The sequence below is a fragment of the Ranitomeya imitator genome, chromosome 5 (genome assembly GCF_032444005.1).
Source record: "Ranitomeya imitator isolate aRanImi1 chromosome 5, aRanImi1.pri, whole genome shotgun sequence".
Lineage (NCBI taxonomy): Eukaryota > Metazoa > Chordata > Amphibia > Anura > Dendrobatidae > Ranitomeya > Ranitomeya imitator.
Window position 1 is genome coordinate 80,894,845 of NC_091286.1, and position 121,896 is coordinate 81,016,740.

The window sequence follows — 121,896 nt, forward strand, 5'->3', positions numbered from 1 at the left end:
CCCTTCCGAGCCCTGCTGTGCGCCCAAACAGTGGTTTACCCCCACATATGGGGTATCTGCGTACTCAGGACAAACTGGATAACAACATTTGTGGTCCAATTTTTCCTATTACCATTGGCAAAATAGGAAATTCCAGGCTAAAAATCATTTTTGAGAAAAGAAAAATTATTTTTTATTTTCATGGCTCTGCATTATAAACTTCTGTGAAGCACCTGGGGGTTTAAAGTGCTCAGTATGCATCTAGATAAGTTCCTTGGGGGGTCTAGTTTCCAAAATGGGGTCACTTGTGGGGGAGCTCCAATGCATAGGCACACAGGGGCTCTCCAAACGCGACATGGTGTCCGCTAACAATTGGAGCTAATTTTCCATTCAAAAAGTCAAAAGGCGCGCCTTCCCTTCCGAGCCCTGCCGTGTGCCCAAACAGTGGTTTACCCCCACATGTGAGGTATCGGTGTACTCAGGAGAAATTGCTCAACAAATTTTAGGATCCATTTTATCCTGTTGTCCATGTGAAAATGAAAAAATTGAGGCTAAAAGAATTTTTTTGTGAAAAAAAAGGACTTTTTCATTTTTACGGATCAATTTGTGAAGCACCTAGTGGTTTAAAGGGCTCACTATGCATCTAGATAAGTTCCTTGGGGCGTCTAGTTTTCAAAATGGGGTCACTTGTGGGGGAGCTCCAATTTTTAGGCACACGGGGGCTCTCCAAACGTGACATGGTGTCCGCTAAAGAGTGCAGCCAATTTTTCATTCAAAAAGTCAAATGGCGCTCCTTCCCTTGCAAGCCCTGCCGTGCGCCCAAACAGTGGTTTACCCCCACATATGAGGTATCAGCATACTCAGGGCAAATTGGACAACAACTTTCGTTGTTCAGTTTCTCCTTTTACCATTGGGAAAATAAAAAAATTGTTGCTGAAAAATCATTTTTGTGACTAAAAAGTGAAACGTTCATTTTTTCCTTCCATGTTGCTTCTGCTGCTGTGAAGCACCTGAAGGGTTAATAAACTTCTTGAATGTGGTTTTGTGCACCTTGAGGGGTGCAGTTTTTAGAATGGTGTCACTTTTGGGTATTTTCAGCCATATAGACCCCTCAAACTGACTTCAAATGTGAGGTGGTCCCTAAAAAAAATGGTTTTGTAAATTTCGTTGTAAAAATGTTGGTCAAATTTTAACCCTTATAACTTCTTAGCCAAAAAAATTTTGTTTCCAAAATTGTGCTGATGTAAAGTAGACGTGTGGGAAATGTTATTTAATAACTATTTTGTGTCACATAACTCTCTGGTTTAACAGAATAAAAATTCAAAATGTGAAAATTGCGAAATTTTCAAAATTTTCGCCAAATTTCCGTTTTTATCACAAATAAACACAGAATTTATTGACCTAAATTTACCACTAACATGAAGCCCAATATGTCACAAAAAAAACAATCTCAGAACCGCTAGGATCCACTGAAGCGTTCCTGAGTTATTACCTCATAAAGGGACACTGGTCAGAATTGCAAAAAACGGCAAGGTCTTTAAGGTCAAAATAGTCTGGGTCATGAAGGGGTTAAAGTGTGGGTTGATGGTCATTGTGGCCTGGCTGGATATTTCATATATACTAAATAGAAGGGGGTGGTTGGAGACCCAAGATATTTGAAATGCAAGGTGCTTGCCCCTAAATTAGCCCACAGTCCAATCACAGAGCAGCAATTTTAATAATATAATCTTTAAATTATCTTAATTCTTTATATTATTACCTTTATACCTGAGCTCAGGACAAGCCGTATAAAAGATGGGTTACACAATGAACAGGAGTTCACATGTTTGCATATCCAATTGGAAGATTGTTTCAAGTAGGGTACCACAAGGATCTATCCTGGTCCCAGCATTGTTCAACATTTTTATGAATGATCTAGATACGGGAACTGAAGGTAAACAAATCAAATCTGCAGATGATGCAAACCTAGGAGGGATAGCTAACACTAGAGATGACATAGAAAGGATTCAGAAGGATCTAGACAAGCTCAAACAATGGGCAGCGACTAATAGAATGGTATTTAACAGGGAGAAATGCAAGATTCTACAGCTGAGCAAGAAAAATGAAACTTACATCTTCAGAATGGGCGGAATAGAACTAAGCAACAGCATGTGTAAAAAAGACTTGAGTATACTATTAGGTCATAGACTGCATACGAGTCAACAGTGTGATGCAGCTGCAAAAAAGGCAAATGCAGTTATAGGACGTATTAAGAGAAGCATTGAGTCTAGATCATGTGAAGTATTTATCCACCTGTACTCCTCCTTGGTTAGGCCTCATCTGGAATACTTGGAATACTGTGTCCAATTCTGGGCGCCACATTTAAAAAAAAGACATTGAAAAACTGGAGCAAGTTTAGAGAAGAGCTACCAGGATGGTGAGCAGACTGCAAAGCATGTTCTACGAGGAATGGTTAAAGGATCTGGGAATGTTTAGCCTGCAAAAAAGAAGGCTAAGAGGAGACCAAATAGCTGTCTACAAATATCTGAAAGGATGTTACATTGTAGAGGGATCATCCTTATTTTCATTTGCACATGGAAAGATGAGAAGCAATGGAATTAAACTTAAAGGGAGAAGATACAGATTAAATATTGGAAAACACTTTTTGAGAGTGAGGGTGATCAATGAGTGGAACAGGCTGCTACAAGAGGTGGCGAGTTCTCCTTCAATGGAAGTCTTCAAACATAGGCTGGACAGACATCTGCCTCAGATAGTTTAGTAAATCCTACATTGAGCAGGGGACTGGACATGATGACCTTGAAGGTCCCTTCCAATTCTAACTTTCTATTAATCTATGTGGGAGTCGGCCTGAGCTGAATGTGATCTATAATTCATTTCTCCTTCCCTCAAGGAAACAGAAAATTAATTTAGACAGAAACTCTTAGGTATTTCTGTTCTTTTTTATTCTATAACTGATTTGCATATTTGTATGTTGCTTTGCTTTTATCCCTTTTTATAAGCGATATATGTTTTATATTAAAGCTTAAATCTTTAATAAGTTCGGTCCTTGTATGCTCTAAAGAATCCATAGCCTTTCAGGAGTGTGTGACCTTTTTGATTGTCAGACCCAAGCATATTTTGGGCCCTCATGAACCCGTGTGTTTGTAGCTTCTTTCACACTTCCGTCTTCCAAATCTGCACAGGATCCATCAAAACGTTGAAATGACGGATCCTGTGCAGATTGTGGAAAACGTGTGCACTGGGCCCGTCTTTCTGACGGACCTGTTGAGGCTATGTGCACCTGTTGTGTAACGCATACACAACACAAACCAGGTTAAAAAAATTGAAAATTGCAGTATTCTCACCTTCCGGCAGCTAGCGTTCCTAGTAATGCATTGCGAAATCTCGCGGGAATGCCGCTAGGTGAGAATATTGCGATTTTTTTTCTCTATTATTTTTAACATTATATCTTGTTACTATTGATGCTGCATAGGCAGCATCAATAGTAAAAAGAGAAAGAGAGCGAGCGAGAGAAAATTTCCCTGACGGCAAATTCTTCCACGCATGCTCAGTTTGAAAAGACGGCACCCGTCGCTGGATTCCTGCTTTTCACAGGCAGCGACGCATCCTGTGCCCATAGGCTTCCATTGTAGCCAGTGACAGGCAGTGCAGGATGCGTCGCTGAGCGATTTTCCAACGTGCAGAAAAAACGTTCCTCTGAACGTTTTCTCTGTCCGACGGACGTTTTTTTTAACGCAGGATCCAGTGCACGACGGATTACACGGATGGCCATCCGTCACAATACGTCACTAATACAAGTCTATGAGAAAATGCAGGATCCTGCATTCTCAAAAATCGACGGATTGTGACAGGAGCTGAAAGACGGAAATGTGAAAGTGGTGGTGCCAGCATGTTGTATAGCTGGGGTATATGGACTGTGTAAAGGTGTGATTTATACTCACTTTACAGCTTATTATAGAGATTGAGTGCAAGATTAAGTGAGGATAAATTAAGGCTGGGTTCCCATTGCGTTATGGGAACGCGCTTAACGGACAGCGTTGCACAGCGAAATTAACGCCGTGCAACGCGTCCGTTAGCGCGCCCATTCACGGCAATGGGAACGCGCAGCACTAGCGCGTGCCATGTTCAGCACGCGCTAGCGACGCGCCGGTGTTTCCTGGCGCCGCGGACGCTGCTTGCAGCGTCCGAGGCGCGCCCACGGTCCGTTCCCCGCTCTCGCAGATTGGGGATCTGAGAGAGCGGGGACGTTACCACGACCCCGGGACGCGGCCACAGTAAAAACATTGCGTTAGCGCAACCCGCTAGCGCTAGCGCTAAACGGGTTGCACTAACGCAATGTGACCCTAGCCTTACCCTTGCAGGAGCACATCACATCACGTGCTGAGAAGTGTGTACATGACACAGTCCGTTAAAGAGCATTTAAAATAAAGGTTCAATTACCTCTGGTCCCTTTAAAAAAAAAAAAAAGGCAGCTACAGATTAAAGAGCTGTAATTACTAAGGCTGCTGTCACACTATCAGTATTTGGTCAGTATTTTACCTCAGTATTTGTAAGCCAAAATCAGGAGTGGGTGATAAATACTGAAGTGGTGCGTATGTTTCTATTATACTTTTCCTCTAATTGTTCCACTCCTGGTTTTGGCTTACAAATACTGATGTAAAATATTGACCAAATACTGCTAGTGTGACGGCAGCCTAAACCAGTATTCCAATTCGGATGTGAATACCCTCAAATTAAAGCTGCACTTACTTTAAGCTCATTTTGATTATATAATTGCATCTTGAATATGTTTCGGAAAACAGGTAAAATGTCAAAACTTGTACCACTGTCCAAATATTTCTTGATTCATACTGTATATATATATATATATATATATATATACTGTATCTATCCATCTATCTATATACATATATTGAAGTAAAAAATAAAAAATACTCCTTTAGCCTTTATTTAGCAGTATCGTTACAGCAAACTTTCTCAAGCCATCATATGGTGTTGCAAGTGCGTTTAAATAGGACAGGTGTGGCAACAATTGCATAAGTGATATTTAGTGCAAAGGTTAAAAAAAAATCAGTGTTTTCGTTGCATAATACAGGTAAGAAATAAATACAATGTTGCATGATGATATAATACCATTAAAAAATATGAAAAAGCTGCAAAACTTCTAAAGATAATGTGTATGAAGTACATAAAGCTACTAAAGTGAATAATCAGTATTCCCAAGTGCATGAATACATTAAAATCGAGAACTCACCTCACATGAATATAAGACCTCTCTGATGTGGTGTACATGCAGTCACCAATACCAAATATTTAATCTAAAACAGTCAGATGGATTCGTCATCCACACGAAACAGAGAAGAGGACAGCATTACAAGAAGAGGAGGCACCGGACCAGCATCACTCATCGGACGGGACCGCCCTGTAGGTATTGGTATTACAAAATGTCTTTTTCTTTTTTTTCCAGACTGGATTGGGGCATAGATACAGCATATTAGAATGCTGTATATCAGGGCTGAAAAGTACTGGCCTTACCTCATACGAGACAAACCTGGAGAAAGGTCCCTTTAAAGGGTTTTTCCAGGACTATATTGTTTACTGTAGGCCTAAAAACTAACAGGAAGGCAGTTGCTAACTACCTGCCTGTTGTGCCCGGTGCCGATCCCTGCCTGCACAAAGCGGTCACAGACCGTGATTCAACGGCTTCCAGTGATGTCACATGAACAGCCCATGGCTTCTTTCTGCTATACTCTTTTGACGGAGCGTCACTGCCGAGCTCATGCTGATTGACAGTTGGCCCAGAAGAGGAAGAGCTGCTCTGTTGACGTTGAGCAGCTGAATCGCTGGCAGGAGCCGTCGGTGGCCGCTCGGTGCTCGAGCCATGTAAAACAGGCAGGTAGTTAACAACTATGTGTGTTAGTTTTTAGGCCCATAGTAAAAAAAAAAGGTCCGGGATAATCTTAGTGCTGCCATTTCTACCTAGAGTACAGACCAAAAGTTTGGACACACCTTCTCATTTACAGATTTTTCTTTATTTTCATAACTATGAAAATTGTAAATTCACACTGAATGCATCAAAACTATGAATTAACACATGTGGAATTATATACTTAACAAAAAGTGTGAAACAACTGAAATTATGTCTTATATTCTAGGTTCTTCAAAGTAGCCACCTTTTGCTTTGATGACTACTTTGCACACTCTTGGCATTCTCTTGATGAGCTTCAAGAGGTAGTCACCGGAAATGGTCTTCCAATAATCTTGAAGGAGTTCCCAGAGATGCTTAGCACTTGTTGGCCCTTTTGCCTTCACTCTGCGGTCCAGCTCACCCCAAACCATCTCGATTGGGTTCAGGTTTCCTTCTAGGTCAAATAGCCCTTACACAGCCTGGAGGTGTGTTTGGGGTCATTGTCCTGTTGAAAAATAAATGATGGTCCAACTAAACCGGATGGAATAACATGCCGCTGTAAGATGCTGTGGTAGCCATGCTGCTTCAGTACGCCTTCAATTTTGAATAAATCCCCAACAGTGTCACCAGCAAAGCACCCCCACACCATCACACCTCCTCCTCTGTTGTGAATTCTGTTGTCAAGCTGCCTCCTGTGGTCATGAATGGTACTTCGGCTGGTTCTGTCCATGGGCTTCCTCTGGTGGTTGTGAGTGGAGCTGCGGCTTCTGAGTTTCCTTCCACAGGTGTCGAGGTTAATTCGTTAGCTGGCTGCTCTATTTAACTCCACTTAGATCATTGCTCCATGCCACCTGTCAATGTTCCAGTGTTGGTCTGGTTCTCTCCTGGATCGTTCTTGTGACCTGTCTAACCATCAGAAGCTAAGTTCCTGCTTGTTTTTCTCTGGTTTGCTATTTTGATTTTTGTCTTGCTTGCTGGAAGCTCTGGGACGCAGAGGGAGCGCCTCCGCACCGTGAGTCGGTGCGGAGGGTCTTTTTGCGCCCTCTGCGTGGTCTTTTTGTAGTTTTTGTGCTGACTGCAAAGTTACCTTTCCTATTCTCTGTCTGTTCAGTAAGTTGGGCCTCACTTTGCTAAATCTATTTCATCTCTGTGTTTGTAATTTTCATCTTTACTCACAGTCATTATATGTGGGGGGCTGCCTTTTCCTTTGGGGAATTTCTCTGAGGCAAGGTAGGCTTTATTTTTCTATCTCTAGGGCTAGCTAGTTTCTTAGGCTGTGTCGAGTTGCATAGGGAGCGTTAGGAGCAATCCACGGCTATTTCTAGTGTGTGTGATAGGATTAGGGATTGCGGTCAGCAGAGTTCCCACGTCTCAGAGCTCGTCCTATATTATTAGTAACTATCAGGTCATTCCGTGTGCTCTTAACCACCAGGTCCATTATTGTCCTTACCACCAGGTCATAACACTCCTCCATGCTTCACGGTGGGAACCAGGCATGTAGAGTCCATCCGTTCACCTTTTCTGTGTCGCACAAAGACACGATGGTTGGAACCAAAGATCTCATATTTGGACTCATCAGACCAAAGCACAGATTTCCACTGGTCTAATGTCCATTCCTTGTGTTCTTTAGCCCAAACAAGTCTCTTCTGCTTGTTGCCTGTCCTTAGCAGTGGTTTCCTAGCAGCTATTTTACCGTGAAGGCCTGCTACACAAAGTCTCCTCTTAACAGTTGTAGAGATGTGTCTGCTGCTAGAACTCTGTGTGGCATTGACCTGGTCTCTAATCTGAGCTGCTGTTAACCTGCGATTTCTGAGGCTAGTGACTCGGATAAACTTATGCTCAGAAGAAGAGGTGACTCTTTCCTGGGGCGGTCCTCATGACAGACAGTTTCTTTGTAGCGCTTGATGGTTTTTGCAACTGCACTTGGGGACACTTTCAATGTTTTCCCAATTTTTCGGACTGACTGACCTTCATTTCTTAAAGTAATGATGGCAACTTGTTTTTCTTTACTTAGCTGCTTTTTTCTTGCCATAATACAAATTCTAACAGTCTATTCAGTTGGACTATCAGCTGTGTATCCAACAGACTTCTGCACAACACAACAGATGGTCCCAACGCCATTTATAAGGCAAGAAATCCCACCTATTAAACCTCACAGGACACACCTGTGAAGTGAAAACCATTTCCGGACACTACCTTTTGAAGCTCATCAAGAGAATGCCAAGAGTGTGCAAAGCAGTCATCAAAGCAAAAGGTGGCTACTTTGAAGACCCTAGAATAGAAGACATATTTTCAGTTGTTTTACACTTTTTTGTTAAGTATGTAATTCCACATGTGTTAATTCATAGTTTTGATGGCTTCAGTGTGAATTTACAATTTTCATAGTCATGAAAATACAGAAAAATCTTTAAATGAGAAGGTGTGTCCAAACTTTTGGTCTGTACTGTACATGTGGATTTGATTGAAGTCCCTGGATTAGCACCCTTTCTTCTACGGTACTGCTTCATCTTTTATTTATCTATATATATCCTGACAGCCATATACAATGATTTATAAACTAACTCCTTAGCTATGTATCTATGACAAGAGGAAGCCATCAATAGGAGGCCTCGGGAAGGTAGCCTCGGAGATGAAACATTTGGCCTGGTCATCAGGGCATTGTCTCTATGGCGTTGAACAAAACAGCTCAAGGTTTCTACCACAGCTGAAAAGCAGCCTAGATTGCAAATAGCAGTCTGTGGCCAAACTATGACTTCATTGGAGTGACCCGAGCTGTGACTGCAGCGGCTTCCTGCTTCTCTGCAGAAGGTTTAACAGCTCTGATTCAGTTGGACAGAAGACATTAAAGAAGCACAGAATTAGTTAGCCGGAAACACTGCCAGAAAAAGGAAGCGGAGACAGCAGTGCAATGTAGGCTGCAACCCGTGTCTGCTGAGACTGAGCTTATGGAATGACTTACAGAGCAAATTATGGTAAATAGGGCAATGGTAAAAGGAGCACTCCTCCTCCTCCTCCTTAATATATTGAAGTCATCATATTATCTGTCACTCTGTGCTTAAAATTGCTCATTTTGCCTTTCTACCCAGCTAATTAATCTATTTTCCAGTAACATACTGTACATAGTAACATAGTTATTAAGGTTGAAGGAAGACTTTAAGTCCATCTAGTTCAACCCATAGCCTAACCTAACATGCTCTAACATGTTGATCCAGAGGAAGGCAAAAAAAACCATGTGTCAACAGTAAGCTCCACATTGGGCAAAAAAATTCCTTCCCGACTCCACATACTGCAATCAGACTTGTTCCCTGGATCAACGCCCTATCAAGGAATCTAGTGTATATAACCTGTAACATTATACTTTTCAAGAAATGTATCCAGTCCCCTCTTAAATTTAAGTAATGAATCACTCATTACAACATCATACGGCAGAGAGTTCCATAGTCTCACTGCTCTTACAGTAAAGAATCCGCGTCAGTGATTATGATTAAACCTTCTTTCCTCCAGACGTAGAGGATGCCCCCTTGTCCCTGGTCTATGATTAAAAAGATAATCAGAAAGGTCTTTGTACTGTTCCTACATATATTAATACATTAAAATAAGATCACCCCTTAGTCTTCGTTTCTCCAAACTAAATAGCCCCCAGTGTAATAACCTATCTTGGTACTGCAGACCCCCCAGTCCTCTAATAACCTTGGTCGCTCTTCTCTGCACCCGCTCTAGTTCAGCTATGTCTTTCTTATACACCGGAGACCAGAACTGTGCACAGTATTCTAAGTGTGGTCGAACTAGTGACTTGTATAGACGTAAAATTATGTTCTCCTCATGAGCATCAATGCCTCTTTTAATGCACAAGGTCAAAAGCCAGTTGACATGATGTCAGCGCTCCCAGGGTCGCCATTCCACCTGTCATACACACAGAGAAGAGGTAACGACAAGCGTAAGGAGATGACCAAGAACTGTCCATACAAGGTCCAAAGCCAGTTGACACGAGAGTCACCACTTGGCTTATCTGGCCATCTCCATGGAACCAGGCGACCAGGAGATCCCAAACCTGGCTTTCTCCAAACATATCCATGGTTCAGAGATGGTCACTGGATCAGATCTGTGTCCTTCCAACCGGAGCTGAAAACCCCTAAGTTGTTTCCTATAGAATCATAGATCAGTGTCCCTCGTGATGGTGCCATGATGAATTGGATGCAGCCCTTTCTCTTGTTTGTTGGATGGTTTGCAGAATGTCCGGCTGGTAGCTCTGTGTTACTTCAGCTCTCATTATGTGATCTCTGAGTCTTTTTATACCCAAAGCATGTAAGCAATTTTTAGAATTACCCAGGGTCCTTCAGTCCAACATCAAGATAAGGTAAACAATGGTGATGGGATCAAGGTAGCACTATTCGCATATCAGCACACATTAATAAACAAAACTTAACACACCCTCTGTACAGTCACTATTACAGACTAAGGGTACCGTCACACTATACGATTTACCTACGATCACGACCAGCGATATGACCTGGCCGTGATCGTAGGTAAATCGTAGTGTGGTCGCTGGGGAGCTGTCACACAGACAGCTCTCCAGCGACCAACGATGCCGAGGTCCCTGGGTAACCAGGGTAAACATCGGGTAACTAAGCGCAGGGCCGCGCTTAGTAACCCGATGTTTACCCTGGTTACATGCGTAAAACTAAAAAAAAACAAACAGCACATACTTACATTCTGGTGTCCGTCAGGTCCCTTGCCGTCTGCTTCCCGCACTCACTGACTGCCGGCCGTAAAGTGAAAGTGAAAGCACAGCCGCTGTGCTCTGCTTTCACTTTACGGCCGGCAGTCACAGTGCGGGAAGCAGACGGCAAGGGACCTGACGGACACCAGAATGTAAGTATGTGCTGTTTGTTTTTTTTTAGTTTTACGCTTGTAACCAGGGTAAACATCGTGTTACTAAGCGCGGTCCTGCGCTTAGTTACCCGATGTTTACCCTGGTTACAAGCGAACGCATCGCTGGATCGCATCGCTAGATCGGTGTCACACACACCGATCTAGCGATGACAGCGGGAGATCCAGCGATGAAAGAAAGTTCTAAATGATCTGCTACGACGTACGATTCTCAGCAGGATCCCTGATCGCTGCTGCGTGTCAGACACAGCGATATCGTAACGATATCGCTGGAACGTCACGAATCGTACCGTCGTAGCGATCAAAATGGTATAGTGTGACGGTACCCTTACACAGTATGTTAGATAGTATATCAGTTGGCAAGTCTTTCTTGACCCACCAGACAAACACTTAAATTCACAAGCCAATATACAGATAAAAAAACCCAGTTCTTTTGGTTTGCAAAAACATGGTTGTCTGGGAAATTAAGATACAATCTGTTTTTTTTTTCACAAAGGGTAACAGGAGGAATTGGTCCCCAAAATTTATTGTGCAATTTATCCTGAGTACGCTGATACCTCATATGTGGGGGGGACCACTGTTTGGGGGCATGGCAGAGCTCGGAAGGGAATTTGCGCCGTTTTGGAATGCAGACTTTGATGCAATTGTCTGCGGGTGTCACATTGCGTTTGCGGAGCTCCTGATGTACCTAAACAGTAGAAAGCCCCCACAAGTGACCCCTTTTTGGAAACTAGACCCCCCAAGTAACTTATCTAGATGTGTGGTGAGCACTTTGAACACCCAAGTGCTTCACAGAACTTTTTTAATACAGAGTAGTGAAAATATTTATATATTTTTTTCCACAAAAATGATTTTTTTATCCCCCAATTTTTTATTTTCCCAAGGGTAACAGGAGAAATTGGACCCCAAAATTTGTTGTTCAATTTGTTCTGAGTACACTGATACCTCATATGTGGGGAGGACCACTGTTTGGGCATCAGGGCTCGGAAGGGAAGTAGTGACGTTTTAAAATGGAGACTTTGATGGAATGGTCTGCGGGTGTCATGTTGCATTTTCAGAGCCCCTGATGTACCTAAAACAGTAGAAACCCCCCACACGTGACCCTATTTTGGAAACAAGACCCCCCAAGGAACTTATCTAGATATATGGTGAGCATTTTGAACGCCCAAGTGCTTCACAGAAGTTTGACGCAGAGCTATGAAAATAAAAAAAATCATTTTTTTCCCCATAAAAATGATTTTTTAGCCCCCAATTTTTTTTTTTCGCAAGGGTAACAGGAGAAACTGGACCCCAAAGTTGTTGTACAATCAGCCCTGAGTATGCTGATACCCCATATGTGGAGGTAAACCACTGTTTGGGCACACGGCAGAGCTCAGGAGGGAGGGAGCTCCCTCCTGACTTTTTGAACGCAAAATTGGCTGTCGCGTTTGGAGACCCCCTGATGTTCCTAAACAGTGGAAACCCCCCAATTTTAACTCCAACCATAACCCCAACACACCCCTAACGCTAATTCCCACCCAATCCATAACCCTAATCAAAACCCTAACCCCAAAACACCCCTAACCCTATGGCATAACCCTAATCACAACCCTAACGCCAAAACACCCCAAACCCTAATCCCAACCCTAACTCTAATCAAATCCCTAAACCCAACACACCCCTAATCATAATCTCAACCCTAACCTCAAACCTAACCCTAACCTTAACCCTAATCCCAAACCTAACCCTAATGCCAAACATAACCCTAATGCCAACCTTAACCCTAATACCAACCCTAACCCTAATCCAAACCCTAATCCCAACTCTAACCCTAACTTTAGCCCCAACCCTAAATCTAGCCCCAACCCTAACTTTAGCACCAACCCTAACCCTAACTTTAGCCCTAACTCTAACTTTATCCCCAACCCTAACCCTAACTTTAGCCCCAACCCTAATTGGAAAATAGAAATACACACTTTTTTAATTTTATCATTTTTTCATAACTTTTGTTATTTTGATCACTGTTTTAGGATCTCACAGTGACCAAAATAAAACAAAGAGAAAGAATCTTTCTTTGCCGGCCGGCACATCACGGCTGGCGCACTGCGCATGTGCCCGCCATTTTCTTCCCGGAGGAAGAAGCCGGCGGACAGGAGGAGACGGAGGAGGACCGAGGGACACCGGTAAGTATGATAGGGTCCCCGAATCCCCCTATTTCTCTGATGTGTGATCACATCAGAGGACAGAGAATGACACGCATCTTTTTTTTTTGCGTTCGCTGGTAAACGGTTAATTACCGGCGATCGCAAAACAGGGGTCGGTAAAAACCGACCCCAATCATGTTCTTTGGGGTCTCGGCTACCTCAGACAGCCGAGACCCCAAAGATCCGGCGGGTGGCGGCCGGCAGGCACACTTCGCATGCGCCCGCCATTTTTTCCCAGGGAAAAGATGGCAGCGCCCATTGGGAGCCACGAGGAGCATCGGGGGAGACTGGTGAGTATCGGGGGGCTATCGGGGACCCCATTTCTCTGTCCTCTGATGTGCGATCACATCGGAGGACAGAGAAATTAAATGAGAAATCACGTTTTTTTGGCGGCCGCCGGTAAAAGGTAAACGGTTAATTAACGGCGGTCGCAACTCGGGGTCGGTAAACCCCCCGAATCATGTTCTCTGGGGTCTCGGCTACCCTCGGCAACCGAGACCCCAGAGAAAATCCGACTCTGGGGGGCGCTATTCACTTTTTCCACAGCGCCGTTAATTAACGGCGCTGTGGTTTAAGTACCCTTAACTGCCGCCTTTAAAAGGCGTATCGGCGTCCGTTTAGGGGTTAAAGATTAAAAATAATGGTCTATCAATGACTGTTCTTAATTCCTGTGATACACGGGGGTGTATCCCATCCGGGCCCGGAGATTTGTCATTTTAGTGATTTTTAGACTCCGCCGTACTTCTTGCTGGGTTAAGCAGGTGACACTTAATGGGGAATTTTTGTTATCACAAATCATATTGTCTGCCATGGAATTTTCTTGTGTAAATACTGATGAAAAAAAGTCATTTAGCATATTGGCTTTTTCCTCATCCACCATTTCACCCAGACTATTTTTAAGGGGGCCAACACTATCATCTTTTAGTTTCTTACTATTTACGTAGTTAAAGAATATTTTGGGATTATTTTAACTCTCTCTGGCAATGAGTCTCTCTGTCTCAATCTTTGCTGCCTTGATTTGCTTTTTACAGGATTTAATTTTCTATATTTATTTAATGCGTCATCACTACCTACTTCCTTTGATTCTCTAAATGCTTTCTTTTTGTCACTTATTGCGCCCCTTACAGCTCTATTTAGCCATATTGGTTTCCTCCTATTTCTAGTATGTTTATTCCCATACGGTATATACTGTGCACAGGTCCTATCCAGGATGCTAATAAACGTCTCCCATTTTCTTTGTGTATTTTTATGTCTCAGGATATCGTCCCAGTTAATTGCACCAAGATCCTCTCTCATCCGTTGGAAATTTGCCCTCCTGAAGTTTAGTGTCTTTGTAACCCCTCTATTACACATCTTTTTAAAGGATACATGAAAACTTATTATTTTGTGATCACTATTCCCCAAGTGACCCCCAACCCTTATATTTGCTATGCGAGCTGGCCTGTTGGTTAATATTTGGTCTAGCAGTGCCCCCCTTCTTGTTGGGTCCTGAACCAGTTGTGAAAGGTAATTGTCTCTCATAGTTGGCAAAAACCGATTACCTTTGCTGTAACTGCAGGTTTCTGGTCCCCAATATATTTCAGGGTAGTTGAAGTCCCACATAATAATGACTTCTCCTTGAGTCGCAGCTTCATCTATTTGCCTTACAAGGATATTCTCTGTTGCTTCCATTACTTTTGGAGACTTATAACAAACCCCTATCAGTAATTTATTATCTTTTCCACCTCCTCTTATCTCCACCCACAGGGACTCTACATTTTCATTAGATTCACCTATATTATCACGCATGATGGGTTTTAAGGATGATTTTACATATAGACACACACCTCCCCCTTGCTTATCTGTTCGGTCATTTCTGAACAGACTATAAAGGTACCGTCACACATAACGATATCGTTAACGATATCGTTGCTTTTTGTGACGTAGCAACGATATCGTTAAGGAAATCGTTATGTGTGACAGCGACCAACGATCAGGCCCCTGCTGGGAGATCGTTGGTCGCTGCAGAAAGTCAAGAACTTTATTTCGTCGCTGGACTCCCTGCAGACATCGCTGAATCGGCGTGTGTGACGCCGATCCAGCGATGTCTTCACTGGTAACCAGGGTAAACATCGGGTTACTAAGCGCAGGGCCGCGCTTAGTAACCCGATGTTTAACCTGGTTACCAGCGTAAACGTAAAAAAAACACCAAACACTACATACTTACCTTCCGTGTCTGTCCCCAGCGCTCTGCTTCCCTGCACTGGCTGTGAGCGCCGGCCAGCCGGAAAGCACAGCGGTGACGTCACCACTCTGCTTTCCGGCTGACCGGTGCTGACAGTGCAGAGGAAAGCAGAGCGCCGGAGGACAGACACGGAAGGTAAGTATGTAGTGTTTTTTTTTTTTTACGTTTACGCTGGTAACCAGGGTAAACATCGGGTTACAGCTCTCCAGCGACCAAAAAGCGACGCTTCAGCGATCGGCATCGTTGTCGGTATCGCTGCAGCGTCGCTTAGTGTGACGGTACCCTAAGCCTGCAAGTTAACAGCCCGGTCATGGCTCTCATCCAGCAAAAACTTCGCCTGATGAAGAGACCTGTGTAGTCTGGAAAGCTTGCAATTTGTTAACATCTTTTCAGTTAGCCATTAAAAGGTAGCAACCACTGAGGACTCTCAATTCTAAATATTTTTCTATCTACTGGATAACACGGTACCAAGATATATATCTTTCTTGTATCATAGTCTTTAAAACATACCTAGTACAAATATATTCATTTAATATAAGACAGTGAATAATCACTGGAGGAAATGTGCCTACTGTTCTCGTTCTTCCAGCCCAGCACACCCATTTAAGTACAACTTTGAACACCGCACCTGGTTTTCCGTATAATTTGCTGCCTATGTATATATATGAACTCAGGCATCTACACACAAATGTATCTGTACTGACCTGACTGATAAAACGTTCTATATATAAATTCAATCACTGTATAAACATGATACTGACAATCCCAGGCCATAAAACTGGGAAAGGAGGTCTAAAATAGTCATGGATTTGCTTTGCCTGTATTATGAAGACTGTCTTGTGTGAATGCAGCCATAGGAGGAGGATTGGGATTTATCTTAAGGAGAACCTGTCATCTGATTCATGCTGCCCAAACCACTGATTGCAGCCAGGTATTTTTATCTCTGAACCACCCCTGGCCGGCTCTTCCCAGCACTGCTAGCGCTCACTGACAGGTCTCTCGCTATGGGATAGACCTGTGAATGACATCTAGTAGTGCTGGATCTTTAAAGTATATTTGATCTGAAACTCTCTTGAGCTTTTAAGAGAAAAATATACCAGATTACAATGGTGCAGCCACAGCCAGGATCTAATTCTCACTGCCAGTGGTTTGAGCAGCATAAACCAGAAACCAAGATCCCGGCACCCCACCAATCAGCGGTAATTTGCTTTAATGGCTGCTGGATATAAACACTCTGTACAGAGCTGCTACACATCGGATGAAGTTCTGCTTCACAGCTCCATTCAAAGTTTCTACATCCGGCAGGTGCAATGTAATAGCGAATTGGTGGGTGCGCCGGACCCCCACAGATCTGATATTGATGAGCTATCCCAAGGATTATCAATGTGTTGTGCCCATATAACCCCTTAACTCTGTTACATCACAGGACAAGCTCTGCTGCACTGGTTCCTCATTGTTGAGTCTTCTCTGCTCCCTTGTGGATGACAACTCTGTTTTGCCTGCTAATAGAGTATCATTGGATCCCAGGTTTCCAGTTTTTTCCTCCAGCTCAAAAATTTGCGTGAAATCTGCCACTCATTGATATAACATTATGGAACATATTGATGGGGCATATTATGTCTCACCATGTAACTAGTAAAGGATATCTGCAGGTAAATAGTGTTAAAACCCTATGTAGGCAGATAAGTGGAAGTGCAAGGAGTGATTAACGTCACCGCTCAGTGTATTGTGACTTTGAGTGACAGTTCGCTCTGCACATATACACATACTGCAGGCTGCCTGTCACTCCAAGTGCCTGGGCGTGAAGACAGCCGCACTCTCAGTATCCTGAGCGGTAATCACTCCCCTGCACCGCCTCGGTGACTCGGGGAGAGCTGTAACACAGAGATTACACATGATTAAACCTGGTTACATGGGGTTTTAACCCTATATCTGTAGGTAAATAGCATTTCTGGTGATGGCAGATTCCCTTTAAGGGGATTTCATACTTTTATGTAAAGCCTATGCATTGTATAATGACAAGTTATACAACCAATACCGATTGTTTAATCTGTCAGCAGTGAATGGAAATATATTTGAATATTAAGGGTAAGTTGATAAAATGATTGTTTGCAGCATTTTTTCAGTATGAAAAAAGCAGAGTATTGGCAGGAAAAATGCTGAGTACATCACGCATGTTTTTCATGCACTTTAGATGTGTTTATATCTACTATATATTTGTCTAAGGGTCACTTCCGTCTTTCTGTCCTTCTGTCCGTCTGTCTGTCACGGATATTCATTGGTCGCGGCCTCTGTTTGTCATGGAATCCAAGTCGCTGATTGGTCGCGGCAAAACAGCCACGACCAATCAGCGACGGGCACAGTCCGGAAGAAAATTCCCGCTCCTTCCTCCACGCAGTCACTGCCCGGCGCCCGCATACTCTCCTCCAGTCACCGCTCACACAGGGTTAATGCCAGCAGGAAACGGACCACGTTATGCCGCGGGTAACTCACTCCGTTACCACCGCTACTAACCCTGTGTGACCAAGTTTTTACTATTGATGCTGCCTATGCAGCGTCAATAGTAAAACCATCTAATGTTAAAAGTAATAAAAAAAATAAAAAATCATTATATACTCACCTTCTGCCGCCTTTCCCGCTCCTCGCGACGCTCCGGTGACTGCTCCATGCAACAGGCAGGTTACGGTGGCAATGATGGTATGCGACAATTGGCAAAGAGTTTTCTTTTACATTAAGATTTGAGAGACCTCAGTTGGTTTTGAATGGCTAATTGAAAAGATGATAACAAAAAGCATCTTTCGAGACTACTCAGATCTCTTCATCAGGCATAGTGTAAGACAAAATCTGAAGAATCACATATTTATACACAACAGGACATAGGAATAAAGCAGTAGATAAGACAAGCGATATGAAGCAGAACTATCATTATGGGAGAGGGAGAAACAGTTGTGGCCTTAAATATTGGAGCAACTCGAAGATAAGGAGGGTGAAAGTTTTATTGTCCTCTGATTGAGGACTGGTCCAGGGTTTTGATGCCCCAAAATGGTCTAAGGAGCAAATTCCTTAATTGATGTAGAAAGACATAAATCCGTGTGACACATTCATTCATCCTCCAAGTGTCATGCTGCCATGAGTTTATACTACCAGACTCTTCTGCCTCTCTGAGATTTTATTTACCTTTCAATACCAGCAATTTCATGTCCGTGATGCTGTGGTCAGAGCTACAGAAATGTTTGGCCACAGGGAATTATTTTTTTTAATTGTGTGCAAATGAGAATTCATCCTTGTTCTAAGTCTTTGTCCCGTCTCCCCGACATACAAACCCCTGGTTTGATATTTTGTACATATACCGTAATTAAGTACACTATATTAGACGTGATGCAGCTGAAAGTGTTTTACATTAACCCATTACTTGCCAAATTAAAATTTTTACAAGTACGGATTTTTCAGAAAAGGGCGTCCCAATATTCAATTAAAAATGACAATGACATGATTTCCTATTTTGAAAACATTAATTTTACAAACACAACACAAAAAAAATTGGACCTAATTAATAAAATTTATAAAATCTTAGTTGCTAGAAGCTAAAGATTAGGCGTCCCAAAAAAAGGACATTGGTAGATAATGGGTTAAATGCAAAGAGGCGATACGTGAAAATGGTGACTAAGGTGTTTATTTGGATAGCATGGAATCCTCTTACTAAAAACTAAAGAAACTCAAGTAAATATCAAACTTCAGCTCTGATGTCTATGAAAATCTTCCTCTGTGTGCTGGTGCATGTCCCCTCACCAGACCCCCAGCGAGCACATCTGGATCCCCACAGGAGGGTGCAGATCCGTCTGTGTCCTCGGATCCCTGCAGCGCCTGTTGCTAAGCAAAGGCTCGGACATAACCAGGTCTGAACAACTGGATGAATAATCACAATGGGAACTCAGGGTTTTGGAGGAGCTTCTTTCATTTCCAGGGTGTAGTGTAACGGTAGAAACTGGTTGTGTCGGTATTACACTTTCTGATGTTGTTGTAGGCTTCCTACACTCAGAGAATGAACATATGTAGGAGAACAGGTCGTCCATAATCCGCACTTATAATTATATTTAATTCATATTGCTTATGCCGGGATATAATGTTGGGTGTGGAATCATTTCCTGTTTACACTTTATTCAAGGTCTGATCCGTCCGTCATCAAAGAGGAACGATAATGATGAGCGGGACGGATTCCAAGGGTGTGAGGAGGTGGCAGGAGCAGCTCCCCATCCATACCCTGCACATGATCACCGATAATGCATCACTCGGACCGTGCAAGGAACGATATATATGGGCGGGAATGTGCCGGATTATGGAAGGCGGATTATGTTATGTAATGCAATCACAAGACAAAGGTCCAAACATCATTTGCACTTTTTTTTTTTATAAATGAACCTGACAGCTGATACATGATGCCATCCACGGGTAGCATGTATCAGACACTGGCTTTGTGATCCCAGCCAGGTATGTTGGAAATGTTGTGGCGTTTCATAAAAAAAAAAAAAAAAAACATACTATAAAAGATGCCGGAACCAAACCGCACGAGAAACTAGTTGGACACATGGGTCCCTGGCGAATTCTCTGTGCCTGGTGCACTGGAGTGACAGGTCTGTCTGTGTGTGAGTATAGGTAGGGACCTGTCACTCCAGGGCAGAAGCTGCCAAGGTCCCATCTGTCCGGCTAGTCTCCCATGCGGCTCAGTCTGTATTTCTGTAAAATGCCGCAGCGTTTCAGAGTGATACATACCCAGCTGGGTTTATACAGCCATTGCCTGATACATGCTGCCTCTGGATCGAGTAGTATGCATCTGCTGTCAGATTCCCTTTCAGTGATTTTGATGTCTTGTCTTTCTGTTTTCACTGGACTTGCACCAAGTTCATTAAAATGGTGCACCATTAATTAGGCACATATTGAAAGATGCTTATTTTGCTTTGTTTTAATTTTTTTAGAGTAAAATCCTGCATGATTCTTGCAATAAACATTGAAATCCTGCATGTTAGTCTCTGAGGCTGCCGTCACACTAGCAGTATTTGGTCAGTATTTTACATCAGTATTTGTAAGCCAAAACCAGGAGTGGAACAATTAGGCCGGCGTCACACTTGCGAGTTTTACGGACGTAAGAGCGCAGAAACTACGTCCGTAAAACTCGCAAAAAATACGGCACAATTATTCTCTATGCCCCTGCTCCTATCTGCCGTACTTTACTGATCAGTATTATACGGCTTTCTATGGCCGTAGAAAATCGCAGCATGCTGTGTTTGTCACCGTATTGCGCAAAAAAAATCGCCAATGAAAGTCTATGGAAGCCCCAAAAATAAGGATCACACACGGACCAGCAGTGTGACTTGCGAGAAATACGCAGCGGTGTTAGCGAGAAAAGCCGGTAATTCATTGCGGTGTACAGTAAAATCACACTGACAGCTTACAGTAGAATAGGTATAGTAATAGAATTATTCTTACCGTTAATTCGGTTTCTAGGAACCTTCCACGACGGCATATGGAGGTTGTCTCTTTGCCCTAATGGGGAACAGGAAACACAGAGAGGTTTAAAAGGACCTCCCACCTGCCAGTGACTTACAACTGAAACCATAGCACCGGTTTACCTTCTGAATCCCAGAACTAGTCCAGGAATATGTATCGTGTGGGAAATTAGTGCCGTCGTGGAAGGTTCCTAGAAACCGAATTAACGGTAGGAATAATTCTATTTTCTCTAGTCACCTTCCACAACGGCATATGGAGGAATACCAACTAATTTGGCACTAGGGAGGGACAACGGCCTGCAGAACTTTACGGCAGAAGACTAAGTCCTTATTGGACAATACATCTAATCTGTAATGTTTAGAGAAAGTATGAAGTGAAGACCACGTTGCTGCCCTGCAGATCTGCTCTGGGGATGCACCTGCTCTTTCTGCCCAGGAGACTGACGTAGATCTTGTTGAATGGGCCTTGATCCCTACTGGAGGTATTTTGTTTTGAGCAAGGTAGGCTTCCGTTATAGCCTTTTTGATCCATGTAGCAATGGTACTTTTAGCTACTTTTTTACCCTTATTTTGCCCAGAGGGATGGACAAAGAGGTTATGATCGATTCTGAAAGCACGGGTCTGATCTAAGTATTGCAGCACAATACGTCGGACGTCCAGAGTGTTGAATCTTCTTTCTTCCGAATTTGCAGGATTATGGCAAAAGGTTGGTAGAACAATCTCTTGGGAACGATGAAAATCAGAGACTACCTTCGGAAGAAAAGAAGGATCTAGACGAAGTACTATTGAGTCATCTCTCACTAGAAGATACGGCTCTCTTGGGCCAAAAAGGAGCTATCAAGATAGTCGGAGTCCCTTCTGATCGTATCTTCCTTAGAACCTTTGCCAGGATTGGGATTGGCGGAAATGCGTAGGCAAGCTGGAAGTGCCAATCTTGGACTAGGGCATCCAGACCTCTGGGATTGCCTCTTGGGTTCAAGGAAAAGAAGGTTTTGACTTTTGCGTCCTGGTAAGAGGCAAAGAGGTCGACCTCTGGAAGACCCCACTTTTGAACTAGCATATTGAACGTCTGAAGATCCAGGCTCCATTCGCCAGGATGAATGTCCTGGCGACTCAGGTAATCTGCTTGTATATTTGCAGTCCCTTTTAGGTGAATTGCCGTCAGGGACAGCAAGTGTTTTTCGGCCCAATAAAAAATTCGAGCGGAGATCTTTTTCAGACTGAGGATTTTTGTACTGCCCTGGTGCTTGATATGAGCCACCGTGGTCATATTGTCTGAATAGATCTGGACATGTTGACCAGAAATCTGACGGCTTGCTGCCAACAGGGCCTCTTCCACAGCTTTGAGTTCTCTGAAATTTGACGATTTGTTGCTGATTGACTGGTTCCAAAGACCTTGGTAAGGAACATGATTTATTATGGCTCCCCAGCCCCTCCTGCTGGCATCTGTCTTGATTGTGACTAGCGGAAGCTGAATCCAACTTACACCTTTCAGGAGGTTTGTGGAATTCATCCACCATGTTAAGGATGCTTTCACTCGACCGGGTGTGTGAATCCTTTTTATTAGAGTGCCAGGACGACCATCCCATCTGTCTAGAATGTGGGTTTGAAGAATTCTCGAGTGAGCTTGAGCCCAAGCCACTGATTGTATGCAGGCTATCATGGAGCCTAAGAGAGACATTCCCTCCCGAAGAGTAGGAAATCTCGTCTCCTTGAATCTTCTGACTTTTGCTACTAATGGTAGCCTGTGATCGTCTGGGAGAAAGGACATCTGTTTTGCTGAGTCCAGAACCACACCCAAGAACTTTCTGGTTTTTGAGGGTTGAAGCTGTGATTTCTTCATATTTGGAATCCAACCCAGAGACTTCAATATCTCCAAAGTGGTTGACACATGGGACATCAGGGTCATCTCGGTGGGGGCTACTATCAGGAGATCGTCCAGGTAGGGCACTATGCAGACACCTTGACTCCGGATAAATGACACTGCTTCTGCCATGATTTTGGAGAATACTCTTGGTGCTGAGGAAATGCCGAAGGGAAGGACTCCAAACTGATAGTGCTCCACACGATGACTCCCCTGTATCGCAAACCTGAGGTATTTTCTGTGTCTCGGGTGGATAGGGATGTGAAAATATGCATCCTTTAGGTCGATGGTTGCCATAAAGGAGTGATGTCCTATCAGAGGAATTGCAGATCTTACAGACTCCATCTTGAACTTGCGATATTTCACATGTTGGTTTAGACCCTTTAGGTTTATAATAATTCTTACATCCCCTGAGGGTTTGGGTACTAAGAACAGCCGGGAATAATGTCCTTTTCCCTGTTCCAAAAGTGGAACTGGGGAGATCACATTTGATTTCATAAGATCCCTGAGACCTAGAGTCAATAAACTGTGATCTCTTGAAGTCGGCAGGGTAGTAATTTTTAGACCCTGAGGGGGGGAAGAAATTAACTCTATTAATAGGCCCTCCTTGATGACATTGAGGACCCAGTGGGAACTGGTGATATTTTCCCACTGACCCACATATTTCGAGAGTCTCCCCCCTACCGGGTCGGAGTCATTGCTTGTCCTGTTGGGACTGTTGCTGCTGCTGCTGCTGGGGGACAAAAATATTTTTCCCTCTACCTTTTGCGTAACTCCACCTGCCGGTTTTGCCTTTCCCTCTTTGAGGGGGCTGAGACTGTGGGGCACGAAAAAACAGTTTTCTCGGTTGTTTTTGCTCCGGGAGTGCCTTTTTCTTGTCAGTAGCCTTGTCAAGAATATCGTCTAAGGCCGGACCAAAAACATAATCTCCCTTAAAGGGTATAGCACACAACTTGGCCTTTGAGGTGATATCACCGCTCCATATTTTAAGCCAGAGGGCTCTTCTAGCAGAGTTGGAGAGTACGAGAGATCTGGCAGCCACTCTAACAGATTCTAGAGAAGCGTCAGCCAGAAACCCAGAGGCTCTATGCAGGATGGGAAGTGAATCTAATAACTCACCTCTCGGGGTACCCTGAGATATATGAGACTCTAATTTCTCCAACCAGCAGGAGAGGGCCCTGGCAACACAAGTGGAAGCGACATTGGCCTTAAGGATAGACGTAGAAGTTTCCCAAGATTTCTTTAGGAGACTTTCAATCTTTCTGTCCATAGGATCCTTTAATTGTGAAGAATCCTCAAAAGGGAGTGCTGTTCTTTTGGCGACTCTAGCCACCTGCACATCAACCTTTGGAATGTCCAATTTGATTACTTCACCCTCTAGAGGAAATCTATGCTTCATTTCTGCAGGGGTAGTGAGGCGTTTCTCAGGCTGTTCCCATTCCTGATTAATCATACTAACGATGTTAGCGTGCACCGGGAACCCCACTCTCTTCTCCGATCTGAGTCCACCAAACATCTGATCCTGTACGGACTGTGGTTCATATTCCTCTTCTAGGCCCATAGTATTACGGACAGCAGATACTAAATCCTCAATATAATCTGAGGAAAAGAGGTATTTCCTGACCTCAGCTTTAGGTGATACAGGATCTTCCCAGCCCACAGATGAAGTATGGGAGAGGTCTGAATCAGAGTCCGATTCGACCACCTGAATTTTTCTCTTTTTAGCTGGGGAATGTGGTGGCGGAGGTGGAGGAGTAGTAAAAGCTGCTAACGAAGATTGCACCTCCTGTTTTACTAAGGAGCGAATTTCATCCAGCAGAGATGGTTGCTCAGCTTTTACAATCTTGTCAGTACATGGCTGGCAGAGTCTTTTGTCCCAGTTAAAAGGGAATTTAGTAGAACAGACTGGGCACTTCTTTTTAATAGCGGCTTTAGGGGCAGACTTCTCTCCCTGAAATGACAAGGGAGAGGGGAGTGAGGACATTAAACCCCCTATAGGTACTACCTCCCGGATCCTATCCCTGCAAAACACTTACTGTAGCAGGGGTAGCGCTGGGCTCCGCAGATGCAGGGCACAAGGAACCATCCATACTGGGAAAAATAGTCTTACCTCTGCTGGCTGTCCTCATATGAACTCGAGCAAGGGAGCTTTCTAGGAAAGTTCCCACGATCTAGGAACAGCCAGCAGAGGGCGCCTCACCGCAAATGAAGCTAAATATAGATCATTGACCTATATTTAGCTTCATTCGCCGGGGTTTTGCAGAAATGAGCATCCTGCATTAGCGGAGCTCGTGTCTGCAAAATATTTTAACCCCTTCAGATGGATCTACATCGTTGGACCTTACAGATCCTCGGAAGGTAAGTATATTGTTCGTTTATTTTTTTTTTTTTATTTACAGATCGAGGGTCTTCAGTGAGTGGATTGAGAGTAGAATAAATTAATACAACAGCCTTTATTGAGAGTAGAATAAATTAATACAACAGCCTTTGTGATTTTTTCAATAAATTAATTTTTAGTAATGTGTGTGTGGTTTTTTTTAACCCTTTACTAGTATTGGATTAATAATGGATAGGTGTCATAATTGACGCCTCTCCAGTATTAATTTGGCTTAATGTCACCTTACAATAGCAAGGTGGCATTAACCCTTCATTACCCCAAATCCCACCGCTACACGGGAATGGGAAGAGAGTGGCCAAGTGCCAGAATAGGCGCATCTTCCAGATGTGCCTTTTCTGGGGTGGCTGGGGGCAGGTGTTTTTAGCCGGGGGGGGGGGGGTGGCCAATAACCATGGACCCTCTCCAGGCTATTAATATCTGCCCTCAGTCACTGGCTTTACTACTCTGGCGGAGAAAATTGTGCGGGAGCCCACGCCAATTTTTTCCGCCATTTAACCCTTTAATTTAGTAGATAGAACGGCCAAATTTTGCAGATACACTACTGACATTAGTAGTGTGGAATATGCAAAAAAAATGGAGAGAAGACATGGTTTACTGTATGTAAACCATGTCTCAAATCATGTCGGGTTTAGGAAGGAGAAAGAAAAAGCCGGCAATTGAATTACCGGCTTTCAAGCTGTATAGCGCTGGAAAAAATATTAATATATATACATATATGTGTCTACTGACATATATATATATATATATATATATAGTATATATATATATATTTTTTTATTTTTGGGACACATGGATCACTTCTATAGCGGTATGTTGGTTTTGCAAGCCTGCGAGAAAACAACGCAGTACGGATGACATACGGAGGATGCCATGCGCAAAAAACGCTGACACACCCTGCCTACGGAGGAGCTACGGACCACTATTTTGGGGACTTTTCAGCGTATTACGGCCGTAATATACGGACCGTATTGTTTTACGCTGTGTGTGACGCCGGCCTTAGAGGAAAAGTGTAATAGAAACATATGCACCACTTCTGCATTTATCACCCACTCCTGGTTTTGGCTTACAAATACTGAGGTAAAATACTGACCAAATACTGATAGTGTGACGGCAGCCTAACTGTGAAAAAGAAAAAGTTTGCGTACGCCACTAAAGGTACAGATGTCACCTTTTTTTGTGCAGTGGTACACTTCAATGAATTAAACAAAACCATCTGAATAGTAAAAACCATGCCCACATTGTCGAGCACACCTGAAAAATGCCAAAAGCTGAAAAAAAACTGCATAAAAATGGTGAAAAGGCTATATTTGTTGTGAAGATAAAAATGTCCAAAATCTAAACTTTCACTTTAACCCCTTAGTGACCGGGCCACATTTTTCAAATCGGATCGGTGTCGCATAATGTGGTAATAACTCTAGAACGCTTCAACAGATCTAATTGATTTTGACTGTTTTTTCATGACACATTGTACTTTATGATAACAGTAAATTTAAGTCGATATTTTCTGCGTTTAGTTATTAAAAAAAATCAGAAATTCGTCAAAAAATTTAAAAAATTAGCAATTTTCTAATTTTGAACGATTTTCCCTTTAATCCAACCAGTCATACCACATAAAATTGTCATTAAATAACATTTCCCACGTGTCTGCTTTACATCAGCACCATTTTTTAAATATCCTTTTATTTTGTTAGGATGTAAGAAGATTTAAAACTGTAGCAGCAATTTTTCATTTTTTCAAGCAAATTTACAAAAGTTACGTTTTTAGGGACCTGTTCAGTTTTGGAATGACTTTGGTGGACCTAAATGTCATAAACCCCCAAAAGTGACACCATTTTAAAAACTGCACCCCTCAACGTATTCAAAACTGCTGTCGGATAATTTATTAACCATTCGGGTGCTTTTCAGAAATTAATAGAAAGTGGCATGACATGAAGACAAATGTTATTTTTACCACCTAACTATCGCTAGCTTCTGGACAGATTACTATAGTCCGGAGACTCTAAAGGTACCTTCACACATAACGATATCGTTAAAGATATCGTTGCTTTTTGTGACGTAGCAACGATATCGTTAAGGAAATCGTTATGTGTGACAGCGACCAACGATCAGGCCCCTGCTGGGAGATCGTTGGTCGCTGAGGAAAGTCCAGAACTTTATTTCGTCGCTGGACTCCCTGCTGACATCGCTGGATCGGCGTGTGTGACGCCGATTCAGCGATGTCTTCACTGGTAACCAGGGTAAACATCGGGTTACTAAGTGCAGGGCCGCGCTTAGTAACCCGATGTTTAACCTGGTTACCAGCGTAAACGTTTAAAAAACAAACACTACATACTTACCTTCAGCTGTCTGTCCCCGGCGCTGTGCTTCTCTGCACTCCTCCTGCATCCTGTGTCAGCGCCGGCCAGCCGGAAAGCACAGCGGTGACGTCACCGCTCTGCTTTCCGGCTGACAGTGCAGAGGAAAGCACAGCGCCGGAGGACAGACAGCGGAAGGTAAGTATGTAGTGTTTGTTTTTTTAACGTTTACGCTGGTAACCATGGTAAACATCAGGTTACTAAGCGCAGCCCTGTGTGACAGCTCTCCAACGACCAAACAGCGACGCTGCAGCGATCGACATCGTTGTCGGTATCGCTGCAGCGTCGCTGAGTGTGAAGGTACCTTAAGGCCACTATTTGCTCATGAACTGCCATGACAAACATCAGGACAACACAACCATGATCTCGGGGTGCTGATGGGGTAAAAGTGGGAGAAGCCACACTCTGTTTGATGTCATAGTCACTATTGAAAGCAGCATCTAAGGGGTTAAAAAAGCCATGGTTGGTGCCGTCACCAATCAATGCAGATAATGCAAGGTGTCAGCTATAGTGTACAGTCCACAGCTGCGGAATTGTCACCAGTGGGGAGATGATATTGTCTGATATGTGTGATCAGTAAAAAGACGTATTGGTGGTCACTACTCTACATTCTCACAGTAGTATTTTGGTCAGTATTTCACATCAGTTATTGGTAAAAAATCAGGAGAGGAACAATCAAAGAAAAAGTATAAAAGAAACATGTCACCACTTCTGTATTTTTCACCGACTTCTGGCTTTACACATACTGATCTAAAATACTGCTGTGTGAATTTGGCCTAAAATGCCTTATACCCACATGTCAGATTTGCCATGCATTTAGCTGCAGATTTGAAGTTCACATCACACCTGACTGGGGACTTGCAACTTCTTTTAAATGCAATAGAAAATCTTCACATTGCTGCAGAAAAAAAAATCCCTGCATAAATAAGTTGACTGCTACTCATTTGCATTAATGGCAAACAAAAGGCCACAGATTGGTCCAGTACATGACAACGGGGCTAATCCTTTTGTGGATCCATGATGGCTCAAATTGCACATCCGCATAAGAATCACAAGTGTGTAGGATCTTAAAATAATAGCTTCTCCTCCTGATCAGAGATGAGCGAACCCGAATTTAAGTTCCAGGTTCATACCAGACATTTAGTGTCTGGTGCTAAACTACGAACACGGACTTCTCCCAGAAGTCCGTTTAAGGGTAAGTTCACACAAAGAATATTTTCAACATTTTTTTTCTGCAGCAAAACCTTATCCCTTGGAAAGAAGCTGCAGAAAAAATATATACACTGCTCAATAAAATAAAGGGAACACTAAAATCCCACATCCTAGATATCACTGAATTAAATATTCCAGTTGCAAATCTTTATTCATTACATAGTGGAATGTGTTGAGAAGAATAAAACATAAAAATTATCAATGTAAATCAAAATTAATATCCCATGGAGGTCTGAATTTGGAATGATACGCAAAATCAAAGTGGGAAATCAAATTACAGGCTGATCCAACTTCAGTGGAAATACCTCAAGACATGGAAATGATGCTCAGTAGTGTGTGTGGCCACCAAGTGCCTTGCATGACCTCCCTACAACTCCTGGGAATGCTCCTGATGAGGCGGCGGATGATCTTGAGGGATCTCCTTCCAAACCTGGACTAAAGCATCCACCAACTCCTGGACAGTTTGTGGTGCAACGTGACGTTGGTGGATGGTGTGAGACATGATGTCCCAGATGTGTTCAATCGGATTCGGGTCCGGGGAACAGGCGGGCCAGTCCATAGCTTCAATGCCTTCATCTTACAGGAACTGCTGACACACTCCAGCCACATGAGGTCTGGCATTGTCCTGCATTAGGAGGAACCCAGGGCCAACGGCACCAGCATATGGTCTCACAAGGGGTCTGAGGATCTCATCTCGGTACCTAATGGCAGTCAGGCGAGCACATGGAGGACTGTGCGGCCCTCCAAAGAAATGCCACCCCACACCATTACTGAACCACTGCCAAACCAGTCAAGCTGAAGGATGTTGCAGGCAGCAGATCACTCTCCACGGCGTCTCCAGACTCTGTCATGTCTGTCACATGTGCTCAGTGTGAACCTGCTTTCATCTGTGAAGAGCACAGGGCGCCAGTGGCGAATTTGCCAATCCTGTTCTATGGCAAATGCCAAGCATCCTGCACGGTGTTGGGCTGTGAGTACAACCCCCATCTGTGGACGTCAGGGGCGCGCAGACCATCCTCATGGAGTCGGTCTCTAACCGTTTGTGCAGACACATGCACATTTGTGGCCTGCTAGAGGTCATTTTGCAGGGCTCTGGCAGTGCTCCTCCTGTTCCTCCTTGCACAAAGGCTGAAGTAGGGGTCCTGCTGCTGGGTTGCTGCCCTCCTACGGCCCTCTCCACATCTCCTGGTGTATTGGCATGTCTCCTGGTAGCGCCTCCAGCCTCTGGACACTACGCTGACAGACACAGCTCGCATTGATGTGCCATCCTGGATGAGCTGCACTATCTGAGCCACTTGTGTGGGTTGTAGAGTCCGTCTCATGCTACCACAAGTGTGAAAGCACAACCAATATTCAAAAGTGAGCAAAACATCCCCAGAAAGCATTGGTACTGAGCAGGGGTGGATTTAGGGTAGCCAGGGCCCCGGGCTGTTCAGTCACTGTGGGCCCGCCGGTCATGTGACGGGGTCATGTGATGGGATCATCATAAACCTGAACCAGATTATTCCAGAAAAATAGTTGCTGTGTGAAACTATAACATGTCAAACATCCATTGATCTAGTCAATTTACCCTTCAGTTCAGTATATAGTATACAGTGTATAGTGTCAGTGTATAGGTAACACTGACTCACCAGTGACATCTCTAGGTGAAGTCCTTCATCTTTCATCCAGCACAGACCGCCATCACTTCATCCAGCCAGGACTCGTATCTGCAGGAAATAACACAGTCATCTCAAGCTCCGCTTGTAGAACACATTACTTAATTTTTCCCAACTTCTACATTACATGACATGAAGAAAAAGAGGCAACATAGTGTCACTCTACACAGTAACAGGACCGCCCCCCCCCCATTTAAAACAGTGTCCTCAAAAAACAAAATAAATACATCACTGCAGTAATAATATCCCTTAATTAGCCCCTATGGTATTAATAATATCCCCCATCCTGGCCCCATGTATCTCATTCCTGGTTCCAGCCATATGTTCTCCCATCCTGCCCTCATGAGTATCCATCCTGCCCCATCAGTCTCCATCGTATCCATCCTGCCCCATGATCCTGCACGATCTGTCTCCAATCCTGCCCCATGTTTTTCATTCTGCCCCGTGTCTACATTCTGCCCATGTCTCCAGTCCTGCCCCCAGTGTGTCCAGCATCTCTGCCCCCAGTGTCCAGCATCTCTGCCCCCAATGTGTCCAGCATCTCTGCCCCCAATGTGTCCAGCATCCTGCCCTCAGTGTGTCCAGCATTTTGCCCCCAAAATGTCCAGCATGTTGCCCCGAGTGTCTCCAGCATATTGCCCCAGTGTCTCCAGCTTATTGCCCCCAGTGTGTCCAGCATTCTGCCCCAGCGTGTCCAGCATATTGCCCCCAGTGTGTCCAGCAATCTGCCCCAGTGTCTCCAGCATTGACCCAGTGTGTCCAGCAATCTGCCCCAGTGTGTCCAGCAATCTGCCCCAGTGTCTCCAATATTGCCTCAGTGTGTCCAGCAACCTGCCCCAGTGTGTCTAGCAATCTGCCCCAGTGTGTCCAGCAATCTGCCCCACTGTCTCCAGCATTGCCCCCAGTGTGTCCATCAATCTGCCCCAGTGTCTCCAGCATTGCCCCCAGTGTGTCCAGCAATCTGCCCCAGTGTGTCCAGCATATTGCCCCGGGCCCACCGGATTGCCGCTTGCAAACCCCCCCCCCCAAAAAAAAACGAGTTCTCCTCACCTGACCGGCGAGTGCGCTGCGCCTGCGGCCGACTTCAGCTGCCAGCCTCCAATTGGCTGGTGGCTGTTGTTAACTATTAACTACACGTCAATAGGTGAAACTGCCGCGGCGCCGGTAGGGGCCCGGTGAGTAGATGAGGCAGTAATGCCCTGATGGCGGCGGGCAATCTGAGCGGTAACCCAGGGCCCCCCCACATCACTGGGCCCTGGGCTACCGCCCAGATTGACCCTGATACGCCCCTGGTACTGAGATGTGGTCTGTGGTCCCCACCTGCAGAACAACTTCTTTATTGAGTGTGTCTTGATAATTGCCAATAATTTCCATCTGTTGTCTATTCCATTTGCACAACAGCATGTGAAATTGATTGTCAAACAGTGTTGGTTCCTAAGTGGACAGTTTGATTTCACAGAAGTTTGATTTACTTGGAGTTATATTCTGTTATTTAAGTGTTCCCTTTATTTTTTTGAGCAATGTACATAATATACTAGGTATATGCAAGCTCACAACCCTGTATTTTTGGAGGATTTTTAGTCCTTTTTTGTGGCTTTGCTATTTAGTTTAGGACTTTTATCTTGGGTTGTGAGCTTGCATATCTTGGCCAAAATATTCTATCAGTGATTAACTGTCAGCTGGGTGGTCCTATCAGTGACTGGCTGTCAGCTGGGTGGTCCTATCAGTGACTGACAGCTGGGCATTCCTATCAGTGACTGTCAGCTGGGTGGTCCTATCAGTGATTGAATGTCAGCTGGGCGGTTCTATCAGTGATTGACTGACAGCTTAGTATATATGCTCATACAGGAAAGCCAATCACTGACTGAGGTAGGTCACTGATTTACTATGGAAAAAGAAGAGATTTTTTTTATCAGTAAATTACATGTTATACGATAATGTCTACCAAACAGCTGTATATATGTATATCTATATATATAATTGTCTAAGGGGTACTTCTGTATGTTTGTCTGTAACGTCCGTCTGTCTGTTGCGGAAATCCCGGGTCGCTGATTGGTCGCGGCCGTCCACGACCAATCAGCGATATTTGGGTGGGATTTAAACACCGCTTCACTTTTTACTATTGATGCTGCCTATGCAGCATCAATAGTAAAAACATATAATGTTAAAAATAATAAAAAGACCCAACAACATTATATTCTCAACTTCCGGCGTCCGCGGAAGCCTTTCCCGCTCCTCGCGACGCTCCGGTCCCAAGAATGCATTGTGGCAATAACTCGAGATCACATAGCAGTCTCGCGAGACCGCTACATGATCACGGGTTATTGCCGCAAGGCATTACTGGGAACGGAGCATCGCGAGGAGCATCGCTAAAGGCCTGGGCTCGATCTGGGGGCCACCGGAAGGTGAGTATATAACTATTTTTTATTTTAATTGCTTTTTTTAACAGGGATATGGTGCCCACACTGCTATATACTGCGTGGGCTGTGTTATATACTACGTGCTCTGTGTTATATACTACATGCTCTGTGTTATATACTGCGTGGGCTGTGTTATATACTACGTGCTCTGTGTTATATACTACATGCTCTGTGTTATATACTGCGTGGGCTGTGTTATATACTGCATGGGCTGTGTTATATACTATGTCGCTGTGCTATATACTACGTGGGCTGTGCTATATACTGCGTGGCTGTGCAATATACTACGTGGGCTGCTTTATATACTGCGTGGGCTGTGTTATACACTGCGTGGGCTGTTATATACTGTGTGGGCTGTGTTATATACTACGTCGCTGTGCTATATACTACGTGGGCTGTTATATACTACGTGGGCTGTGTTATATACTGCATGGGCTGTGTTATATACTGCGTGGGCTGTGTTATATACTGCGTGGGCTGTGTTATATACTACGTCGCTGTGCTATATACTACATAGGCTGTGCTATATACTACGTCACTGTGCTATATACTACGTGGCTGTGCTATATACTACGGCTGGCCACGAACAATCAGCAACAGACGCAGTCCGGCCGCGAATTGGCCTGGGATTTGAACCTTGCTTCACTTTTTACTATTGATGCTGCCTATGCAGCATCAATAGTAAAAACATATAATGTTAGAAATAATAATAAAAAAAAAACAAAACATTATATTCTCACCTTCCGGCGTCTGCGCCAGCCTTTCCCGCTCCTCGCGATGCTCCGGTTCCAAGATTGCATTGCGGCAATGACTCGAGATCACGTTGCGGTCTCACGAGACCGCTACATGATCACGGGTTATTGCCGCAAGGCATTACTGGGAATGCGAGGAGCATCGCTAAAGGCCTGGGCTCGATCCGGGGGCCGCCAGAAGGTGAGTATATAACTATTTTTTATTTTAATTGTTTTTTTTTTTTTTAACAGGGATATGGTGCCCACACTGCTATATACTACGTGGGCTGTTATATACTATGTGGGCTGTGTTATATACTACGTGGGCTGTTATATACTACATGGGCTGTGTTATATACTGTGTGGGCTGTGTTATATACTATGTCGCTGTGCAATATACTACGTGGGCTGTGTTATATAGTGTGTGGGCTGTTATATACTGCGTGGGCTGTTATATACTACGTGGGGTGTGTTAGTATATAACACAGCCCACGCAGTATATAACACAGCCCACGCACTATATAACACAGCCCACGTAGTATATTGCACAGCGACATAGTATATAACACAGCCCACGCAGTATATAACACAACCCACGCAGTATATAACACAGCCCTTGCAGTATATAACAGCCCACATAGTATATATGTGGGCTGTTATATACTGCATGGGTTGTGTTATATACTATGTGGGCTGTGTTATATACTACGTCGCTGTGCTATATACTACGTAGGCTGTGCTATATACTACGTCACTGTGCTATATACTGCGGCCGGCCACGAACAATCAGCGACAGACGCAGTCCGGCCACAAATTGGAGCGGGATTTGAACCACGCTTTGCTGACTGGTCGCGCCCGGCCGGACGAATCTGTGCATTCATTGCATTATTCTTAAGTCTTCATAAATAAACTACATACATATTCTAGAATACCCGATGCGTTAGAATCGGGCCACCATCTAGTATGTGTATATATAGTTATCTCTGGCATGTGCCGTGTGAGGAGGGAGCCTACCTTCTGAGCCCCCCTCTTCCAGATTATGGTCCTTTTTATTTAGTTATTTTCATGGTCTTTTCCAAGGTGGCATGGCTTATTGGTAATTATACAGAACAGACTAAAGACACGCCCCCAGAGAATCCTATGAGCCATGCCCCCTTAGCAAAGAGAAGAATAATTAGCACTAACTAAAAAGGTGCAAATCTCTGGAGCTGTATGATGGATTCCCCCCCCCCAAAAAAAAAACAAAAATGGATTACTTATGGAAGCAGCGGGAATAAACTAAAAGCACAAGCTGAACACTTGATCTGGTGACAGGTCCTCATTATCAGTGTCTTTGAGGGTAAAAGTCAACAGCTATTTCAGATGCAGAATCATGTGATTGCTGGAGAAACTACCACAAAACAGCAGATGCTAACGGCCGCTGTGGCTTTGGGCTGTGTCAACGATTCTCCGTTTGGCCATATACTTTCAGCTGACGATATTGATGTGCGAGGTTTCTGTGAGTCAACCCAGTGCAGCCACGAGCACATGCAGATAGACGGGATCTGGGCCCCCAGGGGACAAAGGTTCCCTGGCCCCTAAATACACCTCTGCCAGCCACGGTTGTGGGCACAGTGTGGCATTTATCTGGGTATGGGTAGGATGCCAGTGACTACAATGCTGCAGTTCTGCGGACACCGTGGCCACGTTCAGTAATGTCTACACTTCTGAATATGACAGCGAGAGCGGATTGTCATCCTGCTGAATCATGCGACCCTCCAGAACAAGCGCTGACCTCATTCCTTAAATACTGGAAGTGACGACCTGCTACTAAAATGAATCTGCCTCAAATACATCCTCTTTGTGTTTCTGCAGTAGGAAACCTTTGGGACTTCTTTGAACAGATGCAATGTCTTTTTTGGTTATAAAGCTGATTTGCACAGCTCGGTCCTACCCTGCATGACATAATGGCCTCATTCACAATAAGCACGAAAGGCAGAACGCTTTCCGACAATGATTGCTATTGTAGGTTGCATGCTGACTTAATATGCCGGAGAATAGTGGTAGAATGGGAGCTATTTTAATTTAACCCCTTATCTGCTGACTGGCAGGTTGAAGCTCACTCTGGGCCCCTATGTTACACCACAATCATAATGCCCATCCCCCGCAACATCAGTATAAATGCGGTGAAACAGGCCATAGCCATAGATATCTCATGGCCAAACACTATCTCTTCCCACATCCCCATACACAATCTTTGCAAATGCCTACATGCTTGATCCCTCCTTCATCAGAAATCTGCCACCGGGAGAGACCCCAACACACATTACAATGCTGACTGTTCAAACTAAGTCCCTCCGCTTCATGGGGGGGCAATCATTTATATACACCATCCCACTTGCTTGTTTTCCCTGTATCTTCACCCTTCTCTTCTTTGATTGACAGCTCAGTCTTCATAGGACCAGGGAAGGGTGGAGAGAGAAACAATCAGGTGGGAAGGTGTATATAAATGTTTGACCCCCCATGATCCTCCATACACCTATACTTGGTAAGAACAGTCATTCTGTGCTGACAGACCCTTTAAACGTGCAGCATTTTATCTGGGAGTGCAGTTGCAGGGACAAGACAAGGTTATATCCTCCTTGTGTAGGAAGATGGACCTGAATAGTGGTCTCTCTTGCGTGTCTGGCCGGAACTGTCGGGGCTATCACCATTGTTCCCGGGGGAAACACTTTCTGACCGGAGCAGACCTTTACACCTGACTGCTGGGTGTGATATAAGAGGGACTGCACTCGTGGAAACAGGGCTTTTGGCGGGTACCCAGTGTGCGCTACAGGAGAAGGTTGACTCCCTCTCCACTGACCAACGCCAATTGACAGGCCCGTTGTCCAGTGTTCCATCCCCCGATCACACAGACTGTGCATTCCCCAAGACTAACTCCCCGTTGTCCTCCGACCTTAGTAGAACTGATCGGTTGGTACATCTGACATCTTCGGACTCCCTCGGTGACGCTGATCCGGCGTTGCACGCGGTTCGCATCAGTGAGACTGCGGCCTCCTGTCCGGGACTTTGTGCTTGCTCAGCCATGCAGCAGACCTTATCCCGTTCAGCACCCCGTTCTAGGATCACAAGACCATGTGAAAGAAGACAGGATACTTTGTCGCCGTACAGAGACAGTGCTACACTTTCCTCCAGAAGCGGCTCTATGGTGCCATTGTGGGATTTTTCAGCCACCATCGTCCAGGAATTAGAGACTGATAAGTTAACCCATTATTTCACCCGTTGTGGTTGCTTTATTGTCATATGCACTTTGTGGGCTTGTATGTTTACACCCCCTTACTCCCTGCATGGAGTATTCACTGTTGAGATAACGATATATATAAAACTCTTGCTCTGCCTCCTGTGCGTCCCTGCATCCCGCGTACTTGCTAGTACCTTACACTTGCACATTTGCTTCCAGTCATCGGGGCAGTGCTAGGGCTCACTCCGCAGTGAGTGCACTGTAATCACCCCCACCGACGTGACCGACACACCGTACTGCACACACACACAGCTGATAGGATATCAGTGAAGGAGCATTGGGTGTGATTACAGTGCACTGACTGTGTAGTGAGCCCCAGCACTGCCCCGATGACTGGAAGCAAACATGTGCAAGTGTAAGGTACTAGCAAGTGCACAGGATGCAACGATGCACAGGAGGCAGAGCAAGAGTTAACGGGTTTTATATATATTGTTATCTTAACAGTAAATACTCCATGCAGGGTTTTTAAATGCTGCACGTTTAAAGGGTCTCTGTCAGCACAGGATGACTGTTCAGCCCAAGTACAGGTGCTTGGTGCACTATGGCGGGGCCAAACATTTAAGTGCATCTTCCCACCTGATTGTTTTCCATCTATCACTGCCTTTCTCTGGCCTATCTATCAAGCCTGAACTATCAATCAAAGAAGAAAGGGGTGGAGATAGAGGAAAAACAAGCAGGGGTAAAGGTCTAGGTAAATCTTTGGCCACGTCAAGGTGCACCAAGCGACTGTACTTGGTTTGAACGTCATTCTGTGCTGACAAAATCTGTTTAATCTGGAATCGAAGGCTTCATGGCTTGAGAAAGGCGCATAGGTTTAAAGGAAACTCGTCACCAGAAAAAAACGCTATTAACCTGCAGATATGGGGTTAATCTGCAAGCAGTATTATTAACCCGCCCGGTGACCGCACTTAGCCGAACGCTGTGACAAGTTCGGCGAAATGTCGCACATATATCAGTGACAAAGGCCACAGCTTTATTCACTATCCCAAGTCTGGCATGCCGGCATTTTTGCTATACGAAGTAGGGTACTTCAAAATGTTTTTGCTTTTTTTGCAAAATTCTGTGTGTCATGTAGAGAAGTTAATAACCTAAAGAATATAGTCCGTTAAAAAAAATAATAAAACATGCAAGATGTCCACTGATTTTTATGCACATCGGTGGGCCTCCAGAAAATCAATCTCAATAGCTAACGGAGGGTATTGGTGGATGAAAACCATCCCATTGTATCCTCTAACACAGCGCATAGCCTGAGTCTGTCTAATAGAAAAGCTCATCCCGCTTATTTATAACCTGCGCGGTGCACACACAGTATACAGCCAGCATACATGTCGGCTCATTCCATTGGTATGATAGCACTGGCATTCTTTCCATAGCGGCCGGCTGATATCAGAGCTCGGAGTCATCACCTGCTCCACAACTGACTCTTACTAACTCTATTCTCCTACAAAGAATGAGTGACTGTCCGTGTGTCAATCACTCGTGACGGTGATCCACGTGGAAGAGAACAAAGGGTTTACAACGTGAAGGAAATGTCTGTTTATAAGGAGTCATTGTAGCCTGAGGACAGCATTTCAAGGCCCAGAGGCTCTGATATACCCTCCGGCCGTATCCTGGGATCAGTAAGGCCCCGGACCCTATAATCATGTAATGCGCTCTCGTTACAAGCTTTATACTCCGGATTTAATGACCTCCCATCAGTCACTAATCTCATGTTCGCTTCTGCTTTCTACATCACGGGACAAGATGACATTTTTTTTTTTTTTTTAAGAAAACCACATGGATAAGAAAGTCCTAAAAACGGTCAATGGTGATATGCATTGTATTCATCAATCAGCAATATGTCTAAGCCTCTGACCCACAGCAGACACTTCTTCATTCTGCCTTTCCTTAAGCATTAAGAGATGAATATATTTCCAGGCAAACAATGCGTTTGCATACAGCGTCACATGCTATAATTGCATATCACTGGTAAAGTCTGTATTCCCCGAGAAGACAACCCGTCAGGGGGTATGGTTATCCTACAGGGGTCCACCCCTCTACGAGTGCATCCCATTGTAAACTGCACCGGTATTTTTTAGACGTTCATTTATGTAAATGTTCTACATGAACTTTTATCATAAAATCAGCTACATGTTGGGGTGCCAGGGTCAGGTTAATCGCTGGAAAGAAACTGCGGAGGAACCTTGTAAGACCACCATGAGCACATTCATTGTGGTAGCAGACAACCCATTTAAGATTGGGTCATAGGGGTGCCATTCTCAAAGGTGTTCTCTGGCCATAGGCTACAACTCTGTAGCAAGCATGTTACATGTAAAGAATCAGATTAAATTTCATCAAAGCACTATTAACGCGTGTCGCCAGAATAAATGCATGTAAGGACCATTTGGGGCCAACTGCAAATGCATATACCAAACCAGAAAAACAAAATAGCAGTCAAAGTCCCATAAAAATGTACAAACTATATATAAATATTAATGTAAAAACTTGCCCACCCCGACGCGCGTTTCGGAGCAACCTGCTCCTTCCTCAGGGGGCATGAGAAGGAAGTGTATTTGGCATGTATTTATACACCGCCAACCGGAAATGTCCTGCCAACTTACATGCCGCATCACCCACCTCCCCCGTCTGTTGGCGCTGGAATCACGTGGGGCTCGACGTGAACAGGCGCCAGACGTCAGAAGGAAGAAAGCCGACGCAGAGCAAAGAGGCAGGAGGCACCTGCGCACTGCAAGCAGCTCATTGCAGCCATTTTAAATAAGAGCATCAGAATCAAAACATGTGAACAATGCAATTAACAACATACGGAACATAATATATATATGTACGGAACATTGTATACTACACATGGCACATTAACAGATGGAACAAAAAGGTAAATGGAACCGCCAATTAGGATAGTAAAATGTGGTTAAGAGACAGCGTTCTCTGTAGTGCCAAATATGCCTGCAAGAAGAATTAATATAAACAAAGGGAATTATACAAAGAATTTATATATGAAAAAAGGGGTAAAGTAAATACAACATACAAACGCCCCACATATTAAAGTCGGTATAAATATACATATAGATCATAATGATCAAAAAATATATATGGACAATATCTATCCATATATTTACAGTATATACAGTGGGGCAAAAAAGTATTTAGTCAGTCAGCAATAGTGCAAGTTCCACCACTTAAAAAGATGAGAGGCGTCTGTAATTTACATCATAGGTAGACCTCAACTATGGGAGACAAACTGAGAAAAAAAAATCCAGAAAATCACATTGTCTGTTTTTTTAACATTTTATTTGCATATTATGGTGGAAAATTAGTATTTGGTCAGAAACAAACAATCAAGATTTCTGGCTCTCACAGACCTGTAACTTCTTCTTTTAGAGTCTCCTCTTTCCTCCACTCATTACCTGTAGTAATGGCACCTGTTTAAACTTGTTATCAGTATAAAAAGACACCTGTGCACACCCTCAAACAGTCTGACTCCAAACTCCACTATGGTGAAGACCAAAGAGCTGTCAAAGGACACCAGAAACAAAATTGTAGCCCTGCACCAGGCTGGGAAGACTGAATCTGCAATAGCCAACCAGCTTGGAGTGAAGAAATCATCAGTGGGAGCAATAATTAGAAAATGGAGGACATACAAGACCACTGATAATCTCCCTTGATCTGGGGCTCCACGCAAAATCCCACCACGTGTGGTCAGAATGATCACAAGAATGGTGAGCAAAAATCCCAGAACCACGCGGGGGGACCTAGTGAATGAACTGCAGAGAGCTGGGACCAATGTAACAAGGCCTACCATAAGTAACACACTACGCCACCATGGACTCAGATCCTGCAGTGCCAGACGTGTCCCACTGCTTAAGCCAGTACATGTCCGGGCCCGTCTGAAGTTTGCTAGAGAGCATTTGGATGATCCAGAGGAGTTTTGGGAGAATGTCCTATGGTCTGATGAAACCAAACTGGAACTGTTTGGTAGAAACACAACTTGTCGTGTTTGGAGGAAAAAGAATACTGAGTTGCATCCATCAAACACCATACCTACTGTAAAGCATGGTGGTGGAAACATCATGCTTTGGGGCTGCTTCTCTGCAAAGGGGCCAGGACAACTGATCCGGGTACATGAAAGAATGAATGGGGCCATGTATCGTGAGATTTTGAGTGCAAATCTCCTTCCATCAGCAAGGGCATTGAAGATGAAACGTGGCTGGGTCTTTCAACATGACAATGATCCAAAGCACACCGCCAGGGCAACGAAGGAGTGGCTTCGTAAGAAGCATTTCAAGGTCTCCAGATCTTAACCCTATAGAAAACCTTTGGAGGGAGTTGAAAGTCTGTGTTGCCAAGCGAAAAGCCAAAAACATCACTGCTCTAGAGGAGATCTGCATGGAGGAATGGGCCAACATACCAACAACAGTGTGTGGCAACCTTGTGAAGACTTACAGAAAACGTTTGACCTCTGTCATTGCCAACAAAGGATATATTACAAAGTATTGAGATGAAATTTTGTTTCTGACCAAATACTTATTTTCCACCATAATATGCAAATAAAATGTTAAAAAAACAGACAATGTGATTTTCTGGTTTTTTTTTCTCAGTTTTTCTCCCATAGTTGAGGTCTACCTATGATGTAAATTACAGACGCCTCTCATCTTTTTAAGTGGTGGAACTTGCACTATTGCTGACTGACTAAATACTTTTTTGCCCCACTGTATATTGAGAGAGATATATTCAAAATACAGCCTTGACAGAATGTTAACCCCTTCAAGACCCAGCCTATTTTGACCTTAAAGACCTTGCCGTTTTTTGCAATTCTGACCAGTGTCCCTTTATGAGGTAATAACTCAGGAACGCTTCAACGGATCCTAGCGGTTCTGAGATTGTTTTTTCGTGACATATTGGGCTTCATGTTAGTGGTAAATTTAGGTCAATAAATTCTGCATTTATTTGTGATAAACACGGAAATTTGGCGAAAATTTTGAAAATTTCGCAATTTTCACATTTTGAATTTTTATTCTGTTAAACCAGAGAGATATGTGACACAAAATAGTTAATAAATAACATTTCCCACATGTTTACTTTACATCAGCACAATTTTGGAAACAAAATTTTTTTTTGTTAGGAAGTTATAAGGGTTAAAATTTGACCAGCGATTTGTCATTTTTACAACGAAATTTACAAAACCATTTTTTTTAGGGACCACCTCACATTTGAAGTCAGTTTGAGGGGTCTATATGGCTGAAAATACCCAAAAGTGACACCATTCTAAAAACTGCACCCCTCAAGGTACTCAAAACCACATTCAAGAAGTTTATTAACCCTTCAGGTGCTTCACAGCAGCAGAAGCAACATGGAAGGAAAAAATGAACATTTAACTTTTTAGTCACAAAAATTATCTTTTAGCAACAATTTTTTTATTTTCCCAATGGTAAAAGGAGAAACTGAACCACGAAAGTTGTTGTCCAATTTGTCCTGAGTACGCTGATACCTCATATGTGGGGGTAAACCACTGTTTGGGCGCACGGCAGGGCTTGGAAGGGAAGGAGCGCCATTTGACTTTTTGAATCAAAAATTGGCTCCACTCTTTAGCGGACACCATGTCACGTTTGGAGAGCCCCCGTGTGCCTAAAAATTGGAGCTCCCCCACAAGTGACCCCATTTTGGAAACTAGACGCCCCAAGGAACTTATCTAGATGCCTAGTGAGCACTTTAAACCCTCAGGTGCTTCACAAATTGATCTGTAAAAATGAAAAAGTACTTTTTTTTCACAAAAAAATTCTTTTCGCCTCAATTTTTTCATTTTCACATGGGCAGTAGGATAAAATGGATCATAAAATTTGTTGGGAAATTTCTCCCGAGTACGCCGATACCTCATATGTGGGGGTAAACCACTGTTTGGGCACACGGCAGGGCTCGGAAGGGAAGGCGCGCCATTTGACTTTTTGAATGGAAAATTAGCTCCAATTGTTAGCGGACACCATGTCGCGTTTGGAGAGCCCCCTGTGTGCCTAAACATTGGAGCTCCCCCACAAGTGACCCCATTTTGGAAACTAGACCCCCCAAGGAACTTATCTAGATGCATATTGAGCACTTTAAACCCCTAGGTGCTTCACAGAAGTTTATAACGCAGAGCCATGAAAATAAAAAATAATTTTTCTTTCCTCAAAAATGATTTTTTAGCCTGGAATTTCCTATTTTGCCAAGGATAATGGGAGAAATTGGACCCCAAATATTGTTGTCCAGTTTGTCCTGAGTACGCTGATACCCCATATGTGGGGGTAAACCACTGTTTGGGCGCACGGCAGGGCTCGGAAGGGATGGCACGCCATTTGGCTTTTTAAATGGAAAATTAGCTCCAATCATTAGCGGACACCATGTCACGTTTGGAGAGCCCCTGTGTGCTTAAACATTGGAGATCCCCCAGAAATGACACCATTTTGGAAACTAGACCCCCAAAGGAACTAATCTAGATGTGTGGTGAGGACTTTGAACCCCCAAGTGCTTCACAGAAGTTTATAACGCAGAGCCATGAAAATAAAAAAAAAAATTATTTTCTCAAAAATGATCTTTTAGCCTGCAATTTTTTATTTTCCCAAGGGTAACAGGAGAAATTTGACCCCAAAAGTTGTTGTCCAGTTTCTCCTGAGTACGCTGATACCCCATATGTGGGGGTAAACTACTGTTTGGGCACATGCCGGGGCTTGGAATTGAAGTAGTGACGTTTTGAAATGCAGACTTTGATGGAATGCTCTGCGGGCGTCACGTTGCGTTTGCAGAGCCCCTGATGTGCCTAAACAGTAGAAACCCCCCACAAGTGACCCCATTTTGGAAACTAGACCCTGAAAGGAACTTATCTAGATGTGTGGTGAGCACTTTGAACCCCCAAATGCTTCATAGAAGTTTATAATGCAGAGCCGTGAAAATAATAAATACGTTTTCTTTCCTCAAAAATAATTATTTAGCCCAGAATTTTTTATTTTCCCAAGGGTTACAGGAGAAATTGGACCCCAAAAGTTGTTGTCCAGTTTCTCCTGAGTACGCTGATACCCCATATGTGGGGGTAAACCACTGTTTGGGCACACGTCGGGGCTCAGAAGGGAAGTAGTGACTTTTGAAATGCAGACTTTGATGGAATGGTCTGCGGGTGTCACGTTGCGTTTGCAGAGCCCCTGGTGTGCCTAAACAGTAGAGACCCCCCACAAGTGACCCCATTTTAGAAACTAGACCCCCCAAGGAACTTATCTAGATATGTGGTGAGCACTTTGAACCCCCAAGTGCTTCACAGACGTTTACAACGCAGAGCCGTGAAAATAAAAAATCATTTTTCTTTCCTCAAAAATTATGTTTTAGCAAGCATTTTTTTAGATTCACAAGGGTAACAGGAGAAATTGGACCCCAGTAATTGTTGCGCAGTTTGTCCTGAGTATGCTGGTACCCCATATGTGGGGGTAAACCACTGTTTGGGCACACGTCAGGGCTCGGAAGTGAGGGAGCACCATTTGACTTTTTGAATACGAGATTGGCTGGAATCAATGGTGGCGCCATGTTGCGTTTGGAGACCCCTGATGTGCCTAAACAGTGGTAACCCCTCAATTCTAACTCCAACACTAACCCCAACACACCCCTAACCCTAATCCCAACTGTAGCCATAATCCTAATCACAACCCTAACCCCAACACACCCCTAACCACAACACTAACCCCAACACACCCCTAACCCTAACCACAACCCTAATTCCAACCCTAACCCTAAGGCTATGTGCCCACGTTGCGGATTCGTGTGAGATATTTCCGCACCATTTTTGAAAAATCTGCGGGTAAAAGGCACTGTGTTTTACCTGCGGATTTTCCGCGGATTTCCAGTGTTTTTTGTGCGGATTTCACCTGCAGATTCCTATTGAGGAACAGGTGTAAAACGCTGCGGAATCCGCACAAAGAATTGACATGCTGCGGAAAATACAACGCAGCGTTCCCGCGCGGTATTTTCCGCACCATGGGCACAGCGGATTTGGTTTTTCGTATGTTTACATGGTACTGTAAACCTGATGGAACACTGCTGCGAATCCGCAGCCAAATCCGCACCGTGTGCACATAGCCTAATTCTAAAGGTATGTGCACACGCTGCGGATCCGCAGCAGTTTCCCATGAGTGTACAGTTCAATGTAAACCTATGGGAAACAAAAATCGCTGTACACATGCTGCGGAAAAACTGCACGGAAACGCAGCGGTTTACATTCCGCAGCATGTCACTTCTTTGTGCGGATTCCGCAGCGGTTTTACAACTGCTCCAATAGAAAATCGCAATTGTAAAACCGCAGTGAAATGCGCAGAAAAAAACGCGGTAAATCCGCCATAAATCCGCAGCGGTTTAGCACTGCGGATTTATCAAATCCGCAGCGGAAAAATCCGCAGAGGACCAGAATACGTGTGCACATTCCTAACCCTAACCCTAGCCCTAACCCTAGCCCTAACCCTACCCCTACCCCTAACCCTACCCCTACCCCTAGCCCTACCCCTAACCTTAACCCTAACCCTACCCCTAACCCTATTCTAACATTAGTGGAAAAAAAAAAATTTCTTTATTTTTTTATTGTCCCTACCTATGGGGGTGACAAAGGGGGGGGGGGTCATTTATTATTTTTTTTATTTTGATCACTGAGATAGATTATATCTCAGTGATCAAAATGCACTTTGGAACGAATCTGCCGGCCGATTCGGCGGGCGCACTGCGCATGCGCCCGCCATTTTGGAAGATGACGGCGCCCGGGAGAAGACGGACGGGACCACGGCTGGATCGGTAAGTATGATAGGGTGGGGGGGGGACCACGGTGGGGGGGGGACCACGGGGGGGGTGAATCGGAGCACGGGGGGGGGGGGAATCGGAGCGCGGGAGGGGTGGAACGGAGCGCGGGGGGCGTGGAACGGAGCACGGGGGGGCTGGAATGGAGCACGGGGGGGGTGGAACGGAGCACGGGGGGGGGGTGGATCGGAGTGCAGGGGGGGTGATTGGAGCACGGGGGGGTGATTGGAGCACGGGGGGAGCGGACACGAGCACGGGGGGGGAGCGGAGCACTGGACGGAGGGGAGCCGGAGCAGTGTACCGGCCAGATCGGGGGGGTGGGGGGGCGATCGGAGGGGTGGGGTGGGGGCACACTAGTATTTCCAGCCATGGCCGATGATATTTCAGCATCGGCCATGGCTGGATTGTAATATTTCACCCGTTATAATGGGTGAAATATTACAAATCGCTCTGATTGGCAGTTTCACTTTCAACAGCCAATCAGAGCGATCGTAGCCACGAGGGGGTGAAGCCACCCCCCCTGGGCTAAACTACCACTCCCCCTGTCCCTGCAGATCGGGTGAAATGGGAGTTAACCCTTTCACCCGATCTGCAGGGACGCGATCTTTCCATGACGCCGCATAGGCGTCATGGGTCGGAATGGCACCGACTTTCATGACGCCTACGTGGCGTCAAAGGTCGGGAAGGGGTTAAAGGCGAGTACCCATATCACCACAATCAAATATCATATATAACAAATTACACAAAACAATGAGAATGTGTATATATAACGTCATTGTAAATTTGTTTACTGGAAACGTTATCTATAAGGGTATGTTCACACGTTCAGGATTTCCATCCTTTTTTTTTCCTGACTGTTTTTTAAAAAACTGCAGCTCTTGGCAGAAAACGCAGGTCCTTTTTTTGGTCCTTTTTTGGTCCGTTTTTGATGCGTTTTTTGATGCGTTTTTTTGATGCAGTTTTCTAGCCAGAGTCTGTGTGTTTTCTAGGAATTTTTTTAGGGTTAAAATGGCTGAAAATACCCTAACCCTACCCCTAACCCTAACCCTACCCCTAACCCTACCCCTAACCCTACCCCTAACCCTACCCCTAACCCTACCCCTAACCCTACCCCTATTCTAACCTTAGTGAAAAAAAAAAAAATTCTTTATTTTTTTTATTGTCCCTACCTATGGGGGTGACAAAGGGGGGGGGGTGTCATTTACTATTTTTTTATTTTGATCACTGAGATAGGTTATATCTCAGTGATCAAAATGCACTTTGGAACGAATCTGCCGGCCGGCAGATTCGGCGGGCGCACTGCGCATGCGCCCGCCATTTTGCAAGATGGCGGCGCCCAGGGAGAAGACGGCCGGACGGACACCGGGACGCCGGGTGAGTATAAGGGGGGGAGATTAGGGCACGGGGGGGGGGCATCGGAGCACTGGGGGGGGGCATCGGAGCACTGGGGGGGGGGGGCATCGGAGCACGGGGGGGCGGGATCGGAACACGGGGGGGGCAGCCACACTCCGCCCACGCACTTCCGCCCGCTCCCCGCACTTCCTGCTGCAGCGGTTCTGCACATCAAATCGCAGTAAAACCCGCAGATATATTTTTGATCTGCGGGTTTTACTGCGGTTTGGACCTCACAATGGAGGTCTATGGGTGCAGAACCGCTGCGGCTCCGGAAAAAGAATTGACATGCTCCTTCTTTTTTCCGGGAGCTATTCAGCGCGTCTTTTTTTTAACAATTTCCGGACCATGTGCACAGTGTGTCCTGTTTTCCATAGGGTACAGTGTACTGTACCCTGCATGGAAAACAGCTGCGGAACCGCAGCGGCAAAACCGCCGCGGTTCCGCGGTAAAAAACGCACTGTGTGAACATGGCCTAACACTGTACGTAGCCCCTTTTCTCATGTACAGCACCATGGAATTATTAGTGCTATATAAATAACAATAATAATAACAATAATAATAAAGATACAGTACATACCAAAAGTTTGGACACACCTTCGCATTTAAATATTTTTCTGTATTTTCATGACTATGAAAATTGTACATTCACACTGAAGGCATCAAAACTATGAATTAACACATGTGGAATTATATACTTAACATAAAAGTGTGAAACAACTGAAATTATGTGTTATATTCTAGGTTCTTCAAAGTAGCCACCTTTTGCTTTGATGAGTGCTTTGCACACTCTTGGCATTCTCTTGATGAGCTTCAAGAGGTAGTCACCTGGAATGATCTTCCAACAATCTTGAAGGAGTTCCCAGAGATGCTTAGCACTTGTTGGCCCTTTTGCCTTCACTCTGCGGTCCAGCTCACCCCAAACTATCTCGATTGGGTTCAGGTCTGATGACTGTGGAGGCCAGGTCATCTGGCATAGCACCCCATCACTCTCCTTCTTGGTCAAATAGCCCTTACACAGCCTGGAGGTGTGTTTGGGGTTATTGTCTGTTGAAAAATAAATGATGGTCCAACTAAACGCAAACCGGATGGAATAGCATGCCGCTGCAAGATGCTGTGGTAGCCATGCTGGTTCAGTATGCCTTCAATTTTGAATAAATCCCCAACAGTGTCACCAGCAAAGCACCCCCACACCATCACACCTCCTCCTCCATGCTTCACGGTGGGAACCAGGCATGTAGAGTCCATCCGTTCACCTTTTATGCGTCGCACAAAGACACGGTGGTTGGAATCAAAGATCTCAAATTTGAACTCATCAGACCAAAGCACAGATTTCCACTGGTCTAATGTCCATTCCTTGTGTTCTTTAGCCCAAACAAGTCTCTTCTGCTTGTTGCCTGTCCTTAGCAGTGGTTTCCTAGCAGCTATTTTACCATGAAGGCCTGCTGCACAAAGTCTCCTCTTAACAGTTGTTGTAGAGATGTCTGCTGCTAGAACTCTGTGTGGCATTGACCTGGTCTCTAATCTGAGCTGCTGTTAACCTGCGATTTCTGAGGCTGGTGACTCGGATAAACTTATCCTCAGAAGCAGAGGTGACTCTTGGTCTTCCTTTCCTGTGGCGGTCCTCATGTGAGCCAGTTTCTTTGTAGCGCTTGATGGTTTTTGCCAATGCACTTGGGGACACTTTCAAAGTTTTCACAATTTTTCAGACTGACTAACCTTCACTTCTTAAAGTAACGATGGCTACTGGTTTTTCTTTACTTAGCTGCTTTTTTTCTTCCTATAATACAAATTCTAACAGTCTATTCAGTAGGACTATCAGCTGTGTATCCACCAGACTTCTGCACAACACAACTGATGTTCCCAACCCCATTTATAAGGCAAGAAATCCCACTTATTAAACCTGACAGGGCACACCTGTAAAGTGAAGACAATTCCCGGTGACTACCTCTTGAAGCTCATCAAGAGAATGCCAAGAGTGTGCAAAGCAGTCATCAAAGCAAAAGGTGGCTACTTTGAAGAACCTAGAATATAAGACACTAGATGGTGGCCCGATTCTAACGTATCGGGTATTCTAGAATATGCATGTCCACGTAGTATATTGCACAGCCCACGTAGTATATTGCCCAGCCACATAGTATATTGCCCAGCCACATAGTATATTGCCCAGCCACGTAGTATATTGCACAGCCACGTAGTATATTGCCCAGTCACGTAGTATATTGCCCAGCGACGTAGTATACAGCACAGAGCCACGTACTATACTGCCCAGTGACGTAGTATATTGGCCAGTCAAGTAGTACAGGTCCTTCTCAAAAAATTAGCATATAGTGTTAAATTTCATTATTTACCATAATGTAATGATTACAATTAAACTTTCATATATTATAGATTCATTATCCACCAACTGAAATTTGTCAGGTCTTTTATTGTTTTAATACTGATGATTTTGGCATACAACTCCTGATAACCCAAAAAACCTGTTTCAATAAATTAGCATATCAAGAAAAGGTTCTCTAAACGACCTATTACCCTAATCTTCTGAATCAACTAATTAACTCTAAACACATGCAAAAGATACCTGAGGCTTTTATAAACTCCCTGCCTGGTTCATTACTCAAAACCCCCATCATGGGTAAGACTAGCGACCTGACAGATGTCAAGAAGGCCATCATTGACACCCTCAAGCAAGAGGGTAAGACCCAGAAAGAAATTTCTCAACAAATAGGCTGTTCCCAGAGTGCTGTATCAAGGCACCTCAATGGTAAGTCTGTTGGAAGGAAACAATGTGGCAGAAAATGCTGTACAACGAGAAGAGGAGACCGGACCCTGAGGAAGATTGTGGAGAAGGACCGATTCCAGACCTTGGGGAACCTGAGGAAGCAGTGGACTGAGTCTGGTGTGGAAACATCCAGAGCCACCGTGCACAGGCGTGTGCAGGAAATGGGCTACAGGTGCCGCATTCCCCAGGTAAAGCCACTTTTGAGCTACAGAGAAGCAGCACTGGACTGTTGCTAAGTGGTCCCAAGTACTTTTTTCTGATGAAAGCAAATTTTGCATGTCATTCGGAAATCAAGGTGCCAGAGTCTGGAGGAAGACTGGGGAGAAGGAAATGCCAAAATGCCTGAAGTCCAGTGTCAAGTACCCACAGTCAGTGATGGTGTGGGGTGCCATGTCAGCTGCTGGTGTTGGTCCACTGTGTTTCATCAAGGGCAGGGTCAATGCAGCTAGCTATCAGGAGATTTTGGAGCACTTCATGCTTCCATCGGCTGAAATGCTTTATGGAGATGAAGATTTCATTTTTCAGCACGACCTGGCACCTGCTCACAGTGCCAAAACCACTGGTAAATGGTTTACTGACCATGGTATTACTGTGCTCAATTGGCCTGCCAACTCTCCTGACCTGAACCCCATAGAGAATCTGTGGGATATTGTGAAGAGAAAGTTGAGAGACGCAAGACCCAACACTCTGGATGAGCTTAAGGCCGCTATTGAAGCATCCTGGGCCTCCATAACATCTCAGCAGTGTCACAGGCTGATTGCCTCCATGCCACGCCGCATTGAAGCAGTCATTTCTGCCAAAGGATTCCCGACCAAGTATTGAGTGCATAACTGAACATTATTATTTGTTGGTTTTTTTGTTTGTTATTAAAAAACACTTTTATTTGATTGGATGGGTGAAATATGCTAATTTATTGAGACAGGTTTTTTGGGTTATCAGGAGTTGTATGCCAAAATCATCAGTATTAAAACAATAAAAGACCTGACAAATTTCAGTTGGTGGATAATGAATCTATAATATATGAAAGTTTAATTGTAATCATTACATTATGGTAAATAATGAAATTTAACACTATATGCTAATTTTTTGAGAAGGACCTGTATATTGCCCAGCCATTTATGTAACAGGTTAAAAAAGACTTAAAATAAAAGATAAACATATACTCACCTTCCGAAGAGCCCCTTGTAGTCCTGGCGCCTGTGTGCGGTGCACACGGCAGCTTCTGGTCCCAGGGTTGGTATGAGCGCAGGACCTGTGATGACGTCATGGAAGGTCCTTCTCCCATAGCATCCTTTGCACCGGAACCTGCCGCTTGCACTGGTGAGGACAACGCGACGTCGGAGGGTGAGAATAACCTTTTTTTTTTATTATAATTATTTGTAACATTAGATTTTTTTACTATTGATGCTGCATACGCATAGTGTTTTGGGTGCATTGTGGTGTGAGGCTGCACCAACAGCTCCTCAGCCCCCGGTATCCCGGATAGCAGCCCCCTCCCCGGCTGACTGCTCCTCAGCCCCCGGTATCCCGGATAGCAGCCCCCTCCCCGGCTGACTGACAGCTCCTCAGCTCCCGGATAGCAGGCCCATCCCCAGCTGACTGACAACTCCTCAGCCCCCGGTATCCCGGATAGCAGCCCCCTCCCCGGCTGACTGCTCCTCAGCCCCCGGTATCCCGGATAGCAGCCCCCTCCCCGGCTGACTGACAGCTCCCGGTATCCCGAACAGCAGGCCCATCCCCAGCTGACTGACAGCTCCTCAGCCCCCTGTATTCCGGATAGCAGCCCCCTCCCCGGCTGACTGACAGCTGCTCAGCCCCCTGTATTCCGGATAGCGGCCCCCTCCCCGGCTGACTGACAGCTCCCGGTATCCCGAACAGCAGGCCCATCCCCAGCTGACTGACAGCTCCTCAGCCCCCTGTATTCCGGATAGCAGCCCCCTCCCCGGCTGACTGACAGCTGCTCAGCCCCCTGTATTCCGGATAGCGGCCCCCTCCCCGGCTGCACGGACAGCTCCTCAGCCCCCGGATAGCAGCCCCCTCCCCGGCTGCACCGACAGCTCCTCAACCCCCTGTATCCCGGATAGCAGCCCCCTCCCCGGCTGCACCGACAGCTCCGTGTCCAGTGTACCAGAGCAATGAGCTGTCAGTCAGCTCAGCTGCTATCCAGAATACAGGGGGCTGAGGAGCTGTCGATGCAGCCGGGGAGGGGGCTGCTATCCGGAATACAGGGGGCTGAGGAGCTGTCGGTGCAGCCGGGGAGGGGGCTGCTATCCGGGATACCGGGGGCTGAGGAGCTGTCAGTCAGCCGGGGAGGGGGCTGCTATCCGGGATACCGGGGGCTGAGGAGCTGTCAGTCAGCCGGGGAGGGGGTTGCTATCCGGGATACCGGGGGCTGAGGAGCTGTCAGTCAGCCGGCGAGGGGGCTGCTATCCGGGATACCGGGAGCTGTCAGTCAGCCGGGGAGGGGGCTGCTATCCGGGATACCGGGGGCTGAGGAGCTGTCAGTCAGCCGGGGAGGGGGCTGCTATCCGGGATACCGGGGGCTGAGGAGCTGTCGGTGCAGCCGGGGAGGGGGCTGCTATCCGGGATACCTGGGGCTGAGGAGCTGTCGGTGCAGCCGGGGAGGGGGTTGCTATCCGGGATACCGGGGGCTGAGGAGCTGTCGGTGCAGCCGGGGAGGGGGCTGCTATCCGGGATACCGGGGGCTGAGGAGCTGTCAGTCAGCCGGGGAGGGGGCTGCTATCCGGGATACCGGGGGCTGAGGAGCTGTCAGTCGCGCGGGGAGGGGGTTGCTATCCGGGATACCGGGGGCTGAGGAGCTGTCGGTGCAGCCGGGGAGGGGGCTGCTATCCGGGATACCAGGGGCTGAGGAGCTGTCGGTGCAGCCGGGGGCTGAGGAGCTGTCGGTGCAGCCGGGGAGGGGGCTGCTATCCGGGATACCGGGGGCTGGGGAGCTGTCAGTCAGCCGGGGAGGGGGCTGCTATCCGGGATACCGGGGGCTGAGGAGCTGTCGGTGCAGCCGGGAAGGGGGTTGCTATCCGGGATACCGGGGGCTGAGGAGCTGTCGGTGCAGCCGGGGAGGGGGCTGCTATCCGGGATACCGGGGGCTGAGGAGCTGTCGGTGCAGCCGGGGAGGGGGTTGCTATCCGGGATACCGGGGGCTGAGGAGCTGTCGGTGCAGCCAGGGAGGGGGCTGCTATCCGGGATACCGGGGGCTGCGGAGCAGTCAGTCAGCCGGGGAGGGGGCTGCTATCCGGGATACCGGGGGCTGCGGAGCTGTGAGTCAGCCGGGGAGGGGGCTGCTATCCGGGATACTGGGGGCTGAGGAGCTGTCAGTCAGCCGGGGAGGGGGCTGCTATCCGGGATACCGGGGGCTGCGGAGCTGTCGGTGCAGCCGGGGAGGGGGCTGCTATCCAGGATACCGGGGGCTGAGGAGCAGTCAGTCAGCCGGGGAGGGGGCTGCTATCCGGGATACCGGGGGCTGCGGAGCTGTCAGTCAGCCGGGGAGGGGGCTGCTATCCGGGATACCGGGGGCTGCGGAGCTGTCAGTCAGCCGGGGAGGGGGCTGCTATCCGGGATACCAGGGGCTGAGGAGCAGTCAGTCAGCCGGGGAGGGGGCTGCTATCCGGGATACCGGGGGCTGAGGAGCAGTCAGTCAGCCGGGGAGGGGGCTGCTATCCGGGATACCGGGGGCTGAGGAGCAGTCAGTCAGCCGGGTAGGGGGCTGCTATCCGGGATACCGGGGGCTGCGGAGCTGTCAGTCAGCCGGGTAGGGGGCTGCTATCCGGGATACCGGGGGCTGCGGAGCTGTCAGTCAGCCGGGGAGGGGGCTGCTATCCGGGATACCGGGGGCTGAGGAGCAGTCAGTCAGCCGGGAAGGGGGCTGCTATCCGGGATACCGGGGGCTGAGGAGCAGTCAGTCAGCCGGGGAGGGGGCTGCTATCCGGGATACCGGGGGCTGCGGAGCTGTCAGTCAGCCGGGGAGGGGGCTGCTATCCGGGATACTGGGGGCTGAGGAGCAGTCAGTCAGCCGGGGAGGGGGCTGCTATCCGGGATACCGGGGGCTGAGGAGCAGTCAGTCAGCCGGGGAGGGGGCTGCTATCCGGGATACTGGGGGCTGAGGAGCAGTCAGTCAGCCGGGTAGGGGGCTGCTATCCGGGATACCGGGGGCTGCGGAGCTGTCAGTCAGCCGGGGAGGGGGCTGCTATCCGGGATACCGGGGGCTGAGGAGCAGTCAGTCAGCCGGGAAGGGGGCTGCTATCCAGGATACCGGGGGCTGCGGAGCTGTCAGTCAGCCGGGGAGGGGGCTGCTATCCGGGATACCGGGGGCTGAGGAGCAGTCAGTCAGCCGGGGAGGGGGCTGCTATCCGGGATACTGGGGGCTGAGGAGCTGTCAGTCAGCCGGGTAGGGGGCTGCAGTCAGCCGGGGAGGCGGCTGCTAGCCAGGATACCGGGGGCTGAGGAGCTGTCGGTGCAGCCGGGGAGGGGGCTGCTATCCGGGATACCGGGGGCTGAGGAGCGGTCAGTCAGCCGGGGAGGGGGCTGCTATCCGGGATACCGGGGGCTGCGGAGCTGTCAGTCAGCCGGGAAGGGGGCTGCTATCCGGGATACCGGGGGCTGAGGAGCTGTCAGTCAGCCGGGTAGGGGGCTGCAGTCAGCCGGGGAGGCGGCTGCTAGCCAGGATACCGGGGGCTGAGGAGCTGTCGGTGCAGCCGGGGAGGGGGCTGCTATCCGGGATACCGGGGGCTGCGGAGCTGTCAGTCAGCCGGGGAGGGGGCTGCTATCCGGGATACTGGGGGCTGCGGAGCTGTCAGTCAGCCGGGGAGGGGGCTGCTATCCGGGATACCGGGGGCTGCGGAGCTGTCAGTCAGCCGGGGAGGGGGCTGCTATCCGGGATACTGGGGGCTGAGGAGCAGTCAGTCAGCCGGGGAGGGGGCTGCTATCCGGGATACTGGGGGCTGAGGAGCTGTCAGTCAGCCGGGTAGGGGGCTGCAGTCAGCCGGGGAGGCGGCTGCTAGCCAGGATACCGGGGGCTGCGGAGCTGTCAGTCAGCCGGGGGCTGCTATCCGGGATACTGGGGGCTGAGGAGCTGTCAGTCAGCCGGGTAGGGGGCTGCTATCCGGGATACCGGGGGCTGCGGAGCTGTCAGTCAGCCGGGTAGGGAGCTGTCAGTCAGCCGGGGAGGCGGCTGCTAGCCAGGATACCGGGGGCTGAGGAGCTGTCGGTGCAGCCGGGGAGGGGGCTGCAGTCAGCCGGGGAGGCGGCTGCTAGCCAGGATACCGGGGGCTGAGGAGCTGTCGGTGCAGCCGGGGAGGGGGCTGCTATCCGGGATACCGGGGGCTGCGGAGCTGTCAGTCAGCCGGGGAGGGGGCTGCTATCCGGGATACTGGGGGCTGAGGAGCAGTCAGTCAGCCGGGGAGGGGGCTGCTATCCGGGATACCGGGGGCTGAGGAGCTGTCAGTCAGCCGGGGAGGGGGCTGCTATCCGGGATACCGGGGGCTGAGGAGCTGTCGGTGCAGCCGGGGAGGGGGTTGCTATCCGGGATACCGGGGGCTGAGGAGCTGTCGGTGCAGCCGGGGAGGGGGCTGCTATCCGGGATACCGGGGGCTGAGGAGCAGTCAGTCAGCCGGGGAGGGGGCTGCTATCCGGGATACCGGGGGCTGAGGAGCAGTCAGTCAGCCGGGGAGGGGGCTGCTATCCGGGATACCGGGGGCTGAGGAGCAGTCAGTCAGCCGGGGAGGGGGCTGCTATCCGGGATACCGGGGGCTGAGGAGCAGTCAGTCAGCCGGGGAGGGGGCTGCTATCCGGGATACCGGGGGCTGCGGAGCTGTCAGTCAGCCGGGGAGGGGGCTGCTATCCGGGATACCGGGGGCTGAGGAGCAGTCAGTCAGCCGGGGAGGGGGCTGCTATCCGGGATACCGGGGGCTGCGGAGCTGTCAGTCAGCCGGGGAGGGGGCTGCTATCCGGGATACCGGGGGCTGAGGAGCAGTCAGTCAGCCGGGGAGGGGGCTGCTATCCGGGATACCGGGGGCTGAGGAGCAGTCAGTCAGCCGGGAAGGGGGCTGCTATCCGGGATACCGGGGGCTGCGGAGCTGTCAGTCAGCCGGGGAGGGGGCTGCTATCCGGGATACCGGGGGCTGAGGAGCAGTCAGTCAGCCGGGAAGGGGGCTGCTATCCGGGATACCGGGGGCTGCGGAGCTGTCAGTCAGCCGGGGAGGGGGCTGCTATCCGGGATACTGGGGGCTGAGGAGCTGTCAGTCAGCCGGGGAGGGGTCTGCGGAGCTGTCGGTGCAGCCTCCCCACAATGCCGTTTCCCGCCGCTGAGGCCGCACTTTGGGGTCATGCCGCGACCACCCTGCCGATCTCTTAGCGGGTTACACAATTGGTTTTCAGGGGTAAAACCTTCTGACAGGTTCCAATGATCGCCAGACCCCACAGTGCGGACCCCCAGCCATTACCAGGGGCCAGACGCCTCCAGCAGCCGCTCACTCACGGATGGTAATATTTTCTATAACACCTTTATGAGGATGCCGCCACGTTCCAGGAGGCAGCTGTGGGCTGAGGACTGGGCATGCGGAGTACCGATATGCCCGCTCTTATGGTAGACTTCACAGTTCACGCGCTGACACACAATTTGATATTAGGCTATCCCCTGTCCTTACGTTCTAGGCACACTGTGCCCCATGGTCAGGGCCTGGGTCACGGGATGATGACCGGACACTTGGCAGCCGGGGCTTACGGCGCCGTCGCCCTCCCTGAACATGGAGACACCGGCCACGGCCTCTCCTCAGTTCCGGAATGTCTGCTCTGGGCGTCGGGCAGCAGCAAAGAGGAGCAGCGGGTCCTGTCTGTTACCATGACGACCACCATCTTTGAGCGAACTCGTTTCTTCATTGGCTAGGTAAGCCCTGAGGCCCCACCCCTGTTAGCTTTCTATTGGTAGAACAGGTCGTCAGTCAAGAGCTTGTAGTCCCGCCCAGTGCCGCGGCTGGTTGGCTCCTGGCAGCCTGGGTGGGGCAGCAGCATCCCCGCCATGTTGAGGCTCCGGGCAGAGTGTGAGTCACCAGGGCGTGGCTGCGCCTCCTCCTCCCCCCTCTGTATTGTTATCGCTCCGGTCCCCTGCCGCTCACACGGGTGGCGCACTTCTCCGCAGCCGGCAGCTCGCATTGTCCAGCCGGTCGTACCCGTCCCGCAGCCGCCATGGAGGACCAGTCCCCGTTTGTAACATCATCCAGCAGCTTTGGGAATGACTCGGATCAGCACCGAGGAGCGGAGGAGGCCAAGCCCCGTGTGCAGCCCTGGGATGACATGGACGACGTGCTGGACCTGACCGAGGGAGCGGGGCAGATGGCTCATCCCACCTTCTCCGTCTCCTTCCCCGGGAAGCCCGCGGCGGCGGAGGATGAAGAGGAGCGGAAGAGCTACTCCGACAGCCTGGAGCCGTCACCCGAGGAAGAGGAGCCCAGCAGCATCGGCAGCGACCTGCCCAGCGCGCCCCTCATCCCCAGCGCCCCCGAGGAGGAGCGGCCGGCCGCCCCGCGCAGCGCCCCCTCCAAGGCTGGCTCAGTGGGTAAGAGCCTGTGTGTATGTAGCCCATTATATGCCATCCCCAGGAGGGCTGAGTCACCATGCCAGCCTCATCTGCCACTGCCAGGAGTAGAGGGGAAAATGGCTGCTTTCTTCTAAGGAACAGCGCCACCCTTGTCTGCAGGCTGTGCCTGGTATTGCCCCACTCACCTCCTACAATACCAGACACACTGCATGTACAGGTGCAGCCACTCCCATAGGAATGAATGGAGCTGCAGAGCATGTGATCAGGCACACAGGGGTCTTCAGAGCTCTGATCCAGGATCAGTGGGGTCTTTGGCTGTTGGACCCCATCTATCGGGAAGTTATCCCCTATTCCATTGATCAGGATAACGTCCAAACTGTCAGAATACCTCTTTACATTACCCCCCTGCCCTCCACTCGCCCCTGCCTGCTTGGTATTGTGCTCTGGTACAATGATGGAGATGTGGTACGTGTCCGCTGTTCTGATGCGATTATTGGGGGGGGGGGGGCAGCTATTTATGGGGGGTGGGTACCTTATCGGATGGCTTCCTATTGGCTCATGTCCGCCAGTTCTGTATTGTGTGTGGGCAGAGGAGACCAGATGTGGCAGACACCAGGTATCTCTTCCAGATGAGGCGGGCCTGCCGTGTGCCCACCTGCTGGCATGCAGGGTGCTGCCCCTCACCCTGTGTCTAATCACTATATCTAGCTTTCTACCTTGCCTGCTCTTGCTTTTTGGTCTGACGGGTGGAGTGTGGGCTGTGAGTGTGCAGAATAGAGATGATGGGGTGGGGTCTGATGTGTGCCGGCTGCTGGGAGAAGCCTGATTCACGGCTGGAGAAGTGTTGGGGGGGGGTGCGGAGTGTCAGGCGACCCACTCCCCCCCCCCCCCCATCATGTCCCTCTGGGTATACAGTCACATCGTCCCTGCGTCACATAGTCCTCCTAGTACCGCGCCACGTCTGGCGTCCTGTGTAGCCGACGTGCTTCTTCTACTACTGATTGTCTTTGTTCTTTATATCTTCTCTTAATATAGAAAGTACATGAGTGCAGGGGTTCTCTCATCTGAAGGGCAGCAGCCAATGTGCCTGAGACTGGCCTGATGTTTGGGAGGAACTTGTCAAGTATATTGACCCTAAACCACCGCCATGCGGTCACTCAGAGGACGGATAGCTTTCTGTAGATGGCACTCCCTAAAATGGGCCTTAAAGGGTTATTCCGGAAGAAGAACTTTTCTAGATGAGTGGTGTTGCACTGCTGAGGTACAGCCGATCCCTAGAATAGGGATTCTGCCCCACATTTGCATGGAGCGGTGGTCAGGCTTACATGCCACCTCTGTTCATTCTCCATTGGACAGTTCACAGTAGTCGGAGTCGTCAATCTGGATGTGATCTGTTCTTCGGATCGGTAAAAACTACTCATTGGAACACCTTTTTCTAAATGGACAAATGGTTATAAAATAGACCATATGTAGCTGTACAGAGCCAACATGGGGTCCTGGGTCAGGTGGGACGGCACATGGACGCTGAGGTGTACTGGTCTCTGGTACTTGTCCTGTGTTTCTGCAGCTGCCTTGTATAACCAGGATGGCTCCTGAGGGGACCAGGACCACCCCCTTCACTCTACAGGTAGTGTGGTCTTCGTTACGCGCTAAGGCCCATTTGAAACGTGACCTCTTTAGTAAGTTGAGTCCACTCTTTATTGAGGTCCTTGCACTGTAGGCCACTTTCTCATGGGGTGTCCTATAGCGCTAAACGAGGCTTCCAGACCTCCACTTTCACGTTGCAGACACCACTCCAGTTAGGTGCCTGACTCTGACTTTTCTGCCTCAGCAATTACCTCTGCTATGAGAGTAAGGGGAAATGATTGTCGGGACACGTCCATCCTAGTGACGGTTGAGGGATTTACAACTTTCAGGAAAGTGGACCCTCAAAAATAACAAAGCGGGAACTTGCACTCCCCGCTGCTTCTCGGGTATCGGCATTCTGGCTGCCGCGGTGACGTCACGTTGATGGCGTACGTCACCTCTGTAGCCAATCACAGAGCTCAGCAGCGTGAGCCATCTACAGCTTCGGAGCTCCGTGATTACTTGCAGTGTAGATGCATGCCGTTTTAGGTATTTTAGAGGATGTTTGCCTTGGCGGACTCTGCGTGCCCCTCTGACCCAGGGCAATATTGCCCCTGTGTCCAGCTGGCAGCAGAGCTTCTCCGCAGATCAGCTTGTCTGATGTGAATACATCTGCTCCATCGCGGCGGCCGCGCTCACCATCACAAGACCTGAAATACAATGAGAGCTTGTCTCTACCAGATTCTTACAGCTTAGCGTGTCATGTTGTCAGATGCGCATTTCTTATTCCTCCAAAGAGGTGAAATAGACACAAAAGGCCGCTCTTCTGTGCTCGGTACCCCGCCTAGATGTGCAGTCAGGTCGCTAATCAGAAATCTATTTCGATGGAAGATACTGACAGATGTAAAGAAATTAGCACTTGTATGGAGCACGGTAATCTCAAGTTTTGACTTGTCAATGGCCACAGTGACTAAATATCCCACTTGGCCATGGACCACTATATCTCAGATTTGGCCACTATCATGGCTGTCCATGTTCGTGCAAGCATAAACCTTCTGTATATCAATTAGTGGGCTAGTACCCTGCACCCCACCCACTACCACCCCCATTCTTCATTCTGCTACATCTTACTACTGATGTATCTGAGAGGATCAGTTCTATAGGGAGTGTGGGGGCCGGTAACGTCACAAGTTCATCAGGTATTGTACTTCTCGAGACCGGGGCAAGTAATGTCTCTAGATATCGTCTGTGGTCATTACAGTAGGGCAGGTGAACGATCCGGCCTTACTCGCTATGGCCACGGGTGGTGATGTCACATGTACAAATATCTCCCTCCTCGCTTGTGCAAGTGGCCGTTATTGTGGACCTGACATTAGGACAGGGGCACTGTACCTGTTGCCCACTCACGCGTTTCTAGACGTTGAGTTTCCGGGCCCTCTCACCACCTGATGCAGAAGCTAGTATGGCCACATTACCCCTTTAAACTTTGGCACTAGTGTCACATTTCTGGAGACATTGACTGCCTTGGCCCCGGAGATGGGCTCATCCGTGACATCTTATATATTGCATTGCAGCACGTAGCCCATCTGTAACTGAATATGACATCTCACCGCCATATTCCTTCTGATACAGTTTCCAAGTAAACATTTTAGCTAATGAGTTGGCACAAGGCGGCCTAATGTTTGCTGCACATGACTAACGCTGGCTGAACTTTTGGTGGCCTGGCGTCCTCTGGTTACTCCGGGGTGTTTCTGTACATGACAGTAATCCCTTTAGAGAAAGCCTTTTATCATAGCTAATGTGCAGTTTTCATACAGTTTCTCAGAGATCCTTCTACTTATGTGAGTGTACAAAGAAAACCCTGTGAAAGGACGGCGCCTACATTGTCAGGTTACGGAAGCCATTACACCTCCTGCTCTGCTTTTCCTGAAACAGCTGCAACCCATACACGAACCTCTGCTGAAGCCAGTACCCTAATCTGCTGTCCCGATAGTCCCACAGATGTAGAAGGAAATAAGGTTTGGGGGTAGAGATTTCCAATATACTTAACTATTATTGGAGGAGGTGAACCGCCAGTGTCTTATACCCCTGCCAGAGGACACTGGTGACCCTAAAATGTATGGCACAAGTGATTATGTGGCTGTACTTGGCACCTCTGCCGGAAATCGGGCAGTACTGAAGCATGAGAACTGGAACTTTATGGGGTTGAGATCAGTAATGTGTATAGTTTAATATTAATTGCATTTCTTGTCCTAGATAAAAAAAAAAAAACTTTTAAACACAACCAGTAAGATGATCCATGCTATCTGGCCCGTGGGAATGGGAGACCGGCTCCGTTATTGCTGATTATGTATGTGAAAATCTACTTTAAGATGGCAGCCAGGGGCGAGGTAACTAAAGGAACAGTCACAGAGGTATGGCCCCTCCAGCTAGTGACGGGGTTCCCCCTATAACACCTCTGGGGACAGACCTGTCAGTCATGCAGTTCTGTCGGCTATAAATTGATGGAGACATACTTCTCTCACTAGTAATCTGAGTCTCCTCTCCCTGGCCCTCATCTTTAAAGTGTGTTTTCTGCAGCCTTTTAGAGTAAAACCTACATGTCTGCTATGGGTGATCGGTTCCCTGATTTGTGCTGCCCATGGCTATAAAGGCACAGATGATTGGCCTCGGGGAGACCAAAACATCCAACACCGCGGAGACACCATCACGTGTTTCTCAACGCAGTGATTCCAGAACACTGCCCCCATCCCTTATGGGAAATATGCAGATGCATGTAAAGAAGCTGCGGAGACACCATCACGTGTTTCTTGACGCAAGCAGTGAATAGCCAGGCCTTTCCCCGGGAAGGAACAACCACGGGAAGGGCAGCATCCTATGAAGGAAAGCCACCTATGCCAAGCATGGTATCCATCCACAGACAGCTGTTTCAGGGTTTTTGCCCCTCATCAGTGTGGAGTAGGAATCTGGCTATTAGGAGCAGTGCCTAGTAAAAAGGCTATAAAGGCACAGATGATTGGCCTCGGGGAGACCAAAACATCCAACACCGCGGAGACACCATCATGTGTTTCTCAACGCAGTGATTCCAGAACACTGCCCCCATCCCTTATGGGAAATATGCAGATGCATGTAAAGAAGCTGCGGAGACACCATCACGTGTTTCTCGACGCAAGCAGTGAATAGCCAGGCCTTTCCCCGGGAAGGAACAACCACGGGAAGGGCAGCATCCTATGAAGGAAAGCCACCTATGCCAAGCATGGTATCCATCCACAGACAGCTGTTTCAGGCTCGTCAGCATGGACCATCTGACAGGTTACCTTTGAGAACTTTCTAGGTACATTGCCGGTACTTTGCTTTTCAAGCTAATTTTGAAAGCATCTTTTCTAGACACAGAAGTACATCCTGAGGAGTTGGCTGCCATTTTGTGATCCTCATCAATGATCTTCAATGCAGGATGCATGTCACAGATCTGAAATATGCAGCCTTTGGCTAACTTTGTGCTGACAGCAGGTTTTTTTCCTGGTTTGTGCTCCAACACTTGGTGTATGACATAGCATTTCTTGCCTAGGAACATTGCTTCAGACATGGGGGAGCATGTGGCCTTCATTTTCTGATGTCTGTACTACAATAGTTATGTGCCCATGTTGTGGAGCATCTGGGCCAGACGAGCCAGTCCTGAGCCCTGGTATCATGCGTGTCCTGAGCCCTGTTGTCGAGGTGTTGCATGGGGGGTATGGAGATGTGGTGGGGGGTCGGTGGGTGCTCGTGTTCGCTGGCCTGAGATTGCTTGGACCAGGGCTCATCCCACTGGGCGGGGGTAAAGCGCTGTGGCAACAGTGGAGGTAACTACAAGCTTGGGGAGCTGACACAGCAGTGAGGTAGGTGGCCAGGTGACCTGTTTGTCCCAACCTAGATTCTTCAAACGTATGCTTAGGGCTCAGGTGACCGGTGGGTCCAAATCCTGGCTTCCCCAAAGTTATCAAGGGGTTCAGTGATGGTTGTTGGAGCAGATCTGTATTCTTTCAGTTGGGGCCGTGGACCCCTAAGCTGGCATCCTGTAGAATGTCAAGTCTGTGTCCCTCGTGATGGAGCCATGATGTCCTGGCTGCTGCTCTCCAGAGTTTCTGGCTGTGATTTTGTAATGAGGCTCTGATTCTTTCAGAAGGATAGAAAATCCCTTTTTATTCTCACTTCTGTGGTTCAGATCATGAAGGTGGGATGAGTTTAACTCTCATTGTTTGAACATTTAATCAGTCTTCATAGTTCATCATTTTCTGTTTTGTAGGACAACAAAGTAGCTCTCCTTTTTACAGTGTGTAACCAACATGTTAACAAACATCTATTTTTCAAATACTTTGTGTCCCTGTCATCCATGATATCCGACAATAAGGTACAACAAACATCAACTCAAGTCAACGATAAAGGCACATACGAACAATCGTATGTTTCTTGACCAACCAACGATAAACAAACTCAAGTCAATATAAAGATAATGTCTCCTAGCCTACTGAATTTACAAATTAAGATTAAATGCTGTAGTCACAGGGGGCTTCCTCAGTAGTAAGGGAGTGTAGGGGCTATTTTGGAGTAGTTGACGCCTGAGCTCATACATTCATGTTTAATGTTACACCTCCGCTCTCATGTTCCCAGTGTACGCACAGACATTATATGCATTAGCCGGGCGGTGGCGTTCATAGTAAATCACGTCTTTAGGGCTCAGTGTCTGCTTTCACCCTCATTTGTCTGTTGTCTGACTTGCATCTTCTATTTTGTTTCCAGGGTATACATTTTTAGCACAATATCTTCGAGGAGAAGGTAAAGTGGAGATGATAATGAGAATATTGCTGATCATCCATAATTATGTCCTACAATACAATCACTTTATTGGCCATTAAAGCTAAAATACAAGGACATTTCTGATGAACTAGGAGCTCCACCATTGGAGCTTGTACCAGTGAATGGGATGAAATGTGAGAGCGGTCAGGAGACTTCCTCTCCTATTTCAGCCCTCCATCAGGAAGGATCCTTCATTCATGCAGGGGGAGAGGATTTGGCAAGTTCTAATAATTGTACATTTAAGGCTACGTTCACATGAAGTCTTCAGGCTGTTTTTTTTTTTTTTTTTGCAGCCTTCTTATTAGACAATGCTCAGTTTGGAGCAGATTCAATTAGGATCCTACGGTACTTCAAAGACGTGTTTTTAAGGGATGTTTTTGAGTATCTGCTCCAAAAACCCCAGCGTGAACAAAACTTACAGGGAACCTTTCCCCCCCCCCCCCCCCCCTGGCGTTTTTAACTAAAAAAAACCACCTTGTGCAGCACTATAATGCTGCATTCTGACAAGGTGGCTTTTTAGTTACAAACTTCTGCACACGCTGAAATAAACACTTATAAAATGTGCCCCCACATACCCTGAAATCATCCCGGGGCGGGACTTTTCTTCCTAATTAGATGCAGCACAGCCGTCACTCCAGAGCTGCGTGCGCCGGGCGCCACCTCCTCTTGCTGCATTATCGTCCCGGCGCCCGCGCTGTAAGTACGAAGAGCAGCACAACTGCGCATACCCGGAAAAAAAAAACTTACAGCGCAGGCTTCGGGGACAATAATGCAGCAAGAGGAGGTGGCGCACGCAGCTCTGGAGTGACGGCTGTGCTGCATCTAATTAGGAAGAAAAGTCCCGCCCCGGGATGATTTCAGGGTATGAGGGGGCACATTTTATAAGTGTTTATTTCAGTGTCTGCAGGCCTTTGTAAGGCTACTTTCACACTAGCGTCGGTATGGGCCCGTCGCAGTGCGTCGGGCTGACGTACTGACGCATGCTGTGAAGTAAAAGCACAACGGGGGCAGCGGATGCAGTTTTTCAATGCATCCGCTGCCCCATTGTAAGGTCCGGGAGGAGGGGGCGGAGTTCCGGCCACGCATGTGCGGTCGGAAATGGCGGACACGACGCACAAAAAAAGTTACATGTAGCCTTTTTTGTGTGCCGACGGTCCGCCAAAACACGACGCATCCGTTGCACGACGGATGCGACGTGTGGCAGTGAGTCGCTAATGAAAGTCTATGGAGAAAAAACGCATCCTGCGGGCAACTTTGCAGGATGCGTTTTTTCTCCGAAACGACGCATTGCGACTGAGGCCAAACGACGCTAGTGTGAAAGTAGCCTAATTAAAAAGCCACCTTGTCAGCATTAGTGCTGCACAAGGTGGCTCTTTCAGTTAAACGCCTGAGGGGCTGACAAGTTCCCTTTAAGTCCCTGTTGAAATCTGTGTCATGGCTTGCATTCATAGCGCAAACCGTGGTGCAGTTCTTGTACCACTGGCCCCTATTGACTTATATTGGGGTTGGCGGGGTTTTGTCTTGGGGTCTGCAGATTTGATGAGGCTTTTCCTTCCATCAGATAGACTATGCAAGGGAGACTTCCGAACAAGCATCTGATCCAAACGTTATCTCGATAAAGGACTAAGGCCCCCTTGACCCTCATCAATGGATCTTTTACTATGTTTGTGTGGAGATCCTTTGAGTCACTGGGATCCCAGTAACTCAATGTGCAGCCACCTGTTAAGTAACAGAAGTAGGTTTAAAGAAAGCACTATGGGTGCAACCTGTCACTAATCCCCACCCCAAGAATGCTCTTCACATCTGACAGATCAGTTTTTAATAAATTTCAAGGAATCGTAAAGGATCTTGTTGACCAGGGCTCTGTTCACATCAGTGTCAGGTTCCTTTAGCAATGGAAACTGACAGTTAAAGGGGACACTGTCACCTGAATTTGGAGGGAACAATCTTCAGCCATGGAGGTGGGGTTTTTGATTCACCCTTTCCTTACCCGCTGGCTGCATGCTGGCTGCAATATTGGATTGAAGTTCATTCTCTGTCCTCCGTAGTACATGTCTGCACAAGGAATTGCCTTGTGCAGACATGTACTACGGAGGACAGAGAATGAACTTCAAACCAATATTGCAGCCAGCATGCAGCTAGAGGGTAAGGAAAGGGTGAATCAAAAACCCCGCCTCCATGGCTGAAGATTGTTCCCTCCAAATTCAGGTGACAGTGTCCCTTTAAATCTACAGCTACCGTGGGAGGATCTGCCAGAAGAATGCGCTGGTCATGCAGGCTCCATGACATGGATATTTAGTATGTAAATGTAAAATTTTACCTGCCAGGGCTCCAAAGGAGGATAATTGTCCCACTGCATTTATCTGGTAGTGGCGATAACCATAGCCTACGAGAATGAAGAAAAAAAAACTGAGTATTATAAGAAGTCATTAGCTTGTATTTTAGGATTAATGGCCTTTTTTATGTAATTTTTACAGAATCTAAGGGCTGAAATCTTCTGGATAAATGTGCTGTGCATTTGGCACAGCCGTTCTGGTACATGTGGGTGTTAATTACTGGCAAATTGGCAATCTAACAAATGTTGTCCTCCTTGTGATTTTACTGATTCAACCCCCCCCCCTTTCCAGACCTCGTTTATAATTTCCTTCATTTAAGAAAGCAAATCTGATATGCTGAAATGGTGTGTTCTGGTGAAATCATTAGTATCGCAATATATGGAGGAATCTGATAGCGGATTTCTAGAGAGCTGAACTGACGTGATCGTACCTGGATCCAGCATCCTGTTATCTGACAGGTGAAAGTTCTCCATGTCCTGTGTCCAGTCACCTCTGAGCACTGGTCATCGAGTATCGACTGGTCATCCAAAGACTGGTCCTCTTATGTCACGCTACAAATATAAGAAAAATAGATACCTGCTAATCTTTGCCGTTGGCATTTGTTTTTTTCCATGACTTGACTGTTTTTGAGGCATCGGGTTTTGTGGGGCATATACTTTTTGTTTTAATTTCTTTGAGCAGCCATAGAGTTGTAACAAGCTCAGAGGGGATTGGTATGTAATATTGGTGGGTGCTAGTTTTTAAGTTAGTGCGACAAAGCGCATGGGACGTAAGTAATAATGTTATATAATTACAGGCAAAATGCCCAAGAGTTACATCCCATGCCTCGTAAGATGTTCGTTCCTCACGTTCTCCATTTGACAAGCCAAGACCACCATGATTCTTCTTCAATCCATGACTCCTCTCTACTTATTTTATTACTTTAAGCTGCTTTTTTTTGTGTGTTTTCCTGCTGCTACCACTAACACTGTGCCTGCTGTGCTCCCTAACACCCTATAATTCTGTCACCATTATCTATGTTGAATGCGAATTGTAAAAAAAAAAAAATGTTGCAATGCCGTTAGTTTCCCAGAAACAATAGTACCATGCACTTACTGCCTTCAACTATAATGGTGTCAAATTGTCCAAAGTGCCCCTGAGAGTAAGTGTCTGAAAAAATAATTGTTACGCAGATGTTCCCTTTAGTCAGTAATAGTGCCACGTAATAGCTTTACCAACTAGAGTTCCTCCTAATCGTACATTCGATGTCCCCCTCACCCCCTCCAAATAATTATGTGCCAGAACTGTGCGTCCATTTCCTGCCTGTGCTTCCATGTTGTGGGGTTGTAGTGAGTTGATTTCCTGTGTGACATGATGGGTTGTTTCCAGCCTTTCCTCACAATACATCCTATAGTCTGCGTCCTCTTGTCTGTGGTTGTCCAGTTCCCATAGTCCACATTCTCTTGTCTGTGGTTGTCCAGTTTGTCTGCTTGTGAGACTTCTATCTCCTTCAGTATAAGTTGTGTAATATGGTGATTTTCGGATTATGTAACTGAGCACAGTCACACGTCGCCCTTAGTCCTATGAGATGACACCATTGTCCTTTCTAACATTCTCCGACAATGGCCTCTGTTATGTGCGCAAAGAAATGGCCAAATCTAGAATAAATCACAAGTGAAATGTGGCCCATGGCAGCTGTCCGATTACTAAGCCATTTCCATTTAATTCTTGCTGCTTTTTTACCCCACGTTCCCCACAACCATCCGACATGGGCCCTGCTGCTCTGTTCTTGACCCTCCTGTGGTGGTCCTTAAAGGGAACCTGCCAGGAGGAATTTACTAATCGTAGTGATATGGCTGTATAGGCCTGACGTGAAAAAGTATACTTTTTTACCCTTCGCCACGACAGCACCCCACATGAGAGAGAGGGATCCGCCCATAGGAACAGGAAACCTACAGAATAAAAGGAGGCGGTCCCCTCTCCTCCTCAGTTTAGGTTTCCTGTTCCTACAGGGACCCGGCTTACCTACAGATGAAGAGGATCCCTGGGCCATGCACCCGCCTGCGCCGGTTTCTGTGGGAACGGCAGGGGCTGCGGTACCAGAAGCAGCGGCGGGGGAGCCCCTGCTTGCAGCCTCCCCCCTCGTCTGGCCAAACATCCACGGTCCGGGTCCGGTCACCGTAGGTCCGGCCGGCACTGTGAGGACGCGCGCGCTGCAGCGGCCGGCTTAATAGCCTCTGGCGGCCGCATGGTGGTGAGAGCGGCGCGTCTAACCCGGAAGTCGCGGGAGCACTTCCGGGTTGGTCCGGGGAGGCAGGAGAATGGGCGGCAAGTTTAAAAATGCAGCGCTAGCGTCGGGCCGGTGTGTGTGAAATGGCTTCACCGGCCGACGAAGCGCACCTGCCCGCAGTGCAACAGCGCTCTCCCAGCAGGGAGAGAAGCACGAGGAGCAGCACAAAGAGTGGTGGCCGACCTCCAGAGAAGAGTTCTACCACCAAACGAATTCCGCCTCCAGAACCGGTACCTGTCAGCTTCACTGGGTGAGTTTTTGAAAGAGTCTCTTCCTATATGCTGATATATGTTCCTCCTGTATCCTTCCTCTAGACTAAGAAAAGGACACACAAATCTAAGCATAAAGAGTGTGCTTTATGTACGCAGCCCCTCCCGGATGATTATGCCAAAAAACTGTGTGCAGAGTGTATCATGCAAACTCTACGGCAGGAAAATATCATGACTCCCTCAGATGTCAGAGCTATTATCCGAGAAGAGATGCAGGGTTTGGCGCAGACAAGTAGCGCCAGTACCCGTCAGCCTAGCAGGTCCCGGTCTCCGGTTAGTTCGGAGTCAGAGGGTGTATGTATTTCTTCAGACGAAGAGGGATCTCAGCCGAGCTCATCCGAGACTGAAGGGGGACTTTGTCTTCCCAACAGTAATGTGGACAATTTAATAAAATCTGTCAGGAGCACGATGGGGTGCCCAGATGGGAAAGAAAAGAAATCAGCACAGGACATAATGTTTGCGGGGTTAGGACAGAAGAAACGTAGGTCCTTCCCCGTCATACAAACCATCAAAGATATTGTCAAAAAGGAGTGGGACAAGCAGAATAGAGGGTTTTTACCATCATCCTCTAAAAGGCGCTATCCCTTCAGCGATGAAGACCTAAACACCTGGTCAAAGGTGCCAAAAGTTGATGCTGCGGTAGCCTCCACAACCAAACAGTCGGTCCTACCAGTGGAGGATTCAGGGGTCCTAACAGACCCGCTGGACCGTAAAGCAGAAGCTTTACTAAAGAGGTCATGGGAAGTCAATACGGGGGCGTTCAGGCCCGCCATATCTAGTACCTGTACTGCAAGATCTCTACTAGTATGGACGGAGCAATTGGAGGAACAGATTAGAGGCAAAACTTCGAGGGAATCTATCCTGCTGAAATTGCCTCAAATTAAAGAAGCAGTAGCATTCCTAGCTGATGCCTCAGTGGACTCGCTACGTCTTGCAGCCAGGTCAGCCGGCCTAGTCAACACAGCCCGGCGTGCACTCTGGCTAAAGAATTGGAAGGGGGACGCACAAGCTAAAGCAAAACTTTGTGCGATTCCCTGTCAGGGTGAGTTCCTTTTTGGGAAGACGCTGGATGAACTCCTGAATAAAGCAGGTGAAAGGAAGAAAGGCTTCCCTAACCAGTATCTTCCATCCTACAGGAGAGCCTTCAGGAGACGCCCCTTTACTAGGAACAAGCCGCTTGAACAAAGAGAGCGATGGGAGTCGAAGGACCCAAAGCAAAAAGGTGCCTTTTTTAGCGGGTCCCATAATCCGAGACGTAAATACCGCTAACCAGGAAGTAGGCGGCAGATTAAAATTTTTTCTTCCCCAATGGGGACAGATAACATCCAGCCAGTGGATTCTGGACATTGTGCAATACGGCCTTAAATTAGAATTTGATCGAATCCCTTGGGATTCCTTCATAATAACATCTCCAAAAGGTCAGGACCAACAGAGGGCTCTAGAAATAGAGATCCTATCTCTTCTATCTAAGAAAGTCCTGATTGAAGTTCCCCAGGATCAAAAAGGGAAAGGGTTCTACTCCCCTTTATTCCTGATTAATAAACCAGATGGTTCATTTAGAACCATCATAAATCTTAAAAAATTAAATTCTTTCCTGCGTAATCATACCTTCAAAATGGAATCCATTAGTTCTACCATAAAACTCTTATTCCCTAGGTGTGTCATGGCCGGAATAGACTTAAAGGACGCCTATTACCATCTTCCCATACATGCCGAACATCAGCAGTACCTAAGGGTAGCAGTCACCCTGGAGGGAAAGGTTCGTCACTTTCAATATGTTGCAATGCCATTTGGGCTTTCTATGGCTCCCCGCGTCTTCACTAAGGTGATACTAGAAGTGATGGCTCATCTACGCCAACGAGATACCTTGATAATACCCTACCTAGATGACTTTCTAGTGGTAGGAAGCTCTGCACTTCAATGTAAAACTCGTTTATCTAATACGATCTCGTCCCTACAGGAGTTAGGTTGGATCGTCAACTTCGAAAAATCTCGGCTGAATCCAGAAACCGTTCAGACATTTCTAGGAATCCAGCTAGACTCCGTAAGTCAGAAATGCTTTCTTCCTCAGTCAAAGAGGTTGACTATACAATCAAAGGTATCAGACGCAATACGCAAACCCTACATGACACTAAGAAAGGCCATGTCCTTACTGGGGTCATTATCATCATGTATCCCTGCTGTACCTTGGGCACAATTCCATACCCGTCAATTGCAGTACGAAGTATTGTCGGCTCAGGGGAAAGACGGTTATTTAGAAAGTAGAATAACTCTTTCCAGTAATGTCTTAGAATCGCTATCCTGGTGGCTAGACATGGACCACCTATCACGGGGTGTGCCATGGATAATAGACCCGTCTAAAATAATTACCACCGACGCCAGCCCTATTGGGTGGGGAGCACATATGGAAGACAATCTGGCCCAAAATACTTGGGATCAGACAGAATTAATATGTTCCTCCAACTGGAAGGAGTTAAAAGCAATAGAATGTGCCTTATATCATTTTCTTCCGCAGATTCATGGAACAAATGTAAGAATTTACTCAGACAATTCCACCGCAGTGGCATACTTGAACCGTCAGGGTGGTACAAAGTCAGGAAGTCTGATGACCATAGCTGCAAACATCTTTCAGCTGGCAGAGGCTCATCTAACATCCTTAACAGCCCTGCACATCAAAGGTGTAGAGAACATCAGGGCAGACTACCTCAGCAGAAACGAGTTGCGTCAAGGAGAATGGACCTTAAACAAATCCATATTCAGAAGGATAACAGAAGCATGGGGGATACCACAAATCGACCTATTTGCCACAAGAGACAACCGGCAAGTACAAAGGTTCGCTTCCCTGAACACCAGGGATCACCCAGATATGTTGGACTCTCTCCACCATCCTTGGCGGTTCAGACTGGCATATGCCTTTCCTCCAATGTCTCTGATTCCTCTAGTGATCAGAAAGATCAGGAGGGAACAGGCAAGAGTAATCCTCATTGCACCATTCTGGCCGAAAAGACCATGGTTCTCTTGTCTCCAGACCATGTGCCTATGCGATCCTTGGATCCTCCCATCAGACAAGGAGCTGCTGTACCAAGGCCCCTTTTTCCACCCGCAAGTGAAAGGTCTTCACTTGACGGCGTGGAATTTGAGAGGCAACTATTAAGTTCCAGAGGGTTCTCAACAGAACTAGTAAACACCCTCTTATTGAGCAGGAAAAGATCTACCACCCTAATCTATAGTAGGGTATGGAATAAATTTTTAGACTTCTACACGGTACCGTTCACTAAGCAAGTTCCACTCACACCTATCCTAGAGTTCTTGCAAAAAGGCCGAGAGTTAGGACTATCTGTAAATACCTTAAGAGTTCAGGTCTCGGCATTAGGAGCCCTATATGGATGCAATATAGCAGCTAATAGGTGGATCTCCAGATTCATAAAATCTTGTGAACGTAGTAAACCGGTCCATATTCCCCGTCTACCTCCGTGGGATTTAAATCTAGTATTAGAGGCCTTAACAAGCTCTCCATTTGAACCATTAGATTCAATACCTTTAAAAATCCTAACATATAAAGTAGCCTTACTAGTAGCCCTAACCTCAGCTAGACGGGTTAGTGACATCCAGGCCCTATCAGTAGACCCACCTTTCTTACTGATATTTCATGATCGGATAGTCCTGAAACCAGACCCCTCATACCTCCCTAAGGTAGCGTCCACCTACCACAGGTCACAAGAAATATTTCTCCCTTCCTTTTTTGATTCACCTGTAACTCCAGAACATCATAAGTTCCACACCTTAGATGTCAGAAGAGCCATCCTGACTTATATAGAAAGGTGTCAGACATGGAGGGAGAGTAGGGCTCTGTTTATCTCCTTTCAGGGCCACAAGAAAGGACATGGGGTCACGAGAGCTACCATATCTCGGTGGATCAGAGAGGCTATCTGCTTGGCCTATACGTCAAAAGGCGAGATTCCTCCAGTGGGTATAAAAGCGCACTCAACACGAGCCATGGCTTCCTCCTGGGCGGAACAAGCAGATGTACCGATCCATTTAATATGTAAGGCTGCAACTTGGTCTACACCTTCTACCTTCTACAACCATTATAGACTTGATCTGTCCACGTCTTCTGATCTGACCTTTGGTAGAGCTGTTCTTAATACAGTAATCCCACCCAAATAATGACTCTCTGAAAATCTCTCATGTGGGGTGCTGTCGTGGCGAAGGGTAAAAAGCCGGATTACGTACCGGTAATGCTCTTTTAATGAGTCCACGACAGCACCCATGTATTACCCTCCCTAAATTATGCACAGCTCTTTCCTTTAAGGTCACAAATAATGGTTGTATAGAGTTAAGAAATTTATGTGACTGAATAAGAATGAATACTAACACTTTTGCGGTTCCCCTTTTTATACTCTGTAACTAAACTGAGGAGGAGAGGGGACCGCCTCCTTTTATTCTGTAGGTTTCCTGTTCCTATGGGCGGATCCCTCTCTCTCATGTGGGGTGCTGTCGTGGACTCATTAAAAGAGCATTACCGGTACGTAATCCGGCTTTTTTATGTGCATATCCATGTCCTAGTGCGGAGAAACCTGGCTTAGAAGCCCTTTGCGAGACATCAAATATCTACCAAAAACGCAAACATTTTTAAGGATGGACAAGGCCCAATACACAATTCTATGAGTAAAACCTCCCTGGTAGCTCAAGTGTATATATGTTTGGGGACTATTACAGGGTTGTGCTGTGAAAACATGGTGCGGAGTTCACACCATAAATCTACCAAGTCTGGCCTTAAAGGAAACCTGCCAGGAGATGTGTGCTGACAGGTCCACGGCTGGCATGAACTGGACACGGGCTGTGTTATTGCAGTCGTCTGTTAAATTCTGAAATACTGCATTGTTCCAGAGAAAACCTATTTTGAAAAGCCGTAATGGGGACGATGCATCTCAGATGACCTGTCTGACGCCGGTCCCCACAGCTTCTTCTTACCCTGCTCTGACTGACAGGTCTCTCCCAATATGTTCATATAATCACATTTTCAAAGTGTTTTCTCCAGCACTGGGTGTCTGATTAGAAACCTATTAGGCTGGGTTCACATTGCGTTAGTGGGTGTCCGCTGATGGAAACCGTTACATGGCGCAATTAACGCTATGTAACGGATCCGTTAGCGCACCCATTGACCGCAATGTATCGAACGCATCGCTAACATATGCCATTTTTGGCATGCGTTGGCGATGTCCCGTTATTTTCTGACGGACCTCGAACGCTGCTTGCAGCGTTCGAGGTCCGTTTCTCGCTAGCGCAGATCGGGCCTCTGCGCTAGCGGGATCGCTAAATGCAATCCCTTTTTGTACATTGCGTTAGCGCATTCCGTTAGCGTATGCGCTAAATGGATTGCACTAACGCAATGTGAACCTAGCCTTACCGATAGAGTATTGTCTTTGGACACGTTCTCTATTTCCATCTTGATTGCTCTCCATATGATGAAGTAAATTGCTTGTAAGTGGCCACTCAGGTTTATTTCATGTTTAGCTCCCCTTGTTGCTCAAGTTGTGGCCTTTATAAAGCAGAAGTGGAAATGCAACAGTCTCATTTCTGTATTTAGTTTTGGAAACTACTACTCAAATCTAACGGAAAGAGGGAACTGCAGAATTGTTGTATTTCATGCTTGTACATAATGAGGAAAGCATGACTCACTGTAGCGGACGTGGAGTCCTACAGATGGGGCATTCCTTCTGTCATGTGGTTAGTGTCACTTGCCCATTAACTTTTTTCTAAAGTTATAGTAGACTGGCTACTGGTTGTCACAATGCATTTTGCGCCAGTAGAAAGTGTCACTTCTGCAATCCTGAACTTTCCTACACTATACAGATGCCTATAAGGTTAGTCTGGCACTGTTACTACAGCATACACAGTGTCAATGTGTGGGTGCACCACACGCCACGGTACAGATATGCGGGTATATTGTCTGCTATATTAATTTCGGGGCTCATTCATGCGTCCAATTTTTGCACCAGTGCGGTTTTTCACAGATTGCACTAGTATCTGTGATGGTCTATGAGGCCATTTACATGTCCGCATTTTTTTTTTTTTTTTTTCTTCTATATCATTTCTGCTTCTGACCGAAAGATCCGCGAAAAAAAAAAATCTGAGACTTAAAGGTACCGTTACACTAAACAATTTACCAACGATCACGACCAGCGATACGACCTGGCCGTGATCGTTGTTAAGTCGTTGTGTGGTCGCTGGGGAGCTGTCACACAGACAGCTCTCTCCAGCGACCAACGATGCGGGGAAAGACTTCGGCATCGTTGAAACTGTCTTCAACAATGCCGTAGTCCCCCTTGCAGCACCCGGGTAACCAGAGTAAACATCGGGTTACTAAGTGCAGGGCCGCGCTTAGTAACCCGATATTTACCCTGGTTACCATTGTAAAAGTAAAAAAAACACTACATACTCACATTCTGATGTGTCACGTCCCCCGGCGTCCACAGGGTTAAAACTGCTTTCGGCAGGAGCGATGCTAATGCACGCGCTCCGGCCGAGAGCTTCCCTGCACTGACTGTCAGCGGTGACATCACCGCTGTGCTCTGCTTTACGGCCGGCACTGACAGTCAGTGCAGGGAAGCTCTCGGCCAGAGCGCGTGCATTAGTAGCGCTCCTGCCAAAAGCAGTTTTAACCCTGTGGACGCCGGGGGACGTGACAGACATCAGAATGTGAGTATGTAGTGTTTTGTTTTTTTTTTTTACTTTTACAATGGTAACCAGGGTAAATATTGGGTTACTAAGCGCGGCCCTGCGCTTGGTAACCCGATATTTACCCTGGTTACAGGTGAACACATCGCTGGATCGGCGTCACACACACCGATCCAGCGATGACAGCGGGAGATCCAGCGACCAAAAAAAGGTCCTGATCATTCTCCACGACCATCGATCTCCCAGCAGGGGCCTGATCGTTGGTCGCTGTCACACATAACGAGATCGTTAGCGGGATCGTTGCTACGTCACAAAAAGCGTGACGTTGCAACGATATCCTTAACGATATCGTTATGTGTGAAGGTACCTTATCTGATGCTGAGGGTCGGATCAAAATTGGCAGTGCAAGTCAGTGGGCCTGTGGAAAAAATGGCCCCAACTCGGACATCTGAGTGTGGTTCAATTGTCAGAATGTAAGGATAGAGCAGGTGGAGACTTTTTTATTTATATTTTTTTTTAAATGTCTTCACGTCTGAGGAATAATCAGACGTGACTGAGCCCCGACTTGGAGTTAAAATGCATAGGACACAATTTTTGTGTTCAGTTGTGCAAGGTACAATATGAAACCACTCTATATGGCCGTGTCTTTGAGAATGACGCTCTTATCCAGACCTGATTTTCTATGTTTTTCAATCTTGTTATATTTTGCACAAATTGGCCATCTTCTGAAGAAACCACCCTTTTAGGAGCTCCTTGTTCAATGCAGTTTTGTATGGCCATCTTAGAGGTCTCGCTGTACATGAGAAATTGGTGCTCGTTGCAATCTCTCGACCATCAGTCTGCGAGAGTCTCAGAATGCTGTCATGTCCCGGAAGAAGGTGGCAGCAGGCCAATCTCGGCTGCTCTGAGGCATGGAGAAAAGCGTCCTGGGGACAGGAGAAACCGCACACCAGTGCTTAAATCAATAGCATTAGATCTGTGATATAAGGTTACAATATATTAACCATAGAAATCATACGATAAAATAAAAGGCAAAGTCAGCTCTTGCATGTGCTCAAAATGCTCTTGGCGTGGGAAGGGCTGTGCCTGCTTCTTCACATTACTTCTGATAGATCGGATATGGTGCAATCTAGAATTCCTAACGTATTAATGTACAGGAAGGGGCGAGCGTCTCATGACTGGGAATGTATGAAGTGTTTTCAAGTCAAAATCCCCAAAACTCAGTGTGACTGCATATTCCTGGCTCATCGTAAAGGTAACATTGGGGAGATTAGTATTAGACTGCACAACTGCATTTTTATTACTTATAAAAACGAACCCCACAGCACAATTTTGCATGACAACCACCTGTGGCGCCCAATGGACCCTCCATATTGGAGTCCGTCATGACTTTGGTCTTTCTGGTAGGAAGGATATGGCTGTATGCTATGCTTTATTCCCCCACTCCCATTAAAATGCAGTCGCATCGGATTCTGATATTGTTTTTTTTTTTTGATTGACATGCATTTTCTAGATTGTGATTGTGATATTCTACATCCGTTCTCTCTTCGTTGCGGAGCGTGGTGTGTAATTCTTCTGAGGTCTTTGTGTTTGTTTTTCAGATGTGAACCTCTTTCCTATTCCTGCTTCATCTGTACCTCTGATGCACTCCTCCTCTTCAGGCAAGTTCTGTACTTTCATGCCACTAACATTCTTGCTCTATAGCTGAAGGTGTAGATGAGCTTTCTATTCTCTAACTACATCCATGTGTACTGCTCACCACAGATCTTAGAACAGATGCACGTGTTGCAGCTTACACTGCGGCTCTTTATCACCTTCAATACTATGAAGCCGCTCTTCGTAAAAAGTGTCTACACTTGTAGGAAAGGCAATCGGCTGATCACCACACCCCTGATGCCCCCATCCAAGAGTTGGTTTCATGGGAAGGCCCAACTGGGCAGACTTCTGTCCTTGCGTGGTGTCTGCAGGGCCCATTCCCCCATGACATCTGTATTTCCCAGTAGGGCATAATGACATGGGTTGTCTTGACATCCCCTATCACCGGGTGTGGTTTGAGGGCCCATATGTCACAACATCTTATTGCAAATTTTACCCTACAACTCTTCCTTAGCAATCATTGCTTTAGTTCGTTCATATGGCAATGGTAAAACATCCTTAAAACCACAACGTCTGACCTTTTTCATGGTAAAAATTTAGACTCGTGAGTTGTACAACTGATGCATATATGTAAATGGATGCATGCATAAGGGATAGGGGCCTATTGTAAAAAGTCATACTGCAATATTCTATACAGTTAAAGGGACAAAAAAAAACATACAACCTCCCCTGCTTGGGTTACTCAGGGCCTGAGTACATTGAACATGGGGTGGGATACTTGCATAGATGTGAAACATATCTAAAGGGCTCCAAATATCCATAACGCGTTATATTGTTTACCAGAAGATTAGTGAAGGAGGATTTATGTAACTTGCTGTTTCCAAAACTCCAGTCCTCGCATCCCAATATATCATCATGTTTTCAGGATTCCCTTAGTGGTACACAGATTATGGAATAATTACCATATCCAGGCATCAGAAATTGCCACAGGGTCTCTTACCTGTGCAATACAAAGGAAATCCTGACATGTGTTGGTGGCCCTAAGGACTGGAGTTTAGGTACCAGTGATGTAACTCATTGGTAAAATCTGTGGTGACTGGTGACGATCCGTTAGACATTGACATCATCTCGGTCTTTTCTCTAGCCTGTTGAGATTACTGTGACATACCGTAATTTGCTTCTGTCTGCTACTGACCTCTTTTTTTCCTCTTCTGTTCGTTGTCACAGACATTATAATGGATTTGCAGCAGCCTTCTAGCACTATGCCTGCTGACCAAGAGAAGCTTCCGTCTTTGCTGCTTGAGTCTGCTCCTTTCCTTCATTCTTTGCCTCCTCTTTCTGCCAATTCTTCCAAAGAGCAGCTTGTCGGGTTTTCTGCTGACTCCACTACACCAGAAGCTCTTAAAGATCACATTAGTGATGCGGTACATTCAATGTCAAACATAGATGATTTCCCTGTAGTAGAGAAGTTGAGTAGTGGCAGGGAATGTTATTTTGCAGAAGTCACCGGCTACAAAGACAAAATGGAAGACCTTTTCTTTTCTGAGAGAGGCCATGCGATCGAACACCCGACATTTATTCCTGAAGTTTCTTCTGCAGACCCCACAAGATTATTTGGCCAGTCTGCTAAAGAGATGTTTTCAGGAATGCTTAAATCTGTTGGGCCACCTCACGAAGAGTTTACAGATCTCAAAGAAGGTCTTGATGAACAGTATGTGGATTTTAAGCCTTTTGCAAGCACAGGGGGCCATGATGTTGAATTTTCACCAAAAGCGGCTTCTGTAGACCTTAAAAGCAACATTGCTGTGTTGAGTTTTGAACCAACTGTAAAGTTAGAAGAAAAATATAATGAAGAAATGGATGTAGATATATCAGATGATATTTCTCCAGCCTCGCCTGAAGCAACATCAGATTCCTCAAATCATGAAATGTTTGCTCCTTTACAGCAGACAAATCCATTTGCATTTGGTGGAAATCAAGTTTCTGACAACATAACTGATGAGAAAAAAATGGAAGAACGTAAATCTTATGTCCCTTCTTCTCGTCTAGGTTCTAATGTTGCAACGGTTAACCCATTCCTTGTTGACCAAGACGTCGACTATGTCACGACTAATGTTGTCCATGAAAGTGCTGCGAGCAAACCTGAAGGGCTTACTCCAGATATCGTACAAGAGGCGTATGAAAGTGAAGTTTATGACATTGGTGTGCCTAAACTCTCCTATGAACCAAAAATTGATTTGGTCCAAACTGCTGCTAAAGTTTCACAAGAAAATGTCAGTCCTTCAGTACAGAATGTGGCACTGTTTCAGGATGCAGATACGGTTTCTTCACCGGTTTTGCCTGACATTGTCATGGAAGCTCCCCTCACATCTGCTTCTGTTGGTCTTGATGCTGTGGCCCCTCAGCCTGACGTCTCACCTGTTGGGCGCATAACCCCTGTGAATGAAGAAAAACTAAAGTTTGAGTCTGAGAAGCCTCCTTCTTACGAAGAAGCTATCAATAAAGCAAGCTCAAAGGCACAGGAACAAGTTCCCGTCCATGTGGAAGCTGTAAAGGAGACACGAGTAGAAGAGCTAGAAACGTCATATATATCCATAGCGTGTGACCTCGTGAAGGAAACCATACCAGAGCAGGTGGCTACTGATTTCTCAAAGGCATTAAAGGGCGAGTTTGATTCTCAGTTTGCCTCACACTTTGATGAAAGCTCCCCGGAGTCTGAGCAAAGCGAACCTTCATACAAGCTCTGGGAAGCTGAAGTGATTTCTAAGGAAGCTGCTAATCCAATGTTGGGTACTGAACAGAATATTGCCTCAGAAAAGGAACAGATAAGAGATACAAAATGGAAGGAGCCTTCACCGGTTAAGTCATACCTAGAGTCCTACATCTCTGAGAAAGTGTCTGATATTGTAGAAGAGGAACCAGTTGCCCAGATATCGAAACCAGAAAAGCGTCTCCAAATGGAAGAATTTGAAACAGATGATAACTTTAAAGACTTTGAGATTCCACCCACTATTGCACCTATTAAAGAGATTTCCGCACCTTCTAGAGACGAACACTTGGGTATTAAGGCACCGAAATGGGTGGAAGACAAGATCCTGAAGGAACAGCCTAAGGTGAAGGAAGATGTGTTTGTGAAGGAGAAAACTAAAGAAAGTTATGATAATATAGTGGACTTGAGCAAAGCGGGGTCTGATCCCTTCATCATTGAAAAACCTGTTTCTAAGCCTCTGATACCGGCAAAAGAAACCAGTGTTGGCAGTAAAGATAAGAAAGAGGGCTCTCCAGCTACTGTTCCTCCAGCATCTGGCAAATTCCAGAATTCAGGTAATGATTTGCATGGTCTGCGAGTCTACAGGCTTAGTTAATATTTTACTAACTGTGTGCACGTGTCTCTAGGTTTCCTCTCCACCATACCTCTTTAAAGGGACAGAATGACTGTTCAAGCTAAGTCCCTCCTCTCAGTGCCTCACTGTGTAGCCAATCACCTATATACACCTTCCCACCTGCTTATTTTCCTTCCATCTCCACCCCATCTCTGATTTACTGCTCTGGCTTCATAGGGCCAGGGAAGGGTGGAGATTAGTGATGAGCAAACGTGCTCGGGTAAGGTGCTATCCAAGCATTCTCTGGTGTTATCCAAGTGTCTTCGGTGTGCTCAAAAAATGTTCAAGTCCTCGCGTCCACATGTCTCGCGGCTATTCAACAGCTGCAACACATGCAGGGATTGTCTAACAAAAGGGCAATTCCTGCATGTGTTGCAGCTGTCGAACAGCCACGAGACATGCAGCCACGGGGACTCGAACATATTTTTGAGCATGCCGAAGACGGTTAGCACATGAGCATGCTCCGGTAACGCCAAGTCTGGGCATATTTGCTCATCACTTGTGGAGATAGATGGAAACCTAGCAGTTTAGAAGGTGTATATACATGAAGCCATGAAGCACCAAGTGCCTGTACTTGGTCTCAACAGTCATTCTGTGCTTAGTCGCTTTTTTTTTTTTTTTTGGAGGCTTCTACTGATCTACCTGTAAAACACTGGGCTGGGTCTCTTGGTACTTTGTTCTATTTTCATGCTGGTCTTCAGGGAAAACAGTTGTCTATGTTGATGGAGCTTGTTGTTTGTCCCAAGGCTGTTTCTATAAACACGGACAGTGTTGTGTTGTTATGGCTGCCTGATTAAATAGGAACCTGCAAGCCATTTTCATGCTGCCCCAGGGTTAGACTGGTCCCCTCATTACACGAGGCTATGAAACCTAGTCTGACTGGCATGGCAAAGGATTGGGTTTGCAGGAAGAGTCCACTGGGCGGCTCCTTTAGGCCCTTTTCTGCCTATTACATGTTACTTGAACACAGAAACAATGTCTGAAATGTTTTCCTATTAGTGACCGGGCCAAATTTTGTGAATTTGAACCAGGGGCACTTTATGGTGTAATAACTCTGGAACGCTTCAACAGATCCCAATGATTTTTTTTCACTTTTTGTTTTTTTTTCGTGACACATTATCAATTATGATAATGTTAATTGTAGATCAATGTTATGTTTATTTCTAAAGAATATCAGGAATTTGACAAATGTAAAAGAATTTGCAATGCTCAAACTTTGAATGGTTATCACTTTAAGGCCGGGGACACACACAACGTATAAAAATACGGTCCGTTTTACACGGACGAGAATCGCACAAATGTTTACGAAACAGTGATCCGTGTGCAGTGCGAGGATGCGATTTCCTCGCATCCAATTATCTGTGTGACATCTGTATGGCATCCGTACGGCGAGATTTTCTCGCCGGCTTGCAAAACGGACATAGAATGGATCCATGGCCTCAAATTATTAAAAAAACGTATATACAGTCTAAACGTGTATGTGTGTGTGTGTGTGTGTGTGTGTATGTATGTGTGTGTGTGTGTATATATATATATATATATATATATATATATATATTTTTTTTTTTTTTTTTATTATTATTTATTTTCATACAGCGCTAGATAGCAGAAAAGCTGGTAATTCAATCTTCACAAACCCGACAGGATATGAGACATGGTTTACATACAGTAAACCATCTCATATCCCTTCTTTTATTACATATTCCTCTTTAGTAATGTAAGAAGTGTCTGTGTCAAATTTGGGGTCTCTAGCTATTAAATTAAATGGTTAAATCCCGGAAAAAACTGGCGTGGGCTCCCGCGCAATTTTCTCCACCAGAGCGGGAAAGCCAGTGACTGAGGGCAGATATTAATAGCCTAGAGAGGGACCATGGTTATTGCCCCCAAGGCCCCCCCCCCCGGGGTTAAAATCCTCTGCCCCAGCCACCCCAGAAAAGGCACATCTGTAAGATGCGCCTATTCTGGCACTTGGCCTCTCTTTTGCCACTCCCGTGTAGCGGTGGGATATGGGGTAATGAAGGGTTAATGTCACCTTGCTATTGTAAGGTGACATTAGGCCAGATTAATAATGGACAGGCGTCAATTATGACACCTATCCATTATTAATCCAATAGTACGAAATGGTTAATAAAACACACAAACATTATTAAAAAGTATTTTAATGAAATAGACACATGGTGTTTTAATAATTTATTATACTCTTAATCCACCTGAAGACCCTTGTCACCTGAAACAAAGTTAAAAAAACAAGCAATATTCCATACCTTCCGTCGTTAGTCTTGTCCCACGCTGTAAATCCATCTGAAGGGGTTATATCATTTTACACCCAGGAGCTCTGCTAATGCAGCTGTGCTCATGAGTCCTGACTGTAAAACGTGATGAATGGAATGCAGGGGAATGTACTGTAGTTGCCTCGAGTCGCGGTGATGCGCCCTCTGCTGGATGAACTCGTATGAACTCGAGCCTGGGAACTTTTCAGAATATTTTCCCACGCTCGAGATCATGAGTTCATCCAGTGTGTGTGTATCTATATCTATACTATGTGTAAAATATTTAGAATTGAGTCCTCAGTGGTTGATACCTTTTAATGGCTAACTGAAAAGATGGTAACAAATTGCAAGCTTTCGAGACTACACAGGTCTCTTCATCAGGCAAAGAGGCAAACCACTGAGGACTCTCAATTCTAAATATTTTTCTATCTACTGGCTAACACGGTGCCAAGATATATATCTTTCATATACTATGTGTCCACATTTATTCTACCTATTCTATTCTGTCAGTGTGATTTTACTGTACACCGTGCTGAATTGCCGGCTTTTCTATAGAACACCGGTGCGTATGTCTCGCAAGTCACACTGATGGTTCGTGTGTAATCCGAAATTTTTTTTTTCTCTCGTCCCCATAGACTTTCATTGGCGATTCTCGGCCGAGATACGCTGACAATCGCAGCATGCTGCGATTTCACTCGGATCCTGAATACGGCCGAGAAAACAACGGATAATTGGAGCTGCCCCATTGATTAACATTGAGCCGAGAGCTATGCAATTTTTTTTATCACATTGCACTCGTCTGTATTACGGACTAGTGTAACCCCGACCTAATTCAGACAGTCATGCCATAGAAAAACATTAATAAATAACATTTCCCACATGTCAGCTTTACATCAGCACCATTTGTAAAATGTTATTTTATTTTGTTAGCCTTTTAGGCTATGTGCACACGTTGCGGATTCTGCTGCGGATCCGCAGCAGATTTCCATGAGTTTACAGTACCATGTAAACCTATGGAAAACAAAATCCACAGTGCACATGCTGCGGAAAAAAACGGGCGGAAACGCTGCATTGTTTATTCCGCAGCATGTTCATGTCCCCATAAAGCCTATAACTATAATTATAATGATCACAAGACACCTTTAATGGTTGGAATAAATGGCCGTGAGGTTTTATTTTGGGTTACAAATTCCAATTAATTAAATAAATAACCAATAAATAATATCCATAAGTTCATAAGTCGAAATGTCCATAAACTTCCAGAAACCAAATCCACCCAAAGTTGAGTGATTTTTTTTACCCACAAATAAAACCAAACGACAGGTGAATGATAACATAAAGGGAGGGAGGGCGGGCTCTTCTTTTCTCCAACGCCGGCGCTCAGGTATATATCATAATAAAATCTGCCCAGCAACTGATTGACAACCAATCATCCATCAAATTTTAGGCGGGCAAAAAGCCAGTCAGAACCAGATCTGACTGCTTTTACACACAGTAACAGTAAATGCCCTGACCTCAACTTGACCCCTAATATTCCTAGCATAAATGAATGTGCCAGGCCTATGTGGACATGGGACCCCCGCTATATTACTGTTGTCTGAGCGGGGGGGCTTACATTCTTTGTGTGGATTCCGCAACGGTTTCTGCCTGCTCCATAATAGGAATCCACAGGTGGAATCCGCACTAAATCCGCAGGTAAAACGCAGTGCTTTTTACTTGAGGATTTCTCAAAACAGGTGCGGGAAAAATCCGCAGAGGTTCCATCTACGTGTGCCCATACTCTTAGGTTTAAAAATGTAGCAGTAACTTTTCATTTTTTTTTTTTTTCAAGGAAATTAACATAATGTATTTGAGGGACCTATCCAGGTTTGAAGTGACTTCAGGGGTCCCATATATTGGAAAACCTCCAAAGGTGATACTATTTTAAAAACTGCACCAGCGACATATTCGAAACTGCTGTCGGGTAGTTTATTAACCCTTTCGGTGATTTTCAGGAATTAATGCAAAGTGACATTTAGGTGGTAAAAATAAACTTTTTTATTTGTCATGTCGCTAACTTCTGAACAGACCGCTGCAGCCGGGAGACTCTTAAGGTACCGTCGCACAGTGGCACTTTGGTCGCTACGACGGCACGATCCGTGACGCTCCAGCATCGCTCCAATATCGCTCCAGCGTCGTAGACTGCGGTCACACTTCGCAATGCACGGCGCTGGAGCGATAACTTCACGACGTATTTGCGATGTAGAAGCTGTTGGTTACTATGCGCACATCGTATACAATATCGTGCACACCTTTGTTACACCATGCGATCATGCCGCCACAGCGGGACACTAGACGACGAAAGAAAGTTTCAAACGATCTGCTACGAAGTACGATTCTCAGCGGGGTCCCTGATCGCAGGAGTGTGTCACACAGCGAGATCGTAAGTATATCGCTGGAACGTCACGAATCGTGCTGTCGTAGCGACCAAAGTGCCACTGTGAGACGGTACCCTAAGGCCGTTATTTGGCTGTGACTTGCCATGGCAAACATCAGGACCACCCAATTATTATCTCATGGCGCCGGTGGAGATAGAGAAAGCTCCCACACTGTTAACCATTTATATGATCTAGTCACTATTGACGGCAGCCTCTAAGGGTACCGTTACACTATACGATTTACCAACGATCACGACCAGCGATACGACCTGGCCGTGATCGTTGGTAAGTCGTTGTGTGGTCGCTGGAGAGCTGTCACAGACAGCTCTCCAGCGACCAACGATGCCGAGGTCCCCGGGTAACCAGGGTAAACATCGGGTTACTAAGCGCAGGGCCGCGCTTAGTAACCCGATGTTTACCAGCGTAAAAAAACCACTACATACTTACATTCCAGTGTCTGTCCCTTGCCGTCTGCTTCCCGCACTGACTGACTGCCGGCCGTAAAGTGAAAGCACAGCGCGCTGTGCTCTGCTTTCACTTTACGGCCGGCAGTCAGTCAGTGCGGGAAGCAGACGGCAAGGGACCTGACGGACACCGGAATGTAAGTATGTACTGTTTGTTTTTTTTTACATTTACGATGGTAACCAGGATAAACATCGGGTTACTAAGCGCGGCCCTGCGCTTAGTAACCCGATGTTTACCCTGGTTACAAGCGAACGCATCGCTGGATCGGTGTCACACACACCGATCCAGCGATGACAGCGGGAGATCCAGCGACGAAAGAATGTTCCAAACGATCTGCTACGACGAACGATTCTCAGCAGGGTCCCTGATCGCTGCTGCGTGTCAGACACAGCGATATCGCTGGAACGTCACGAATCGTACCGTCGTAGCGATCAAAATGGCACTGTGTGACGGTACCCTAAGTGGTTAAACGTATGGACGGTGACAACACTGATCGTGGCTAATGCAGCAAGTTCATCTATAGTGTACAGGCGACAGCTGCTGGATTGTCTCCTGTATGGGGGGTGCTTGTCTCTTATATCTCAGGTTAGTAAAAAGACGCATTGGCGGTCATTAGGGGGTTAAGGCCACGTGCACACATTGAGCATTTAGGGAGGTTTTACCTCAGTATTTGTAAGCCAAAACCAGGAGTGGTTGATAAATACAGACGTGGTGACATTTCTGATACGTTTCCTCTGATTCTTCCACTGCTGGTTTTGGCAAATAACGAGGTAAAAACAACTCACCGAATACTCAATGTGTGAACATTGCTAAAAATGTTTCATTTTTGTTTTTAATCGTGTGCAAAAATAAAAAAAAAACAAAAAAACGCAATGTAAATGTTGCGTGAACTTGCACATAGTTTGCTTGTAGAACATATGAACATCCTAACTAATAGCCTTGTTCACATATAGGGAACACAGGTGTCACATTTTCTCCTGACCCGGAAGGGCAGAAAATAACAATCTTTATGGCATATTCTACAGCACTTTACATTTCAGATGTTACATCCAATTTAGTTGGTAAATGTAAATAATTAACAAATTAGACGAGCGGGCTAAACAATCGTGTGAAGAAAAAGCTGCGACATGAGGTGAAAAATGCATGATTCAGCCGATATCGGTGCATTGGGGGTGCAGACAGTGTTGGGGGGGGGGGGGGGGGGATGAGGGTCTGAGAAATAATGGAGTTTAATGGCCAGGTGTTCATTTTATAAAATCCATGAACTCTGCTTGTATTTTCATTGCAAGGTTAAAGGGACTGTCCACTACTGAGCAACCCCTTTATTAGAGTACGTGCCCACAACCAGGATTTGCTGCAGTTTTGACACTGCGCATGTATGCAGCATCAAAACTGCAGCGGCGAGATGTTACATCATAGTGGATGGGAGTTCTAGACATTCTCTTATCCACTGTGCGTCTATTTGCACCTGCAGCTCGTCTTTCAGATCCGCAGCATGTCGATTTTATCTTGTGGAGCTGCTAGTCTGCAACAGAAATCGCCATTGTTGTGTTTTTTGTTTTTTTTGTTTTGGTTTTTTTCCACATAAGGGTATGTGCCCACGTTCAGGATTGCATCAGGATTTGGTCAAATCTGCACCAGATGTCACTGGCAGGTCACCTGTGTTGTCCTTGCATTGTTTCAGCAATGTAAGGACATGCTGCATTCTTAAGAATCGCCGCATGTCCGTTTCCACGGGTCTGCCGCATGCTTCTTTTAATGCATAGTGGAGACAGCATTTAATTAAATCCCCTCCACTATGCTGTAACATCTGGACGCTGCGTCTTTGACACTGCAGCGCAGCGCCAAAAACGGAGCATTTCCTGAACGTGGAAACATACCCTTAGATCAACATGTTCATTCTTGAGGTACTTCTGTAAAACGACCCATGTGAAAGCTTGTAGCATGAAAACCTGGTTTAATCAATCCTGACACTGGGTGTACTGGTATGTCCACATTCGTGTTCCACTTGCTGCTGTTAAATGTCAATCAGAAATTGACAGCAGCATTTAACGTGCGCAGTCCTGGCGGTGTGCTCTGCCACGCACCCATGCACGCATTTTCTGAAGACTGCTGTGAAATAAAGTATTCTTTAAAAACTAATGTTTTTTTTAACTTCCATTAAAATAATGCAGTATAATTTATATAAGAAATAATTTTTAGCAGTTCTGCTTCTGTAAAGAGAAAAATCAAAATGTAAAAATTGTGTTTTCAGTTGCCAAAACTCTGCCAAAAAATGCAATATTAACTTTCAAAATGTCATGTACCCCAAAATGGTATAACTAAAAACTAAGCCCTCACAAAGCTCTAACCAAAATATCTCGAATTGTTCGGACCTGGAGAATTGTATTGTCTGGTCACTGGTGTGTTTTTTTTTTTTTTTTTTTTTGTTTTGTTTTTTATATTTGGCTATCTTAGGAGGATATCTGTTTGTGCAGGTAACAATTACTGTGCAGCATTATTAGGCAACTTAATAAAAACCAAATATATTCCCATCTCACTTGTTTATTTTCACCAGGTAAACCAATATCACTGCATAAAATTTAGAAATAAACATTACTGACATGCAAAAACAAAACCCCCAAAAATTAGTGACCAATATAGCCACCTTTCTTTATGATGACACTCAGCAGCCTCCATCCATAGATTCTGTCAGTTGCTTGATCTGTTTACGACCAACATTGAGTGCAGCAGCCACCACAGCCTCCCAGACACTGTTCCGAGAGGTGGACTGTTTTCCGTCCCTGTAGATCTCACATTTTTTGAGGGACCACAGGTTCTCTATGGGGTTCAGATCAGGTGAACAAGGGGGACATGTCATTATTTTTTCTTCTTTGAGACCGTTACTGGACAGCCACACTGTGGAGTAGTTGGAGGCATGTGATGGAGCATTGTCCTGCATGAAAATCATGTTTTTCTTGAACGATACCGACTTCTTCCTGCACCACTGCTTGAAGAAGTTGTCTTCCAGAAACTGGCATTAGGTCTGGGAGTTGAGCTTCACTCCATCCTCAACCCGAAAAGGTCCCATAAGTTCATCTTTGATGACACCAGCCCATACCAGTACCCCACCTCCACCTTGCTGGCGTCGGAGTGGAGTTCTCTGCCCTTTACTGATCCAGCCTCTGGCCCATCCATCTGGCCCATCAAGAGTCGCTCTCATTTCATCAGTCCATAAAACCTTTGAAAAGTTAGTCTTAAGATATTTCTTGGCCCAGTCTTGACGTTTTATCTTATGTTTCTTGTTCATAGGTGGTCGTTTTTCCACCTTCCTTACTCCCTTACCTTGGCCATGTTCCCGAGTATCGCACACCTTTTGCTTTTTGTTACTCCAGTAACGTTGCAGCTCTGAAATATGGCAAAGCTGGTGGCAAATGGCATCTTGGCAGCTTCACGCTTGATTTTCCTCAATTCATGGGCAGCTATTTTGCGCCTTTTTTGCCCAACGCGCTTCTTGCGACCCTGTTGGCTATTTGCCATGAAACGCTTGCTTGTTCGGTGATCACGCTTCAAAAGTTTGGCAATTTCAAGACTGCTGCATCCCTCTGCAACACATCTCACAATTTTGGACTTTTCAGAGCTTGTCAAATCTCTCTTCTGACCCATTTTGCCAAAGGAAAGGAAGTTGCCTAATAATTAAGCACACCTTATATAGGGTTTTGATGTCATTAGACAACACCCCTCCTCATTACAGAGATGCACATCACCTGATTTACTTAATTGGTAGTTGGCTCTCAAGCCTGAACAGCTTGGAGTAGGACAACATGTATAAAAAGTATCATGTGATCAAAATACAACTTGCCTAATAATTCTGCACACAATGTATATGCTGTAGAAACAAGAACGAAAACACAATGGCTGATTTGTATTTCTTTCCACAATTTTACAGCCTTTGAGTCCCCCCTTCCATTTTTTTTTTTTTTTAGTACATTGTGTGTTGACTTTAAAGGGGTCATTGAAAACGACTACTCATCCCTTATAAACAAGCCGCTATACAGGTACTTCAGTGGAAAAATGAAGTTATCGCTCTTGGAAGAAGGGGAGGAAGAACAAACTGAAAAAATGGGGCATGAAGGACTTTATCCCCTTTTAAGCCTAAAGCGGCAATGAAGATACGTGCTAGCAAGCAAAACTAATCTACAGCTGAGAGAACGTGGCTCCAGGTTTTTGGTGTTCTCACAGCGCCCCCTACAGGCCATTCATTTAGGACAGGAGATCTATGTTTATGGGTCCCGCTCTGTACACATGGGGGAGACCCATCAACTAATGGGTGCGGGAAGAAGCTGTCCAGGGGGCCATGTCATACCAGTGTTCTTTGTTTTTTTGTTGTTTTTTTTTTCTCTAAAACTGTACGCCATTTAAGAGAGACCAATCTGGTTGCGAAAGCGCAGCCTGCCTCTGATTCATGGTGCCCTTGGTTTGGACAGCAGAATCAAGTGACGGTTTCCCTTTATCCCCCTTGGTGTATGTGGTCGGTCACAAGTGAGGGGGCTCAGGAGCCGATCTCGCGCCACATACGCTATATACTGACTAGACTTTTATAACTGACATCTGTTCCTTACTAGCTCTGATCACCACTGCCATTCTCACATCAATGGAAATGCGGGATCCTGATGTGTTACCATGGTAGCCAGACCCCCGCCCTGTTGGCACTCCTGGGAAGCACTGCCATGGTCTAACTTCATGGGAGACCATATAATATAGTACAAGTGGTAAGATGATCGCAGGGTCAATTGAGTTCTTTAAGAATATTTTTTTAAAAAAAGTGTGCAGGGGATGTAAAAATTCCAATCACTTTTTTTTTCTTTCTTATTTAAAGGGAATGTCACTCCAAAATTTGCCTATAAGCTAAGGCCACCGCCATTAGGGGCTTATCTACAGCATTCTGTAATGCTGTAGATAAGCCCCTGATGTATCCTGAAAGATAAGAAAAACAAGTTCTTATACCCAGGGGCGGTCCTGGTGCGGTCTGGTCCGATGGGCCTCTGGGTCCGGCGCCTCCCATCTTCTTACGAGGACCTCCTCTTCTTGTCTTCACACTGCGGCTCTGGCGCAGGCGTACTTTGTCTGCCCTCTAGAGCAAAGTACTGCAGTGCGCAGGTGCTGGGCCTTTCTGACCTTTCCCGGCACCTGCGCACTGCAGTACTTTGCCCTCAACAGGGCAGACAAAGTACGCCTGCGCCGGAGCCGCGGCAGGAAGCAACGAGGACGTCATCGTAAGAAGATGGGAGGTGCCGGACCCGGACTGCGATGCCCATCGGACCGCATCGGGACCGCCCCTGGGTGAGTATAATATACCCGTTTTTCGTATCTTTCAGGTTACATCAGGGACTTATCTACAGCATTCCATAATGCTGTAGAAAAGCCTCTAATGGCGGTGGCCTTCGCTTATAGTCAAATTTTGGGGTGACAGATTCCCTTTTAAAATAAGGAAATTGACAAAAAAAAAAACCATTTGCCATTCATATAACCCTTTAAAATCCAGTTTATCAAAATGTAACAAGGAGGGGGATTGCAGTTTTCCAGTCTCCACACCTCCCTAAGAAAAACAACTTTCTTATTGTATGTGCCCACAAACGACCTCAATGAAACGTCAGCTGGTCACCGAGAATACAAGTCCTCGTACAGAGCCATTGATAGAAAAATATAAAGGTTATGGGTCTTACTGACCAGGAGGATCGAATCGTCTTTCCAGGTCATTTTTACAACACAACAAATTCCTTAAAAGCAAAACTCTTATAAACAATGGCATAGTTGACTATTTTTCACCACTTTACCAAGCTTGGATTTTTTTCTTCCCCCTTTTTGTTACCTGATGTTATTCAAAACCACTCAGCCACAAGGGAGCTTGTTTTTTTTGCAGGACATGTTGGCAGAAAAATATAAAAAAAACAAAAAGCAAAGTTATGGCTCTTGGAAGAAGGGTTCGGGCAAAATTTAAAAATTGCTTGGGAAGTGGTTAAAAAAAAAAAAAAAAATAGATGCCAATTTTAGATATCATTATTATTTGTTTTTTTTCCTAAGCTCCTTGAGTTGGTGTGGGCAAAGGGTTGAGTCTATTTTTAAAAACTGCAGCATCTCCACTTCTCGTGGCACAGTCTGGGTGTAGAAATTTGTGACTGTAGCGCCACCTGCAGTTCAATAAGGAATACTACACCATGCAGAAAAAAAAAAAAAAATATATATATATATATATATATATATATATATATATATATATATATATATATATATATATATATATATATATATATATATATATATATATATATATATATAATTTGTACCCCGATTCTAATGCATCGGGTATTCTAGAATATGCGTGTCCACATAGTATATTGCCCAGCGACGGAGTATACAGCACAAAGCCATGGAGTATACAGACTTAAAGTAAAAAATAAACACATACTCACCCTCCGTTGAAGTCCTGGCCCTGTGTGCGGTGCACGCGGCAGCTCCCGGTCCCAGGGTTGGTATGGGCGCAGGACCTGTGATGACGTCGCAGTCAAATGACCGTGACGTCATGGCAGGTCCTTGTCGCATACCATCCTTGCCACCGCAACCTGCCGCTTGCATGGAGCGGTCACCGGAGTGTCGCGAGGAGCGAGAAAGGCGCCGGAATGTGAGTATATGATGATTATTTTTTTATTTTATATGTGAGTATATGATGATTATTTTTTTATTTTATTTTTTACATTAGATCTTTTTACTATTGAGGCTGAAATTAAGCAATATCCTTGTGACTTGACCCTAATGTGCGCCTTCAGTATTAGGGTGCCCTTGACCTTGGAGGATCTGAATGAAGGTAATGGGCTATCACCTATCAATAGGCAAGGTAGGTTCTAAATTATTGATTGGAACCCCAACAATCTTGAACGGGCCTCTTCAGCATAGAATGATGGTCCAGTGTGTGTATATCCGCTGCATTCATTGTAGATGGGGCAGCCGGCGTTGGCACGGTATTCTGCAATCTGCGACTGTCTTATAGAGCGGCGGTGCATGTGTTTGGCATCAGATGTACTTGAGATCACTAGGGGTCCTAGTGATCCGGACCCTCAGTGATCACTGAATTTTCCAATTTCAAATTGATAGGGGATAACTTAATAAGAAAAAAAAACTTTGATCAAAATGTTTGATATATGATTGCAATATATTAAGAGAACACTGCTCATTTTCCCTTTCTAGCCATTTAATTTTTTTTTTTTTTTTTTGTCATTGGGAATCGTGTGATTAAAAACTGACTAGCTGAAAACTTCAAAGCTCTAGAAACTGGAGATCAATTTTTCCTCCATAAATAATAATAATCTTTATTTTTATATAGCGCTAACATATGCCGCAGCGCTTTACAGTTTGCACACATTATCATCACTGTCCCCGATAGGGAATATAGATTGTGAGCCCCATCAGTATGTCTTTGGAATGTGGGAGGAAACCGCATAACCCGGAGGAAACCCACGCAAACACGGGGAGAACATACAAACTCGCATGAGTGAAGTTACTGCAAAAGTCCCTGGCAGGGGAGGAGGAGGAGGTAGCGGATGGGTCAGGAGGTGATTGATACATGCAGGGACAAGACACTCTCGGTTTCTACATAGAGCAAAGAAAGGAGAAGAAATAGCTGGGTAGAAGGGAAAATGAGCAATTGTAAGTACACAGTGCTGTATAATATGATGACTGCAATATATTAACAGGATATAAACTTTGCTGGGAGGAGCTGGAGGGCTTCTTACTTGGTACACACCCTTTAACCAAAGTGGCCGTAGACCTGAGCTGGGAAGGTGCTATATTGTAGTCAGTCACTACTTGTCGGCAGGGGGCATATGTACCTAGTGATTTTGGCTAGTGATCCTGGTGGCCGGCTCCTGTTTACATCACATGCTGCCCGCCCATGTGGCAGTCAGGTGACCCTTGAGCACTGGAGCAGGGGGTAATCTGCCTGCTCACCAGTCCACAGTCCATGTGTGAGGCTTGCAGGCTGCGCCGGCTCTGCTGTAGGGTATGCTGCAGATCTCATTGTAACCAAGGTCTTATTCTTCATCAGAGATGGCAGGCGAGCTGAGCACCTGGAGGAAAAAAGGTACAGGTTCTGTTCGTGGTTTTTTTTTTGTTTTTTTTTTCTTCTTTCTTCTTTTACCCTTGTAAATGGTGCAGGAAATCTCAGCTGCTTGTTTCTTTACTGTTGTCCTTAGGAAAGGTTTAGTCTAAGACGTGCTAATCAGCTTTTGCCTCTGAGTATGTGCATGTACTTGCAGCAACCAGACTTAGAGTTAAGGTTTTTGTTGTTGTTGCTTTTTTTTTTCCTCTTGTCTTTCCATTTTTTTTTAACCATTTATTTTACCACCACCTTTTATACAGTTTGTACCTCGGTTGCTCTCGCTGTGTTTTGCTGGCTCTTGGACGTTACATGAGAATCATCTGGGGTAATGTGCTCCCTGCTGGCACTAATCTGCCTCCCCTGCTGGCAGGGATGTGTCCATGTGGTCACTCCTGACAGATAATGCTCACTTAGAATATGCAGTGCCCTTTATAAATTAACCCTTGCACCGATGGCCTGCTCATCTATGCACAATACGTATCCAGTCTTGGAGTGATTGTAATTATTGCATATAATGGGTATGTGTGGGGAGGGGGTGTGGACGGTGCAAAAAAAGACCCCCACAAGGGTGGCTTGTGGCAGGGGATCAAGAAACCTTTGCTTTTGCCCTGATTACCAGACTAGACTGCAATTTTTATGGAGGAATTAGTCTGCAGTGCAAAGGTCCATTACTCTGCAGTATTCCCCCACCCTCTCAATAACTCCTAATCTTATCAAGTCATCAAGCACAAATGCTTAAGGTGCATCTAGGTGGACTGGGAGTCTGTGACCGAGTATTAGGGCTCATGCATATGGCTGTAGATTCTCTCATTGGAAAGAATCAGGACGATTTATGCTAATGACCTTCTGATCGGAGTTTAATCAGTGTCAGTATAGTCTGATCTGATTCCCTTTGGATGAGGAGAAGATGGAGAGACTTTCTCCATCTTCTCCATTATCAGTTTGCCAAGATCGGACTGCACTTAGATGTCATCAGAGTGCAAGCCGATGTTTTTCACAGCTGGCATGCTGCGGTTCTCCCCCACCCTGTACAGACTGTCCAAAGAAAAAAAAAATTTGACGTGTGCTATATCAAAACATTGGTTCGAGTATAAAACAGTTTATCAGATCGCACTCATTCCTGATTGGCCCGTGTAAACATGCCAGCCAGTACCCAGGAAGCATATGAGCAAAAGCTTCTTCATTAGATATATAGATATATAGAGAGAGAGAGAGAGAAATCTGCTTCTTCCTCTGGCAGAATGGATCACTCATTAAAATTGTCAATTCTGAGGTAAAATCTGTATTCGGCGCAGACAATTTTCCATTACTGAGAGGAGATGGCGGCTGGTGAGATTCTATGTAGAGGGAGCATCTAGAGGCCGATGGACCCCCGTGCAAGGCTTGGACTGCCCCCACCCACCCCGCCATCTCCTCTCAGTAATGGAAAGTGTCTGCACTGAATACAGATTTTACCTCAGAACTGAGAATTTTTTTTAAATTCTGGCAGAGAAAGAATCAAATCTATCTGATTTAGATGTATTACAATTTGCTTATTTTCACGTTTATTATTGATTTATGGGGAAAAAATGTAAATGGCGGTTACTCCTTTAAATATCTGATCCTATTTATTTGGTGGGTAGATAAGGAGCGCTCAACCAAGCCTAGTGTTCCTGTGTATGGGAGAGTTGGAGGATGTAGCCATTGCCCAAACAGTCAAGAGCTAATGTTTATGGGCAACTTCAATATTAACCATGCAGACCTGAGTGTTTCTGGAAGAGATGGCCAACATAGCTGCTGGCTCATTCAGGCGTCCAGGTTTCATGTGATTTTCCTGGATAAAACCTATATCAATTTGTGTTGCTACTTGCTATTCACATGTTTAGCTTTTTTTTTTATCTTGGTCTTTTTGTCCGTGCAATAACCAGAGCCATGTCTGGTTTTTAGCATAATCTCAGATGCAAAGTAAGGAAAAAATCCAAGTCTATGGCTCTGTGGAAATCATGTACAGTACACGGATGGCATCAGTGCACAGTCCATGTTCTGGCTGTGATTAACACTGTCATTTATTGATCCATCCTTGAAAATCACTGATGGTAAAAAAAATTACCAATATTAGTACCAGAAAAAATGTAGTCTGAGTATAAATTGAATGTAAACCAAAAAAAATACAAAAGAATACCCCTAAAATATAACCTTTAATTCAAAATGGGTAAAATTACCCTATACAGGGTCAGGAGACGGTAACAACCGTAACACTATAGTATAATAATCAATAAAATAATAAAAAATAATTATAATCAAAAAAATAGATGAGTCAAATTTATAAATAATAATAAAAATATTAATCTTTCTTTTTATTTAGCGCTAACATATTCCGCAGCGCTTTACAGTTTTGCACACATTATCGTCCAAAACCACGCCTGTCCCAACGCATTTCTCCCCAGGACAGTAACTCGAGGTTCATCAGGGGAAGGAACAGGGCTTCTCCCAAAAGGAGGCAGCTATAATGAGCCGCGTCTCGCCATCACCGCTTGCAATAAAGGGCTCGCTTATTTCCTTGCGTTTGTCTGACTTGTGAAACTAGGGGACATAGAGTGTAACATCTTAAGGATGCACATCTAGGCTATTGGTTATACCCTGTTATGTATTCTCTGATGAAGGGTGAACAGGGATAAGGTTTTAATAACTATCATTATTTTTGAGAATTGTCTCGATTTTTGGTATTGTGCATAAATTATCCCCTAGCACACTTAACCCTGCTGTTTTGTTCGCATTTACTATACACTTGTAGTGTTCCGGGTCACTATGACCCGGCTTATTAAACCTTGATTTTAGACACTCTAACTCCATTTTTTTTTTTATACTTTTTGCTTACTAGACTGTTTGTGAACATGTTTGGTAGTAAAAAAAAAAAAAAAAAAAAAAAAAAAATGAACTAGAAATCATTTTTTTTTTTTTTGTTTTTATTCTGAAAAAACAGATCCATCCAATGAGCGAAACGAAAATAGAAAACTACACATTTTGTAAAAAAACAAAAAAAAACAAATCAAACATTTTGTGATAAAAAATTAAAGATAATAAACATTACAATGTGAATATATTTACATGATCATATAAATTTACGGATTCTTGCATGAAAAACAATACACATGATTTTTGCATAGAAATGTTTTACAGCCAGAACATGTTATACTCGTCTTGTTGTCACAAGTAGAAGGGCAATAGCTGCATCTTTTTCTTTTGATGCCGGAAGAGGCCATGGGGGTAGAAGCACACAGCTGCTCTCCAAAGAAACTGAAAGGTAACATGTCTGGGCTAGCATATGTGTACTGATAAGAGCAGAGAAGATAAGAACCCTTCTGAAAACAAGCAGATAAGCCAGGAAGACAGACTTACTTAGCAAAAAAAAAATTATTTGCAAGACTTTACAGCTCAGCTTTACAAACAAAAAACGTCTTAGACAGCGCGTTCTGAGCAGTCCGTTCTGCGCATAATATGCACGTGTAGTGCACACCTAGTGATCTCTCCGGATGCACTCTACATTTTAGAATAGGCTGCGCACCAAAAATAATCAATATAAAGCCATTATTATGGTGCGCAGATCTCAATGCATACCCCCGGTAGAGCGTGTGTACGACCCCATTGAAATAATTTAGGAAATAAATCAATTGATATACAATATGCAATAAATAGACCCAACTGAGGTTATAACTCCTTTATTTCACTGAAAATATGGCCTCACAGCTCTAAAAAACGATGTCGGGTCACTATGACCCGAACACAACAAGTGTAACTTTTTGCGTGTAGCAAAAAGTAAACGAAAAAAAAAAAATACTCATATGTAGGTCCCCCCAAATGAGGAAAAGTCAAGGAGTCTCAAGTTTGAGACTTACAGAAAAAAATCTACAGGGCCGCAAAAAGTCTGTTCGGGTCACTATGACCCGAACAGAACAGCAGGGTTAAATTACCAGGGTTTGTGTGAATGTGAAAACCCGAAGAAAGTCTGGGAACTGCTTAAACAGACTTATGCAGTCTCTTGATAAGCACTTTTGCGCAAATGCATTTTAAGGAACTATTGGTGGTGGTGTTTCTTTAAAGGGAACCTGTCACCCTGAAAATCGCGGGTGAGGTAAGCCCACCGGCATCAGGGGCTTATCTACAACATTCTGTAATGCTGTAGATAAGCCCCCGATGTTACCTGAAAGAGGAGAAAAGGACGTTCGATTATGCTCACCCAGGGGCGGTCCCGCTGCTGATCCGGTCGGATGGGTGTCTCTGGTCCACTGCGGCACCTCCTATCTTCATTCCAAGACGTCCTCTTCTGATCTTCAGCTCCGGCGCAGGCGTACTTTGTCTGCCCTGTCGAGGGCAGAACAAAGTACTGCAGTGCGCAGGCGCCGAGCCTCTCTGACCTTTCCGGCACCTGCGTACTGCAGTACTTTGTTCTGCCCTCAATAGGGCAGGCAAAGTACGCCTGCGCCGGAGCCGTGGCTGAAGATCAGAAGAGGACGTCTTGGAATGAAGATAGGAGGCGCCGCAGCGGACCAGAGACGCCCATCCGACCGGACCAGCAGCGGGACCGCCCCTGGGTGATTATAATTTAACGTCTTTTTCTCCTTTCAGGTAACATCGGGGGCTTATCTACAGCATTACAGAATGCTGCAGAAAGCCCCTGATGCCAGTGAGCTTACCTCACCATCGATTTTGGGGGTGACAGGTTCCCTTTAAGTTTCCCCTTGGGGTCTAAAGGGAGGACCGTCGTTGAGTGGGGGCGCCATGTCGAATTTAGGGTGCCAACCTCCACTGTGAGGTAGGGTGAGCAGGGAGAGATCACCCCCCCCACCACCACCACCACCACCACATTAGTCTATCCTTTTTAGTATTGTATAAGAGTATTAAGACTATAGTGTTAAGGTTGTTACTGTCTCCTGACCCTGTATAGGGTAATTTTACCCATTTTGAATTAAAGGTTATATTTTAGGGATATTCTTTTGGATCTTTTTTGGTTTACATAAAAAATGACCAACCAACATAAAGCGATGGTTCACACTCAGCCAACATGAGCTGGAGTAGATAACTGTGGGATTTAATACTCCCAAATGGAGGAGGCGCCATGTGCCGTCACTGCGCTGCACACGTGGCCTTGCACGTCCCACGGTAACGTCTGTGGCGGTCGCAGATCTTCTGTAACGTTCTCTTCTGCTGCTTCTCTGTTTGAGTTTGATTGCAGTAAGGTTTTACAGATTAATATTTACTCGGTGTAAGCAGATTATTCTTTCTATAGTTTTTGTATTGTAGAACTTTAATTTATGAAAGGGGTTTTCCACTTTAGACAGTTTACTTGTCGTGACAGATGTGAACACGTCCTAATATCCTGTGGGTTAGGAGGTAGCTTATACAGTGGTGTGACGCTGTGATTCCTATACACGGTGTGTGCTTGGGATCTGTGCTTTATGCCTCACAGCAGATTGTAATGTGCTGGAAAGCTCCGGCATCTTGTAGTCATTATAAGGGGTTGCTGCCTGAGCGCTGGATTACACACGAGTTTGCTGGCCGACCATAGATGTGCAAATGGTTCTCCTATATAATGAGGAAAGCCATGCCTGGCCCTCCCTACTGGATGCTAGCAGTACTACAGGGAATTTGGAGACAGCTGAGCCACCCCTTGTGTTGCAGGCTGAGGTGAGGAAGAAGGCTAGGAGATAATGTCTCATTGCCCGTGGTCCCACTGCTGCAACCCCCACTAACTACTAAAACAGTGATATCCATTTATTTAAAGGTAATGTATAAATTTTTAATAAATTATGTATTTTACCCTCAATAATTCCATGTGCTGCACCATAGGGGAGGGGGGGACCTCTATTGCTACACCTCCGGTGGGGGGTGGCCTGTAACACTACACCTCAGGTGGCCAGGGAGGGGGGGACCGCAATCGCTACACCTTAGGTAGAGGGTGAGGGGAGACTCCTATTACTGCAGAACAGGTGGAGGGTGAGAGGGGGGGACCTCTACCGATACACCTTGGGATGGGGGTGGCACTGTCCCTAAACCACAGGTGGAGGGAGAGGGGGGCTGCTATTGCTGCGGCACAGGTGGAGGGTGAGGGGGGCTGCGATTGCTGCAGCACAGGTGGAGGGTGAGGGGGGGCTGCGATTGCTGCAGCACAGGTGGAGGGTGAGGGGGGCTGCTATTGCTGCAGCACAGGTGGAGGGTGAGGGGGGCTGCTAATGCTGCAGCACAGGTGGAGGGTGAGGGGGGCTGCTATTGCTGCGGCACAGGTGGAGGGTGAGGGGGGCTGCTATTGCTGCGGCACAGGTGGAGGGTGAGGGGGGCTGCTATTGCTGCGGCACAGGTGGAGGGTGAGGGGGGCTGCTAATGCTGCAGCACAGGTGGAGGGTGAGGGGGACCTCTATCTCTACACGGGAAGGTGGATGAGGGGATCCCATGCTTTGTACTGTGGGTGGGGGATTTTTTAAGAGTGAGCCCTCAAGCTTTGCTCACTTAGAGGTTGAATGCGATGCTGCCGTGAGAAGCTGCAGAGGGGTGAATCCTGGCTTTCTGCCCCTTTCAGAGGCTACAAATATGGTCAGGATTTTCTATCTTTATTTTTAAGCAAAAACCTGGGAAAGATTGCAACAAGGGAAAACAAATGCTTCCCATATTCTGTTTCTTTGTTTGTACCCTTGATTTGGGCCACTACATGTAATCTTCTCCTCTGTACATGTCACAGGTGTTGGGAGCTGTTCGTCACATTACACATTAAACTGAAGCCAATTACTTACATCATGGCTGGCTGCTGGTTTCCTAAGAAATTAGTTTAGGTGTAGACTAGTGGCTTTTCCTGCTCGGTTTTCACTTTTTTTGGCAAAAAGTCTAGGGATGAGAGGGTGCCCTATAGGTTAGGTAAAGGGGGGCACACGTGCGACCCTTGTCATACGAAGTACTGCTGTGCAGTTGTTAGGCTTTCCTTTTCTTCGGTCTCCGAGTTATGTACATATGAAGCAACTAGGATGCAGATTTTCCTTTTTGGATTTTGCAATGTAAAGGGTTAAATGTGCGCAGAACCTCAGCCATTCCTCAAAAAGAAAAAATGCAGTAGATGTATATATCTGGATACAGCGCTCTCAGCCTTCCTCATACTTGCTACATAGTAGATAAAAATCTAATTTTTGGCAGCATCCGCAAACCATCCACAATGTAGTGCGGGAGACAATGGCAACCCTTTGTTCCACGGACGGATAAGCTGCTGCCAGACGTCTCCTTCTCCCTTATAAAGTAACCATGCAAGAACCAGCAAAGGGAAGTAGAGCTTCCTTACGGCATGTCCGGCTCTGTAGGGTGGCATACAGGTGGTATTGTGCCCATGCTGTATGTTGCCCCATAGGTGGGCGGGCTGCCTTCTGGTAGCACATTTGTGAGACCCTCACTGCAGCTGCTGTATGATCTGCTCCTGGCAGGCTTTGTGTGCCCGTCCCCTCCCCCCTTGTGTCCAGCCTGCGAGTGCAGCGCTGGCTTGGAGTGAATGCGGCTGGTCTGGGGGTGTGTTCTGCCCATGGCTGGTGTGTTCACTGTGACCTCCTGAAAGCCTCAGCAGGAAGTAATAGGCGCTCCAGTTAGTCAGCTGTGGACGGTCCCAGTGCAGGCGAGCAGCTCCAAGATGGACTCCAAGGCCGGTCAGTGCTTTGTGTGTGCTCACATGTGTGCATTTGCCCCTTCTACCCTCCGCTCCCGTCCTCCTGTATGTTTAGTGGTGATTTGGCTTTTGCACTTTTTTTCCTCCGTTCCCTATAGGCAGCTCTGCTACTTTTGTCTATTCCAGTTTTTTCTTGCTTTTTTTTTTTTTTTTTTTTTTTGCATGTTGATCCTGTAAAATCTGTGTGACATTCTAGTGTATTCCTGACACTGATGGAAAGTGGTCTCTGTGTCCCCGCAGCGCGAGCTGTACATGGCAGGCATGGATGCAGGCGGCTATTTTTAGTGCTGGCAGATGCCACTTCTGTTACATCCCTCCTTCCCGAATGTCGCCAGCTGCAGCCGCTTTATAGAAGTTCTCCTTTCTGATCCTTTCGTATTTTTGTCGCTTGCTCATAAGATCGGTGTTTGGAGGGTCTCTGAGGGGGTTGCTTGCGTCTGATGGGGATGATTGGTAACTTTGTGATTGTTGGAGGACGGCAATGTTATTACATAGAGGCTCAGTATATTCTACACCTTTCTGTGTTGCTTCCTATCTCCATTACCATTGCCATGTGGATGCCCCTTATATATTCCAGCAGTGGTAGTCATTGAATAATTTAGTATTGGCTAACAAAAAATGAAGAAAAAAAAAAGTCCCAGTAGTTCAATGACATCGGCCATTTCACTAGTGGGCACCTTAGTTGCCAGCTGTCGATATACTTGAATGAATGGGAGATTGACTGCAATGATACTGCCCGGCCAGTCCCCACATGTCCTATAACCACCTGAGCTGGCAGTGATGTGACGTGGTACCACAAATGGTTGTGGGTGGCACGTGCCCAACGTATCAGGTCTTGGATGTTATATGATTGCTAATATTAATGTCCGGTCTTGCATCAGACCTTGTCCCTGGACTGGTATTGAGGTGTAGCCAAGCAGAGGCCATATAACTGGTTCCAGTATAAATCTAGCACACGGTTTATTCTGTTCCGACCACCTCTTTAGTCGGCGGAGCAATGGCTGCTGGTGAGGCGCTGTGTGAGTGGAGTATTGTCATTGCCTTCTATGTTCGGAGCTGCAGACTTTTCCTGGCCTCAGTAATTTGTGGATTAAAGATTACTGGAGTCAGCATGGTGTCATTTTCCCGCTGCCATGTGTTCTTAGTGACATTCCCTGCTTCCCCATAGACTGCTTCTATTCCTCAGCCTCCTTAGAATTTGCTCTGAGCCAGAAGAACAAATGGCGGCAGCCCCTTCCGGCCTGTCGGATTGTGTCTGGCCTGACTGCATTAGTTTCTTAGGACCTAGAGGTAATCTACATCATGTCCATAAAGAAGGATCCACATGGTTGTCCTTTCCTCATACCTAGAAAGGAATATTCTCTCTACACAAGTCACAATTATACTGGCACTTAGACTATTGTATTAAATATGGAAGATATTTTTCTAGAATAGCCGGCTTTGTCTATAATCGCCAACTTCTGCAATCCCCAATGACTATCATTACTGTAATGATCATCTGAGAATTTGCCTATTAGAAAAGGACTGGATGTGGCATTCGAAGAGGAGGGTTAGCATTATGGTGTGTGTGTGTATATATGTGTATGTGTATATTTCTATCTTCGTGTTTAGTGCCAAGTTGTAGCTTTATTATGAGAACGGGTCCTTTTTACGTTGCTAACTCATATTTGTTTTTCATTAAAGTTAAAGGGAACCTGTTATTGCTGTGTAATATAAGAGCATCATGTAGAGACACAAACCCTGATTCCAGTGATGTCACTTATTAGGCTGTGTTTCAATAAAATCAGTATTTTATCAGCAGGAGATTATGACTACATGACTAGGTGTCTGGTGCCTCTTAGTTAACTGTTGTGTAACCCCACCCCCAACATTGACAGCTTTGTCAATACAGTGTGGACAGAAAGCTGCCAACCGATCATGTGGGCGGAGTTATACAGAGCTCAGCATTGTGAGCACCGCTAGATCTGCAGCAGAGGAAACTGATTTTATAAGGCTATATGCACACAAATTCAGGATTTTTAGCGTTTTTTTCCCGTCTGTTTTCCGCCGAAGAAAAAAACGCTAAAAAAACCACTTGGGGTATGTGTCCACGGGCCGGTTTACATCCGGATTAGCTGCAGATTGAACGTTGCGTACAACCGCAGCGTCCAACCTGCAGCGTCCAGATGTTACAGCATAGTGGAGGGGATTTTATGAAATCCCATCTCCACTATGCGTGCGAACACGCACCCAGCGGCCCTGCTTTTACAGACATGCGGTGCGTCTTTTTAGAACGCAGCATGTCTGCCGCGTCGCCGCAAGGTAAATCACAGGGCTCTATGCATAGGGTGCATTCAGAAAGGGGGGTGCTTTGAGCGGAGGGGGTTTTCCGCTCCGTCCAAAGCACCGTAAACATAAGTAAGCATCCCATCATTTTTAATGCATTCCGCAATTTTTTGCACATGCTGCATTTATTTCCACGGCGAAATCGCTTTCCGGAAAAAACGCAGCATGTTCATTCTTTGTGCAGAATCGCGGGGATTCTGCACACAGGAATGCATTGATTCGCTTAGTTCCTGCACGTGGCTATGCCCACCATGTGAGAAGTAAGCGGATATTGTATGTTTGGTTCCCAGGGCCTGGAGGAGAATCTCCTCTCCTCCATCCTGGGTACCATAGTCCTGTAAAAAAAAATATTGTGATATTCTCACCTTCCGGCAGCCTTCCCGCTCCTCGCGATGCTCCCGTTCCCAGTAATGCCTTGTGACAATGACCTGTGATGACATAGCGGTCTCGCGTGATGCTAACTCATCTGGGGTCATTACTGGGAACAGGAGCATCGCAAGGAGCGGGAAGGCTGCGGGGGATGCCGGAAGGTGAGAATATCACGATTTTTTTTTTTTTTTTTAAACATTCTGTCTGTTTACTGCATCAATAGTAAAAAGTTGGTCACGCTTGTCAAACACTGACAGGTTGGTCACACTTGTCAAACAATCAGTTTTCCAAGCGTGTAACAGATCGCTTGGAAAACGCTAGCATTCTGCAAGCTAATTATGCAGGAACTAGATGGCAGCCCGATTCTAAAGAATCGGGAGTCTAGAATCCATATATACTTTATTTATTCAAATGTAAGAATAATACAATTAATAAATAATAGTAAGAAAGAACAAAAAATGGCTGCACTTACCAGCTCTTGACAATTCTTGTTATTTAAGAAATTGCTGGGCAATAATGGACAATGTCCTTATGTGGCAAATAATAGAGCAATATACCCAATGTGGCAAAGAAGAGGTTAATAAACGGCAGTCTCTCAGTATAACAGTCAGTGAATAATAGGCAGTATATGGAGAAAACACCAAACAAAAGTTCAAAATTGGTGTGAAAATGTCACTGAACCACTTCACAACTAAATATATATAGTTTTGGTAAATGGTATTATCATTTTTTTGCCGAAATTCGGCAGGAGCTTGAAGAGCAACGTCACTGGGCCCGCCTCCACGCAGTAGAAACTTGCTGTGAGGTAAAAATTCAAAAATCACACCAAAATGGCGGGCGGAGTGTGTCACAGTACGGCACGTTTCTGATTGGTCGCTCGCAGCAGGCGGCAACCAATCAGACACTGGACACTGATGACGTCACTTATCTCCGGACATTAGCTCCGGACATTAGCTCCGGACAGGAAGTTGGCACAAATTGCAGGAAGTAGTATTCTAGGCAATTATATATTAGATATGCATACATGGTTCCCGTGGCAGGGAGTTGCAGAATTGCCGCGGAAATTTCCGCTGCAATTCTACAACGTGTGCACATAGCCTAAAAATGGCAACAAGCAGACCAGCAAGTGATACATCGCTGGAATCCGGGTCTTTAGCCCCTACCTCGTGCTGCTCTCAATACAATGGCAATTTGGTGATAGATTTCACTGTAAGGCGCTGGTGAGGCGCTGCCAAAATCATCCAGTGGCAGATTATCTTCTGGAGAAGTAAATGATCAGAACAATGAAATCCAACTCCCTGATCTTTGTTCCCAGACATCATCTGGGGACAGTCAGGAGATGGGGACACATGGGGGCTCAGTCTGTCCCATCAAAACCGATGGATTTGGCTGACATTTACCTAATGTGTATGGGGGCATATAATTGGCGATGTGTAAGCCCATTCAATTGTGTGGGTCCCAGAGAGGTCACATGTCACACACTTCTATACAACCAGGATCCGCTAGAAGCGGGGAGAGTCCAGTGTCAGATGCTGGCGTGCTACTGGCCAGTTGGTGGTCTCTCGGGGCGGGGGATGGGAAGTTAGCAGATGTAGTTGTTCATGCCTTTTCAGTTTCAAAATGTCATCATGCACATGCCTTCATTTGATGACACTGCCCAGTCCTTTACTATCACAGTGGTGACCAATAATCACTATACCACCTTTGTATTAAAGGGGCAGATTATCATAAACCTACTTTCCTAGGAACGCTCATTTTCTGAAAATCTTGCAGTTGCCGATGACCTAACGGACGAGCAAAACGATTGTTCCTTGGCTGTAATGATCATTGTTCTCGGCGGTGCATTATAAGAGACCCGCACTGCCGAGCACTATGGCGGCTGATGTGACCGTCTGAGCAGTCTGCCAGTGAAAACCGGCTATTAAACGACCGCTGATCAGCATCGGGGCGTGGACTAATGGATCTACAAGCAGGCCTGGATCCATGTAACTTCTCATACATGGTGGCGCTGAGCACGTGCTGTCCTTCATGTTTGGCTCGTTCCCTGTTATTGTGTAATGAGTCTTTGCCATGTTTATCTTACTGTGAACTAAACCATATTTAGAAGCAAATGAAGCCCATTGTCTGACACGTCTGTGATCCTGCGGGGATATTAGACTCCTGTATTTGATCCTCTTTCCAGTTAACCCTGTTTCTGCCTAATTACACTCTGCCTTCTCAATCCTTTTCTTGCACTTGTAAATGTGCTGCATTGCTTTAAAGGGTCTTCTACTACTCTATAAAACTATTAGGGGGTAGGGATCATTATAAGGGCAATGGTACCACTGGAATCCCCCTGCTCTGATGGTCTGGGTCACAGCCGGAAGTGGTGGGAGTCCCAAGCTTCAGTCTCAGATTTCAGGACATCATCACTTCCATTCCAAGATGAGACCATGGGAGCGAGCGGTGGGGTTTCCAGTGGTAAGTATTCAATGTTTCTTTTGAGAATGATCACTACCATCTGTAAGGCCGGTTTCACATTTGCGGTTGTGTCCACAGCGTTTGATGTATACGTCTGCATGCATCTTTATTTCCTATCTTTAACATTGTAGACGCAGTTGCATGTGTTCGCTTACGCATTTTCACGATGTGCGGCTGACGCACCATGTTAGAATTTTTTTTTGGCGTCAAATTTCCACCGCCATACGCATGCGGAGGGAGTGCGTCAAATCAACGTATTAGTCTATAGGAACGGAAGTACATGCATTTGCACAAGGGTCTATATACAGAAATCCCATGTCAAGGAAATTCTCCTTGAAAATTTTTTTCATAACAAACACATGCGCTTAAACAACGCAAACGCTGCGTTTTTTTTTTTATTTATCCGTCACGCGTAAGTTGATGCGAATAAACAGTGTTATCATGCGTTTGCAGCTGCTTACAAAACACTGTGGCATAAGCAAATGTGAACCTAGCCTAAAGCTTTCTAAAGGGAACGAACCTTTGTTTCTTTTTGTTTTGGGGCAGCCATAGATGTACTGTTGGTATGGGCTCGGCTTCATGTAGTGAACACTATAGATGAAAATAATGTGATCAATAACAATGGTAACAATAAGATGTTATTGTCCTTTTCTTTAGTTGTTGACCTCCTGTACTGGCGGGACATTAAGAAGTCGGGAGCCGTGTTCGGGGTCAGCCTCTTCCTGCTGCTGTCTCTGACGGTCTTCAGCATTGTCAGCGTGGCGGCGTACATCGCCCTGGGCCTGCTCTCTGTCTCCATCAGCTTTAGAATATACAAAGGGGTTCTGCAAGCCATTCAGAAATCCGATGAAGGACACCCATTCAAGTAAGTGGTGTAGTCACATTATCACGTCATTTCTTTTTTTTCTCTCCATTCACATAATGGTCCGTGCTCTTGTACAATATAATGTACACTGTACTGCTGAATCAGAAATTGCCTATAAATCCCATTGGTGATCCTTGTTCTAAGACAGTTACCCAATGTTATTAGCTCAGCTTAGAGGGGGTGTTCTCTGGGACCCCCACCAGTCCTAGTAATGACGTATCTCCTCTTAACTCGCGACTGGCAAATGATGTCAGGCAAATGTTTAGAGGATTGTGAATGAAATGATTGATCATCCTGAGTGATGGGTCCTTACCATAAGAATCTGACAGACTGAGCCAGTGTAAATGCCCAATTAATGCTTCCCTAAATTGCAGCCCTACAGGCGGCCGGTCCCATTCACTGGAGCTTATTCCTGCTGCAGCAGAAAGAAAATACTGAAGACATTGTGGCATTGGTACTTTATGAATCTGTCGGGCACCAAGCAGAACACAGAACATTGGTTCCTTTAGTAAATATCCAATTAAATATTTGGTTAAGAAAAAGCATCTCCTGTAAAGCTTTTTGACTGTCACAAGTCGAACTTCTGGTGTCTGGGTCCATCTGAAAGCAGGTAGTGTGGTCGGGGTTATAATTATTAGTAATGAGGCAGAGTAGACTTTTGGATGGAAACTTTCAAACTTTCCACGTAGACTGTTTCCCATTGTGCTATAAATGTGTTATCTGTTAGATAAGCCGTAATTCAATGACGGCCTAACCTTGAGCAATGTAGATGAATGTTTAGATCTCTTAGGGAGCGTTTATACTGGTCAATTATCGGGAACGAGCAATCCCAGGAACGCTCGGGCTATGTAAACCGCCTGCCAATCGCCCGATGAACGAGTAAAACGCTCACTCGTCAGGTGAAATTGTTTTTAAGATTTTAAAAATCATCATTCTTGGCAGCACACCGTCCTGTGTAAAAAGGGACATGTGCTACCGAGAACACTCACACCCTGTGCTCACAGAATACTTGTATTAAAGTGGTTTCAGTAATGTAAAATGGCCATACAGTACTCGCACTGTCCAGGAGCAGCTTCCCACCAGTGCTTGGGTTAGGTGGAAAACCCCTTTAAGAATGGTTGTGTGTACGTGGAACATGCGGTCAGCCTGTCTGTATAGGCTATTATAGCGAACCTGTCAGCAGCTTGTGTAATGTAAATGAAGATTCCTCCTGCATTAAAGGGAATAACAGGATGTTTTAAAGGGGTTTTCCAATACTAGGACAACTCCTTCTTAGACTAACTGTTTGACCCTGATAAAATAATAAAGCCTATACTGCCCTCCCGTGCTGGCGCCGTTCCTGCAATGTCGGCACTCTCTTTCCCCAGGGCCGTGATGTGGTGGAACGACATGTGATGCCTGGAGCCCAATCTCCACCTTTGGAAAAGCTGATCACGAAGAGGAAGTCCGGGATCAGTTGCAGCATAGACTTAGTCTTCATGTTCACTGTGACACCAGCGCTTATTAGGCATCATGGGTCATTCCACCACTGTAACGACACGGGAGGGGAGCATAGGCTTTATTTTATCAGGGCTGAACATTTCCTTTAAGAAGTGGTTGCCCTAGTAGTGGACAACCCCTTTAAGAAAACAGAAGATGTTGCTGCAGTGCCATATGATCGGCTCTGTCACTTGCTCTTGTTGCCTGCAGTAATCTTTGTTAGGAGCATTAGCCATCTGGCTCTGATCCCACAGTAGGGGATCAGGGGAAATGGTAACGCTGGATCCGAAGATAAAAACAGTGTGCAAATGCTCTGCTAATAAATAAATAAATATATATATATATATATATATATATATATATATATATATATATATATATATATATATATACACACACATACACACACATATATATACACACACACTAGTTTGATCAAAAAAGCGTAAAAGCCATCGCACTGCGACAAGGTGTACCCAATCCGGATGGGGGGCAGGGTAAATGATAACGTTAATGCAAACTTATGGACAGAATCAGAGGAGATTTGCTTTCCATTTGCTTTAGTTTCACCAGTATTGATTACGAATGCCACTGGCAAGTATTGGTTGTCTGGGAATTATGGCTCAGTCTTCCTCCCTGGGTTACATGGCATATTTCGGGGGTCACGTGAGCAACATTGCAGAAGACAATGAATGAACATTTCTCATTCATTGCCTATTACTTTTTTCCCTTAGGTTGTGTTGCATCCGGTGGAGCCAAAGTTTAAAATCTGCATTGAGTCACACAAATTGGACAGTGTCAGACGCTTTCCCAATCACAGAGCAACTTTAATTTCCGACCCTTCTCTTTAGGTTTCCTGTAGCAAGCAATCACAGCTCAGCTTTCATTGTTCAAGATCAGAATATGAAATGAAAGCTGCCTTGTGATTGGTTGCTAGACCTTATTTACATCATCGCACTGCAGACATCTTTGTGTAATATTAATGAAGCAGGAATGATGTTGTACTTTAACCCTAATCCAAGGGCAGAGTCGCCCATGCGGGGTTTTTTATGGAGCCGCGCCTGGGGCCAATTTATGATTATGGGCTTGAGGTCAAATATTGTCTGAATAATACGGGAAACTATCTGTTCTTTCTGTGACTCTGGTAAATGACGTAACCCATCGGTTGTGATGAGGGAGCAGTCTGTCCCTGGTCATGGAGACCACGCTGTGCTCTGTGAATATTTTCCTCCATTCAGTGTGTTTTTTTTTTTTTTTTTTTTTTTTTCTTCCCTTTTAATAAATATTTTTACTTTTATGCAGCATCTTATTTATCCATGACTGTAATATATTCATGGTTAAAAGTGAAAGGCATTTGTTACTGTGCCCACACTGCATCTCCCCATTGCTATTAATATTTATTATGCAAAGAGCATTGCTCGTGTTACATAAGATGGCACTTGACGTACACTGAACCCCCCATATATTTATACCTGGTGGGACTGAGCTCCGCAGCTGCCGTTCTTCCTCTTGCAGCCATGATACAAGTATATTTAGGCCACAGAGTTAGTCTCCATTCTGTAGTCTTGTTTCCCAATGGTGGAGGCTGAAATACTGAATCTGCGCTCAGTCAGCCTTTCACCCCCTCGCCTTTTCCCTACTGAAACTTCTGCTTTTGGAATTCCACTTAAGAAATATTAAGAAATATCTAATTTCCTGCCAAATGAATGAGCCAGTAACGCTTTACATTTTGATTTTTACTAGGTCGGAGTTGGTGATGATTAATAGGCGGCGCAGTCTGACACCATGTAGAGTGACTTTCCATTTCTATAAGAATCCGCAGAAAGCCGACATAAGATTCCTACTGGTCACATACCAGAAATGTCTAAAGTAGTTCAAATAATCCTAGAATTTTCACTTTGGCTGCAGGGAGCCCCTTGGATCTGCTGCTGTTCATCCCTCCGGTTTCACACTTAATCTAGCAATTCAATGAATGAGGCAGACTACCAGGCAAAATGTTTGTGGATAAAGGAAAATTTCATTTATTTTTTTAATCTCCCCCCACCCCTCCTTTCTTTTTTTAAGATGATCCCTTGGTACAATTAAATAATGTAAGTTTTGGTTTCGCCTATCTGTGTAGAAGCTGACACTGCACACTGCCGTTGATGCCCTTTTTTTAGTTTCCCCCACATTGCGTCTCTAGCGAATTCCCCTTATGCGGACATGCTCCACATACCGCACAGTTTAGGGTAAGCCTACATGACTCCTCAAGGTCACCAGAACAGGAATGCCTTTACAACTTGACCCATCTTCCCCCTCTGTACCAAAAATATCCCCATTAGCTCAATGTAGTCCTCCCTGCAGTCCTGTTTTGGCATTTCAGCCTACTGTGCTAGTAATGTTTAGCTGAACTTATATCCTAAAGGGGCGATTCGGGTCTGCTCCCTTCTGCATCAGGAGCCGAGCGGGGCCAGTCACATCACGTATATGGAAGTCCTCTGCTGGGGCGCATTCATCCGTCGTCCTCATAATAGGACAACACATGACATTATAGGCTCCCCTAATCTTCTGATGTGGACGTTTAACGGATTTACCCCTTTTTAACGTCTAAAGAACATTGTGATTTGGTGGTTTGTTTTTTTTCTTGTTTTTTTTATTCTTCTTGTTCTTCCCCTTCATACTAAAATTTAGATAATTGAAGCCACCCCTGTGTTACACTGAGGCACATGTCCGAGAGAAATCATCTTTGTGTGTCTTGGTTAAAGCTTAGAATTGCTTGTCATAAACACCCATTTTAAAGGTTTACAGCATGGTGAATTATTTATGTATTTTTTTCAGAACTTTTTATATTTTTTTAATCTTATTATTTTTTACTTATTTGTTTGAAATCTTGTCCTTTTAGTAAACTACACTTTACTGTATAATGGGGAGAAGGCAGGCTAACGTGTACCCACCCAGCACGGCCCAGGACATCCTTTGACATGCGCTCGGTCCTTGGAGAGGTCCCACAGACACGTTTTGGCGTGGGCATCAGGAGCTTTTGGAACATATAAGCTGCGAGCAGGGTCGTCTACTGCTAATTCTCCGTGCTTTCCTACACTGAATGTGTGTCGCAGGGTGTGAGGGATCGCAGTCCCAAGGAGCGTTCTCGTTTTACAGAGGGCAGTTATTTTCGGTAACCTACTTCACAGCCTGAGCTGGATGATGGCGGAGAGGGGAGCTGGTAATGTTGGATCATCACTTAATAGCTTCTCACTGGATTCATCACAAGATCTGGGAGCAGCTCTTCTGTTCTTGTGATGGCAGCAGAGTTCTCCGGGACTTGTGAGCGTTGGGTAGAGGTTTGAGTAGGTAACCAGAAGAGCTTGAGATGGAAGTAGTTTTGCCTATTAGTATTCTTATGCATTGGGGTCATGGATTTCCAGCTAATACATGCAGATACTATGCTGCGGATTTTACTGCAGATTCACCACAAATTTTTACTATGGATTTTAATGCAGAACTTGCTTTATGCATTAACAGTAGTGGAAACTTCTTGACGTTCTGTGGATTTAAGCTCCACACCACAGAAAATCACATACTCGGTGTATTTGCTGCAGGGTAACATGGTACCAGCTCTGTGTGCATGTACCATAGTGGTATGTTTCACTAACATTGCAGCCAGTGATTGTCAGCAGTGGTCACATGTCTGGGAAGTAGAAACCGATCTGTAGTGGTGGCGGATCGGTGGGGTGAATATGCCTTGTTTTTATGTTTTGGGGGGGAAAGCACAGGTTAATAACATTTGCTGCAAGTGGGGTTGGGGGGTGGGAGTGATGCTCCCCTGGCTGTGTGGTGGGTGTCACAGCACCAAAAATGCCCGTAATAAAAGAAGCTGCTGCCGGGGGATCGATGTGTAGATTATGCTGTATAGGAATAGCAGCTCCACACTTGTAGTTGTGCTCCCGCGCCCCTGTATTAGCGGCTTGTGTGACTGGAGCGCCATTAAAAACCGCAGAATACAGCACCTTACATAAGACCCTCTGAACCAGCGACAAGACCAGCATCCTATAGACTCTATCTTGTGGACTTTACTCTCTAGATCCTTGTGAGTAACCCTGCCCTGCAAACAATAACATGACCAAGACCCTGTTGGGGGTCGAAACATTTATTTTATTTTGTCACAGCATAATAGCGTTGCAAATTTTATTTATTCTCCGTGCAAGCAAAATATTTTGATCACCCAAACCCAGAGTGCGTGATGAATCCTGTTGCCCTGATCCAGTGCTTCCACCGGCCTCACATTACTGCTGTGTGCACCAATCCTATGACTTGTAATCTGTTTTTTGAGCAGCATTTTAAGCAATAAGACATTGAGTGACAGTGGACATTGCACTCCACTATGTCATTAGTTTTTCTCTCTGGGAAGTTTCACATCCTATATCTATTGTATACAAATAATAATGATTGATATATGTGGCAAAAAAAAAACAATCTCTAGTTGTGTTTTCAGATCAGCGGGGTGGTAGGGAAGTCCGCAGTAAGTCGAGCATGTTACCAGAAATCCAAGGCAATGAACACTTCGCTATTCTGTGTGTGGAGGAAAAAAAAGCCTAGTGAGGTATAATTCAGGAATTGCTGGAGATATAAAGTACAGACCAAAAGTTTGGACACACCTCATTTAAAGATTTTTCTGTATCTTCAGGACTATGAAAATTGTACATTCACACTGAAGGCATCAAAACTATGAATTGGCACATGTGGAATTATATATTTCACAAAAAAGTGTGAAACAACTGAAAATATGTCTTATATTCTAGGTTCTTCAAAGTGGCCACCTTTACCTTTGTCTGCTGTGCACACTCTTCAATTTTGAATAAATCCCAAACAGTGTCACCAGCAAAGCACCCCCACACCATCACACCTCCTTCTCCATGCTTCACGGTGGGAACCAGGCATGTAGAGTCCATGCGTTCACCTTTTCTGCGTTGCACAAAGACACTGTGGTTGGAACCAAAGATCTCAAATTTGTACTCATCAGACCAAAGCACAGATTTCCACTGGTCTAATGTCCATTCCTTGTGTTCTTTAGCCCAAACAAGTTTCTTCTGCTTGTTGCCTGTCCTTAGCAGTGGTTTCGTAGCAGCTATTTTACCATGAAGGCCTGCTGCACAAGTCTCCTCTTAAGGGCTCGTTTCCATTTGCGAGAAACACGTCTGTGTCTCGCATGTGAAAACCAAGCTCTGGTGCCGGCACTCCAGAGCGGAGCGTGCAGCCGCACAGCAACACATGGAGCTGCACGCTCCGCTCCCAAGTGCTGGCGCCAGAGCTTGGTTTTCACATGCGAGACACAGACGTGTTTCTAGCAAATGGAAACGAGCCCTAACAGTTGTTGTAGAGATGTGTCTGCTGCTAGAACTCTGTGTGGCATTGACCTGGTCTCTAATCTGAGCTGCTGTTAACCTGCGATTTGAGGCTGGTGACTCGGATATACTTAATCCTCAGAAGCAGAGGTGACTCTTGGTCTTAATTTCCTGGGGCAGTCCTCATGTGAGCCAGTTTCTTTGTAGCGCTTGATGGTTTTTGCCACTGCACTTGGGGACACTTTCAAAGTTTTCCCAATTTTCCGGACTGACTGACCTTCATTTCTTAAAGTAATGATGGCCACTCGTTTTTCTTTACTTATAATTTGTAGTATGGCAAGAAAAAAGCAGCTAACAGTATATTCAGTAGGACTAACAGCTGTGTATCCACCAGACTTCTGCACAACACAACTGATGGTCCCAACCCCATTTATAAGGCAAGAAATCCCACTTATTAAACCTGACAGGGCACACCTGTGAAGTGAAGACCATTCCCGGTGACTACCTCTTGAAGCTCATCAAGAGAATGCCAAGAGTTTGCAATGCAATCATCAAAGCAAAAGGTGGCTACTTTGAAGAATCTAGAATATAAGACATAATTTCAGTTTCACACTTTTTTAAGTATATAATTCCACATGTGTTAATTCATAGTTTTGATGCCTTCAGTGTGAATGTACAATTTTCATAGTAATGAAAATACAGAAAAATCTTTAAATGAGAAGGTGTGTCCAAGCTTTTGGCCTGTACTAATATATCTATTTCTCCTAAACGCGTCAAAACTGCTGATACATTATGTACCTAGATGGACAACCATCTAATATGTACGATACCTGTTTGACACTGTACATGCACATAGAGCTATCTAGGCTGAGTGTCTAATTGTTATTTTTAAGCCATTGTTTATCATGTGAGAAGTGTGCTTGGATTTTGGGCACTGATCTGGACTTTTCACTGGTTTTCTTTAGAGCCTATTTAGATTCCAATGTGGCGGTGTCTGAAGACCTGGTCCAGAAGTATTGTAATATTGCCCTGTCCCACATCAACAGCTCGATCAAGGAGCTGAGGCGCCTGTTCCTGGTGGAGGATTTGGTGGACTCTCTGAAGGTACGTGTCACAAATAATGTCAGTGAGTGGATAGACGTGTATCGAAAGGTTTTTTTTGTTTGTTTTTTTTTCCCCTTGCGTTCTTGATAAAGACCTACAATGGTCAAAACGTTGCATCGTGGCAGAATAAAGCTTTACCTTCTATCACCTGGATGGGATGCTGTTCCTTTTTTGTACTGGACTGTGCTTTCTTTCCAATTGGGCCATTGGATTGGAACGTGCACCCCTGCATTGAAGTGCTGTCGGCTGCTACTTATCTTTAAATGGTGTGGAGGATATGTGATGGGTATATGGGCATGGGACTATGGGATGGAGGATATGTATGATGGGTATATGGGCACGGGACTATGGGATGGAGGATATGTATCATGGGTATATGGGCACGGGACTATGGGATGGAGGATAATCATTATAATTTGTTATAACTAACTACAGTTAGTTACTATGCCTGGGCAACGCCGGGCTCTTCAGCTAGTCTTTTATATTTTCCATTTAAACACTACATAACAAATAGCAACCATTAAAATCATGGAACTGATGTAATAAGTATCATCAATCACAATGATCATTGAAATACCTTCAGTAAAAAGATGGAAGGTCATTGAAATACTTAAGGGACAAATTATCCTACATGTTTGCTGGGATAAAGTGTTATCCGAGCATGCTCGTGTGCTAACCGAGTGACTTCGGCGTGCTAAAAAAAAAAATGGTTTTCCCCCATGGTTGCACAACAAGCAGGGATTACCTAAAGTGTCTGCAAACAGACTTTTTGGCTGACGTTGGTCTCTGAGGTTGGGAAATCAGATTGGAAATGGCAAACACCCTTTGGTTGAGATCCCTACCTCCCTCTATCGCCTGTCAGTATTTTTTGAGTGGGCGAAATCCGCAGCATCCAGAGACACGGGTAAACCTCGCAGTTTCTCATCGGACCATTTTGAGATTCTGCTTTTCCCATGTCCTTGTGGTCATGCTTCTCAGGTGGTTTAGGTGCCCATATACCTCGCGTAATGTAGAAGTGGAGCATTAATGACAGTGAGAAATTTATATCACAGGATAATCTGTCTGTGACGATAGCGGCTCGAGCAGCAGTGACATGGCCGACCGTCTGCTTTAGCCTGTAACCTGAGGACATGTTGGCATGTGAGCAGACTTCAGTCCTATTCCTAGCAGATCCCATGTAACCCTATGCAGCCGTGGCCTATGCCGCTCTCTGGAAGTGACTCTGCAGACGCTCTCCCATGTTCAATCATGTTCTCAAGTTTTACTTAAAGGTCACTATATACTTTTGGCCGATCAGCAGCGAGTGTTACGGAGGACTCTTGGCTCTTTGTCACAATGAATCTCCTATCATTGTACTTTGGTGTTATGTCGGTGCAGTCTCATTAGGTTGTTACTAACCTCTGTCTCCTGTTCAGTTTGCAGTGCTGATGTGGGTATTCACCTATATTGGTGCCTTGTTTAATGGATTGACCTTGCTGATCCTTGGTGAGTAGGACCGCTTTTTTTTCCTATGACTGTCACTGTTGAAACATCAGCCATCAGCGCATTATGTAAAAAATGAAAATAATTGCCAAGTTATGGGCAATATAGTGCACTCGAGAGAGAGAGTATTCTTATTTATTTTCTAAGTTATAACATTTCTTAATTTTAAGCTTCAGCCCCGTAGTATCAATGCATTTCCCGATTTCATCTGGATAGGGTGGGATCCCAAGCCTTCTAATGTATTGTGAGCGCTGTGAGGGGGGATATTCGTACTGAACCTTATTAAAGTCTACTTCTGATTGTGCAAAATAAATATTGTAGTGCAGGAGTCTGCAATGAAAGTGAAATGGATAAAGATTGAGCAAAGTTTGCTCTCTATAGCAGCGTACACCGCCATGATCTGTGCTGTTTTTCTTCAGTGTTGGTAGCATCGCAAAAAAATCCTATTGCACTGTACGTGGCTGTGCCCCACACTGAATCCTGATGGTCCCCACACTGAATCCTGGCTTTCTGTGCTTTGCACTGTACCTGGCTGTCTCCCACCCTGAAACCTTATGGTCTCTACACTGAATCTTGGCTGTCTGTGCTTTGCACTGTACGTGGCTGTGCCCCACACTGAATCCTGATGGTCCCCACACTGAATCCTGGCTGTCTCCCACCCTGAGTCCTGATGGTCCCCACACGGAATCCTGGCTGTCTCCCACCCTGAATCCTGATGGTCCCCACACGGAATCCTGGCTGTCCGTGCTTTGCACTGTACATGGCTGTCTACCACCCTACATTCTGATGGTCTCCACACTGAATCCTGGCTGTCTGTGCTTTGCACTGTACGTGGCTGTCTCCCACCCTGAATCCTGATGGTCTCCACACGGAATCCTGGCTGTCCGTGCTTTGCACTGTACATGGCTGTCTACCACCCTACATTCTGATGGTCTCCACACTGAATCCTGGCTGTCTGTGCTTTGCACTGTACGTGGCTGTCTCCCACCCTGAATCCTGATGGTCTCCACACGGAATCCTGGCGGTCCGTGCTTTGCACTGTACGTGGCTGTCTCCCACACTGAATCCTGATGGTCCCCACACTGAATCCTGGCTGTCCGTGCTTTGCACTGTACGTGGCTGTCTACCACCCTAAATTCTGATGGTCCCCTCACTGAATCCTGGCTGTCTGTGCTTTGCACTGTACGTGCCTGTGCCCCACCCTGAATCCTGATGGTCCCCTCACTGGATCCTGGCTGTCTGTGCTTTGCACTGTATGTGGCTGTCTCCCACCCTGAATCCTGATGGTCCCCTCACTGGATCCTGGCTGTCCGTGCTTTGCACTGTACGTGGCTGTCTCCCACACTGAATCCTGGCGGTCCGTGCTTTGCACTGTACGTGGCTGTCTCCCACCCTGAATCTTGATGGTCCCCACACTGAATCCTGGCTGTCTGTGCTTTGCACTGTACGTGGCTGTCTCCCACACTGAATCATGGCTGCTGTGCTTCTTAAATTCAGAGTAAAATCAGTAAAGATAGTCATTTAGAAGTGTTGATGATCGTGCTCAATCCTGCGTTTCGTTCAGGTGTGCTGATGAGCAGCCGCATGTGTTGCATTAATATAAAGTCCAATAGGTGTGACATCAAGTGACAATAACCCTCTGGTGATTGGATCTGTCCAGTGTTCGGAAAGTTAATTGGTGAAATAAAGTACCGCTCATTAAAACCCAAGAGCATGCACTTGCTTCCTAAGGCCATTAGTGAGCCAGCGCATCCCGTCTGTATAAACACAAAATTAGGTTATATCTAGGTCTGTCATGGAAAGGTTTCGTTAAGTAATGCAATGTTGAATGATGACCCCCCCATGCTGTTTCTTCCCCGAGCTATTGTTGCTTAAAATGTTTCCATTTAAGATGCGTAGAAGATCCCATCCAATCGTTCTAACCTTTTAAACGGTGGCCATGCCTACAATACTGCATTTGCGGATAAGTGTAGTGAAGGCTGCACTGTACTCTCCACGTCTGGGATGTGCGCACACTTAGTTACAGCTGCCCGCGGCGTCGGAGGAGCTCATGCTTGCACCTTTGTCTTCTTGGTTGTGAACAGACAAGAGTTTGCTAAGGCTCCCATACACCTTTAGTTGGCCTACTCGAAGACATTGGCTGGAGCCGTACACGGCGGATGTGTATGTGGGTCCTTCCCACCTAATCTGTCTGTAAAAAAGTTTCCAAATGAGCTGGATTTTACTGTTGCAAATGACTCCTTTTCCATAGACTTCAGTGCAATCTGCATGTGACAAGTTCCTTTTGGCTTGGCTACATTTGTCAGACAATTGTTGGATTACCCCTTAATGATCGATGGCAGCTGCTTACCTGCACATAAAACTGTACTCTGAAGGCCACATGTTTTTTCATTCTGTTAATTTATTTATTTATTTTTTGCAGCACTGATATCTTTGTTCAGTATTCCAGTAATTTATGAAAGACATCAGGTATGAGAACAATATAATTTTTACACGCACACGCACACGTTATCTTGTTCCCTGGAGAATCGTCCTTTTGCTGAAATAACGAACTGTTTTACCTTTTTTCTTCCAGACTCAAATTGATCACTACCTAGCACTCATAAACAAGAATGTTAAAAATGTATCAGAACTGTAAGTATCTATATTTTATACAAATGATTAAAATCGGGAGTGCAAATAATTATAACATTGAATGTTATCCGGCTGTAGTAGTGACAGTATTCTGATAGCAGCCTGCACGCCCTGCGATATAAGCAGACCTATAACCTTCATTATTCTAGGCTGCATCATTGCTACATCTACTGTTCTGATCAGTACGGGGCTTTTGGCGCACACTTTGGTCCAGTTATGAGCCTCATATGACGGTGCTGCAGCCTCAGTCGTGCACGTATATCAGCTTGCAGCCATATTTCATACATTAGAATATTACCTTTTCTGTAATTACAAGACCACAAAACGGGCACCATTTATTGCAGCCTGACGTACATTGTCAGTAATATCGCCCTCCTAAGCCGCCTATATGGTCAGGTAGGTCGTGTGAAGCTGAATGATACCTTGATATCTGCCGTCCGATGTCTTATTCCAGCGAGTGCTGCTTATAAAATGAAAGGAGTAGTTGCCAGTGTGCACTGATTTCCCTATTCTTCTTCCTTCTTTATAGGATTCTCTCTAAAATCCCCGGACTGAAACGCAAAACCGATTAACCGCTACTAAACAAATCGTTTACCGCAGACGCCAATAGGAGCCTCGGATTTTAGGCGCTGTGTATTTGGATTACACAGGGTGGGTCAGGGAAGACCAGCCTTGACATTGCAGTGCAATCTCCCACATCATTTTTTTTTGTTTGTTTTTTTGTTTTCCCAAATTCATTTTTCTTTTTCCTGTTTGTTTTTTTTTTTTTTTTTCTTTGCAACGCAGTGTTTAAAGAAGAAACGGTTGTTTTTTTACTGCCATGTGTTTCATTCTAAGTATTGTAAGCTGCTATGTAAGGGTTTGAAACTATTTTTCTGTTTCTCCTGTGTGAAGCACCGTTTAATACAGAACTCTTCTTTGTTTTCTAGCATGCTGTATATTGTGCTTCAGAAGTAGACTTACTGAGCTTTCATGGGCATACTGTTAACAAGTTCTTGCACTGTGTATGAATAGCAAGTGAAGATTTGCTTCAGTGTAGATCGGGCGCCCCGGTGCACAGCGCTCTGCATTTTATGCCCTCCCAGCACTGAACCCACCACAAAGCTAACCCCCATACCTAAAGAAACGACCACGGCTTCTGTTCAGTATGACGGTAGCTCGACCTCGTGATTTTATTGTTTTATCAATTGCCAATATCTATAGTGTGTTCAGAGAGCTTGGCTCCGTCAGTCGCTCCCACAGTGCTTTCCTTATTTTTTATTTTTAGGAAAAAAACAAACCATAAATGACATTCTTAACTTGTAGCTCAATAGCACATACACCTACAGGACATCCTACTCCTAGAAACACTAGTCTAACGAACAATGTAGTCATGTATAACAGGCTGGGACCTTCCACGTTTTAATGCTCTGGAGATGAGTTTTTCCACAAACGCATTTACAGTGACTTCAGCTTTCTGTGGACCGAGTGCTGAACGCTGCAAATTTGTTTGGGTGAAAGTCACTCATTGCAAAAAAAAGAATAAAAAATTACCAAACGTGAAGTGTTTCCGAGCTGCAGGAATGTGCTGAAGCAAGTCTATGGAATGCATTGTGATACTGTATGTAAAAAATAAAAGAAAAACAAGTATCAATAAAGCTTGTAGACCTTAACTTGTTTAAACTTATTGGATCTCATGTCCTGTTTTTTTTTTTCTCTTTTTTTTGTTGTTGTTCAAGCATCGATGAATGTTCAGCATTTCACCTGGCTGAGTGGGTTATCTGCCTAATTGTATCACTTCTAAAGGTACCGTCACATTTAGGCTAGGGTCACATTGCGTTAGTGCAATCCGTTTAGCGCTAGCGGATTGCGCTAACGCAATGTTTTCTATGGGGCTTCTGTCGGGGTCGCGGTAACGTCCCCGCTCTCGCAGATCCCCGATCTGCGAGAGCGGTGAACGGACCGCGGGCGCGCCTCGGACGCTGCAAGCAGCGTCCGCGGCGCGCCAGGAATCACCGGCGCGTCGCTAGCGCGTGCCGAACATGGCACGCGCTAGTGAAGCGCGTTCCCATTGCCTTCAATGGGCGCGTTAATTTCGCCGTGCAACGCTGTCCGTTAAACGCGGTCCCATAACGCAATGGGAACCCAGCCTTAGCGACGCTGCAGCGATCCAGACAACGATCCCGATCGCTACAGTGTCGCTTTTTGGTCGCTGGAGAGCTGTAACACAGACAGCTCTCCAGCGACCAACGACGCCGGTCCCCTGGTAACCAGGGTAAACATCGGGTTACTAAGCGCAGGGCCGCACTTAGTAACCCGATGTTTACCCTGGTTACCAGCGTAAACGTAAAAAAACAAACACTACATACTTTCCTTCCGGTGTCTGTCCTCCGGCGCTCTGCTTCTCTGCACTGACTGTGAGCGCCAGCCGGAAAGCAGAGCGGTGACGTCACCGCTGTGCTTTCAGGCTGGCGCTTACACAGTGCAGAGAAGCACAACGCCGGGGGCAGACACTGGAATGTAAGTATATAGTGTTTTTTTGTTTTTTTTTTAACGTTTACGCTGGTAACCAGGGTAAACATCGGGTTACTAAGCGTGGCCCTGCGCTTAGTAACCCGATGTTTACCCTGGCTACCAGTGAAGACATCCAAACCACCTGTCCACCACAGGATAAGAAATCACCAGAGGGTACCACAGTAATAATCTCGTTAATATGTCCTCCCCCTTGAGGACATGGGTACACTTAAAAGACCCCTTAGACAAAAAAAAAAACTGACACTTTTCTTAAAGGGGCTGGGGGGAACCTTAGGCGAGCTATAGCAGCAACATGTACCTCCAGATCCCTAATGATGTT

The 121,896-nt window shown here is 45.8% G+C and overlaps 1 protein-coding gene across 10 annotated transcripts; it reads left to right on the plus strand.

The window, feature by feature from the left end:
• The first annotated feature begins 56,647 nt into the window (after positions 1-56,647).
• RTN4 (reticulon 4) lies at positions 56,648-120,729 on the plus strand. 10 transcript variants are annotated; one of them, XM_069768863.1, is made up of 10 exons: positions 56,651-57,145; positions 63,473-63,508; positions 76,686-76,745; positions 78,730-80,004; positions 106,836-107,043; positions 114,809-114,947; positions 116,363-116,432; positions 118,852-118,898; positions 119,005-119,063; positions 119,593-120,729. In XM_069768863.1, exons 1-10 carry the CDS (start codon positions 56,776-56,778, stop codon positions 119,633-119,635), a joined length of 2,307 nt encoding a protein of 768 aa, XP_069624964.1. In that variant the 5' UTR covers positions 56,651-56,775; the 3' UTR covers positions 119,636-120,729. The 10 variants fall into 10 exon arrangements, with proteins under 10 accessions (XP_069624962.1, XP_069624964.1, XP_069624966.1 ...); XM_069768861.1 differs by lacking the exon at positions 63,473-63,508 and having other exon boundaries at positions 56,648-57,145; positions 77,908-80,004; XM_069768865.1 differs by lacking the exon at positions 76,686-76,745.
• The last annotated feature ends 1,167 nt before the right edge of the window (positions 120,730-121,896 follow it).

Excerpts from the sequence above, each read along its gene's own strand:
- RTN4 (XM_069768861.1), top strand. The coding sequence starts at position 56,776 with ATGGAGGACCAGTCCCCGTTTGTAACATCATCCAGCAGCTTTGGGAAT. Across the intron at positions 57,146-76,685 it reads CTCCAAGGCTGGCTCAGTGG|ATGTGAACCTCTTTCCTATT; the intron begins GTAAGAGCCTGT and ends TTTGTTTTTCAG. Across the intron at positions 76,746-77,907 it reads GATGCACTCCTCCTCTTCAG|ACATTATAATGGATTTGCAG; the intron begins GCAAGTTCTGTA and ends TCGTTGTCACAG.